This window comes from Meleagris gallopavo, chromosome 4, assembly GCF_905368555.1.
Source record: "Meleagris gallopavo chromosome 4, MGAL_WU_HG_1.1, whole genome shotgun sequence".
Taxonomy (NCBI): Eukaryota; Metazoa; Chordata; class Aves; order Galliformes; family Phasianidae; genus Meleagris; species Meleagris gallopavo.
This window is the reverse complement of record NC_139407.1, coordinates 8,847,197-8,991,375: the sequence shown is the minus strand read 5'-3', so window position 1 is coordinate 8,991,375 and position 144,179 is coordinate 8,847,197. Positions and strand designations below refer to the sequence as shown.

The 144,179-nt window shown below is 40.3% G+C and overlaps 1 protein-coding gene and 1 long non-coding RNA gene across 4 annotated transcripts; both read left to right on the top strand.

Annotated features, from left to right (window-relative positions):
* The first annotated feature begins 27,763 nt into the window (after positions 1–27,763).
* LOC146544401 (uncharacterized) lies at positions 27,764–31,296 on the top strand. The gene is made up of 3 exons (XR_014882771.1): positions 27,764–28,127; positions 29,327–29,449; positions 31,163–31,296. It is a non-coding gene; the product is annotated as an uncharacterized LOC146544401 (long non-coding RNA).
* Positions 31,297–42,667: 11,371 nt separating this feature from the next.
* SLC7A11 (solute carrier family 7 member 11) lies at positions 42,668–138,250 on the top strand. 3 transcript variants are annotated; one of them, XM_085222082.1, is made up of 18 exons: positions 42,668–42,790; positions 42,868–42,944; positions 63,405–63,470; positions 65,782–65,914; positions 70,714–70,797; positions 71,708–74,587; positions 78,804–81,735; positions 84,117–84,243; positions 87,990–88,105; positions 95,543–95,668; positions 98,184–98,283; positions 100,745–100,789; positions 124,152–124,275; positions 125,438–125,541; positions 126,040–126,136; positions 128,941–129,090; positions 130,790–130,967; positions 135,839–138,250. In XM_085222082.1, the coding sequence occupies exons 7-18, from the start codon at positions 81,465–81,467 to the stop codon at positions 135,904–135,906; spliced, it is 1,506 nt and encodes a 501-aa protein (XP_085078208.1). In that variant the 5' UTR covers positions 42,668–42,790; positions 42,868–42,944; positions 63,405–63,470; positions 65,782–65,914; positions 70,714–70,797; positions 71,708–74,587; positions 78,804–81,464; the 3' UTR covers positions 135,907–138,250. The 3 variants fall into 3 exon arrangements, with proteins under 3 accessions (XP_085078208.1, XP_085078209.1, XP_003205447.1); XM_085222083.1 differs by lacking the exon at positions 71,708–74,587; XM_003205399.5 differs by lacking the exons at positions 42,668–42,790; positions 42,868–42,944; positions 63,405–63,470; positions 65,782–65,914; positions 71,708–74,587 and having other exon boundaries at positions 69,969–70,797.
* Positions 138,251–144,179: the final 5,929 nt, after the last annotated feature.

Here is a 144,179-nt window from a genome sequence, read left to right as displayed (position 1 = left end):
CCTGTGACCAAGTTAAAAGTTGGGAATGGGAAATCCTTCACTGCTTACAGTAAGTGAAGTTTTTCATTGACTTTACTGGGCTGGGCACTGAATGCTGATTTTCAAAAAGAAGGGGTTTGACACTCTCTGAAAAGCAGTTTTCTATCAAGGACGTCAGGTTTTGCACCCAGAAATGACAGTGCTTGTATTACTAGCTGTACTTCAAAAATCTGTCCTAAAAATTTTCACTTAAAGTGAGGTAAGATTCCATGAAGACATTAATCAGTGACGTTTTTTGTTTGTGTAATACAGTACACTCCAATTAGTTTTGGAAACGGGTAATTGAGGAGTATGTTTAAAGGGATTTTCTTCAAACAGCCAGTTTTTTTCCATCGACATTCAGTGGATAATTCTTTGTTTAATGGGGATGACAATATCTTTTTTGTGGGACATAGATTTTCTGATTAGACACACTAAGCTGCTTTAATTTGCAAGCAGAGGTAGCCTTTTAAGCTTTGAAAGAGGTTTATCTTAGGTATTAAGCTCTGTGTTAAGCAATTTATGGTGGACAGGACACTGAAGACATACTCTGTACTCCAAAGGATCCAGTTATGAGACTGGTGGGTGTTTGTATCCTATATAGAGACTGTATCCACTCACAGATGATTACTGAGCAATACTGAGGAACTTGGCAGCTGCTAGTGAAAATGCCTGTGATGCAAAAAGAGGATAACTTCTGTGATCAATATAATCTATGTAAACTTCTGCAAAGGAGTTTGAAGGAGGAAAACTTGCATTCACTCTTGTTTGACTAAGACAGCAATCACAGTCAAGATTTCAGAAAGACCCACTGGAACTTTACTAGGGGCTGTCAGTGCCCCGTGCTCCTGTTCTGCTGGCAGAATTCCAACTTAACTGAATTTCTGCTCAGGACAGCAGCACGCTCCCTCTTCTTCCTCAGCTTTTCTGTTGTTCTCTGATTTATGCTTGCTATCTTTTACATCAGAAGAGTTTGCATTTCAGATATGAATCTTCCTAGTGAAGTGTTTTATATCCAAAATAAAATCAATGTTTTGGTACAGATGTTTAGAAATACCATCTCCAAATGTGTATTAAGTCTAATGCAAGAGGAGGTACAGTTCCAGTAGCATGTTACCTGCTTTTGTGTGACTTGTCATCTTCTTAATAATCTCTGTGCCTGTGGTGACCCAGGCTGATCACTTATCTGGAAGACCGGGACAGTTAAATGTGCATGTGGCATTAAAGCCTGGGAGCTGCTTTCCATTTGTTTATTTGGTTATTGCATGTGTACTGAGAGAAAGGAGCCTTGTGTTCTCTGGGGAATTGTGATTATACAGTTCTGTACCGTGAAGGGCAGAATTTGGCCCTCTTTGATCATCGCCTTTATTGATGGCCTTGCTGCAAAGGTTAAAGGGAGCTTCTTGCTCTGAAAGCTTGGAAACAGCCCATCTGTCAAAGAACCACCTTTATTTGTTAAAAGCTTTTCAAGCTTAGAGACCTGGAAGAGCCCCAGTAAAATCAATGAAAAACTATCCAAGATAAACAGGCTTACAGATGAATAAATGCTTACTACTATTTTTAGTCTGAGCTCACAAAATCTCTTTCTGACTGCCTGGCCTTTTTCTCTAATAAAACAACTAATTCTCCAAATATTAATAGAGGCCTATTGTCAGGCTTGGGGCTCGCAATTCTTCCTGAGCTTAAACAGAAGAACTGCAGTTAGATGAAACCTTTTCCAAATTGTCCTGGAAATACTTGCTGAGCACAGTTCCTGTCTCACCAAAGACTGATCTTTCCACAAACTCTAGGCAGTGATGCATTAGAGAAATGGTTAGCAACAGTGCAACAAATGAAAGCTTTGCTCGTTCATTACTGTAGCTAGCAGGAAGGATTTCTGTACAAGCAGACATAAACAATCCCCTAATTTACTGGTGCAGTTTTCCAGAGTGTTGAGCACTCAGAGCTGTAGTAAAACATATGGTTTAAATGAAGATGGAAAGCCATGCGAAGAGGGGATAGAGAGTCTCTGGGACAGTCAAACCTTTCTCTGAAACCATGCTTCTAATCTGCTTTATTGGTGTTACAGTATATAGATTTATGCACTAAACGTGGGGGGAAAAAAAAACTCTGCTGTATTTACATATTCTAGATGTGGCTTATTTGAATGGCTAGGTGTACTGACATCTTCAGCACAGAAGATCTTTGCTCTTATTCCTGATGTGTCTCACAACAACAGAGTTCTGGGTTAGTTTGCTGCTTCATCTCCCTCTTGACCTGCATAGCAAAAAAACTGAGGGGTTGTTTATTCAAGTTTCTTCTTAAACTGCCTTGCTTTGATGTTGAAAAGCCTCAGCCTGCAGAATGCAGCTCCTTGCTGAGGCACACAGTCAGGAGTATATTCAAAAATTTGACTTTCCTTTGAAGTGGGTATAATTTTGCCTCAAACCAGCTCACTACATAGCTGTGTTTACTGGTGTGTCCCTTTGTACTGAAGTAATTGGTCGTCTAGCGATGGGCTAGCATGACTTTCAGTAAGAGGAACAGACTTATGCTTTGGGAATGCTTTGTAATGGAGTTTTTATGTCTGTGATGTACTAGTACGATTAGATTGCCTATGTCTGCTTGAGACCTTGATATGCATGTGGCTAAGGCTTCTACCTGCTTGAGTGAGAGCAAAGAATACCTTTTTGGATTTGCCCAACCCTTCTGTGGCCTGCATCTGCATTTTTGTTGCGTGCAAAAGGTCAGCTTATAGGGACTTTCTGGTTTTCACTTGTTCAAGAAAGAATTTTTTGGTTTGAGGCTCTTGGCTTGTGGTGTGTGTCTAGGAAGTCAGCCAAGAGGAACAGAAGAGCGTGAAGCTGACATGATGCCTGCCTTGTGTCTCACGCTGCAAAGCTTGCCTTCTTCACCTCATAGCCTACGTCCTGCTTTTGTTAAATGACTAACTTCATGATACCTCAAGAGTATTTGTATTTTTAACTAGTGAACTCTTGCCATACTCATGGTTTGTATTTACATTTGTGCATCTCTGATTATAGCCCAGTTCGCCCCCTGTAAATATGACTGAAAGGCAATAGCCCTCAGGGTTGCAATGAGCAGCAGACCAGAGGCAGGATGACAATGCTCACAAGGGAGTTGGACAAGGTCTTGGCCTGAAGTTCTGCACTAAGCTTCTGTCTGGATTAGTACGAAGATAGCCTGGAAATAAGTAAAATGAATGGGAAATGTGCCTTAGTGCCTGGAGCTGTGTTGTGGTCAACAGCCCAGGTGAGGGCCTCGGGGCTCAGAGCTTGATACTGAATCTACAAGCAGTCCTATAGGCACTGTAAGCAAGCAAGCATGTTTGTGCTCATGTTGGCTATTAGAGCTGCTGCATACTTCTCTTTACTAGCATTGATTTTCACTGTTTTGGGCAAATGTGACCAAATAGAGTTTAGAGTCAGCACATCTTTCTCCATGTAGGAGCCCTTTCCAGAGCATACTCAAAATGTCAACTTTTGCAATATTTTCTCCGTTCTCTTATGTTGCACCCCAAAATGCTGTCCTGTTTCTATTTCCCTTTGCATTTCTGTCCCACTTCTCCTTATGGCTTAATTAGCTGTTATTCCAACTGTCTTAGGCTCAGGATAAGACTTTCTCAGCAAAGGTCTCTTCACTGAGCAGGAGTGGTCCAAACACCTGCTGCATGTTGATGGAGAGGAGATAACAATCAGTATCCATAAATCTCAGTCATTTTCCTAAATGACTTTTATTTAAAAGTATATTTCACAATCTAAAAGATGCTTTAGCAGAAAAGTCTTTAAATCTTAATCCCAAATCAGTTCAGATATTAGCTGTGAGCTGCTTTACCTGTGTTACCTGCAACGGAGTCTGGGACTGTTTTAAACACAAATTACCAACATTTATGCCTGCTTTCTTCTTCTATGTTGTAACAGCCAGAAAGCTTGATGGCCATCTTATAGGATAGGGTGGCCTTCCTCCAGGTTCCCATGTGTTCTGCAGAGCTCTGGAAGCACCTTGCTGGTGCATGTTGCTCCCAAAGTACTTATGGCTGGGTGTTGTCTTCATCCTTAACCTGACTGGAGATTCTCAGGGTGAGATTGATGTTTCTGGATTAACTACTTAGATGAAAAACCACTTGTTTTTTCTTTATTCTGTTGACAAACATTACTGGAATGTTGTGACAGAACTGTCTCTGGTTCTGGTGGTGCTTCAGTGAGGTGAGGTGCACTTGGTAACAGTTTGTACTACCAAAACCAACTCTTGTGCTCATTGACCTGGATGATGTTCAGCCTTCATTTTCCAAAGTGTGAAAGCACTTGACCTTATACCTTCTCTCGTTTTGGTGTGAAAAAAGCAAATGCCAACAGCGCAGGCAGTATAGGGAGAAATATATTCTGAACTTCTTCTGAGTCATTTTGTTTCCCTCGGGTTTGGGTGGTTTTGGGTCACAAGATGGTGCAAAGATCTTTCTATTAAGATCAGCTGCTGAAAGATTGGTGCAGCAAGATACAGACTCAATATTCAGAATAGAAGTTTGCTTGTTATTCTGCTGTACTCCGAGATGCAGAGTAGTTGTTGCAAGTCCTTATGTCTTTGAATATAAATATCTGTATTTTGTGTGAGGCATTATTTGGATTTTTATCACTAAACAGCTGACCTTTCATAATTGAAAGTTCTTTTTTTTCCTAGTGAACAGATAAAAAACAAAGAAAACTGGAGAGAAGAATTCTGAGAATTTTTCCCTCCTTTGATAATATTAAATTTAGTGAATGGAATGTCACATCATTGTATACTGTCCTGCAGGCAGAGAAGGTGCTCTTCACAAACATACTTTTGAGCTTGTAAAAACATTTAAGACAAAGAAAACCCTTTACTAAAGCACTAAAACCATCGAGAGAAGGATTCTGATGCTAGTCTTCAAAACAAAACTGCTGGACTGCAGGCAACACAGTCACACAGTCGGAAGCAGAACAAAAGACTTCTGAGGCTTAGCAAAGCCATGCAGGAGATGGGTTAGTTTGCCTGCCTGCACGGGGTTGGGAGAAAGGGTATTGGAACAAGATTAAAACATTGTTCATAGTAGGATTTCTGCACGGTTTGCACAGCTGACTGGGAAGGCAGAACAAGCCTCAGCTATCAGCAGTTATCTCTTTCCCCAAGTGGTGCTGGGGTGGGGAGATTGGGAGGGTTGCTGCTGGCTGTGAGATCAAGAGGTGCATGCCTGGCTTTGCAGCTCTCCACAGCAGGATGCATAAATGACTTCAAATAGCTGCTCAGTTCCTTACAGCTACAAGAACGCTTCTGCTTTCATTGAAAAAATCTCAGGAATACATAATACAATGTAGATACTAATATCTGTAATGCATAAAATGAATGGCAGCATAGGGAATTCTTGCATCCCTCCATAGTGCTATAGGTTGTGAAGAAAGTACAGAGGTTAATCTGAAAACTGGCTGAAACAGAAATTTTTTAAGCCCTGAACTATCCAAGCACTTTGGTTTGAATGCAGTTTTAAACTTGTATTCAGCAGGACAATTCATCTGAAACTGCGTTGGCCCTGCTCCACAGGGCTTTCTGAAGCAAAACTGGTGCATCGTCCTGAACATACTGACTTTGTACCTAAACTGCTCTCTCCTTGTAAGAGAGAGATCCAGATGCAAATTCTTAATCCTACAAAATAGTACTGGTACTTTCAGTATTAAAATAACTTGGCTTTGTGCCAGCATTACAGTGCATGTCAGTGGAAAGTTGTGTGAGATGGTGACTAAAAACCATTTTCATCAACGTGCTGGTAGTGTTCTTGAAGCAGAGACCCCTGAGCTCCTGTCATGTGAGATGTAACCATGGTTCTAATTGTGTATGGTCACTAGAAGTTTCTTGGTACTTTGCTCAATATTAACTCTGAAATTTGAATAGAGTCCTGTTTGGATAATGTATGCTCTAGCTACATGAGAAATTGTGCCACAGTAGCTTCTGTTGATGGCCATTTCTGTTCCCATTCTAAAATACAGTATGGTGGTCAGTGTTTGCAGTTTTCTTCTGTAGTGTTTAAATTTACTTTGTCTGCTTCAGTAAAGCTAAGGCCTATGATTTGCACTTCTCCATCTTGCCAAGATTGTGTGCTATTTGGACTCTATCAGTAGTGCTTGGTAAAGCTTCTGTGGGTGCCGGGTTGAGAAATGGGCTATCTGAGAGAGTGAGTGATGTGGAGGCTGTCCTGTGACTTCCATTGTCATGTCACAGCCTCCTTTGCCTCTTCAGAAACTAGACATGATTTTGCCTCTGAAATATAGTCATTAATCAGTGTGGATGTGCCGAAGAGGGAATGGAGTGTTCTTTGTCACTACTTCTTCATTTCAAATTTTAGTCTTATGACTTTCTTCAGTAAATTAGGTTGTGCAGTTAACTTACCCACATCCTGCCTTCTTTGAAACTTCTCTGACCCCGTGAGGTACGTAGCAGCTGACAGAAACATGTGGCAGGTTCTGAAAATTGATGCTGAGTATCTCCGGATGTTTCTTGAATTTGCAGAATCAAAGACCAGGAAAACACAGTGGTGTATGACTGATTATTCGGAGTGACTTTGTGGTTTCATGGCAGGAGCCTACACTACTCCTTTTCTGTTTCTGAAAGTGATCATCTTGACTGCTGAACCCACATTGGCTACAGACTATCAGCAGAGTTATGAAAGAGGGAAGCATGAGGTGGTATTTGCAGCTCTTAAAACTTGAACCAGTGAAGACTGCTGGTCTGTAAACCAGCATCTGGTTGCATATTGCACTCAGGTGCTGTTGTAGGTTAAAAACAAACAAACAAACAACTTTAATTGTGAATGTCAGTGGGCAGAATAAAATTGGGTGCTTGTGTGGGTGAGTGTCTGAAATCAAACTTTGGAATCTCAAGGAGAAGCTTGCTTCTTGCTAGCCACAGCTGATAAGTGCTGGCTGTAATTTTGATATTGTGAAAAGTTTAAAAAACAAAACAAACACATGACACATCTTGAATTCTCCAAATGGAGAAGAAACATGAGTACCACTAGCCTGATACTGAACATTCACAGTGCTTCTGCACACTGACTGTTCAGACATGGAAATCAAGGCCATGATGTTCCAGAGAGCTCTTAGAAAGAATGTGAAGATCTTGGCTGGAAGAGAGATCCTAGAAATAAGGGGGGAGAGGGTAGCTGCATGGAAATGAGTGCTGAGATATGCCTAGGAAACCTGACTGGTATATTGAGCTACCCATGAAGGGAAGACCTAAGCTAGGGAACACCTAAACTAGGGAACTAGTATATGACTGACTACTGGGGGCCTTGCAGAGCATCTAATATGTTGGTAACTGGGATGGTGAGGGTGCCAGGCTATTGGCAGACTGGGGCCTTTTGAGCTGGGGGAGCCTCGCTGGGGATGCAACATGCACATAACCCTGCACCATGACTGTGCTTAGCTCTTGCCCAACTTGTAAAGTAAGCTGAACCTCACCAAGGTGTTTAAATGATGCCCATTCTGAAAGCTGCTCCACACAACTCCCTAACGTGACATCTTGGTTGGGAGCATTACCAAACCCATAGGGACAGAGGTCCTGAGTGAGAGAAGGTGAAATCTATACTTTTGCAAATGTGCCAAAAACATTACAACCGATAATGACTGTACTCACTGAAAGGGGTATATTAAGGAATACTCAAACTTCTGAGCCAGCAAACTATTGAGCCTATCAAGTGTGGAACAAGTGAGGACCCAAGGAGGTAGTGAGAGCTGAGGTGAAATCCTCTGCATGCTGTTCCCTGGAGGAGAATTGGATTAGGGTATTGTATGCATGAAGAGTCAAGATCCACAATAGCATTTTCTCTTGTAAGCAACAACTGGTATGGAGTAAAACACATACTTCAACATTTAACATAGGTCTTGAACATCCTACAGCTTCAGAAATGGATTCTAAATCTGTTTTTTCTGGGTCTGTGTTTGTTTCTCAGGGCTTTCAGGCAGGCACACCGAATCCAAACAGCCCCTTTTCTTCCCTCCAGCTTTGTATTGGTGCATGGCCTGCAGTTCTATTCTGACCTCAAAAGGAAAATCAGATAAAACAACTGGCTGAAAGGTGGAAAAGGAGAAGTATAACATGATTTTAAGGCCATGAGAGAAGAAATGCCCATGAAAATATATTTGAGAATTGTTCATACACAGTCTCTAAAATTGGACTGTGCGATAGTTTTGGCATTCAATCTTGTCTGTACTGGCAGAGAAAGAACAGCAAGAAAAGTAAAGGAAACAAGATCTTTTTTTTTTGCCTCAAAGAAGAGTACCAAAATCTAACAGCCTATATATATGGAAAACTGAATTTAGGGATTAGGAACAGGAGTGATAAAGAGGGAAAAGAGGAGATTAGCTGAAAAAATATGGAAATGAGAAAAATCCAAAAGAAAAAATGATGAACTGGGAGGCAAGGAAATGGACTTAAACTGGGGAGGAGCAAAGGAACCAAAATTAAAAAGCCATTGAGGTGCTTCGGATGCAATTAGCACACTACAAAATGTGTATTACTTACTTCTGCCACCCCTCTGTAGCAAACATACATTTGAAATTCAAATGACAAAAAAATTACTTTGCTTTTCTTCTATAATCTCCTTTTAAGAAAACTAACCATGCTTTTTTTTTTTTGTGATTGGCAGAGTGACCTCTTCAACAGTACAGGTTACAGATTCATACTTTTAACATTGTCCATCAAGTCCAGTCTATTTTTCTCCCACTGGGGAGAAGATATAATGCAGAAAGTGTAGTAATATCACAGCATCACTGTGCTGAGCCAGATAATTTGTTTACATAACGCAAGTAGAAAATATGCTTCAGGTTCTGCTTCTTTAAGGCACTTTATTTCAGAATTCTCTCTTAGCTGGGTTAGCCAGAGTCTTGGTTTTCCATTCGTTCTCATTTAGCACCAGGCTCCTCACAATTCATTATTTATCTTTCTTTGTTTCATGTGCAAATGTAAAATGTGATTTATTTATTTGTTGTGGGACAGGCCGAGTAACACAGCTTTCATGTAACATGAAATGCACAGATTCCATCCCTGCTTGCCGTGACCATTTGCCCAATTTGGGTAACACACCTGCAAAGCAGTTTCTTTAGAAATCAGTTGTTTTGTTTCCAAGCAGTCTGGTTCTTACACTGGAAAAGTGACTGTACTTCTAACTATTTTAATCGTGCTCTCAAAGAAGCCTGCCCCTTACAAAGCAGTAGGAAGGTGGGTAGTGAGACCAGCAAGGATATACTTGACAGCATGTATGCTATCCTGGCCACCACCTCCAGAGTCACTGGCAAGCCCTCTCTTGTTGTGTCCTCCTGGGATTGAAGAAAACGCATGGAGGGAAGAGGGTGACTTGAAGAGAAATGAGGGCAAATGAAGAGAGCTGGAAGGTGAGCTTGTCAAAACCAAGGGAGCAGGCTTCTTTCTTTCCCACAAATATGGGAGAACAAGAGCACAGTTAATTAGAGACAAAATCTACGTCCTTGTAAATGCTCTTCCATTAGGAACCTTTTATTCCCTGCTGCAAATATATTGTTTTTCCTAGCTGTGCTGTTACATGGATACCCTCTCTCCCATTTGTTTCTGGTCTGTGTGACAGCTCTTGAAACATTGAAAAATGCCCCAGTGAGAGAAGATCCAGATTGGAAACACCTCATCACCCATAAGCATGACAAGAAGCAAACCAGAATATGATAATGTGTGGAAATAACCAGGCTAGATGATACTGAAGAGAAACTCGCTAGCAGTGGCTGGAAGTTTCTCTCCTGTGAAAAAGCTGGAACATCCCCTGAGATTTCTTTTAAGGTTATGTTGCTGTTTTTAGGAAAGTGTTGGCATGACTTGCAGTCTGTGGCCCTCTGGCTTCCCTGCAGCTTTCAGAACTTGTTTTCTGGGACTCCCAGGCAGTGGTTACTTCTTGGATAATGGCTTGGAGGTAATTCCCTTAGTACAGGGAGCTGTAAGCTGAGCATTATGGGTCAAAGAGAGAATTTGAAGAAGTTTGCTTTGTGCTTTCCCCTTTCAATTTGTTCAGAGCAGAAACTGAAAGTCAGGGAAGCTACAGATTGAGTTGCAGAATGCTGTATGGATTTAGGGTGATCAGAACTAGCCTGAAATAACACAAAATGTGTTGGACATTTGAAATACAGTAGACAGGAAAGAGGTACTTGGAGGGAAACTAGCCTTGTAGTTTAATATGTCTACAACAGCCATTTTAACAGAAGTGCTTTTCTAACATGTTTTTGCTAGCTGCTCTGCCTTTTGTATGTGAAGAATTCTGAATTTTCAAGTTCATTTCTGTCTTTGGCTTCAGAGACATGGCAAACCTCCACTTGTGTTTAATGCAGTGTAGGCTCTCCTGATGCAGTCCTCAGCTTACATTGATGTGGATCCATGAGTTAGTGCAGTGGGACTTCTGCCATTTTCTAGCAGGGCTTTGTTTCATTGCACAGCAGCCTCCAGCATCTCCAGACATAGACAACAAGATGGCACCCAGTACTTTCAAGTAGTGAAAAAGCCATTTATCGAATATATGTAAAGAAATTAAGATCTAGTATGCTTCACAAGAATTAAATCCCTTATTTGCTTTGTGGTTTTCTTTTTGGTATGCTTTTTTTTTTTATTGTTTTTAAATAACATCAACTTTATTTTTCTCAGTTATTGGAGGGAAACATCTACCATATGCTGAGGCTATAACTATATTCTCAAGTAAGGTGTCTTTTAGAGGTGTTTTTAATATCTGATGTCAGGGTGATTGCTCTTTGTGGTTTTACTCAGCCCCGAAGAGGTAATACTTAATATTGTCAGGGCATGAGTTTGGATTCCACCTCAAGCCTGAGCCTGTAGTTCTCTGTCCTTTCCTTGCGTTTTGTTTTGTTGTCTTTTTTTAATCTCTCTTTGTTTTGCCCTGCAAAGGCAATTAGTGTGGCTCTCATTAAAAGTGGGACGTGATGGCTTTGTCCAGCTGGGTGAGGCACAGATCGCTGCACTTTTCCTTCCAGGTGTATTTTGTGGATTGCAAAAACTATGGGTCAGTTTCAAGTGCTCTGTGAAAACTTATTAAGATATTTAACAGGCTTCACTTATTTGCCCAGAAGTGACTCATTAGGACTACTATCAACGTGATGATTCAGGCTGTGTTAACAAGCTGAAATAAGCGGGTCGTGATCAGACATACAGATGTATTTAGATTTATTAGGAGATTTCTTTTTAGAGTCCTTCCATTAGACAGTACAGTTACAAGTGTAACAGGATTAGAGTGAGTCTAGCACAGAGGTATGTAGTCAACTTTTTACTGTACTATTTTATTTTAAAAAAAGTCTGTAAAAACTTAGGCTATCTCTTTGGCATGTGGTGTCACTGTTATATTCTCAAGCACGACAGCCTTAGTTTAAAATTCTAGGTGGCAAAAAAAAAAAAAAAAAAAGCAAACTTCTTCCTTAGAGTAATTTCTGAGCACATAAAAGCCTTCAAGACACTGATGGAAAGTCATTACTGCTTTTTTGTTGTTATTTTTTGTATGGTTTTGATTGAAGACTAACAATAACAAAAATCGGATTGTGACCTTTCCTTAGAAATTAATATTCTAGTCCTTGTTGGGGGCACTGTGTTCTGGAACCAAAAAGGGCTTCTGCTTCAGAAGAGAAATAAACCAGCCCCGTATCTCCAAAGATCCCCTGGATGCAACAGAAATACAGTTTCAAGCCCTTTGGTGTAGTCTATGCTAAGCTTGTGTCTCCTGAGCAGCCTGTAAATACTGACAGCCTCTCTCGTCCTGCAGCTGTGCCTAAAACCCCCTTAGTCTTTACAGTGGGAAATTACCAGTGCTGTAGCCACTGGCCTATTCTTCCTCACCTGCAGATATTCAAGGAAAACAGGCTGAGCTCCTGCTCCCATCCAGCACTTTTGCATACCATTATGACCTGTTGTGAGCCTGTTAAAATCTTTCAGAAGAGCAAATTTTGTTAGATCTGTCACAGCAAAAAATAGTCACCTCCTTTGATGCCCCTTCAGAGTGGCAGCTTCAAGTGAAAAAGGGTGTAGGAACCAACACACTTTTCAGAGACTGGGTGATTTGAATTTTTGTCTTTTCTCCTTTGGTTAAAAATAAAAAAAAATGAAGATGCAGTACTGACACCCAGCAGCAGTCATGTGGATGGGATTCACTTTTCAGTTACGTCTACTGTAGTCCTGCAGAGGTGCAGCTTTCCTTCAAAATTCTGTCAAGAAGCAAAGCATGCTGATTTTGAACAGCATACTTTACTATAGTGAACAGTCACTGTGAGATGCTTTGGTTTTATCTCACTGTGATATCTTTGGTTTTGGCATCCTGTGACTTCAGTGTTACATCTTTTGCTGCACAGTCACTTGTGCAGGGTCCGTTCCACTTTAAGTTCTACAAAAGACATTAGGATTGCCCAGCAGGTGTAGGTCTGCACTGCAATTTTGGGCTGCTCTATGTTGAGTTTTCTAGTTGCAGTTCACACACATATGCTCTGGGTACGCAGTAATGTCAGGAGGTTGATGCTGATTGTGTATCACCTTGCAGCTGATGCCTGTAGCAGTTGAAGCTGATACAGTCTCTAGACGGATCAGGCAGAGACTTTCTTTCTGTCTTTTAGTGTAGTACGTAGGGAGGCATGTAAACAATGTGTTATCTAATACTTGATTAGCAGAAAAGGATTAAGAATGCTAAGGAAAAACAGGCTGCACTTTTGTTTTCCATTTCACAGTGTTTTTGCAATTCCTTGTGTGCTTTCTTCTCTCCTATCAGCAAGTGCAGAGATTTTTTTTTATTTTATTTTTTTAGCATAACTTAGAAGTCGCTCTTTTTCTTACCCTTTGCTCATAAAATGCTTTCAATTGAAATGACTTTCTAACAGCTTAGAATTGAAGTAATGCCTAATGGCTCTGGTGTTACCTAGTACTGAATATCACAAACTTGTGAAATTAAAATCAGAACCATCGGAAGTCAGGGAGAATTGCCATTTTCAAAAAAAATGACGGGCATCAAAGTGAAGAAAAATGAACATGTCTGAAGTGGTCAGTTCTCCTGACTGTTCCCTGTGACTTGCGTGATAGCTGGCCTGTTGTGTCTCTAAAGTCTCCAGGCGCTCTCAGACAGGTCAGCATCATCCTTGGCACCTCCCTCCTCTTCCTTGCTGGGTGCTTGAAGGCACGTGCCATCCCGTTCACATGATGTATGAGCAATGAGGGGCAGTATGGATGATCCCCTTCCTCAGCATGAAAGGGAACATTACTAGGCTGTTTCTTGTGTCTGCTTGCAACCCCTCTTGAAATGTCTTCTGAAGTGTTTCCTTTCTCATAGCTGGGCTTGCAGTGTCTTTGCCCACCTCTCTTCCCCTTCCCATTGTGAGATCTCTTGGGTTTCTTTCTTTATATCTCTTCACCAGGCAGGACTGTAGCACATAAGTACAGGGCACTGTAGGTGCCCTGGGTAGCCTGTGAACCATGCAGTGGGATAGCTGGGTGCTGGCCCTGCTGCCACTGGCAAGGCCACTGGCCTGCTCTACATAGCCTCCATGCAGCACAGTGTGGTGGCACCTGCCTTGCATTTATCTGATGGTGCTGTGGGGTGTTTTTATGAGAATGGCATTTCTCTTTGGCAGTGGAAGTAAAAGATGAATAAAGCTGCTTTCTTGTAAGGATTTCATAGCTTAGCTTGAATGATGAGAAATATGAACAGGATCTGAGCAGAGCATTGTGGGAAAATCCAAGTTCTGATTAATGCCCTGTGAATATGGGGTTCCTATCATAAGATTTATTCGCTATGTATATTCCTCTTCTCATTCTACCTTATTAAAATATCTGTTATTAAGCCCTTTGTGTCAAACCTTTCTGACAGATCCAGGAGGAGCCCTGCACCATCTCTTTCTCACCTCACCGAGCAGATTGTGAAATCCTGAGGCTGTGTGTATGATAGAATCAGATCTGGAGCACAGCCCGCCACCAACACAAAAATGAGAAGCAATATCTGAATTGTGCAGCCAAAGTATTGTTTCCAGACACCTGTATCTGACGTATGCCTTAACTGTGTCAGCTAGCCTTCCCTGTGCCGTGGTTTCCTTAAGAAGAAAACTTGGACAAGTGAACCAGAAAGAAATCATGGCCCACTCCAGTCATGTCCAGTCACACCAGTCGCTCTTGTGACTGGGACAGCAAGGCTGCAGAGCACAGTGTGGAGTCCATTCGTTATGCAGTACAGAGAAGCTGTTGTCACTGCGGTGATATTTTGGTGGTAGCTATCTGTTAGCTGAGGACTTGTGGTTTTTAAGGACGTGATATTGCTGTTTAAAAAAAAAAAAAAATGTAATTAATGGAGTTTTCCTGGCTTACATTGAGTGTCTGCACATAAATCTCTAGTGGTAAAAACTGTTATAGAGACAAAGCTTTATAGACTAAGTGAAGGCTGCAATTTTAGAGATGGGTAGGCTGCGACCTTTATCAATCATAACAATGAATCGTTTATTAAATATCAAGGCATGAAGGGCTGAGCTTAGGAGTTTGGTATGCTTTACCATGAATGTTCACACAGTGTATACAGCAGTTCTTGTTTTATTTTGAGCTATCAGTAAGATAATTTTTTTTCTAACACTAATTATCCTTGTGTGCTCTGTTTTCTTCGTCTTTTACAGCCTATACTTCACAAAAACATTGCTGGTCTTGCAAAACACATGGAGGCACTTGCTATTTTAAATCTCTGCCTGCAATAAGAGTGTAAGGTTAGTATTGTTTATATTCCACAAAATCAGTCTGATTTTACATACAGACGTTTCTTTTGGTTTTGTTTTTCCGTGCTACTGCCTTGCATTGAAATTTCAGAACAAATACAAAACGTCCAGACTATGTCCAGAAGGAAGTGTCTTCAGAAGCTATATTGTCTCATCGTTGTAGGATTTTTTTTCAGCCAGATAATTATCCACCAGAAGAAATTCTAGAATGAGCACCACTATCGATGACAAAAACTACTTGTTTGTGTGAGATTTTGTTACTTAGCCGCTTAGGCACTGTTCTGAACATAACGGATTTTACTGTGAAGAAAAGTGCCAACTATGAACATTCCATTTGTTCTAAATGTTTAGAGGTTGAGATCTGTGCTAAATATTTGCTTAGATTTCACTGAGATTTTCACTGCTCTTAGAAGATCAATGTTGTATTGAAAAGCTATTATGTAAAGCTCAGCTTCTTGAAAGAGATGTGAAAATTGTAAACATTTTTTTTTTTTGGCTGCTTTTTTTTTTTTTCTTCCACATTTTCCTCCTATCTGGGACCCCTTGATTCTACTCTGTTATCACTTGTGCACAAGCAGAATAGCCTGTGATACCACTTGCGCAGATCCATTTCAGAAAACTGAACAAGACCCAAGATGATACCAGAAATGCTGAGATTGCTGGTTCACTATATTGTGTGGTCCAACAAAGGGAAAGGAGTCCTTCAAAGCCCACGTTGGCTCTGGTGAAGGCAAATGGTATCTTGATGGTTCAGTGGACAGAATTATATGTTTTGATGAAGTTGAATATTATTTTCACATACTTCTTGTGGAATTCCACCGTGGAATTTTTTCTCTGTACATTAAGTAGGGGATAGAGGACGACATACTGTCGTCAGTAAGATTCTTCTGGGATTTTATAACCTACAAATTATGTTGGTTCGTAGAAGGAAAGTTTCATACCCAGGCTTCGCACTGCTATCGAGCAGAATCACTTTGGAGTTATGAGGGGAGCTTGAATATCAGCATCTCATTTTGGATCTATGTGTTAACTTCTTTTGGTTCTTCTCATGCTGAACTTCAAGATGAGAGTAGTTCTTAAGCATTCTGGAAGAGTGGGGGTGCTTTTAATGATATAGAAAAAACTGCGGTACCAGCAAGAACGATAAAGAATCCCTAAAAGCATTAGAACTGATGTTTGATGTTTTGTTTAGGGTAGATCTTGGAATTTCTCTATGCCCTGGTTTATTTCTTATTCCCCAGATAACTTGATCTCTCAAGTAGGGACTGAGAAAGTTTTAATTCTGTGTTGGCAGCTGGACCACACTGGCATGCTGAGCTGCCATCCTTTCACTTATCTCTCACAGGAGACTACCCAAATGAAATAGCTCTGTCTCTCAGGGCACACAGAATTTCTGCATATCACACAGGGTGAGACACCAAGACAAGAGTGCTGCTATGGTGGTACCATCAGTGTTGCTGATTTATCCATCATGTTGTATTTTCTGCATCAAGAATTTCAATACCACCAAATAAATATCAAGAATGTAGTAAAGAAATGACATCCTATGTATGTATGGGAAATGTGTGTCCTCCTTATAAAAGGAGAGCCTTAGAAAGACTATATAGGGGCAAAGATCAGATGGTGCTGTCTTGAAGGAGATTCATCTTTTCCCTTTGTTCCAGTTAAAATCTGATTGTTGTGACCTTGTTGAAGTTGTGTGAGGATATTGTTGTATTTTATTTAGAAGAGCAAAGTTGAGGCAGTGTCACCACAGTCTCAAGCACAAGCTTTGTAGTATTGCTCAAGTCTGGAGTTAAATGAGGTGCTCCAAGGGATGAAGAAAAGCACGTGTGGAGTATTATCTTCTGGGTGGCCCAATTTCTGTAGGAAGAAAGGTCAGAAAAGCTTCAGAAAGTAACAACTGCTATTATTTTCTATAATTTGCCCAGCATCATATCAAGTCTTAGACCTCATGGACTACCATCCATTTACAAGCCACTTGACTAAAATGACTTATTCATCTGATTATTCATCTGCTACCATTTTACTGTGAACTGAGGAGTAATTAGTTGTTTTCACTTAGCAAGTTTAACTTTCTTTTTTTTTTTTGTTTTGGAATTATAACAACAGCAATAGCATTGTCCATTTGTTTTATGATAGAATAATTGAATGTTCAGTGGCTGAGTTATGAGACTGAAGAACAGGTAGTTTATCACAAGTGAATTGGATTACTGCTTTGCAGAACACGGGGGCAATGATGGTATCACTTAATTATAAACTTCCAAGGCAATCTGCTCAGTGTTTCTTGGAAAGCCGTCAGAGGTGCAGGGCCAAGCATGACCTTGAGATCAGTTGCTTAAGAGTTTCATGGACACTTGGAATGCACTTCCTGTGCTTTGTACCATGTTCAAGAAACACAGCTCATCCATAACAAATTAAGATCATTTACTTCCATCATTTTATTGTTGAGAGACCATAAGAAAGTGCTGTGTGCTCCAGAAACTGTGATTCAATGGGAGAGATGTAAATGCTGAGATGAGTTTGAATCATCCGCTGGCCTTGAAAAAATCAGAAACATTTGGGATCCGTTATAATTATAGTATAGTGGAGGGGAGCAATGCTGGAAACTTGCCCCACTGACATTCAGAGTTAATGATGGAAAAAACTGTGCCCTAAATGAGAACATAAACTTTTCCTGATTATTAGCAGTTATTTTTTATGAAGGATTATGAACATACACAGTCACCCCACGTAACGAATAGGCATGATTATTAAATATAACAGCCATGGTCTTTGGCATGCTGTCACTTTCAGGTGCTTTCCCTTAGCTATGTTTTCCTATGATTTCTTTCTCCCAACAATTACGGAACAATTTTATAATCTTAAGGGCAATGGCTATTTTTTCTCTTTCAATCAAGATACTTGCTGTAACTTTTTATTCACCCTGTAGGAATTTTAAAAAAGTTACCTATGTTAAACAAAACTACAGCAAGTACTTTATATATATTCCATTTATTAGAAAGCACTGTGTTTATCCTCGTTAAAGGACGTGAGGCTAGGAATATACCATATGATATAACCAAAAGAGTCTTCTGTTTTCAGACAAGGGTAGTAAAATCATGCATACATCACAAGGACAGATGTGCAATGGTGGTAAGAAATGTTCACCGCCCTCCCTCTTGTGCCCCTTGACCAACTCTTTACTGTGGTGTAGTAATTCTGGTTTCTTTCTGGAATGTGTGCAAATATACTTGATAGTCCACATGGTTCTACAGTAAATGAGTGCAATCGTAAGGACTTTATGAACTTTTGTGGTGATTCACAGTCATGAATCTGGTTTAGAAAGAGAAGGAGGGCTAAAGGAGAGGTATCTCACCATAAACATATCCTGCAGCTCTTGAGAGAATGCCATGTGAGGGTAAATCTTCAAAGCTTAGGTTAACTCCTTTGATGACAGAAGTTTTTAGAAGCTTTTAAAATTCCTTTTTGATCTTTTGATGCATTTTGGAGCTTCACATCAAAATCCTTTTCCCTCTCAACCCCCTGAAAAAAAAAAAAAAAAAAAAAAAAAACCTTGCTAAGAACAGGGATGCTGTGAGGGTAACTAACCCATGTGTGAGGGGTTGGCATAGTTTACAAGAGCACCTTCATTGCAGCTTGACAGCAGCATCTGAAACAGCTGTTTGACAGTATTTGGCACTATGTCAGGCTACTACAGTTAGCATTTTTTCAGTCCACTGGGAACATGCTTTGAAAATTCTGCTATCCAGTGATGTATCTGCATGTCTTTCTCAATAGTATTTAGTGTGGTGGATGCTGTCAGCCATGTTACTTGGCACAGCCGCTTCCTGTAGATTATCCTGGGAGGAGGGCAAGCATCACAAGTTTTGCAAAGGAAAGGCTGGACGCTCATTGTGTGGGATCAGCCTGGCAGAAGGCGTATTGGTGGTGACCTGGGGAAACAGAATATTTGTTACTGCCAATTCTATTGAGAGCAGCTGAAGTGCCTATTCTTTCTTTCCATGAATGAATGTTGTCTACTAAAATTCTTACATATTATAAAAGACATTGGCTTCTGTGCAAAGGCTGAAATGTAGGAGAAAGGATTTATTAGCAATATAAAACATATAGCAAAATGGAAAGCAAATGCTACTCAGATGGTGTTTTTACAGATGTAACATTACTGCTGGAGAACTAGAACAGATTATACTTGTGCATACAAACCCTTGTTAAATCTTTTAAGCAGTGCACAAGCTTGCTCATGATTTATTCTGTTGGTTATTTTTATTTTCTCTTTTCTCTGCAACTGTGATGGATTGCCTGTTTAATAGTGCCTGGAACTCTGCCAGCATCAAATATAAAGTACACTTTTTTTTTTAACTTGCAAATTTATAAAGATTTACAGATGACAGCAGAACGTGCAACAAATTGATTCTGTTTTGAATTCTTTCTGTTGTATAGAATTAACTTGAAAGGAATTCAGGAACAAACATTTTTCTATTGCTAATTCCTGAATAGTCTAGCTGGCAGACACTCTATTCAGTTTATTCCCATGTTTTTGTATTGTGATAGGTCATATGGTCTTTTTAACTTTGAAGAACAGGCTTCAGGGGGAGCAAGTTGCTTGAATAGGCGTGATCCTAGATATGCTCAAATTTACAAACTTTCTAGAAGCTTCAATACTCCTCTATCCTCCTCTAAATAAATGAAATAGAATGCTGAAAATACTTGGAGGGATGGAACACTGCAGGATGAGGGGACACTTTGTTAAGCAAAGTGATTGGCTCTCTTATATGTTCTCTTTCTGCAGGATATTTGTTCCCACTGGAAACCAAAAGAAACCACAAACTAATCTATCAGCAGTGATTGCATGCTGAATAAAATGTGTGAGGTGTGATAGGAACAGAGCTTTGAGCTACCTCATCCAGTGAAACATATCCCTGCCCATGGTGATGGGGGGAATGACTAAATGATCTTTAATGGTTGCTTCCAACGCCCAAATTCTATATGTTTAGTAACCATAGTAGTAGTAGTAAATTTATTCATAGAATGTTAAAAATTGAAATAGTCACATATTTAGCATCACCTACGGTCATGTGGTAGAAAATACAATGAAAGAGTAACGAGTACTAAGCTGGGACTTGTAGAGTTTTATGTACTGTTACTGTGTCACTATTAAAGCTTTGAACAAAACCATATTGCTTTCTATCCTACAAATTTGGCTCTTTTTTTTCCAAAGAATACTGTCAATTCCCTCTGAGATAACAAAGCTAGATTTATGTAAAGTGGAAAATCTGGAATTTTTAATATCAGTAGAGCACAAAAATTTGTCTTTGCTTCTGTTACAAAGTGATATAATTTTGTCCTCTCTAAACTTGTTTCACAGACTGATGTCACTGGGACCGGCCCAGTAACAATTATTCCAGTTACTAATGCAAAAACAATCATGATTTCTCTGTAATCTTAGTATTTTCAAATTCATATGCTAAAGATGGCATTGGTCATCCTAGCACATTGGCATCCCCACTGCATGGCTGATTGCTTCCTGTTACCTCTGTGTCATGTAGGTCCTATTCTAAAGCCAACCCCAAGTTGTTGAGAGATGTTGCTATTGTGCATGTGCAGACTCCATAGGACAGTGCTGGTTGCTGAGGGACTGAACCCAACATTGCTCCAAGAAAAATTTTGCATGCATGGAAACTGGAGTTTGCTTAGAGTCAAGCTGTGAAAATTAGGCTAGTGAACGATGACATGAAAAATGTCATCACTGTCAAAAACTTTTCCAGTGAAGCACCAGTGCATGACAGCATCTCTCTCCTATTCTTGTAATCATTTTCAAGTTTCCTAATTTCTAGGAACAAATATGCCTTTTGTTTTGTCTTATATGACATGATTCTAATGTTCCCATACAAGAAACCGTTTTTCTCCTTGTTAATTAGAAAAAAGCAATTCTAGTGACTGTTTTCTAAGTTATCCAGCAATTAAGCAACAAAATGTTTTTCTAGTGCTTGTTTGTCTAGTGCTTGTTTTCAGAAGCAATAGGAGAGCTCTGAAGTTGGCTATTAATCTTTTCTGTTATTTGCAAAAGATACATTGCCCACCCCCACCCTCTTTGATCTTTTTCTGTAGTACTGAGGATGCCGTTTTCCATTTATTTTATGGATTGGAATGCTGATGATATTCTTTGAGACTTAGCAAATAAATGTATTGCACTAGCTGCAGAATTTCTCTTTAGATTACATCCCTTCATTTGCATGGAAAAATGTGCTTTGTATGGGAAGATATTTGTCTAATGCTTCTAAGGCCTCCAGCCTTTTACTGTACTTCTTAGCCACCACTTGCTTTTTAGCATACAGTTTGGGTCATTGATCAAAAGAATCACTAAGAGTGCTAAATGAACACTTCAGAAACATGAAAGAAGAAGGCAAAGTGCTTTTTTTTAAATTTAATTAGTTATCTATTTTTCTTTAATGATAGTTCCAGAGCTTATACTCCTGTCCGGCATCCAGTCCACAGAAGTGTCCTTGAGTGGGCTGGTGTGACTTATCCAGCATAAACTACACAAGTCAGCTTTCTCAAAGTGAAGCAAAATGTTTATGGCAGCCTGCTGAGAGGACACTTTCAAATCTTGTTAAGATCTTATGGCACAGCACTACTGGCTGCCCAAATAACAATTTAATAGGACAACTCAGTTTATTATTTTCTTGGCATTAGTATTGTATCCTTGATGATTTAACATAAGTGATAGATGGACTCAGAAAACCTATGACATTTTTCAAGTGACTGAGATCAGTCTTTGCAAGTCTGGTGTTATGCTGATGTGATGGGTAAAGATGCTCCAGCCATCAGTGGAATGAGGGAGAATTTCAGAATGATAATTCACATTGTCTTGAGCTCCTTCAGCTAATCTTCTAGTATACACATCTGCTTTTGAACTTTTCTCTGCATTACTTTTCTTCTCTTTTAGGTAAGCCCACTGCTCTGGATGCTAGTGAAACAAGTCAGGAGTCAGAAATGGTGTGAAAATTACATATGAACACTTTGTGTATTGCAGACTGATATTCACAGGTGGGGCACAAAGAGAGATTGGCTGAGATAGTCTTAAATACACATCAGGTATATCCAGAACTGTGAGCCTGAAAAGCCTGTGTACACCTCCTGTCTCTGCCAGTCAGGACTAAATTCCTGTAGGCTCCCCACTTCATGGCTGCCTTAAGGATCCTTTGACCACAGTCTGTTTGTCTGTATCACAAAATTGCAGATTCCCTAGAGCAGGTTGCACGGGTAGGCATCCAGGAAGGTTTTGAATATTTCCAGAGAAAGAGACTTCATAATCTCCCTGGGCAGCCTATTCCAGAGCTCTGTCACTGTCACAGTAAAGAAGTTATTTCTCATGTTCATGTGAACTTCCTGTGTTCCAGTTTGTGTCCATTGCTCCTTGTTCTGTCTCTGGGCTCCACCGAAAAGAGCTGGCCCTGTCTACATGACTCCCACCCTGTACATATCTGTAAGCACTGATAAGATCTCTTCTCAGTCTTCTCTTCCCAAGACTGAACAGTCCCATGTCTCTCAGCCTTTTTTCACAAGGGAGAAGTTCCAGGCTCCTCATCCTCTTGGTCGCCCTATGCCCAGGAACACTTTATTCCTATCACTTTTTAGCAACTTGTATCTAAGACCTGTTTCCTTGAAGATGTTTTATTTGTGAGGCATATGAAGAACATGAGAGCTATCCCAAACATATTAACATTGGCTGTATCAATACACAGCCAAGGGAGCAGTGGGAATGCTGCCTCACCCCACTAGTGAGGGCTGATCTGAAGTAACTACAAATGATGTGGGAGATGATGGGATAAAACTTATTCCATGGCACAAAGTCTAACTGTGATGTTTGAGGAAAGGAAATTAGAAGGAGTCCTGTGAGTTTCAGACTTTGGGAAACTGTTCCAAATGTAACTTCAATAGACTGATAAGAGCAAGCAAGAGTGAGAAGCCTCTGTCATATTGGCTGGTGTATCCTCATGGGAGTCACTGGATGGCCTCAATACCAGCTTGTGCCTGTAATAGAAGTTCTAGCTGCAGAGCTAATATTCTTCCTTTCCTGCTGACCTGCTTTGAGGATTTATTCTTGCTCACAGGCATAGGACAGGGATCTGTAGCGTGTACTTTTCCTAGGATTGATCATTCACATTAAATGTATTCTGGGTGAGGTATCTTCACCACTGTTCCACTTGGGCACATCCTGAGTCTTTTGCATGGTGTGACACACTTCTGGAGAGTGCACCTATTTATTACAAAGGCTTTAATGCTAACAGGGGGCTAACGTCAACTCTTGATGATGGAGCTGGCATTTAGTTTGGGTCACTACATTAGCTGTTCTTGCCTTTTCAAGTGTATTGTAAGCAAAACCTTTCTGATTAAGGCTAACCCTGCTGTTGCAGAAAAATAATTTAAAGGCAAAAGAATGATTTGTTTGTACTCCTTGGACAGTACTGTGTACAGTCTCCCTGTTGGGTGAGGTATTCTCCGGCTGCATAAGGTCGTCTTGCACTGCTAAAGCTTCTGCATTCTAACACTTCAACCATGCACAGAACAAGCCCAGCTTATCTGACACAGCTGCTGTTATTGGTTTAAAACTGACTAGTATTTAAGTTTCTTCCTTATGAAAGGCATTTAAAGAAAAAAACCCAGATTGCTGCTATTAATAAGATGTGATCTACTCCAGCACATTTCAGAGATTCGGTTCACTAATCCATTACATTACACTCCCTTATGTTGCAGTATTCTGCAAGTGGAGAAGTAAAGTACGAGATGAACTTTTAAGTAAGGTTTACTTAAAGTACAAGGAGCTTAATGTGAATGGATTTTATGTACATATATGTATCCTGTTTTTATTTGCCAGGCAGAGCCCTCAGCCAGGACTTAGGAAGGCACTGTTCTAGCTGTTGTACAAATGCAATGTAAGAGTCCCCTTCTTGAAGGGACATTGGCATTTAGTGATGGGGAGCATATGTTGGGAGGTGGATGTCAGGGTCGTGTGCAGAGGGGGAATTCAAAGCAGTGGTGGGGCTTTACGCTTACCCATGCAGCTGTCAGCTGATTTGTGATTGCAACACTGTGGTTTTGGGGTAACTGTTCTTATTAAGTCCCATTCCGAGTACTTCTGCCTTCTTTATAATTTAGGACTTTGTGTGTGGTATAAGTGCGTGTTAGATTTTCTGTACACTGTAATTAACCCTTTCTTTGAGGGAGCAGGAATGTGTATTGAACTGGCTCTGATGTATACGTTTTAAATAAAAAAGATTTCTTTAAAATGAATACTGTGACCTAGAGGAGAGAGAATTTCTATTTGAGGAAGCTAATAATCTCATTTTGCAAAACTGAGAGCTTAACTCGGAGTGGATGTGTTTGGGTTTTTTGTTTGTTTGTTTGTTTCTTATTTCCTGTGAAAGCCTCTGTAGATGATTTCACCGAGGGCAGAAGCTCTGACAGCCAATGAACAATCTTGGCGAAAGGAAGAACTTATGAGGACACACTCATAGGGTGCTGGAAGGTGTCCTTCTGCATTTCTTCTTGCCTTCTTTTTTGTTGTTGTGTGAAGGATTCAAAAAAGTTTAGGATACGGAGGAGGAGGAGGCTGTTTTGGATTTTAGCTTAAACTTTGATGCAGTGTTTTACTGCATATTAAAAAGTAGTTCTTTCAAGCTGTAGTCAAAGATATGAAAGTTTAATTCGTAGCTGGAATGTAGTTTAGGGCCAGAAGAGACCATTAAGATAATAATTTCTAATCTCCTGCATAATTACTACTTGCTGTTGTGGAGTGAAAGAAAAAAGCTGTTGTGGTTGTTTGTTTTTTTTTTGTTTGTTTGTTTTTGTTTGTTTGTTTCTTTTGAGAAAGATTATTAAAGCCAAATACATTTTAAACTAATTAGAAGTACATTCTGAAGTACCTAATGAAACTGAAAACATTAATATGCTCTGTCCTGGTCATCCATACAAAAAATATTTGAGGTGTGTCTTTACTTTTCAAGATTGCATCAGAATAGTTTATATAATGATCAAAGGAAGGCTGGAAAAGGCTTGGCATTCTTAATCCCTTTTTGCTATTAGTATTTTTGGCTTTTTGAAACTTTAAGTTCTATCAAAAGGTAAATATTATTCACAAATTTGGGCTAAAAAGAGAAGAATGTGAGTTTGCATGATATAAACTGATGCCATATCATGCACTCTGAGTGTTGTAGCTCATTCTAAACACTTTACAGTATGATATTTCTCTTTTTTAACTTGCAGATTGTTGAACTTGAAGATTCCTGCTACTAAATACTTACTATAAAATCAGTATACTTATGTATCACTTTCACTAGGTAAACGTTAAAACAAATGTCCATCCAGAATTCTTAATGCCTTACCCTATAACTACTGCTTTATGTATCATCAGTTACAATTGAATGTATCACTCTTACAGAGTGCTGTAATATAATCGTATCATCTGCATGTAGTGCCAACTAGCAGAGATTAAATTTATGTGCATGCAATAGAAGTTAAGAAGAATTGTGATGTCACTGCATAAAATTAAGGTCAAGTTTTATTCTAGGCCGTCATCTTCTAATACAGTGTTTTCAGTGTGCTGATTTTCATTAAGGTAAGATTTTTGGCTTGGTAGTCAGAATTTGAGGAATACAGTAAAATATTTCTTGTCATCCCTATTAGCCATTGAAGTTATAGTGCATCTTTACGTGGCTGTTTTCTGATACGTGCATTACTTTCCCATAAGATCTATAGATGTGAGTGGTATTTTCAAGTGGAAGCACAGTAAGAGAACAGGAGATTTTCTTGATTATTCCAAGGTTTGGTTTGAAAGGTATGTTTCTTCATGAAGCTAATATTCAAGTGAAAGATCAGTGAAAGATCTGCGCTAGGGACTGTATTTCATGAAACTTAATTGAACCATTCCTTCTTAGATGTAAATCTTCATTTAGCAGTGTCACCTATTGTGGGAAATTGTGTCTGGGTAGGGTTACTACTAATTTGTTCTTTTTCCCTGATCATGTCTTCCTTTTTTGAATTCTGGAGCTCTGTTCAAGCAGATTTATGGGAGAATTGGTGCACTTCGCAATTAATATTATTTTTTTCCCAATTCCTGTCAAGGGAAAGAGCTGAGCCATAGCTTCTGCAGAGGTAAGCAGGAAGCTGTAAGGCTTGTCAGGCTGAGATGCCCAATGCAAGGATGAGAGGTCAGCAGAAGGCTGCTGTTGTGTGTGCAGGGCAGCAGCACAGTGCCTGCAAGTCTCACTTGAGAGGTGTGGAGGGGAAGGGAGAAAAACATAAGAGCTCTGTGTTGAGAGTTAACTATGCATTGTAACTTGATGGACAGTGAGTTTCCATTTTCCTACCATTGTTTTTTGTTATGATTTTCATGTACTCATCTTTAGAAGCTGTAATTCTGGGCAGTGTTTCCAGGCTGTGCTGGGCACATTCCATTTGCCACTGTCCATTTCCATCCATCAGAGCTAGCTATGGATCTGATGCGAGATGGTGGAGAGAGGTGGTCAATTGTGGCAGTTGTTGCAGGTGGCAGTGAGACCATAAGGGACAGAGAAACCTGACAGTGGTCATCAGACTTTCACATTTTTGCTCTTAGCAGAAAGGAGAAAAAAAGTTGGAACAATGTGATCTAGAGAAGAAAATCACAGATAACGTGAAGGCGGAGGGAAGAAGAAGGCTAGGAGACACCTCTGTACTCAGAAGGAGAACCACAGGGACACAACAGGAAGGACTGATTTATCTGGATCCCATTTAAAGGGTGATTTGATGTGATAGCATGAGAATTTGTTGTATAATGTGTAGTCTACTCAGGTCCATGTTTTCAGATCCAAGCAGCAGTCTGTCATCTTAATGCAGTTTTCTGTAAGGTTGGATCTTGAAAGGCAACTCAAAAAGTGAGTCCCTTTTTTTTTCCTCATGAAGGTTTCCACCTTCTCTTTCATGAATGCCCACCTGATCAGTAGCTGGCTTGCGTTTGTGTAAGCACTTACCTCTGTCAAAGCAGGATCCCTGGCAGTACTCAAATCCTTTCTTTCCTGAGTTGCCTTTGCTAAAGTTATTGAAATCCTGACAGCTGTAAGCCTGACCTAAAGCCCCTCACAGATGGTGTGCGTCAGTGGGGTTGGGATCAGTATCCTTGAAATACTGGTGCAAAAATTGTGAGATTGGCTTAGCTGCCAACTGGAACTCTGATTTAAAGCAAAGTTGTGTGTCCAGGTTTAATTATCCCAAACGCAATCCGTTATAAATCAGATAGATACAACTTAAAGAAGATGATATAAGAAGTTATAACTCAAATGAAATCTGAGGTTAAACCACACTATAAGTGGATCCAGAGAGCCTTAATTCTGCTCTGTGGTGACAACAGAAATAGCCGCAATGTCACACGGCAAGCACTCTCCTATAAACAACTTGCAAGCAAATGTGTGTAGTCACCCTGCTGTCTCTGTACACCCTGCGCTTGGGTGTCCATGAGAAAGAAAGGTTCTAGGACCATTTCACTCACCCTAGCAACATCTGCAAGCATTAGAACAGTCTAAGCACGAACATACACAATACTGAACATGTATAAGAAAAACAAACAAAAAATAAAACAGAGAAAACCTACGAAAAAGAACAACCCCTTCCAAATGCATTAAATAATAAATAGTTTGTATATGCTGTCATCTGTCCATGTTCCAGCCTGAAATTCATTTCCTCTTTATGTCTTCCCAAGATTTACTTTGCAGATAGATACTTGTATGTTCTGGCAAACAGTTTAAGAACCCATTTTCCCCACTGGAGATTATACTTTTTGAAAGCGTTTATTAGACCAGTCAGGTTTCTGAAATGCTGAGCAATTTATTTTGACTTATTTATTAGAGAAATTGATAGCATAAGTGAAGCATTTTATTGTAAGCAGTTTCTTTATCACTGAAAAATGAATGAGGTACGACATGTTGCTTTTGAATTCCACATCCAAGTGTTAACCAGAACTGAAAACTAGCCATTATGGTGCTTTTTGATATTACTGGAAAGCAGAGGGAATGGATATATATATTTTTTTTAAATCTTTTTTTTTTTCCTGTAGAATTCTGCACAGAAGCTTTCTGAAAGCCATGAGTACTTAAACAACATTTTGAGGCACTGCTGTGGTATTTGAAAATATGCATTGGTCTTGGAAAGAAGTGCAGATTAAGTCAATGGCATCAAGTTAGTCAAGAACGAAGCACAACGTCCATGCAAAGTTCAGCATCCTCGGCCTTTGCATTTCCAGTGGCTCAAGTGAAGTAAATCAAGGAGATGAGGAAAAGAAGAGTATAGCAGAAGGAGAGCAGAGCAATGGTACGTTGCTTGTACTTTCTTTGGAAAATGATTTGCATCAGCTATGAAGTAGTTTGGTTAGTTGAGAAATGGAGCAGACTTTGGAGAGGTGTATGCAGCAGTGAATTGTTCTCTGGAATGCTTCCTGGAAAGTCTGGAAATAGCAGACAGAGGGGAATCTTGAGGATTATGGAGTAATGTTCAGTGCCATCACAGGCTCTGTCACTTAATTCCTTCTAATCCTATAATTAGTTTTCTTTTGTACTTAGAGGTTTCATTTGCTCACTAATTTGCTTAATTCATTGTTTGTCTCCCTGCCGCTAATTCATTTATTACCATCTTATTGATATCATAGATACATTTTACTTTTTTGGGCAATTGGACTACTGGGGTTTATCCTCAAAGACCTCCAGTTAGTTTGTGTTCAGTATTTTTATCTCTGCCATAGCAGTCATAAGTAGGAAGGATGTGGTGAGGAGTTGTAGTGTCAGATGGAAGAATTGTACTATCAAATAGGAGTTTTTTTGTGCTCTGTGAGTTATTAATTTAATATTTGATAAAGTTATTTTGTTTTTTTTTATATACTTACCAGATGATGTTCTGCATTGTTCTAGAAAAAAAAAAAATTGATTCAGTGGTATTTACTCCTGGTATTTAGAGATTCTATGTTATGGTTATCAGTTACTGTATCATCTCTATCAAAAAGTTGCAGGTACTTTCTAAAGACTTTAATTCTGTTGGCAGTGATTTTAAGGGTACCTAACCACACAGGTATAATGCAAAAATAGTATCTGAAAGGTTTTTCTGTTTTTCTACTTAGAAGAAATAATTGCCCCAGATAATAAGTGCTGCAGTCACAGCTACTGCAGAGCTGTGGAGGAGAAGCAGCAGCTTATGAAGCAAGGCAATCAGTGACCATGGTTTGTCCTTTTGTCATGGGTCAGGGATGCTGCCAAGGCTGGAATCACAGTTCCTGTTTTCCCTCAGTTCTGATTACCGAGCTACTGTTGAGCAACGTTTGTGACAACGTTTCCACTTAACACCATTTCCACTTTTGGTTACTATTTGGCGAGAAAAGATCATTTCTATTTTTTGCTATTTGAAACTTCAAATTATTTCCGGGCTGTTTTTCTACCCACTGCACTGATTTTAATATTGTAGTGAATTCAGAGTACGAACAGAAAAATATGTCTGCCAAAAGCTTGTTTATCCATTTTCAGTTTTCTGATCATCGGTCAGCGGTCAAAGAGGCGCTAATTATTTGATGATGGCTGATGGACCACTGATGGAATTATATTCAGAGGATGCAGAACATGGTAGGAAAGTGTTCATCAGTAAGTTAGGTAAGGAAAAAAGTAAGCAGTGTGAGGCTCTTTCAGGGTTCAGAAGGGTCAACCGTAATCTGAACTGGCTGAGCCAAGGTCAGATGTCTCTGCTTAGTGATGTCCTAATTAGTAATGCTACTGATGAACTATGAGAGCAATACTGGCAGTCTGATGTTAATCATATGAACCTAACTCACTTAATTGGATTGTGTTTTGCCACTTTGCAAATCCTAATTATACAAAGAGACTATTTAGCAGCAAACATGCTTTAACTCTACAGAAGATTTTTTTTCCCTTGTCATACTGTTCTTCATTAGAAGAACACTTCTTTATTTTCAAGAAGGATTCTTTTACTTGAATTACAGAGTAGATATGGGGTTTTTATTTTTTATTTTTTTTTAATCTTAAATCAATATTTACTGGTAAAATCCTGCCAGTTGGGAGTTTCTACAGTTTCTAAAGAGGTGGTATAAACGGGAGTACATTGTCACAAAATAATGGTCTCCTGCTGATTCACAAAAACCAAAGCAGAGCAAAATTATTGACTGCAAAGTGGGGAGACATTGATTGTTTGACAGTGTTTCCTTACAATAAGGTTGTGAGTTACTCATCCTTTCTGTTAGTCCAAATGAATAATATAGATTTATTTGTTTTGCTATGTGGGTGTCGGTACAGCAGTGAATACTGTTTTACTGTCTAATTGTATTCTGTTTGAGCTATAAAACAAATTGACTGATTCGGCTGTCTAGAGGTAGAGAACCTCAATTCTCCATCCCTACTGTGTTGTTCAGCAAATCAGGCTACCTCCTGTACAAAGTTGTATTAAGAACTATATTATCATCTCATCTCTCTGGGGTGGTACATCCGTGGCATTCAAGGACCAGAGACAGTTTGACTCTGTCTCTTCTAGTTTCTGGGAATGACTCTTTCTTGTTTTTAGCTATCTTTTCATCTGTGTATCCTGGTCATCCTGACTAGCATCTCTTATATAGCAGGCAGCACAGGGACAGACAATAAACTTTCTCTTCCTGATGCTGAGTAAAACAAATTGGAGGGTTTTCCCAGTGCCTGCTGTATAGAAAAGATTGACTCCTGACAGCCAACATGAAACCTAATCTTCAAACTTCAAATGTCCCACCCGATTATTGCTGCCTACACGGTGTCTGAGTTCCAGCAGTCTTCTTTATCTATTTCTTTTTAATTTTTTATTTGCTCCTGCTGAGATTGTTTACTCCGAAGTATTTGTCTTTAGGGTGGATTGATCAAAAGTACAAGTGTTGGCCTAAGCTGGCTCCCACTGAAAGCAGTGGTGAAGCTCCCATAATGGGAGCGGTTGAACTGAAACTGTGTGGTAAATTATGCTGGTGCAGTTTCTCTCACAAACACAGCCTCTTTCCTTTATGAGATGTGAATACACCATACAGTGCTGCAGTGAGCGGAGTTCACCTGAAGCACTATAGCCATGTATGCCTAGTACTCAAGTGGAACTAATTATTTCAGCTCATCAGCACTGTTTCTCTGTGCCCACATGATTTTAGGGAACCCCCTGTGTAGCTGCTGATGTGTCACTTTGTGCACTAACTTACTTGGCACTTCCTTGGGAGTCTTAAAAGCAGTACAGAGTGAACACGCCCCCAGAAAGCTCTGTTTCATCACTTCAGTACCTGTTTGTTTCTAGATGGCAACTGTATGCTTATTTCCACAAAAGACAGATGTATTTTTCTTTTCCAGAATTACAAATGAAGATGAACAGCTACCACAGGCAGCAGCACTGATAACCTCCTTCTGTTCTCAGTAGTATCCAGATCTGTTTTTTTTTATGCACAAATCCCAGAATTCCTCTTTTGGAGAATCAAAGACGACTTTAGGCAATTGGTGAGTAATTGCAAGTCAGCAGGTAGAGAACCACAAGAGGACTTGTGTTTTCTTCCTGTCTGCTTAATGCACTTCTTTTTTCCAAAAGAAAAACTATTCTGTTTTTTTTTTTTGAGAATATTTCCAGAAACAAATATTGAAATATTTCTGAGTTAAAAAAAAAAAAAAACCCACAACCTAATAAAATAAAACAAAAACAAACAAGCTAAACACTAAGAATTCTACCAGCTTAATTCTTGAGTTTTTTGGAAGAAAAATAATGCTGCTTTTCCATGTGGGATCTTTAAATCTGTAAAGTAGTCCTACACACACCTGTCAGATATTACTTAGGTCCCTCTTTACTCTGATTTTGGCTCACAAAGCTGCTTCTGATGGAGTTGTTAATGCTCATGGAGATCTGCAGCTTTCATAGGCAGAAATCTAAACACACACCTTGCTGTGTCCTGCAAATAGGTTAGGCTGACACAAAACTGCAAGTAATCTGGGGGAGGAAAAATAAATAAATGGTGCTTCCATGGTGCACTCAGAAACCTTTTGTGTCCTTCCTGGCTAGGCAGGTTGCAGACCTGGTCAGTGAGTGCAACTGCTCATCTCTAGTACAAGCACCTTGATTTTTTTGTCACGGGAACCTGAACAAAGTGATGGGGTAGGGTAGAAGAAAAGTGTCTGTCTGACACAGTAAAGCAGCTACAAAACAACCACTTAGATGTTGCCTTGCTACCTTCTACCCCATTATTTATCTCCTCTCTTCTCAGACAGTTGGGGCACCTGTATCTATCTAATTGCATTTTCTTCTGCTTGGGCATCTACCTTTAATTTTTCATCACGTTACAGATATAATTCAGTCTATGATATTTCAAAAGAACTTCTCACTATAGCATTTCAAATGCTTTACAAAAGAAAGGGCCATGAGAGAAAATGAAACACGGTCAGGGACTTTGTGCTTTCTTTTTTCTTTTTTATTCCTATTATGGTTAGCTTGTTATTTCCAGGGAAGGTCTTCTCAAAAACAGTATGTGGATTTCACTCTCTGAGAATGAATTACAATAGAGCCAAGTGTGATATCTCTTGGCAGATTGCTCCATGCCTTCCTACTTTTCTAAATGATCTGTTGTCAGATGATGAACATCTGATCACCTCCAGCTGTGGGATCTCAGAGGTGTATGACAGTGTGTCTGAAACACAGTGGATTAGCTGCTTTTGAGGTATTGGTGAGCAAAAATGCCAGAGAATCTATACCATATCACCTCTAAAAGAGAGAATTTTAAAAAGTTCTAAATTTCAAACTGTATATGTAACAGTTTTATTGTAAATTTGCTTAGAAAGCTGCTTTAGATCTTGAGAACTGGTCAGTTGAGGTGAGCTTCCAGTCTACATGGATCAGATGAGACGAGACACAGTTTCCGTCCTCAAGTTTAGCTCTTGTCTTGCTGCAGGTATGAATCTCACTATCCTGGTGGGCTGCGCCCTGAGCTCTGGGTCAGTTATCAGGGCAATGATCTCCTGAACGTAAATACTGTGTCTCAATATGTTTAGCAGAAGGCAGCAAAGGAGTTAAATGCAGCATACTATATATATATTTCTACGTTAATCTACAACACTGTGGGGAAATAAGTTATGAATCAAAAATAAAATCAATCACCTTGAGAAACTATCTCCTAACCTAAAAGTAAACTCTACCAAATAAAACGATAAGTACTTCTGTGTTTTCCAGTACTGCAAGATTATTAGATTTTTTTTAAAAAAATCGGTGTTGAAAACTACTGGCATGATCGTAAGCTCTTCTTTTATTAGGTAAACAATCCTTTTTCTCTCTCTCTGAAGCAAACAGGCTCTTGAGAGTGATTAATAATTTATGGCAGAGAAACTGTAATTGTAGCTGGCATTTTTGCTCTGTTGGTGTTTGAAAACAAAACAAAACAAACAACAACAACAAAAAAACTAACAGAAAACTGACTAACCTATATGCTGAGGGAAACGGGCACCCTTCATAATAGAAATAACCAGTACCTCAGGAAATGTTGCAAATAGACAGCTACCACATACTGTACACAGGAATAGGTGATTAAAACTGAGAAACAGAAATAAATATGACCCTCACCTTAGCAGGCTTCTGGGCAGAGATGTAACTTAATTCTTGCGAACACTGAATAAGTTTTTGTGAGGGCAGGGTCTTGGTTTGCAGTGCCTCCAGGGTGCTGTAATTGCTGTGTTTTGCAGGGATGCTCAGGGACTGCAGTCAGAGCCGTGGGCTCTTTGTGTGAGGGGTGGCAGAACATGAGCTGTAGAATATATTGTGTGAGCTGGGGTGTTTTGTTGTCAGGCTTTGATCTCCAGACTGAATTTACTGAAATGTGTTGACTTACAGAGGTTGTGAGGTGCATAGGGTCAGTGCTGTAGAGGTGGAGACAGGGTCTGCGGTAGCAGTAAGAGCAAGTGAAGTGATGGGGTATGTTAGACAGTGACACAAAATTACACAGGAAATATTTAATTGGTGTTATCTAAACAGAGGTACATCTTTCTCCTAACCTTGAATATGCTCTAGTTGAATTACTTGCAGAAGGACGTGGCAGAAATAGAAAAGATTCAGAGGGCAATGGAAATTATTAGAAGCAGAGGGGCTAACAAGCAAAGAGGCTTGCTTGACCTAGTGAAGGAAGGAGATGTTAGGGTTATATAAAATATGAACTGGTATGGAGAAGCTCAGTCATTTTACTCTTTCTCATCATAAAAGAACAAAGGAACATTGAAATTAAAAGGCAACAAGTTTAAAACAGATGAAGAGAAACATTTTCATGCGACATTTATTCAGTCTATAGGAATTGCTGAGGCAGGATGATGCTGTTGCCAGTAGATTGGTTAGAAAATAAAAAATGACGAGACACATGAAAAGGATTTCAGTTACATAAGCCAGGAAAATAGTTACTGTATATAAGTAATTAATCAGCCTTCAAGGGAAAAATAATGATCAACTGCTGGGTGCAGGAGGACTTATCTGAGCCTTGAATTCTTAAAGAGGTCTTCTCTTTAATTCAATAGATTTTGGGCTAATTAAGGACTGTGTGATGAGTTTCATCATTCCACCTTTTCCACATGATCACATAATTAGCAAAAAGTATATTTAAATAAATACTGCCTACTGTCCAGTGCCTAAACACAGGATAGAGTGCTAAACCCCATCTCATTGTCCCTTATGCTTCTGGAATGTGTTCTCATGAAACAATCAGCTAACACTTGGGCATGGCATGTAGGAAGCATTCTACCCTGTAATGTTCAAGCCAGGTTACTCTGTATTGGGCCAGGCTTCAGCAGAGAATCCTTAGGCAAGGATAAAGTCTTGGGAAGAGTCACACCAAGAAGCGAGGCTTTCTGCATGGGCAAAAAAGCACGTGGTAAGATATGAGTATTTATTAACGTGCTTTTTCTCCTGGAGTACACAATCTCTGCCATGTTAATACTAACATTCTACTTAGAAAATTCTAGAACGTAAGTTTTAGCTGTTATGTGCTCTTTGTTTTGCTAATGTCAAAAAAGATGTTTACAACTGTGCCCATGATGTGGAATTGAATGAATCTACATTGTGAAAATACAGAACTGCCTGCCTGCCATGTGTTTAGTTTCTAATGTTAAGTATTATTCTGAAAAAAAGCTGCAATATTCCACAAGTTTTTACATTCTTCACAGAACAAATCTTTAAGTAAATAAGATGATCTCTTGTTGTCTCAGATCTCCTTTATATTAAGAATCATAGAATCTTTAAGGTTGGAAAAGACCTCTAAGATCATCTAGTCTAATCATCCACCTACCACCGACATTGCCCGCTAGAACATGTCCCTAAGTACTACATCTACCCTTTCCGTAAACATTTCTGGGGATGGTGACCTCCACTACCTCTCTGGGCAGCCTATTCTAGTGCCTCACCACTCTTTCTGAGAGGAAATTCTTCCTAATATCCAACCTGAACCTCTCCTGGCACAACATGAGGCCATTTCCTCTTGTCCTATCACTTCTTACCTAGGAGAAGAGATTACTTGGCTTAAAATTCGGTTAGAAGATAATTGCTTCATATTTTTGAAGCTAACCTTGTTTCTGCAAATTATCTTCTACTTTTTTAAGCATTTTTCTTATAAGGAATTGGCTGCTTGTTTTGTATGCTATAACGTTCAATAGCAATTTAGCTTTCTTCCTCTAAAAACAGTTTTCAGGACCTAATTTTGCATATATTGTGGATAGAATGGATATGAAAGGTGATGTGATTGCCTGTGCGTGAGCCTACTTCAAAGGTAAAACAGTCCTCACCGAGTTCTCTTTGTCTGTAAATCAAGGAGTTGCCTGTTAGATGGGCAAACTGACAGAGACTGCTCCCAGCTCAGGCAAGTCTCCAAGCCTTTATTATCCTGATATTGTCTTGCAGGTCAGAGGTAGCACAGCAAATTATTGTGATAAATGTCAATAGTTAATTTAACTCCCATTAACATTTTCTGTGTTGTAAACCTGAAATTAAAGACTAAGGGCATCTCTTTTATTATTCTCCGTGCATTATATCAGACTTTGGCTCACAGGAAAAGGAAGAAGTGACTTGAAAACCTTTTGCGAAATATACGGTGCCCCACTGCTTTTCATTGTCACCTGTCACTCTGCATGAGCAAGGCTGTCCTGCTTAGCACGATGCTGACCCTGCCAATACAGATGCTCCCCTTTGCAGCGGGGAGGCATGGAAGCATCCAAACCTCTCTCAAGGCTGTTCTAAATTTCTGAAGGTATTGCTGTTAACTGCAGTCTGTGATAGTCAACCAAGTGGGAGTCTTTCTCCTTTGGTCCCAGGTTGAAAAGGGGAAAAAAATCTGTTTTTTTTTTTTTTTTTTTTTTTTTTTTGGAAAATAACTTGCATGAGCAGAATGGGCATCTTGTTGTACAGATGACACAAAAACCTGAGTTCATATTAGAGCTTCTTAAATCACAGTGAAATTCTAACCCTGGTCACTGAGGCTGGGCAGGAATTCAGTTCTTAAACGATTTGTAACTGTTTCCTTTGTGCAGCACCTGCCTCTGTTTTCAAGAAGTATGATATTAAACTTTTTCTTGCTTCAGAGGAAATCTGCTCTGAAAAGGTGATCTCCAAAACTTGTTTAGAATATGGACTAGAACTCTTCCATATGCAGGCAAACTCTTAAAGAAAAGGAACAAAGTTATGGAGCTGACAGGAAACATAATTAAAGGGACAGGGATATTTGCATGCCTTGCCCTCCCACAGTCTTTCAACAAAGAGAGATTTATTAGCAAATACAGTCAGATATTAATGTTCTTGCATAAAACCAATCAAGCAACCCCCACTCATCCTCATGGAAATCAGATGTTTGGGGAAGAACAAAAAAGGTATTCCCTTTGTTTGCAGATGGCTAATTCTGACCTGACGTCATGCGAACGAAATGGTCTGCATGTCCCACTGTGACACCGCTCTTGTCCTGCCTATCTTCAGCCTTTTTGTGCAGGCTGCAGTGGTGGAGACTTTCACACCGATGAATTCAAGGGCAAAGTGAATGTTTTAAAGAAGAGTTTCTTCATCATCTCTTGATTATATCATTAGATGAGAGATGAAGTACCTTGTGATTATGTTTTTAAGAAGTTAAATTCTGTTATCTTTAGTTGTTGACAGATGCAGGTATATTTGTTAGCAATTAACTGCAATTCACAAGGAAAATGGAAGTTCTCTTAAAGTTATCTCTGATTTGTTTGAAAGTTATTTTAGGGCTTTTTTTTAATCATCATGGGTTTTAGGTTAAAGATCAATGTAGGCTTATGGTCTCATTGGTTATTTCCTATTTTATTTTTTCTGCTTATCTTCAGAATATTTGGCAGAGCTGAAATCTTCCCAGGCTTCCTGTGTTTAATGTCACAGATTACTAAGGACTTTAAGGGTGCCATGAAAGTTTACTGAGGATTTTTTTAGAGAATAATAATAAAAACAAACAATTGAAAGCTAAGGAATGTTCTGCATTAATCTCTCCAATTAGCCCTTAAAATGAGCTTTATTGTGTACCAAGAAATGAATTTTGGTAGACATATCGCTCAGTATGTACTAATAATCTGTAAAAATTTATTGCAAATTTCTTGAGGAAATCACACAAGATTTGCATTACAAGGCTTAACTCAGAGTCACACCATCTTGATCTTTCTGTCTCTGTTGGGACGATTTGCTTAACAAAGTGTGTAAGTTCAAAAGTGGAGCGAACAGCGAGGAATACAACTGTGAATGGCCTTAATACCACAACTTTACTATAACTGATATTATGTAATTTTCTTGTAGCCTTTGCAAGTGCCCTGCAGTGATGCAAGGTTTCGTTTTTCTGTTCTCCAAAACCACATGCGCTTTTTTTGCCAAAGTGCTTTTCATGTTCATGAAATGAGAATGAAGCTCTTGGTGGAGTGTTGGTGCAAATTTATTTTGTAAATCTGAGTGGTCCAAAAGAGAGGATCTTTATTTGGCTCCTTCCAATGTCTCTACTGAGTTGCCAGCAGGCTTTCAGTTGGTGTTTTTCCATGTCTTTTTACACCTTCAGTCTATTCAGAAGTTTGAGGTAACCACGCTGCTCCACTGGTTTAACTGATTCATTGTAGAGTCCTGGAAGAGTTGAAAACATGAACAAAAATCCATCCAAAAAAAATAATTACGAGATTTGAAGGAGACAGGTAGGGGACCTTGTTTCCTGTACGAGTACGTTCCATTGGCAACTCTACTACTATCATTTCCCTGTTATAAGGGAGAGCGACATTAACAGAGGCTCTTCAAGTTTTGGAAAATTTGAGCTCTTGAGTATATTGTCTGTGTAACTTCTCTGTTGCAACTGATCCTAAACCTGTCCAGCTGTTTAAAATTCTTTTTTTTTTTTTTTTCATTAGCATTTAGGAAATATTTTTATAAGGGGGAAAAAAAAAAAAGGCAGTGCATTCAACCACTTTTCTTTTTCCTCTTAGTTTTCCTGTACAATATCACACCTGTTATGGTGATATTAAATGGTCAGCATGCTTTGAACATTTGATCTCAAAATGAGAAAGCCTCGTAGGCTTCTTAGTGAAAGCAACTGATACTGGAAGTGGGCAAAAAATAAATTCTACAGAAATATTGTAAAATGTTTAAATTTTGTGGATGACGTGTTTTTGTGAGTAATAAATAGAGCTAGGCATCTCTAGGGGTTTCAGTCTTTCATTTCTAATGTTTCAATCCATTCTTCTTTTGAAATGTACAGGGAAAGTGCTAAGGTAGCCACCTTATTCCACAATCCATTATTTCAAAATAGGCAATTAGGAGAGCAAATAATTTAATATTAGTTGACAGATCATTAGCCTGTAATACAAAAAGTAGATGAACAACTAAGAAAAGTCAGGAGCCTAAGGAAGCGATAGCTAAATTTGGAATTAAGTGGGAGAAAAAAAAAAGATCTTAATAGTGAAGCATGGTAATAGCTGGAGGATAGGCACAAGAAAGCAGAAAATTGCTGGTACACAAAAAAACTTAAACTATCTTACTACTGCAGCTGAGTCAGCTCAAATCTGAACACTAATTGGCGCTCATAGGCTGCTCTCTATACTTCTCCTTCATGACCTGGACCTGTCTTGGGTGATGGTGTATGCTGAGTATCTTGGTGAATGACAGCCGTGATGAGCAAATTTGGGCCTCATTTCCCAGAGGATTGGGTCTTCATTAGGAAAATTGTTTTTTGAATGACTGAAAATAGAGTCAAGTCTTGGTGAAGAAGTAGCCTGAGTATTTAATTTGTTAAGATTAGGTTTATATGTCACCCTGAAACGGGAGGATGTGTTGCAGTGAGGAGGTACTGACTGGTGCATGAGATTGAAGTGGGAATTTCATGAGACTGAAATGGGAAGCTGGATGGCCCCAAGAATAGTTTTCTAAAATAAAGGTTTTCTTTTAAATGATGACTTAGGGCTGCCTCAAACCCGAAAACTTCTTGGCTTTCTAGGTAATCTCATTCATATTTGGGGAACAAATCTAGTTGCAGATCTTCCATAATGAAGAAAGAAAGCTACAGGAAATGCCTACCGTGTATGTCAAACTGCTGCCAGCCCTGTGCGTGCTAACGCATTTATCACATTCAGGAAGGCATTTCAATAAACAACAACAGCAGCAGCAACAGGAGATGGATGTCCTAAGACAGAGAATAGCACATTCAGCAGGAAAAGAGCAGAAGTGTTTTTCATTCAGGAATTTGTAATGAGATAACAACAAAGACTGGGCTGGAACTATTAACTAGTTAATTTTTTCACTCTAGGCAAATCAGTACAATGCATTCTGTTGTTAATATATATTTTTTATTTTAATTTTATGTCTGATTACTCTCCACCATAGCACTCACTGAAATTCAGTTTGCTAAATTTTGGATAGATTTTTGATCGATTTTAATAATAAATATCTATAGTTAGAACAGTGACCTTTTGAGATATCATTCTTTGGTTCACCATCTTTTTTAAGGAAAAACCTGAAAAACTTAAAAGTAAAACAAGTCTGTTATTCCCTTTCTAGTGTTCATTTGTAATTTACCTTTTGTTAAATTTTCTCTTCTCCCAACATTAATGGTTCCTTTGCCTTTTCTCTCCATTTATTCATGGCAAATTATTAGTAAACAGAAGTAGAAGTGGTGTCTAAAAATAAACACCAAACTTGAAGTTTGCTGTATTCTCTCAGAAACATAGATCCTTAATAAAGTAGAATAGTATACAGTTCTTGAATATTACATAGTTAGGTACTTTTGATTAAAAAAAAAAAAAAAATACACCTTCTGAGAATAGAATCACTGCAAACTTTCATTGCAATTCAAAATTTCCATTCTGCAAAGACAAATGTTTGCATCACAGTTTAGCTAGTCATAATTATAGACTATATAGTCTTCTGAATTTGAAGTGCAGTTTTAAAGAGGAAGTTTAGGATACCTTTTGGTGGGTGCTTGAATTTGGAGTTCTATGAGATTATTCTAACGACAAACTATAGAATAGATCCCATTAGAAGTTATATGAGACACCTATTCTCCATTTAAAAACATGTACGTGGCATTTAAATGACATGTTTGAAATGACTTTGCATTGAAAAGTAAAAAAAAATAATAAATGCATTTTTAGTGGAAAGACCAAGAAGGTGGAGGATGGGAGAAACAAACTTGATTACTCATGGAGCTTGTCCCTTCAAAACTTGAACATATCATAAATATGACAATTGTGAAAAAAGTGACCTTTTGAGTCAAATGGTAGCCAATAAGGCTAGGAGCTCTCAGCAAGATGGTCCCCTCTGCTCGTTTTGATCTTTTGTTTTATATTTGCTCTGTGTACATTTATGACTGTATCAGAGAAACACAGGATTCTACTTTCATCTTCTTTTTTGCCTTCAGCCCTGGAGCTGATTCTTCTCTTGACCAAACTAGGTTCCTCTTTAAGTTCTGTCAGTGAAATACGTACGTATGAGTGCTCACAGGAAACTACTGGTGCTGGGTTTCATCTTACTCCACTTCAGATGCCTCTGAATCATAGGCAGACACCTTAAACTGTGTTGACAAAGGAAAGAAAGGGTATTTTTAGGTTCTGATTCCTCTGATCCGTTTTCAGTTTCTTTTGACTTATGCCACGTCCCATTGACCCAAGATATATGTCAGTATGTCCCCTTTGCCAAAGGAATGTCACATTTCAGTACAATAACTGCAAATTTTCCTATGTGTTATGGAGCAAGGGATCATCTAAATTGACAGACAAAAAAAAAAAAAAAAAGTTTCCTTTAGAATTTAGTTTGAAATTAAGAATTTCTAACACAGCCAGTTTGGCTTGCGCTGATTCTTGGTCAAGTGCTGCTTGTCTGCACCCTTCACTGCATAAGAAACGTATTAAGCTCAAATTAATTTTACAACTTGTTTTATATGAGCTTTTGTGGTCCAGATTTTTTGCATCACTTTGAGTTTACTTGCCTGCAAGTACAAGGTATTTTTTTGAAGTTAGAGGGACCCTACAAATATAAACTATGGCCAAAGAACAGGGGATGGAGTTGCAATTACAGCTGACTGAAATTTTCTAGTGAGTGGATATGAGCAGACATGCTATGTAGCTTTAATTTCAATTCAGGATTCTCAAAATCCTTGTCTGCTCATTGGTGAGGCATAGAATTATCTTTTTTTTTTTTTTTTTTCTCCCCTGAGAAAAGGTAAATAAGAAAACTCTGCTAAAGTACTGTCTTGGTGCTGGATCTTCTTGAGATAGTCTAGAAGGAAAGTTTTTATTATTGTTTTTTGTATGTGGAAAATTGATATTTCAGGCCATAGAGATTTACCCTTTGTGCCTAGAACTAGCTGAGTAGTTTATACTTGAATTAGAGACGTCTTGGTGTTTGTTGTGGCTGTTTCTCACTGGTTTATCTGAGAGTCTTTAATATACAACTGTTTACAGTTCTCTACTTTTTCTCTATTATATGTGCAAATCAATTTATCGTGTTTTAATTGTATCATGGATTCATCTAAAAACATTCCAAAACTCTAACATGATCCAATGCTTCTTGCATATTTCACTCATAATGATACTCTTATGATCACGACTGGTTTCTCTTCACCATGTCGGGGAAGTATATGTGGTGTTTTTGAGAACTGACATTTTCTCAGAGACCTCTGGTTTTCTGAAAACCCTGAATCCCAAAAGGGAGATTGTTATTAGAAAAAGAGGAGGATGTGTTTTCGATCTCTTGGCGCAGCTATTCTGCAGGGAAAGGCCAGAAAACAGGAGCTTAATTCTTCCTCAGTGTCTGGACAAAGGACAACACACCGTGGGACAAAGGGACAAATCTTCAGAGAGAGATTTTAAAAAGACATTTGAGGAAAGGGAGAGATGAAGGCTCACTAATGGATTGATAATGCCAGGAACTGGCAAGACTGCATGCGTTCTGGAACTGAATCCTGCCCATGCAACAGAGGCACAGAAATTACTTCTCTCTTTTATCTCATGTGTGACAGCTAACAATTTAATCTGCTCTGTTCATTATGCAGGTTGGCTTCTCTTCCTAGTTAGTGGATTATGGGAACAAAAAGCTCCGTGGTTGTGAAACAATTACTCTGATCCTTCAATTGTTTGTGTGTTATAAAGAAAGATAATCTTTCAGATATTAAGCAAATACATTTAGACTCTCAATAACTTGACATTCAGTAGTTTGCTAGGTATTCTGATAAGCAACTTGTAGGCTCAGGTTTCATCTGGAGGTCAACTTAACAAGAGGTGTCATGGGAACAATAACTTGGAGTCCCTCTTTGATCAATCGCTTACGTGGAGTTACTTCATTTCCCTTTCAAATAACAATCTCCCTTGAGTCTGAGGTGAGATTCGTAGGAATCTTTGCTGATTCAGTGTTGGCTGCTGTGTAAAGGAGCAGTGGGGATGACTGCAGTCTCTTCTGATCCTTCCAAGCTCTTATACCAGCTTTTAAAAATTGTGCAGAAGTGGGTGAGTTGGGGGGAACGGGTGGACTGAATGGGGTGGGAGCCTGTTTGTCTCTGATAAAATGGCTCTTTCTCTTGCAGGGACCCCATGTGTCACCTGAGATGGACCCTTTCTAGATCAAGGGACTGCCACCCTGAGTCATAGTCTCAATCACAAGGTAAAAGTGGACGAGTTTCAACTCTTTGGCATGTACTGGGTGAGAAAGCAGGCAGTTTGTTTTTTAGTTGCCAGGAACCTTTGTCATTCTGTCATATCCTTTCTTTCTCTGTTTTTTGTCTTCGACATGGATATGTACAAAATAAGCTCTATTTTTTCCCCTTTGTCAAAGGTGAGATAATAAATACTACTATAATAAACGTTTGTTTCCTTTGAACTCAATGTTTTCATCACTTCAGTCACCCCTCCTCATGTTCATCTTCTTGAAAAGGTTTTGTTTCAGTTTGATTTCTTGTGGACAGGGGAGAGGAAATGAATTTTCAAGGAGAAGGCTTATAGCATGCACGTGACTGTTGGCAGTACAGGTATTCAGAGCACAGGAACTTCTAGAGAGACTAGTGCTGGGGGTGTTTTACTTTAGTCTAGATGGAGGTTGAATCCTTAAGGATCCTTATAGATAAGAAAGGCATCTGAATCTCGTTCCTGGCCTGCTGTCCTCCTACTTGAAGAGCCGTAAGAGTTGCTGTGGTATAAACCAAACCCTTTTTCCATCCACCTGCTCTACTTCCTGATGCCTGTCACAGAACAGCTGCTCAGATTGGCTTGCACAGATGTGTTCATGAAGAAATAAATTCTGTGATTCTGTGAAATCCAGGCTGTCCTTGTATCCTGTCACACTGTTTGGGGTTAGATGCTTCAAAGGTATGTATATTCATTCATTTGCTCACTGTTTCTCCATCTCTTTTCTTGATTTTTAAGAGCATCAGCTATGAGAAAATGACAACTTGTCCCATTAGAATTGCCCCACAGATTGACACAGTCTCGTTTCCCTGTGTATCCTCAGATAAATTTTGATTGTCAGCTTTATAATTCAGGTGATCTGAATAAAATCTGATGGCAGAGAGCTGTTGAGATATAAGTGCTTTATGTCTAGCGTGATTTCATTGGTTCATTAAGTAAGGGATGAAGAGAATTTGCCAGTTCAAAATCTGCAGATTGTCATGTTTTCAGTTATTTGAATACTGTGTTGCCTTAGTCTTTCTGTGTGCTTCTCAGTAAGCTTCAAGTTGTACAAAACCCCTATTCTTTACCTGCCCATATCTTGGCTTCTCCATTGCTTTGAATTTCTAAGCCTGAGGTACTTGGAGCTCACACAGTCTAGCAAAATTCATTGTCTCGGCACCTTTGTATCTTTTCAGCTCTCTAGTATGTCTCTGATACAGAGATGAGATATCACATGGTTAGAAAGAGAAGCAGCTTATGAAAAGCTATTCCCTTTCCTTGAGGGATGCTGGATTAGTGTTGCTTAGCTTCTTGACCGGCTCTGCGAACCAGCTCTTTATGTTTTCTCCTACAATGCTGCACTCTTAGAAAAAGGAGTGCAGCAGGAGTGTCACTGGTTGAGAACACTTAGGCCAGATCGTTTTTTATTTTGTGTCTTAACATATAGCAGTTTTAGGGCTGTGCATAAAGCCAATGAAGCATAAAGAGCATTAGAGATTTGGAGAGTCTTAGGATGTAGCTTAATTTTTCTGGAAATGAATCAGTTGGGATATGACTGTAAATCTGTCTTCTCTGTCTCTGTAGTGTAGTCCTTCTGGGTAAAATGTTTGACATTTCAGAAAAGAAAGAACTAGTACATAATGCAGGGCAGCCTCTTCTCCATATCGATTGGGTGATGTTGAAGATACAGCAGCAACAGTTTCCCGATTCACACATGCCATTGTATTCATATTGATTTGTTAGCATTTATGAAGCAGTAATATCTTTAAAATAAGTGTAGTCACTTCTAATTGTCTTATTTTTGCTTTATAATCGTCTTATAAAGACCTATTTAGTTCTTCTCTTGAGGTTTTTGTTCTTTTGCCTCAGACATTTTGCAGTGATGAATCTTGGTTTGATCTTTGAGACATCAGCAATTATAGCCAGGACAGACTTCTGATAGTACAGCAAATATAGAAGTTTTTGATGATATGGGTAAGTCTTAGCTATTTTTAAAAGGTCCCAATCATAGTCCTGTGAAGTCTTTACTTCAGTAGCCTTCAGTGAGGATCAGCTAAAATCACAAAACCAGGATCAGAGTTAAAGAGCATTAGGAAACGGAATCCTTTGTTGTCTCCTGTATGTAGAAGATACTGTGCAGAGGCTGCTTTCCCTACGACCTCACCAAAGCAGTTCTGAAATAATTTTTACTGTTTGTACTTGAAGGCTGTGACTGAAGGTTTCTCTTTGAGTGTACTTAGTTAAGCAGTGAAAGAGAATGCAAGGCCACTGAATCTATTCTCCATTTTGCCATTGGTAAGACAGGGGATTATTTAGCAAAAAGATTACTAAACAGGCAGCTTTCCTGCACCCTCTCTCTCTCTTCTCTGTACAATTGCATACTTCCACCCCCACACCCTTTTCTCCATATGAATTGCCTGCATGCAACTGAATTGCGAAACCATTTCTAAAGCTGTTACCAGAAAGGAAAATAATTTTTCAATCCACTTTTACCTTGTAATTATTTCATCCCAATCAGTGGTTTGCACCTCACGTTTATTGTTCATGTAAGGAATTGTAAGTGAGCCACTTGTTCTTTATTATGAAAGACAGATTTTATTTTCTGGTCATGCACTAGATACAAAGGGCTGTTGATTATAAAACCATTGTTTAAACTCTGTGCCTTTCTTGTAGTTTATATAAAATGCTGTAATTATTTTCCTACTTACACAAGGCTTGGTCTGCTGTAACTGGACTACAATAGTGTAAGAGAAGAATTAGGGAATACTTAGCTGTGAGAAAATGAAAGAGGTTTCCAGTTCACTAACATCCAGATGCATTATGCACTCCTAGAAACTTAAAGTTATTTGTTTCTCATATAAAGATATTTTCATTGTCAGAATACTACTAATTCTTTGTTTTGGAAATCAGAAATCTTCACCATTCAGTCTTTAAGCTTCCAAGTCTGTACCACAGTGGATTTGAAATGCAATGCTGTCTGCAGAAAAGTGGAGTACATTAATTTTTTTCAAAAGGTCTGATGTATCAGCACCACAGTGCCTCTGCTGCTTATTTGTGGAGCTTTTGGATTTCCATTCCCAAGGCTGGTCTTCCACTGTTCAGGGAAAGAAGATCTAGGTTTGAAGGCTATATCTGAGCTAGGTACAAGGTCATTATTTACCAGTATTGGCTATGAAAATGCTGCTGAAATTGTCTATGTTTTGTATGTTGTTCTTTCTAGATCTTGAAATGATAGGATGTGAGGTTTTTTTTCTCACTGAAGCTGATAGTGTTAGCTGATAATAGCTTACTTCAGGAATCCTTTATGAGTCTTTAGCAATATCAATATCTATTTGTTAGACCAAAGGTTGAATTTAGTGCACAGTCTAGTGAAACTTTTAGGGGTGACTGTGAATGCATTCGGTGGCTTCAGCTGACAAATCCACCACTGTTTGTGTGGTTGTGGTTGGAATCCTCCTGTCTGAGCTGCCTGAATGGCACTATTCTCAAGCTACCCTTTCTTGTGTTGTATTCCTTGTGTTTTGAGTGTGTAAGTCAGGGGTTGTTCAGGAAAGCCATCTAGTGAAATCATCTAAGCATTGGCTTATGGTAATAATGAAGAAAGAACATTAGCACATCTGTATTTGCTACCTCTGAGGGAAATATTTTGGGAGCAGAAGTTACTGAACACTTGGAAGGGCGTTCAGCTAACAACATTGCACCTTTTTCAGAACATCGCTTCTCCAACTAGCATCTAGTCATTTCTTTCATGACCTCTTTATCCTCCCGGTATGTTTTTCTACCATTACTTGTCCACATAGTGCTCTTCTGTTGCATTATTAATGGTAACCTTTTCCCTACATGCTGTCTTGTTAGTCAGCCATTGTTTTGACCTCCTGGCCTGAGTTATCCAGGAGGAAAATGTCAGTGGACAAGCTTGTAGCTTGTTTGGTGTCCCTTCAAGAAAGCTGCCGGTTTATTTTATTTTATTTTATATATTTTTTTTTATTTCCACCTGTGGTAATTTATAGCAGCTGCCACCCTTGAAAGTGCAGAGCACAAAGGTGAGGCTATAATTATGGCTAAAGGCAGATCCCTGAAATGTTGAGCTTTGCCCTAGTGCTGTGGTTTGTATCAGAATTTCAAATAAAGTGAGTCTGTGTTATAGGAGAAGCAAAACAGCAGCAGGAAAAGCCCATAGCTAGCCAAGTAATACAACCTCCTGCTTGGTCCAACATGTGATTATAGAAAAGCAAGCACAAAAGCTTTCTCTGGAGAAATGTTTGTGAATGGCAGGGTGTGTTTGTTTTGTGCCATCATATCTAAGCTCAACTGAATGATTAAAATTTGCTTTTTTTTTCTGAAGGAAGTGTGTAATGATTGCCTGTTGATCTATAGTGTTTCTTGCAAGGTAGCTGTCAAAGTGCAGGTAATTCCAGATCAGAGTACTAATTGTAGATTTGTCCTAGCTCTTCTAGATAACGTTACTTTTCTAAAGATTTCTCTGATTTTTTCTTAGACAGAGAAATGGAAATAAATACTTTTTTTTGGTCTTCTAACAATCTCTAGACAGCAGAAAGATGATGACTATTAGAGCTTTCTATCTGGACATGTTTTGTCCCATTTACTGTTTCCATTTTCAAATAAACATTTAATTGTAATAATGGAGACTCTGACATACAATCATTTGAAGTGACAGTAAATATTTGGGGTTCAGTATTGAGCCAGTTGAACAATTTTTTTTCTTTTCTGTTTATGCCTGTAACTTTGGACCATGCCCAAAGTGCTCTTTTTGACTTCTGATCTCTCCTTATCTTGCCAATGAAATCAGATGATCTTAGTGTAGCTGAGATGCTGAGAGTGTTTGAAGAGTGAGAATAAAAGGAGGAACTGAGTTATTTGACAGTAGATCTGATAGAGAAGGAAAAGAATAATGTTGTAGGAAAGAAGATGTAATCTTAAGTATTTACCACTCTGTTGTCAATGTCTCTGGGCTGATTTAATATAGCATTATAAAAAAAAAGTAAATTGTGTCAGACACACTTTCATTTTATATGAAAAAATAAATTTAGCTGCAATCCAGTAAATGTTTAGGAAAGTAACAGATATTGTCTTGTATAAAGAACCCAAGATCAATATCAGTAACTTTTTAAAAGGACCTAAAGTTGTGCCTTTATTGTATGTTATAAATAATACTGTCCTTAATATTGTGTCCTCAGGCAAACAGACCCACAACTCTTTAAGGAGTAGAATTTCAGTGTTCAGTGTGCTTGGTTTTTGCAACCTGTGTCTAAGTTCCATATACTTATGGAACTTATTGCTTTTTTTTTCCCCTAGGAAAGTTTACTGCCTTTTTTTTTTTTTATTTTCGTGATGACTGTCTTTTCTAGGATTACTTCGTTAGCCCTGGTTCAGTCAGATAGAACTAAAGAACAAAACACTGAGAATATTCCTTTTACAGCTCATCAGGGATATGGTACCTAGGATATCTGCAGAACTGTAATTTTTCAATTGTTTTGCAAGAAAAAAAAAAAAACCCAAAACCAAAAAACAACGAAGTATAACCAAGGTATAATGTACCTTTTGTTATTTTGCATGTAAATGTTAGTATATGTGGAGTTACGTGGAAACTAGGCCCTTGCTGCCTGCTCCACTGATGTCAGTTTGCCATAAAACGATGGGCTGAGAAATGATGAGGGTTTAGAGTTGATTCCTGGGTGGGTCAGACATCCCTGCCTCTGGGGCAGCAGCACCTGTCAGGCAGGTGGGGAGGAAGGCTGGCAGTGGCAGCACGCCTTCTGGGCCCTGTGGCCGTGGGCTGTTCTCAACCAAAACACCCATCTGGACTGAGAGTTCTTGCTTGTTCACAGCGAGATTGTGCTTGGCTGCAGGCCTATGGCAAAGAAGGGATTCTTGCTACAAGATGAGCCTCAGCTGGGCTGCATTCCCCAGGACCCAGCATAGGCAGCGTAGGGTGAGGGACGACCATAGTTTGAAACACACTTTTCTTTTCCTCCTGCTTTTTCAATTTCTCTTACATCTTCTGCACTTTTCTATATTCATTTGTACCTGCACTTTTACAAAGCTCAGTCGTTTGTCCTGTTTCTCTTGCAGTATGCGTTTCTAACATACCTGAAGAGTTATTTTGCTCTTTCAGATGTTAAATACAGTGTTCATTTGGTTGCAGGTAGCAGCCACCCAAACACAGAACTAGCCTGGTCAGCAATTGAATTGGTGTATCCCAATGCTTTTGATCTAAGGACCACCTATCATGAGAAAAAATCCATCGACTGTCGTGGGCTTTGTAGTCAAAATGGTTAATTTTAAAAATTCGGATATAATTTATACTTTCTTATGCTTTGTTTGGTGACTTGCTTTTCTCTGTAGGAGTGCGTATTTGATTTTATTAAAAAAGTTAACTATCATTTGTGATTTATTTCCAAATGTCTTGCAAATTACAGATGAAGGGACTTCTCAGTCACAGCCAAAATCTTTATGAGTCAAGCAGAAGTTAATGTAACTTGTCAGTTTCGTCTGTATTTTCTTGCCAAACTCCCAAATCTAAGGAAGTTGGAAGGAATTGCTTTTCTTAATGAAATTCATCTGGAGGCATAGTCCATGGCAGCCTCTAGGACTTTTGCTAAGCTGCACCTGGACTATGTGCAGGGGTTAGCTATGATGTGTTCAGATGTCCTTGGTGTAGAAGCTAGATTTCAGGAAAAAAAAAGATTGTGCTTGCTTGGGATGCATGCAGGTGTCGAATTGAGGAGCAGGTATGCACTCCTGCCTTGTAGAGGGGAACTCTCTAAGGCTGTTAATAGAGATACACTCAAACAGCTTTTGTTTCTGCTTATGATGACAAAAATAGGGCTTCTATGTAGCACTGCCTTTCCTTCTGGCATGAAATCCATGACAAAGAAAAGACAGGCATTTGTTCTTGTCTTTCATGCTGAAGAAACTGGTGGCATTGGATCTGGTGCTGAAAAAAAAGGAACCACAGTTTAGGATGCTCTGGAAATGATTATTCACGTGAGCTGAATGCTGGGGAGAGAATAAGAAAGGAGAGAATACATAACTCAGTCGGACAAAGAGACTAAATCATTTCATGAGAGGTTTCATCAGAAACAGAATTTTTTCTTCTTGTCTGGCTTCACCTCTTTTTTTTCCAGCTGTGCTCCCTTCCTTAGATGTATTAACGAGGAGCACAGTAGCAGTACTGCTTGTGCTCACACCCTTCTGAGGTGGAGCTCATCTCAATTGCCTTTTACTCCGGGGAAACAAAAAATACCAGAGTCCATAATAGGGGAAAAACATCAATAGTCAAGATGAAATGCAATCTCTTGCTCAAAATTTTGATTTGCCAAAAGCCCTGTACTTTTTCTAAAGCCAGTCCCCCATTCTATTATTTTACAGTTAAAGGAGTATTATTCTTCTAAAATGCTGGATTAGATGCATACCTTAAATTAAGAAAATAATAAGGCTGTTATATCTGTCTCCTCATTTTTAGTCTGCTATAATGAGCTGAGATTGACCTGACAAAGAAAGCATGCGTCTGTAAGAGATGTGCATATCTAACATGAATCTGTAGACTGATTAGGTATGCACTAAGTACACTTTGCACTATAGGAAAAACATTTTCAGAACTCCAGAATGAAGTTGCTAGTTCTCTGAGATAAAGCATTCTTCTTCTATGCTTCCATCCATTCACTTTCTGTTCTTCCTTATGCACATCTCCTAAATGAATGAGGGATATTTTTTTCCCAGTTAATTAAGACTGTGAACTACATGATTTCATTATCTCAGCTTTACTGGATCACTCTGTGTCTAGAGTGAGTAAGAAAGAAAGATTTGATCAAGTAAGTATGTAGAGTTTGAGAATGCTTCAGTTTCATGTGGGAGTTGGTGTGGGTTTGTGCCAAATTTTATTTTAGATTATTATTTTTTTCTTAGTACAAAAAGGCGAGCTGTGGATAAGGGTCATCAGATACTTAATCTGCTAGGATCTCTCTGAAGCGGGTGCCTGTGTTGCTCATGTGTGGTGCTAGGTGTGTTCTTACTCATTTCGTTGCTCTCGTGGGCAGACTGGCACCAGAGCCCAGCAGGCTCCCAGAGCTGTACTGCATAGTCCTTGCTGCACAGCGCGTCCCAGCGTGTCTAATTGCACTGTAATGAGGGATTCAAATCCACAGCTATGACCTGCCTCAGAAGGAGGGAATGGGGAAGGTGTTGCCAAGCACAAGTCCTGAGGTGCCCAGCCTTTCGGACTCTCTTCTTCTTAGCCAGTCCTCCCCAGCTCCTGTTTCTATATGCTCGACTTTGCACGTTTTCAGCTTTTACTCTAAGAACTGCTATTGAGAAGGTGTAAGTGAAGTCATCAACCAAATGTTTTCACTGTTATCTTTGATCATCTGTTATTTTGAATACATACCTCAGAGAAATGTTAAAATAGCAGATTAACTTCCACAGTTCCCATCTCTTTCTTTTTTCTAACAAACCAGTACACTAACTGGAACCCAGACAGGATGCATTGAATTATTTAGCATCACTGGCATAGGTGGCACCATGTGGTCTCCTTTCTTCTCAGACTATTTATCCATGCAGATGCTGGGGATGCAGAATGGGATGTAGCTCAGACCTCACCAGCAGCTTCCCTCTAGTGCAAAACTTGGCCATTTTTTCCCATCTCTTTTATCTGGTTATTAATCCACGTTGTTAATTTCCCCCTTCTCCCTGGGTACTTTTGTTTTGAAGTAGACTGGAGGTTTGGGGGTAATTGAGGACAGAATGTAAACCTTTGGAGTCTTTGTATGGGAGGTTGGTTAAGGAGGGGGAATTCTGGATTGTGCTCATCTTTTCTTCTTCAGGAAAGAAGTTATGAGTAGGGTAGAGCTCTCAGAAATCACAAAGGAACAAGAAGATACCCAGTGCAGGCAGAAAAGCAAGCCTCCTTTGGATGGTTTGGTCTTTGTTGTGGTGTCTTAGGAATAGCATGGATATTTCTGCTAAGCACTCTGCATCATTAAATACTGTAAGCTCTTTGCATTATTAATTGTTCTCATATTCTGTGAAGCAGGAAAACAGCCAAAGGTGCATAATCTTAATTCCCACTCTCCTTATATAATTTAACTAGTGTTCAGTGACCTTTAACTGGAAAGTGATTTTTCAAAAGCTCTTTCCAAATCTATTTTTTACTTGACATCCGTACTGTCAGCTATGCCTGAGATTTTGCCAAGCTTAAGGGAAGGTCAGAACATTATAGAAAACAGATCATCTTGCTTCTAGCCACACTCCAATAAAAAAATAAAATAGATCAATAAAGAGTGTTGAAGCCATATAATCCAAATTTTGGAAATTCCTGTTGGCAGAGGAACTTAAAGGTATTAACAGAAAATGTTTTCTTTAAGGATGAGTGACTGCAATAGCTGCTGTCAGTCAGTGACTGGGAGCTTTCTCTGCATGCAGATATCGTGTCCAGCTCAAGAATGTATCATTCAGGTGGCAGCCTCCTTTTGGCAGGACTCGCAAAAGGAGAAACATGTCAGTACTCTGATCACCCTTCCAGCCAAGCTAGCCCTTTTTTGGTAACTTGGAAATGACCACATTCAGAAATATGTCATAAGTGATCGAAACAGCAGAAAGGAGAATCCGTTGCTCTTTTTAAACACAGCTTTTTTTTTTCCTGGGGCATATCATAGCTATAAAAAGTTCCAGTCGAAATTTTCTGGACTATTCATCTAACTTTTGTTTACGTAAATATGCAAGGCTAAATTCAAGAAGTTAAGGTAGCAGTAGCCAAAAGAGATCAATAGTTAATATCTTTTTTTAAAAAGTTGTACTTGATTTGAATTGATCTGATTGTAAAATTTGGCCCGTGTGTTGCACAGTTTGAACTGCATCCTGGGATGATCATCTACTTTTAAAAGAACCAGAGAAGGGCATAGATATCTTGGCACGTGTGATTGATTTATTTATTTTTAGGCAAACTATTCAATCATGCATTGTTAATGTTGGGAACAAAACGCCGAGCTGGAAATGATGAAATGTGTTCACCTCAAAAATTTCAGGTTTTAAATGAACTTAATTTTTAATAGAAGTTATTCTTTCATTTCTTTTCCTTGTGATGCTCATACCAGCCCAGGCGAAACAGGATTATTTTGTCCTGAGAAGGCCAGGACTTGAATAGTCAGCAAAACAAGTGACTAAAGGTCTGATTAATTCTGAAGAAGCGGAGATAAAGCTGCTGCAATACAGTGTCTTTATTTGAACAGTTTATAATGTTCCTAGCCTGAAGTGTTTTGCTAAGCACTGACATGTGTTAACTGGTGTTGTAGGGCATGTGTTAGTTTTCTATAGTTCTGCTAATTATAAGTGTAACAGATCTATAAAACCGTAAAGTTGATTCTTCTGCCAGGTCAGGATTGTTTTCCAGGGCAGATGTAGTACTGTGTTAGGTATTTAACATATTAAGCTTTCAAGCTCCAGAGTGTGTGAGTCTGCAACCATGGTCACCCTCTGAGCTTATCTATGGAAGCAGAAGAAACTCAGAAAACTGAATGGGAAGTTAACCAGCCCCCTGTGAGCACATGGGATGTGGGCATGAAGACTAATGCGTGCTTTCCTATTCCTCACTTCATCCCATTATTCTATTTCTTATCTCTGATTATTCTCCAAAATTCAATCCTTAGAAATACAACTAGTTAATCCTAATGGACTTCTAAAGGCTATGCTGACTTGAGGTGTCAGTGACCAGGATTCTGTAACATCAAAGTATGATTCTGTCCTTCCTAGGGAGAAAACAGCTTCATGCAATCTTTTTTGGTTGTTGCTGTTGTTATGCTGGGAATAAAATACATGGCTTTTATTGTCTGACTTCTAATGCCCAAGGCTACATTTATAGGACTGACAGTTGTTATAAATGTAGTGCTGCCTGTGGAATGATCGGGCTTGTTCTGGAAACTGCTGACAGGGAGCTCTAGCTCAACAGTTTCTGAGGTTAATTTTCTGAATAAAGTCTCAGCATAACTGCTAGAGACATTAAATAACTTCAAGAGATTTTAACTTGCAAAAATTTCTCAGAGTTTGGAAACCTAGATTGTATGTGATGTCACAGCCAGACATCCCTGAAAATGGACACACACTTATGCGAAGAAACCAGTCAGAGAGTGGACCTTCTGTTCATCATTTATTAATAAAACTGTAACTTCAGAATGCAAGTACCTTTGTTTTCAGATGAAAACACAACCTGTTCTAATAGCCATCCTTAAATAAGTCCTGCCTGACATCTGTTATTCCTACCCCCAGTATCACCTGAATGCGATGGAAATGAAGCTGCTAAGTGTTGGATCAGCAAAACCTTTTCTGATGAAGGCACCAGTTACAAAATCTTTCTTTTTAAGGCACATTCAAGCATAAGAACTGTCTCTTTCTCAGTAGCTTATATGCTCTTTTCTCATTTGAAGGACTTTGTTTAACTGTGTAATCTTAAAAGGTAATTTGCTGTTCAACAGTACTTGTTTATAGGGGCTTCAATTACAGGAAAGCTCTTAGGTTGCTGTTTTTTTGTTTTGTTTTTTTTTTTTAATGTGTTTTTAGTTTACTTTCTGAAGACTTTAAATATGAACTCTTGTGAACTAAACTGTATTTTCCAAAGTAATGTCTATGATTTCAAGTCTGTTTTGGAAGGGAAGTATTAATGGTTCGTAGCTGTCAAGTATTAGGCCTTTAAAGAAATTAAACTGTAATTTACCCTTAAGTATCCAGTGGTACTGAAACACAGAGTTTGCCCTAGTTTTTAAAAAGTCAGACCCTGCAGTGCAAGGGACATTATGTTGTTGCTGCATATTTTGTTGTATTATTAATAATATATTTTTCTAGGCTTGTAAAATATAAACAAACCTTGAATCATCTCAGACTGCAAATAATCATTTTAAGTAGTGCATAGTGATAGGACAAAGGGGAATGGTTTTAAGCTCAAGGAGGGAAGGTTTAGATTGGGTGTCAGGGGGAAGTTTTTCACAGAGAGCAGTAAGGTGCTGGAACAGGCTGCCCAGAGCAGCTGTGAGTGCCCCATCCCTGGAGGTGTTCAAGACCAGGTTGGATGGAGCTCTGGACAACCTGGTCTAGTACCAGATCTGGAGGCTGGTGGCCCTACCTGTGGCAGGGGATTAGTACTTTGGAACTTGATGATCCTTGGTGTCTGTTCCAATCCAGGTCATTCTGTGTGGACTTCACTGAATCATATACTCATAGAATGGCCTCGGTTGAAAAGGACCACAACGATCATTGAGTTTCAACCTCCCTGCCATGGGCAGGGCCACCGACCACTAAACCAAGCTGCCCAGAGCCACATCCAGCCTGGCCTTGAAGGCCTCCAGGGATGGGGCATCCACAACCTCCTTGGGCAACCTGTTCCAGTGTGTCACCACCTCTGTGTGAAAAACTTCCTCCTAATATCTAAACTAAACCTCCCCTGTCTCAGTTTAAACCATTCCCCCTTGTCCTATCGCTATACACCCTCATAAACAACAATTCTCCCTCCTGTTCATATGCTCCTTTCAAATATTGGAAGTCCACAATGAGGTCTACCTCGAGCCTTCTCTTCTCCAAGCTAAACAAGCCCAGTTCCCTGAACTCAATTGTATCTGGTGGTTTATATTCAGCAAATAGGAATAAAATACTGTTTCATGATGTAAAGGAGTGTTCCTGCACCTCACGCTAAGGGTATTGAGCTCATATCCACAAAGCTGGATTTGCAGAACTTGCTGTCCTGAATGCAGCACCCCACTGTTTCTAGGTCCTGGACTGATTTTGCTGTGGCTCTCAGTTGCTGTCATCATTAGCGCTAAGATCTCCACCCAGCCCCCTCTCTTTGGGATGGGGAACAATTTGCCCTTTGCCTCTTTGGCTGGGATTCGTTTGCTCAATTCCAGATACCTGTAGTGAGTCTCCGCCTGGGGAAACCACTTGGTTCTATTTACAGTCAGTGGAATGAAGATGAATGTCTGGGGCAAGACTGGTCTCATTCTGCATTAGTGATGTGAAACAGGTCATATGATCCTGACCTTAACATGCTTTTTTAACAGAGCCTATGGCAAAATCTATGGCTGATATGAAGCCTAACTTGTGTGACCTATGAAGGCTTAGTAATCAAAACCTAGCAGTTGGCAGTTATATAAATAAATTCAGAAATGTCTTAAACCAAAGAGCAGTAGCAGCATCAGGGTGAAAAAGCTGTGGATATCAATACTCACCTAGTTGAAGTCTAGACTTGCTTGGAATTCTTCTCCTTTCTCAGTTTATCTTCTTGTAAACTGTAATAATAATGCTTTTTGATTGCAAATGTCTTGGTGCTGTCCATGAGGTAAACTGGGGCCACAGCCACAGTTGTATAAGCTGTAGACCACCGAGGTATGGCAAGTGTTTGCGCTGGCTTTACTGGAAAATTTGGTGAAGATAACCTGGTACAAAACCTGACACTTAAGTCCTGATTTTCACGTGTTACTGGATAATGGGATATGAATCCTACAGGATTTGGAGTTGCACGTGGAATTGATCACAAACAGCAGCGCTAAGGAAAAGGCATAAGGGTCCTTTGCTTTGGGATGTGTCCATGCACTAACACTGGCATTCATATGATGTTATTTACATTATAGTGCAGCTCTTATGTATAGACCTTTTGGTTCTGGACAACGTTGAAAGCACAGAACTGTTTGTTATATGTAAGGCACCAGGATTGTCTTGGATACAAACCACAGGCATATCAGTAATAAACAATCGAGTGTTCCCTGATAACAGCAGCTGTCTGAGTCCTTACATCCAATTTAAGAGATGCCTGCAATAGAAATTTGCAGTTTGGCCATTGGAATTTAAATTACACAGGGTGAAAGCACGTTAAAATGGTGAACTAATATAGCTGGTTGGGTCTGTGAGAAGGAAAAATTAATAGGAGACCATGGGATCAAGGTTGGCTAGCTGTGATTGAAAATTAGAAGTGTTGAGCACTGTGTGATTTCTTCGGTGTAAATGGAATGAAAGCAATTTTGAAAGCTTAACAAGTCTGTCTCCCTATTGCTTTTTGTAATTCAAAGCAAGTGTCTGTGCTGGTAATTTCTGCCAGTCTCCTGAAACCCCAATAGCTGGAGAGTATAATTTTGTTAGTTTTCTAAATTCTAATCTTTGTTTCTTCTCACAACTTCTGTATGTGGGGCTTAGTGTTTCTTTCAGGGAGGAAATGCAATTTGAGTATTACAAGAAGTGGCATCTTTGCAACTTGCAGAGAGTTCTGATGGTGTACCCTGGAGTGCATTTTGGTGGAGCTGGGATGCAGCCTGGGCATGGATGTGGGAGCTGCAGTTTGGTTCTTGAAATTCTGCCTTCTTCTAAACGCTTTGCAATTTGTCCTGCCCCAGCCTTGTCCATTTGATGCATAAATTTGAATATTAAATATACTTATCTCAACTGTGTCTACCTTCCATTTAAAGGGTGCATATCTTCTTAATTCATGGTAGGGGGAAATCTGACCATTTTCTAAAACAAAGTACTGAGTGTTCCAGTGCCAGTAGGTTGTGGTAGACAAAGTAGTGGCACTCAGGACTAGCTGTATGTCATGTATTTATGAGCTGATAGTTCTCAGACTGTGAAAGACAGATAAAAGGGTAGTGATTCAGGTACTTGATTGTAGGCACCTAAAGCATTTTACATTGCTGATATAGCCTTTGTAGGACTGGCAGATGTGAAACTGGAAGAATGGGATACTCATGACCCACCTGTAACATCAGCTGAGGCAGAGGGACATCAGGCATTGCCTGTGGCTGAGGCATCGATATCTGGGTACTTGGATCAGTGTTAAAGTGGTGAGAGGTTAAAGTGACTTCCTGGCCTTTCTGCTTTGCTAAATTCATCAGTGTGAAACGTTCTGCTCTTTTCTATCCTTTATGGATGGTATGTATGGATGGTACTCTTATGTCCACTAGAACTTGTTTTTAATACTCAGCAAGGACCAATGTAGGGGGATGATAACATTTTGGACATCACAGCTGTTAAGAGAAAGATAGCTGGATTGACACACATCAATTGTTACGTAATTCATATTCAGATCTCATAATTTCTGTAGTAAATAGAGAGACAGTAGTTTAGTTGCATCACCAACACAGTCGTTAGTGACTTCATGTAGTTAGTGCAAACCATTCTGCTATATTTTCAGAAAAAATATCTATGTACATTCATGCCTAGTTTCAAGTTAATTATTTTATTTTGAAATAAAAACAGCAAACATACTGCTTCCCTAGATACAACATTATTTTTCCCATTAGGACATGATGAACATACAGAAGGGAATGGGAGATGTGAGCTGGTAATGCATCACTTAATTTCCATCAGTGCCTAGAAAGATGAGGATTTGATCTTGCAGAACTCTGTAAAGCCTGAATTCTAATGAATTTAGGTGAAATTTTTCAGTGAAAGTGAGGGAAAAAGTGATATCTGTGACATTAGTAATTCCTGTTTTCAGACAAATTCTAACAGTTGGGACTTCTGTAATGCACAACGTGGTAGGAAAATTGGATGTGTTATAACCTCATGAAAATATAGTTAGAAATTTGTTTCCAGACTTAGTAAGGAAACGCAAAATTCCTTAGGAGAATAACTGCTTGGAGTAATACCTCAACAATTCTGCTTGTTGATTAGGTATTCATTTATTGGCAATTATTGTTGCACTTCTCTTTTATTTATTTATTTTTTTTTTCTCATTAGAATCTTCTTTGTACTTACCAATTTTTCCTTTTAATTAGTTCTCTTCTTTGGTCTTAACATGTAGGAGAATTAAGCAAGGCTCTCTAGGCTGCTAGTAAGATCAAAATCTGTAAAATGAAGTGGAAGATGGAAATGAAACTCTGTTTGAACATTAAACAAAGGAAAATAATTATGATGAAGATCATAATAATAAGATGACTCCTAAATTACTACAGAGCAGCCTGGCCACAAAACTATAAAAAGAGAAAAAATATCCATCCTAGCATTTTGTATTTTAATTAAAATGTGTCATCTTTAAGTGCTGTCATAAATGTTACCCCCAGGACAATGAATTCTGACGTTGTACTTAACTCTGATTTTGGATCAGGAGCTATGTCCACACAGGTTACTGTGGATTTACTTGAGAATAACTCTAGAAGAAAGGACTTTTGCCTCCTCTGTAGACCAAAACAAATATACAGTAAAGAAAACAGAGGTTTAAAGAAAACAGCTGCAGAATAACAACTGAGTCTGGATTTAGATGCAACAATTGAACCTTTTCACTTTATGGACCTTTCATGCTTAGACACAAACAAACAATCTGTGGAGCCCACTGGAACTGGGATGTTCTAGGAGCTCATGACCTCTTCTATCTGAAGCCTGAAAAAAGGCTATCTGTAAAATAAGATATACAATATTGCAAAAAGTGTACAGCAAAAATTGATGTTAGTCATCTTGTTGTGAATTTGCTTTTCTTATTGAAAAGTTTTGAATTTTGAAAGAGAAAAGTTCTCCCCAGGACTGTCTGAAGATAAAATAATCTCTTCAAGTGTTTACAATGCCTTCAGAAAGAAAATATCATATTTGTGTGCTAACTTCAACTTGCTGAGAACTCCACAGCATATGGTAAGACCGAGCTTCACAAAGTTACCTTTGCCCACCACTGAAATGCAATAGTCTCTGAAGAGTGCTCGACTGCATTGAGTGGTGTTGTAGATGAAATGAAGAACCAGAAAGGTGGGTGGCTGGGGCTTGCAAGAGGCTGTTCATTGTGTTGCAATTACCTGAGCAGAAATTTAATTGGGGTGCTGGTGCTGGCACAACTGATTTTGTAAAGCTGCTACAAGGTCTGTATTGATTGTAACTGTCTTTGGAAAACCAGCTAGTTTTATATGTCTGTCGCATGCCTTTTGGAATCATGGTTGGTAGTGGCTTTGGGATGGGAAAATGCTGCTAAAATGTGGTGGACTGGGGTCATTCGTTTACATGGTAGACAGCTTCTGTTTTCTCTCTCAGTAAGATACCATCCTTTCTTTATTTTTATGCTAAGAAAACCTGCCTCTGTACTAGCAAAGAGATGCTGTTGGAAACTCTGCAGAGGTTGGGGAAATGCTGGAAGGTCAGCTCACGACTCACCACATCCCTCAGGTGTGCAGGCAGTATTTCTTCAAAAATTGCTCCCGTGCTGTAATCAGCATGCTTGTGACCTTGCAGAATGAAAGAAGGCCTACCTACTTGTTCATCTTCAGTAGGCTTTCATTTTTGCTGCAAGAAGAGGAGTCTTGCTGAGACCAAATTACCATCTCTGGGCATTGTGAAAACTCTAGGGGATTCACTTGTTAAGTCAACCCTTCAATGAATATACATAGAAGTTATGTTTTTTTTTTTCTGCAGGTATGAGACTTGCACATTCATTTAGACCAGTGAGAGACCTTTGCTTTAGGAACAGCCTATTTCTCATGTTCTCCACAGGGATTTTGTTGTGTTTATGTAGTATATTTTACTGGCATAAAGCTACATTTTGTCTTCTATCATAAGTCTGTTACTGAAACTTAGACTTGTACAACCTCCTCTGTTTTTGTGCATTTGGGAATATTTGGATTTTTTCCATCTTTTCCTATTGAATTTGAGTGGCACCATTTTGCCCTTGTGTCATTGCTGAAAAAGAAATGTTACGACAGAGGTGCAACTGCAAACTTGAATAATGACTTAATACCCACGCTCTTCTCCTATTATATTATTGGAATAATAATATAACTTTAACTAGATCCAACAGATGGAACACCTTCCCCACAAGGATGGACTGAGAGAGCTGAAGCTGTTCAGCCTGAAGAAGAGAAGGCTTCAGGAAGATCTGGTAGTGACCTTTCTGTATCTAAAGGGGCTGTAAGGAAGAAGGGGATACCCTTTAGCGGGATTTACTGTAAAAGGACAAAGGAAAATCAAACTAAAAGAGGAGAGATGTAGACAGGACTTAAGGAAGAAGTTTTTTACTGTAAAGATGATGAGGCACTGGAATGGGTTGGCCAGAGGTGTGGTGGAAGTCCCATCCCTGGAGACATTCAAGGTCAGGCTGGATGGGGCTCTGAGCAGCCTGATCAGCTGTAGGCGTCCCTGTTCACTGCAGGGGAGTTGGACTAGATGACTGTTATGGGTCCCTTCCAGTTCAAGTGATTCTATGATTGTATGGTGATTTTAGAAACTTATCAGTGGAGTTAGAGACTAGCTCTATTTTGGCCAGTGTACAGTTTTCAGTGATACCTCACACTTTGCTGAAGGTTACTAATATGCAATATAAATGGTGAAATATATTGTAGAAGAGATCAAGTGCTATAGTCATTTGGCTCTGTTGAAGCTGCTTCTGCTGTCACCTAACACTGGTCTCAGCACTACATTAAAGCAGAATGCACATGGCTTTTGGGTCCTCTGTTGTCCTACAGGTAGAAGCACTGCTGCCAGCATTGCTTGATATCAGTGCGAACACACACACAAAAAAAATCACTGTCCCTTATAGTAAAAATAATACTAAAAAATCCAGAGTGCATTAAAGGTTTAATTGTCAAAAGCTATTCATCAGAAATGGGATGAGAACTGCATATTATTGTCATGTCCTTGCTGCAAAGGTTGTGCTTTAGCAGTTTCCTATTCAGCAAAAGTCCTAGCAGTGGCATTGCCTGCCATAGCACCAAGGTTGCTGCACAGCTTAGCATTTTGCTCTGCTCTTTGTATGTGGTTAAAGATTCCCTTACAATGGCTATTTCCGTGTATTTCTTTAATGTAGTTGTCACAAGTTTACAGCTGCTGCATGTTCCAACTCCAGTTGCAGCCCATGCTGATCCTCTTTGTATTCTGTTCTGGTGTTATTTTATTCCTCTTTTTTTATACTCCTGGGCTTAGGGAGACAACTGTAAGTAATCAAAGATCAAGAGCTGGGACTGTGGCCCTGATAATTTAATGTGCCCAAGATTTCCTCGTGTTATACTCTAAATAAGTGAAGATGTTTCAATGAAAAAGAAAATATTAATCTTAAGGAATGTGAAGTGCACTTCAAACTGAAGGAAAAAAAACATGAATAGCGTTGTGAGTGATTCAGTAACATCTTCATTTTGATTTTAAATGTACTTGAGTCCATGATGGACAAACTGCTAACAGCAAAGTCAGAGCAGGTAGAAATACTTCCTCTGAAATCTTTTCGACCTGACATGCAATGATATGCAATTTCCAGAAAGAAGACCTAAGTATGAGGCAGCTGTCAGGGGAGTGAGAAATGCAGGCACATATCACGGTATGTTTACAAAACATCCACCTCCCACATTCCCTTATATAGAGTTTTCAGCAAAGGAATGATGCAGAAGCTATGCATTAAACCGTAGACTTGGTGGCAAAGGCTGTCTGCTAGCCTGTTTTATGTGTTGTTGTTGTTGCAGACTTTAAACATAGGATGAGCCAAGTTTTAAGTGGAGGATCTGTTCCACAAGGTTGTTCTGTAGAAACGTGAGTAATAAGATGATAGAATTGTCTCATCTTCTGTTAGATATTCAGACTCACATGTGCTGTCTTTGGGGAAAATGAAATGGAAGTCCTCTTCTAAAATAAAATCCTGCTAGCCCTGTGCAAGTGATGCAATCAGGAAGCTGTGCTTGTGTGGGCAAAGCAGTCAACAGGTTTGTTAACTGAGGGCTTCTTGCTGCCCATGTAGCACTGTTGTCTTGGATCCTGTACAGCTCCTCTGAAGTCAGGAATGCTTGGTGCTGACTTCAGGTGTAATGATGCTACGCTCCAAGAGCCATGGGTTGGTGAAGGCAGAACTTCAGAAAGAACTAGAGCCACAGAAAGTGCAAAGCTAAGAGCTGGGAAACGTGTGGTCATGAATATGAGGTTCACACCATTACATGTCGAAGAGAGTGGAGCTCCACATCTTTGTAAAGCTACAAAATGTAGTAAAAAGTGTATTCTCAGGAAATGATCAGGTAGGGTATTCTAAAATGTGTTATTGAACACTATTCCTCTGACCTCTTCGGTGCAATGAGGGCTCCCTGTTGCACTTCCTCAGTAACCACATAGTTTCTCTATAATTTTGTGTAGAGATGTTGCAACTGTACTAATTCATGAGAAACTTCTGTTCACAGATGACCTTTAGGTAGAGCCAGTTTTAGCTGGAATGGTATTGCCTGTACTTCACTATTACCAGGACTTTATTATTTTTCCCTCATAATTCTTACTACTTCTAGTCATCAGCCCGTTTTCTGTTCTACTCCATTTCCTGCTTTGCTGATAAACAAAGCAAAAGACATTAGTATTTCTAAAATTCCATTATTTTGTAACTTAGAGATCTTCTGTCTTTCAGTATTTAATCTGTAGTACAACTTTCAATTTATCTACTTATTTATTACTGAATTTACGTTCGTGCATTGAATGTGAAGCTTTCCTAATAAACACTTAAAAACCTGAATCTGTTCCTCTTTTACAGATATCTTGGAGTTGTCTAGAGGAGGAGAACAAATCTCATGCTCAGATTTCCAGTGAAAATTCTTCTGTGAGTGTTTTCATGTTATCTCTTGACAAAATGGTTATTATCCCACTAATCTTAAGGAGTGTAAAATGTATATGTATATAATTACAGTATGTTTACAATTACAATACCAAGAATCAATCATCTTGGTAGAATTTTGTGCACACACTGGGTTCCTTCAAAATTCAGAGAAGACTAATGACAAGAAATTTATCTCGGCATCTACCCACAGTGGTGAGAAACTCCACAATTGTCTGATACATTTCAGTGCTTCTCACCATCACCTCTTGTATTTCTGAATAACTCTATGCACTGTTGTGAAACTCATTACAAAGCTGGGCTGTTTTTCAAAGCTGACTGCTTCTGTGGATGGGGGCAGTAATAACTTCTTTCTTCTGTGTTTCTTTTTATGTTTCCATGCTCTGCTAGTACCAAGTATGAGCAAATTGCACACAGCTATACTTACATGGGCAATAACATATATTTTTTGCTCTCCAGGGGCAACTTGCGTTTTTCTGCCTTAATCAAGTTTCTGCAAAATTTTGTCCATTGCTGTATTATCATAATACATAGTATTACTTTTGTGTTGCTAGAGAGAAGCTTGTTGTAGCTTGGATCTAGCACAATATTATCTTGACGTGCACTAGAGTACACACAATTACTTAACTGATAGTTAACGTCCATGGAAAAAGCTTTTCCTAGATGGAGCTTAAAAATAACCAGTGACCTTTGCCTCTCCATCTGGCTGCACTTGGTTTAAAGCCGGGCTGTGTAATGCTAGATAAGCAGAGGAACTACACCACCTTTTGTTGTGAGAGCCTTTTATGGCCCAGAAGGATTATATGGATGTGTCTGAAAAGCAGAGAAGCTCAGGAACAGGTCAGAGAGACAAGCAAGGGGCGAGGGACTGGAAAATTATGCTTTTTTTTTTTTTTCTTTTAAGTTCCTCTTGGAGCAAGAGTGTACTCACAACCCTCTTTGTCACTTTTCCTAATGCTGTTTCCACATTTATCAATGTTTTTTTCTGCTCCCAGATGTGTCTGTGCAGGGATATTTGGTGTACTACTGGCTTTATTTTAATGCTGGGTGTTGTAGCTTGGATGGGTGGTCCTGTTTTTTGTTTTTATGATGCTGCCAGTATTTGACCCTGGAGCATTGCAGAGGGGCATAGTAGCAGATACGCTCTGCTGTAAATTTGCCTCACCTAGATGGCTCCTTTTACCCTGCTGGATTGCTATGGGGTAGTTTTTCTAGTAAAAACCTCAGTCTGCTGCCTCCTCAGCTGAAGGAGCCCATAATTTATCCCTCTTGCTGATGCACATACACAAGCATCTTAAATGGGTTGGTAAGTAATCATTATCTTGAAGTGGCAGGCGGTAATTGCTGTATTAAAATTCTATGTAGCTTATTTGCTGTGCAGAACTACAGCAGAACTGTATGTACTTTGCCAAGCAAGTTGATTAGAGATGCCTTAGGCATCATCTTTTCCAATTTTTAAAAGATTAATCATGCATAGTTTTCATATTAACTTAGAACAGGGCAAGGGGTGAATATGAGACAGTTCTTGCAGCATGCTCTGCATGTTCTGTATCTTTTTATGAGCCCAGGCTAACCTCTGTCTGTCTCTGATGACCCATCCTGAAAGAAGAAAAGAGAAATATTGTAATGAATCCACCTTCTCCAGGCAGGGTTTCTGTTCCCCCTGGAAAAGATACAAATGAAAAGAAATGTTGGAGATGCTGAACGTTCCTGTTGACCTTGCCAGCACTAGAATAGCTATGGTAACGTACGCTAGCATATGTCACAGTGTTAACATAGTCAAGGTGGAGGAGCTGCCTAGCAGAGGTGCAGAGTGTTTGCATTGTACAAAAAATGACAAATGACATAAGCTAAGCTTGCAAAACTACTCAGCTGTTGGTGAATCTGTTTCTATGCCAAAGATTTTGCTATCTTTGTTTGGGCTGACAGTGATTTATTCTGCCCTCCAATGCCAGCTGATGTAGTTGTGATGGAAAACCTTGTTGTACAGTGTCCTGCAGTAAGTACAGGAATTACAACAGTCTAAAGAGTAAGTTTTGCACATCGAACAATATTTGGAGAAGAAACAGAGACTAGCAAATGTTTTGGTGGTCACTTGTCTCCGTGCAAGTGAATGCAGCAATTCTGCCTAAACAAAGATATTCTTGTTCAGCTTCATATGCTATGAGGAAGGCTGGTTCTGGTCTAACAATAAAACTAGAAGAAGCATGTTGTACCATGTGAGTTTATTTCCATTCTGATGGATCCAGCTGAGTTTTGAGAATGGATTGAGTCTGTTGATGTGTTTATACTGCAGACTGGAGAGGTGCCTACCTAAAATGAACTGGGGTGGATGGTGGAACCAGAGCAGCCACAGAAGCATGAATATCCCAGATGAGAAGATGCCCTTGCCTGTTCCTGTTCAAGCAATCTGAGTCGTTTCTGTGTAGGTGGGTGTCCATGTGTAAATTGAAGACCAAACCATGCATTGAAGGGCTTGCAGCCCGAATCCCACTGAAATATGATTATTAATCATATAAAGTTAAGCATAGGAGGCACTGGATAAGCAGTGAGACCTGTGACATTAGCTGTGGATACAAGAAAGGGGAAGTGTGAGTGTAAGCTGATGGTGAAAACAGGATTCTCCGGACCTGTTGTCCACAGTCATATGGAGGCTATGAATTGTTTTCTTGGTGGAAAAATAGTGTGAAAAATTCCCTCTTGTTCATTACTCACAGGGGTGGAAATTTTGCAAAAATTACCAAAACCTACATTAGGAAACTTGACGTATTCTAACATAAGTAAAAAGCTCAATCTGGTGTTTATAATTCACTAATCTGTAATGATTTCCACAGCAAACAATGATATCAAAAGCACAAGATTATGATGAAAGGTATGAAAGAGCAGTTTTCATATTGATAATGAGTATACTGAACCCAAGAGACAAAGGAGGGTAAACTGCTTTCTCTTTAAAGCAATGGAAATTACTTGATAGCTATGTAAAAATAAAATGATCAGTACTGTCAGTGTCTCTGTGATTAGATGCTGAGGTTGGTCAGTGATTGTCATTGGATGAGATTCTGGAATAAGCGTAGTTAAATCACATAGGCTTGGCCATGCATTTCTTCCTGCACTGCTGTGCAAAAAGTAAATGTGCACAGTTGCTTCCTTTTTTCTTCTGTGTTGCTTGTGTGGTGTGATATATAAATTTACTGTGTTTCTGATTACTGCTGCCAGTTGGTAGAGTTAATTTTGCACTGAAGGTGGTTTATAGTATAGGGTTCGCATTTTCTTGATGGTTCATGACAGAGGTTGTTGTGCAGCTAACACACATTTCTTTCAGCAACTGGATGCAAGAATGTACTTCTGGAACTTCCTCTCTGTCCCCTCAGGAGAACATGAGGAGAACATGAATCTTTCTTCCTCTTAATTTGGCTTCTCTATTTTTCACATATGCTGGGGTTAACAAAGGAGTTAGCACTTTCAGTGTACAAATGCTGTTTACTTTAGAATGAAGATCGGCCAGATTTTCTCCCTTACATTATTGTGGTCCATTAAATCTGTTTGAATCTGTTGGGTTTTTTTTGTTTGTTTGTTTTTTTAAATTGCTATTTGCTATTGAATATGTATTTTAAAAGATCATCAAGCCAATATTCTGCTGAAGTTGTCTTTCTTACATCTAGAAACCTCTACCCAAATAGGCAGGAGCTAAAGATCTCTCAGAGAACTGGATAGAGTTCAGATAGTTAACGCCTTATATCCTATTAACAGGTATCTCTTGAAGGGTATTTTGTCCTTGTTAAACTCGGATATATAGATTATCTGGTTTAAGATAATTGAATGAAGACTATATGAATTATAAGAAGTAAAGCAAATATGGTGGAAAATTATCGTTCTTATTTATTTTGTCATCTAAACTACCCCCATTTTGGGCCATCTCTGAGAGCAGAGTTGGCTCACCTCAAGTTAATATCACTCACAACAGGACACAAGAGGAAGGTGCTGCACTGGAGCATCAGTCCGGTGGTGCAATCAATCTCTCACCGTACTGATGTTCCACTTCTTCCCCACAGCAGTTTGTATGGGCTCAGCCAACTTTGTACTTCAAGAGAGTTTTACTAAAAAAAGGTGAATAGAGATCATATGATGTTTTTTCTGGGGGAATTAGTTTAAAATATTTAAGCATTACAAAGGTTTCTGACCTAAATGAACAATGTAAGAGAACCGGGGGTCTACTTTACCTTTGGCTTCTTTTCCACCTGGAGAACACTCAGCATAATAGTTAAAATTCTCTATAACCTGTCTCTCAGAGGTCTCATTCGGAAATTTATCTTCCTCATCTTGGCATTTAAATCTGACCACTGCTTCCCAAGGAATTTAAAAGAGAAATGTTGAAATGTTTTAGTGCACGTATATGCCAAATTGCTCTTCTGAATTATATTCAACAACCTTAATGTTGTTATATAATCCTGAGTTAGAAATCAGGAAGATTGGGGTTCATTGTTTTTTGTGTTTTTTTTTTTAAATCTATTTCCTTAAAGTTGTTGAAAGGTACAACTTTCAAAAGAAATGTTCCTAGAGGAAAAAGATGAATACAGTTGGCTCAGTATTAACCACAAGTACTCTGGACCCACTTTTTTCCACTGTGCTGTGTTTGGAAGATGTTTACAGGGCTGGACCAAGCCATGATGTCACTCATGTTTCACAGGTGTAGGTGAAAGTGAAAGCAGCCCTCGCTGTTGGGACGAGGTGGCACAGCCTCCCTTCTCCTTCTGAGGTGGTGACACCCTGTGATGATTGCTCTACCCTGTGAAGACTGCAGTTTGGTTTGATTCATCCAAAACATTTCTATTCTATTTCTGTCTGAAGTGGTTTTGGATGCAAAGCAAAAGGTGTTTTTCTGACTGAACAGGTTTTGTTGATATACGCACTGGGGGCTGGAGAGAATGCAGAGATAAGCATACAGCAGCTGAATTGTGTAAATGAGCAGTTGTGACCCTGAGTTGTTCCAGTAGTTCTGTGATTTAATACTCTCTGCTTTGAGTGTGATTTACTGCACAGTCTGCATCCGCAGATTCTATAGTGCAGAATTTTGTTGTGCTAGATGCATCTATTAAATGGCTTCCAGCTTCCTTTATGCATTATTCCAAGAGAGGAAAATATATAGAATAGGAGGCAAGAAATGTTTTATTGCAAGATATAAAGAAAGGAGGATTAAAAAACTAGAAAGAAAGAAATTGGCAATTGCTAGTTGGCTGTTCATGTTAATCCTCTTTAACACCCACGTGACTTCAGCTGGAAAGCCTCTCACATTTTTCAATCTGTTGTGGAGCACTGAGCTTAGTGACAGTTATAAGAACCTTTAAAAATCTTTAAGCAGTTTGTATCCCCTCTCAGTGTCACTCTGTGCCTTGGCAGGCCGGTGCTGCTCAGAGACCTAGAGCTGAATGATAAGTACAAACCTCGTTTCCGTGTATTTCCAATAGTCTGTTGTGCCATGGCTACTGGTTCAAAGTGACGTGTCAGACACTGATATGTGGATTTCAACAAAAATTTTTGGAAGAGGGCTTAAGCAGAATTTTTATTTTCAAAGTGCAATTTGATAATTTTTAGTGTGTGCCATAAAAACACACCCTGGCATCCCCTGATTTCAGAGGTATTTCAGAGGAACTGCCTGAGAGCATAATTATGAATGCTTTCCTTCTTGAATGACCGTACAGGTAATAAATAAAAAAGGCAGAGTACAATAGATCATTTTTGTCTGTTGTATTGTCAAGGCCATGGCTCATATATCACTTGCAGTACTTATCCAGGTTGATTTTGATGTTGCAAGAAGCTCAGTTTTGCTGCCACGTATGCTGAGACCTACAGTCACAGGGTTATTTTTGTTGTTTTTACCTCTACTGGCAGGTCTCACATGGATTATCATGAGATATAGAGTAACTGAGAACAATTTTACAAATATTTCTGGCATATATGGCTTGACAGCATGGAGAAACTCTATCATAATTTTTTCAGACCTTAAAATGTAATGTATACTCACGGCCATTTGGAAGAAATATCAAACAACAAGAAAATGGCCAGGCTTATGGTGTTTGTTCTTTTCTGTTTGTTTGTTTTTTCCAGCATTATTTTTTTCTGCATCATCTAAGCATGAGAACTGAATAGCAGAGCTGACTGTTTGAAGTGCTACTGGTATGCTGAACTGCAGTGGAGCTGATTTTTCTGTTTGGTAGTTTCATGCTGTCTTTATTTTGCTGAAATTTCAAACATGGTGATGCTGATGAACTTTACTAATGATCCCTTTCATATTGTAAGAAATGAGATATGTCACAGCCTGGAAGCGCCAAACAAGTCATTTAACTATTCAGAGAAGTCACCCTTTATGAGAGCTTGGATTTTGCTGTGTAAATGCTTCAGTTAGTTTGGATCCTAATATATACAGTAAACTTACAGAAATTAAATGAAGGGTAAATCAGAGACAATGTATCTTAAAAGGTCTCTCTTGCATAATGATTGTGTATATGTCATAAATGTATATGTGGATTTGTTTTGTCATACAAGGCATTATCCTTAAATCAAATTTTGATTCATTTACTCTTGCAGAGTCTTTCTCCTATTTGGTTTTAATACTGTGCTATCTAGTATTAATGAGCACAGTGGCAATTTTAATGCAGTGCTTTATAAACGTAAATGTTGCCATTATGGTTTCATACACAGCTTCTTTGTTAACTCAAAAGGTCATTGTGAAACTCACGTGTGCACATAAATTAAAAACAAATGGATTGTATGCTTTTAAAATGATGTGGTGAGGGTAATTAAAAATGAGACTTCACCAGCAGAAGGAAAGGCCTTAGGGAACGTGACCCCTACAAATCTGGCCACCTGCCCCACAGATCCTACCCTACCGGCCCTAAAGTTCTGATGGCAGGTAGCACAGCTCAGTGGGAATGCTGTATAGGATTTGAAATGATTTTTTTAAATGAAGTAACAGTGGAGCAGTGTATGACTGCACTTATGTAAACCTTCCACCAGGTGATATTTGAAAGATAAAACCTAGGAAGGGACAATGTATGAATGGAAGCAGCCAGGCAGGCTGGGGGAGTGGCCATCAGTATATGCACACAACTGCATTTTCAACATAATTAGCTGTCTAATTGAGCATTATAATTTAACTGACACATTTAAACATGTAATTTATTTGAATGCATGCTGCTTGTAATCTGTTTATAATGTTTTTCCTCTTCAGGATGGTGTTGGACTCTAGAGGATAAAAATATATTTCCAATGAACAGAAAAATAACCAAAATGAATACATCAAAGAACCCCAAATGTGAGTAAATTTCTACAATTTTGATTTGAAGAGGAGTTAAGTAGCAGAAATGGCATGCAGGTAAAGTTAAGCAAAACCTAGCTATCTACTCAGCATAATTGTAAGTAGAAGCTGAATTTTGTTATTTTAAATACCAGGGAGGTTGTACAGAACATCATATCCTCAGGTCTTCATGCAAAGCTGACTAGTTTGCCTGGCAGCTAGGTAGGAAGGACATTTTGGTGACTGAGAGGTTTAAACTGCACATCTGTCTTGTCTGGAGCAAAGATGCATCCCTTTCTCGAGGTGATAGATATTGCCAATAGGCACAATTCAATTTGCTCAAAGAGGCAATTGAAAATGTTTGCCCTGGGTACTTCCCTCACAATCAGACCAATTTATATTTATTTTCAGGGGCAGATTCTGGACCTGAAGCTGATAGGTTCTGCCACAAGTAATCACAGAGATACAAGTTTTTCTTCTGCACTGATGATGCTGGGGTTGTGCTGATGCCTGCCTGCCATTTTGGTGTTATTTCTTGCAGTCCTTACAGCAGTGCTTTGGATATGACTGCCTCTCTTTCTATCTGAACAGGAACAAAACCATATATTCCCTAGGCTCTATTAAAATTCAGAGACCAGCCTGTGAACTGGTTAGAGAGAAAGGAGCCAAAAGTCCTTTCATCTACCCTGGTGTACTCCCTGATGAGCTGAAATATGCAGTTTCTTATGCACCTGGATGTTTATTTTCGAGGAGAAAAACAAACTAATACATATTTATTTTTGTTCCCACGATATTATTTTTACTTTCAGGCTATGTTTGCTGAACAAAATAGTTGCAGGTTTCCTTTTAACCTAATAAACTTCTGTACTGTTACACCTCATTATATATTTTGTGGCGCTGAGTTTTGAATCTGCTGCTTCAATTACAGAAACTGCCAACAGATGTGAAAATCCAGAAGACAGAGGCTGAAGCGTTCTTGCTTTTTAGCTTTGGGATTACTTTTGCATACTCTGACAGTTTTCCCTTATAAACGAGATTGGTGATAGCTACAGCTGTGGAATGCAAGAAAACTGATGCAAACTTTGCCACCAGAATTAAGAAGAGAACATTTTTTTCAAACCAGAAGTTGGCAGAATTCCTGTTTTTCTGTCTTCACCTTCCTCCTTGCTCTCCCAGGTCTGTTACTAATTATCAGAAGTGGGGAAGAGGAAGTATATGCAAGATCACAAAGAGGAAATACAAATGTGCAGGTGTTTTGCCCTGAGGAGTTACAGCTTGCTTTCTGAGAATACGTAGTAGGATTTTGTGTCGTTTGAGTTTATTGTACTCAGAACAGGATAAGAGTTGGTGTAAAAAGTTCTACCCTTGTTGTATTTAAGGCTAGGAATTTTAGCTTTGGCCTTTAGCCTAAGTGATTGAAAAGTGCATTTGTATTTATTGTTTAACTGACCAGAAAATGCACCGAGTGGATGACATGTTGGACTGTGTGGAATGGGAAGATTAATTCATTTTCAGATTGAAAAAGATGGATTTACTTATGAGGAGACTGTGAAGTTAAAAGAGATGTTTTCTATATACGTGTATAGGTCAGGCTGGGGTAGGATAATCTCAACAGATGAAATTAAAACAGAGTATGTGAAAAACTCTCCCACATCTTGGAGAGACTCACCATTCACTGTGGCTGCACTGTGTTGGTGCATTGGTTCCCAAATACCTACTTGCTTGTGGGTCGTGCAGAAGAATGGAGATTCGGAACTCATCCAGAAAAACTGGACTGGAGGAGATTAAAGGAGAGTTAGGAAGACAAATGGTTTCTCAGAGCATCATTTCTCATTTCCAGGTCTCTGACAGAGCAATTGTCAAGAGATTGGACTCCTATTTTGTCACCCAGTGTGTTCAGAATAACTTTTGTCTTGGGAAGTAATATTAGAAATATAAAGCCAAATACATTCTGTTAAGTAAAATTATTTACTACTTTGACTTTTCAGTCCTTTGTGCTGTGGTTCACGAAGGTATCCTCAATTCTTTACAGCTTACCCAGGCTGTCTGTAGAAGGAGGACGGTCCATCAAAGCTACTCTTTTCCTGCATCAGGATCTGCTGGCACTTTTTTGGTGTTTCGACTGTTAGTGCCTCTTCTTTTGTGGTGGTAAAGCTTTTTTTGTGGTGATAAAGCCTTTTCCATTTGAAAAAGGACCTACTGAGCTTAGGGCACAGCTCTCATTTGCCATTACCAGGAGAATGACCCTTGCCAGTCAGCTGCTCTGATTGTGTGCTCACAGCCCAGGCAAAAATGCTCTGAGAATTTGTTTTTTAAGAGTTGCTATTGATAGTGAGGCATATTAAAAAATTCAAATTTTCTTTTATTAGTGAATAAGGATGGTGCCTATAGAAGAATCACAGGGAAGATGAAACAGTGAAGGGCATGGATAATTTATGATGGAGCTACGAGGATCTACATGCTATGTGTGTCAAGGTCTGAGCCAAGGGCTTTAGTCCTGACTCACTGACCTTTCAGCCCGCCAGCTCAGTTGTCTCACATAAGGCGACCACTGGATGGAGAGGAAGAAGTTTGGCACCTGTGGTTTAAGTTAGCATGGTCCAGTCTACACTATACATCCTCCAGATGGATTAAGAAATGGCTGGTACCCTGGTAATGGCTATTTCCTCACTGAGGTTGCTGTTTGACTGTGCACTAGTGTGGACACACAAGTATCATATTTGGGAACAACTACATTATACACTTCGCTAATGAGAGAGAAGCAGGAGTATGTTTACTGATACAATATAGATATAATGTAGTGATTTAACAGTGACTTAACTAAGATTTGAGATGGCTGTATGCACTTGATTATAGATATTAGGGTTAAATACACACATACAGGAGACCTTCCCATTGAGTCACGATGTTCAAAGTAGAACCCCTTGCTTTCTAAAATCTTTGAACCACAGAGGGAAGGAGCCTAAGTGCAGCTGGATTCACTCCTAGTCCCAGGCTTTGTCAGTAGTTTATACCTAAGGAATTGTATGTGCACAATCAGTCCAAAATGTGATTTTGGCAAAGCTAGCAAAGCTTACAGTGAATCTAAGATATAATCTTAATGAAGCTAGCTAAACTTAAAAGAAACTATTAGTCACATTCACAAGATCTGCACTGGCAAGGCGTGTTGTCATCAAGGTGTAAGGGATCTCTGCATGACCTCAAGAGGCATCCCTACTTGATGTGAGACTGTCTTGCAGCCCCACTCAAGGAGCTCTTGGGCTGCTCACTATTTGTGGTGTAAGATAAATGGATTCACAGGCATGCTTTGCTTTTAGGTACCTTAGCTGTTGAACCAGGTGTCTGCTATCAGTTCTTTCATCCTCCCACTTTGAGACAGATTTGTGGTTGTTAATCTGTTTTAGCGAGAGTGCTATCAGTACTGTTGCTCATTGTTTTCTTGTGCAAGGCTGGGCTGGAGGAGGAAGTTGGGAGAAAAAAATCAGGGAGAGAACGCCCTCACAGTGAGGCTGGCTTAGAGCTGGTTGGTCAAGTCCTCCTCAAATGAGCAATGCTGAAATAGCCTGAGGGGCAAGCAGGACAATAAAATAGCCCTGAGATAAGCTGTTTGTTTGCTTGATACAGGTTTAATAAGCTATCTGCAGTCATGATGGATGCTGAGATCAAAGAATGAATGAGACTTTGTTCACGGAGATTTATTCTTTGCCCTGGGAAGGAGCATTGAAAAGTATGGAAAAATAAGAGAAATTTCTGAATAGCTCCTACTTCAGCTCAGAATTTATAAAGTGTACTTAAAGTGCAAGAAAAGGTGAGAACTGAAAAAGGAAAATCAAAGTAGAGGAACAATAAATGGCAAAATACCCCAGGCATACCAAACTTGTTACTGTGGTGTATGAGGTTGTGTCTTTAAATCTATATGGTTTTCAGAAAGCCAAATTGGGATACTGTACTTTCCCTAGTTTCTCTGAAGAAATTTAATAAACTGAAGTTAATTATTAGTAAATAATATCTTCAAATGATTATCTCAATCTCTCTGCTTAGACTATCTTCCTGTCAAATAAATATTTATTCCAATTTTTTTAAATTAAGCGTAAAAAAGTGTGCATCATGTAACCTAGACAAAAATTGATACAGGAGAAGGCCAGGCTTCTCCCAGCTTAAGTTTCTGTAATACTTAAATATTCATGTGATTTGCAGTATAGCATCGTTCAGTACCTTCTTCTAGTCCTACCTGGATGGACAGTACCTCTGAAGAGTATATTGTGAATGTGGAAAAGAGGAACTTCACTTTCAAAGAAGAAGCAGAAGCTGACCTCAGCACTGAGATGCTTTACCCTATTGAAATGTAGGAATAATATATGGAGCAGCACTAGTACAAACTGCTGAACTGCCTTGGCAGCACTCCAAACGACTGCTCTTTCTGATGGAGTTTTTAATACTTCAAGAAGACATAGTGTGCACATTTAGATGCCAATAAAACAATTCCCTGTAGGATCCATAGGCCACATTTCATTGCTAAATTATGATGCCAGTGTGAATGATTGACCACCAATCGCCGGTGAAGCATTTCTGCACACCCACGTTGAGTAGTGCTTTTGCTTTTCTCTGTTTAATCCCTCCTTTTGGTAAACTCTGACACTGCTTCAGCCCTTGACTGTGAAGATTTTGTCCATCTCTAAATGCGCATGTTGTGCCATTGCTGCTGATGTTAAAGAAGTGCTAACAACCTGACAATTTATTGACTGGAGCCTGACCTTGTGTTCATGAGTTGTGAGATGCTGTGGCCAGGATTTGGTTGGTCTCCAGACAAAAAGCTATATTAAATGAACCAGAGGAGAAATCCACAGATGCAATTCTGTTGCTGCATCTGGCAATCGAGAGAGGAATGAGAAGGGAACTAAAAATCCCATTACAATTATTCTTGGGTGCTTGGGTAAGAGTTTTCTGTTTCAGAAAAATCAAATAACTTTGAATCTATGCTCGATGTAGTCTAAGTTGTATGCAACAGGAGGGGAATAAGCTCATTAAACTTGACAAGAAGGAAGGGTGACCTTCTTTTGGGGTGAGTTTAAAGAATTGGAGTACAGATTAGGAAAAGTGATCTGAAAGATTTCCCTGTGGAGTGGTCAGTACACTGAAATTTTGCTCAACTTTTTGAAAACTCCCCTTTCCAAGATTTTGTATAGATTATTTTAGTAACAGGATTCAGAGGCTGAATTTCGTTGTCACACCTGTGATTTGGAATAAGTATCATTAACTCATTAAAAGGATTTCATAGAAAATTTGACTCATCATGGGAGAATGTGATTCGCGTGAAGTACAAGACCTGGCCAAATAGAGGAGGAAGATAAGTGCCCCAGCATCCTATTTCTTGTGTATATAATACAGGATAAATTGTATGAAAAATGCAGTAAAAGCAAACAGGGATTAGTTAATCGGCTAACTCTCAGTATAATAATCTAAGCAACTGTTATGTGGTTTCTTCACATTATAAGCTTTTTACCTAGTGTGAAGAATTCTCATCAAGAAAATGGAGAGATGAACTAGGAAAGAAAACCCTTTCTGTAATAATTACCTGTCTTCATTTTTTAGAAAGCCTAATTTTTCAGAAGCGGAAATTAATTTTGTTGACACACTCAGCCTAAGTGAAGAAATCTCAAGTAAAATCGCAGCTTCCCGAAGTCAACAAAAAACTTGTATTTGTGCCAGGAATCTGTGCATTTTTGACAGAAATTTACCACAAAGTTTTGATTCTTGAAAGCCATGGGATATCTCAGCGTGTGCATCCAAAAGATAAGGAAGGATAACATAGAGACTCTGAAAATTGTTGTCTCATCCTGCTGACAAGAAATGCAAACATGGAAAAATTAAGAATAATATTTATGTACAGCATTGCTTAGGCTATAATTGCATAGGTTCCAAATACGAAAAATGAGATGGTTTAAAGCACGATCCTTTATCCATGTATGTAGGGCTTCAGTAAAAATTGGCTTTTTTTCATTTGAAGTTTTCTTGCTTGGCACCAGGCATTAATGATTTTTGTCCATTTGAAAAAAAAAAAATCATTAAAACATCCAACTGTTCAGTTGGAATTATCATGGTTGCAGCTGGAAATAAAGCTCTAGTAGTGAAAAATACAGGACGGATTTCTGAAAAGCTTTGTTTTTTCTTTTCTGCCTGAAAATTGATAGGCAGATATCAGCTAATTGAATCACAGAATCCTTCGAGTTGGAAGGGACCTTTAAAGGTCCTGTAGCCCAACTCCCCTGCAACGAACAGGGACACCTACAGCTGTATTAGGTTGTTCAGAGCCTGGTCCAGCCCAACTTTGGATGTCTCCAGGGATGGAACATCCACCACCTCTCTGGCCAACTCGTTCCAGTGCCTCATCACCACTATGGTTAAAAAAAACAAACAAACAAACAAACAAACAAAAAACCTCTTTCTTACATTCATGTAAAATCTCCCCTCTTTTAGTTTGAAACCATTTTCCCTTGTTCTATCACAGCAGACCCCTCTGAAGAATCTGTCCCCTTCTTTCTTACAGCCCCCCTTTAGATACTGAAAGGCCGCTATCAGGTCTCCCCGGAGCCTTCTTTTCTCCAGGCTGAACAGCCCTGGAATTGGAGATTGAATCTTTCAGAAGTATTTGCTTTCTAAACTGCTATCATTGACTGTAGGCTTCTTGGAAGCGGATTTCTATTTGCTGACTGCATAGGCATTTTGTTGGCAGTCTTTTACTGAAAATTCATGAAATAACATTTGAATTGCTTTTGGATTTCTTCTAGGTTTTTGTTTGATTTTTTGAAACCTATGAACTGGGGAACTATTTCATTCCTTCTCCTTTTCTTATTTTTTCTTTCTTCTAAAGAATCCAGCACAAAGTAGGATGCAAAATAATTGAGTAATTTGTGAGACTGACTACAAAATAACATCCCCCAGCTTTCTCTATAATTCCCTTTTTTTAACTAAAACTTTGGCTTGCAGTAGAGACCGTACCATCTTCTTACAGTTCCAGGTTTTCTTTACAACATTAAAACCCATCTTGATCTACTGGGATTTCTGTAAATGATGATGCTTTTCTCACTTAATTCCCAGTAACAGCCAAGCATTTAAATTGCTTACAGATATTTTTTTCCCAGAGTTAGTTAAAATATTTAACATTACAAAAGGAACTGAAAATCTCCAGTCACAAGTTTTTACTACTAGATAGTCTACATGAAACAAAGACTTGTAGGTATTTTGTCCTCCTTTGACACGTGAAACCAGACTACCACTTTCCTACAGAGCTGCATTCTGAGGCACATAAGCAGTTTGGGATTATGCAGAGAAGACTCAGCCCAGTTTTCTAAACAACTTTTTCATGCCGTGCCACCCACACGGAGAAGTTTGGGGTTTTCCTTGCCTCGCCATACTTCCTTTTATTCTGTGTCTTCAGTGGCTGTGGCAGTGTATGGCCTGGAGGCTTGACTTGTGACTCTTGAGATGCTTGATGCAATGAGCTGATATGCAAATGCCTGGAAGGATTATCAAAACATTCTTGTTACACCTTGAAATCAAGGAGTTTATGTGGGCTTGAGAAGTTGAAACTCAAGTCCAGACTTGATTGTTAAGGTGTGTGTGTTTGTGCCTGGTAGCATTTCTCAGGGGAAATATCCACACTGTAGCTTCTTCAGAGTCAAGGTTTAGTGGTATCCAGGAATCTGGCACAAGGCCTGCTAGTATCAACTCTGCATCAAGGCTTTTCAGCCTGTGAAGCACTGTCCTAGGGCTGATGGTGCAGTTCAGAAGGAAGCCATCTCACTGTGATGATCTCTGTTATGTTTGAAAATGTTTGCTCAGGAGAAAATGTCTGGGGAGTGAGGGGGAAAAAGAGCAAAGAGAAACAATAAAAAGCTGTGCACAATGCCAGCTGCCATCAGGGACTGAAGGTTTGTTTTCAGAGCATCATCTTTAGAAACATTGCTTCCAATAATTTCATCAGTCAGAAAATTGTACCTTTTATCTTTTTGTTCCGTTTCCAGCACAGGTTTTTATGGAAGAAGAAGCTGTTCTGAACGTCAGGCAGGTTAAGCCCCGTGCCTTTGGAAGGGCTCTCTGAAAAAGACTGAGTGCTGTGCTGTGATTGCCCAAGGATGGTACCACAGCCTGTGGTGGGCTGCAGGTGATGGATACAGGTTTGGAACGTGCGGTATACTGTGGGGCAGCAGTGGGCATTCTCAGCAGAGGATTCTCATGACATTTCCAGAAAACCACAAACTATCCCCGAGCACCAAATAAGTATTCTCTGTTCTGATAGTTTGAAGTAAGCTTTGAATGTGGGAACTTGTTTGACATTAATGGATAGTATAGAGAACTGCTGTGCACTGCAGTGCTCACTGGGAAGGCTGTGAATAGCGTAATCATGAGCAAGCTGCCAATAGTTCAGAAAAAGGGTTTTCTGCATCTATCCCTCCTTGATTATTCACACTTTAGACAGTTTGGTGGGAGTTCTACATAGTCTTAAGCTTTCCGTGCCCACCATCCTCCCTGATAGAAGCAGCAAGCAGTCTTTTCCCCGTGTGGGCGAGTGTTACTAGCGATGTCCAAAGGGCAAATGTGGATTCAGAACATTTTTGCATTCTTTTGGCTAAGGATCAAATGAAATTAGAAAGCCATTTGACTGCCCAGTGTTACTACTGATGCAGATGGCTGGGTGGCAGGGAGCTGCCTGGGGATCAGCTGAGAGGCCACTGAGCTTTGATGTGATCCTGAAGCCATCTTCCTACTGAAACAGGGTAAGCATTAGGTAAGAATGACTACATTATGCTATTAGATGTTTCAAGATGTCATGTGTCTCTTCTGTAAACAGCCTTCGGAAATGAGAATAAAGATCATCAGCCCAGCCCAGTTCTGTGGTTAATGCTTTTTCCTGGTTCGATCTGGTTACTTACTTCAGGCATTAATGATCTTGTTGAGAGACTGTCTAACAAATGTATACCAAGGGAAAACAGTTCCATGTAGTATGACACCTCCTCGTGGCTTCATGTGTGACCAGAACTGGGAGAGTCAGCTCATTTCAGAGCCAGCAGTGCTGCATGAGGAGCAGGCATGTCCCGAGGTCAGGTGCAAGCAGTGCTGAGGCAGGCAGGGCAGGATGTGTTTAGAAGACAGGCAGTGCCAGCCTGCAGTCAAAAGCTGAAATGCTTTCTGTTTTTACCTGCGTGCATTTAAACCAGATAAGCTTTTAGCATGCCTTGTTTCACCTTGGTGCAAATTATTACAGGTGAGTGATAACTGAAAATGTGAGGCTTTAAAATCACTGTAATTTTACAGCTGCAGTGTTTTAGTACCCCAGCATCTCCTGTTTCCCAAATAAATGTGAAGGCACAGTTGTGCTCAGAGCTCAGCGCCTGTTTTTCACATGATAAAATGCCGTTTTACTGCTATCTTTCTCCACCCCAATCCCGGGTTCCAATTAAACAGCAACCCCAGGAATCACTTCTTTGTGCACTGATCTGATCTGAAGCCACGAGCAGCTGCAGAAGTTAAGCTGGGCAGGATTTTTCCCTTTGGCACGTACTGCATGCCCCTTAATTAGCTGACAAGCGCTTGAAGGCTAGTGATTTTCATTCTGCTTTAGGAGAGTGTTCTTCTTTTTAAGATTTTAATTTCTCAGGTTGGAATTTGAGGAATCGGGTGGTGAAACACAAGTTTGCAGGGTCCAGCAATCCGACCGCTCTGAGGGGCTTTGTGAGAGGGAACACTTGGATTGCAGAGTGGCTGGAGACTCCCTGCAGCTCTCCTCCTGCCAGAGCATAGCATCTGCAGACAGGGATGGTGTTTCTGAAGGGGAAGTGTCACTGTCTAGTTGCTACCAACATCCCAGAAACGCCGCCTGTGTGAAAATTACTGTACTGGGGAAATAACCTAGATTTTCACCAGTCTGATTTGGGTGTGTTGCCAGGCAACACGGGCTAACGGGGGTTTGTATGTGTTCTTTAGGTAGGTGTAGACAGTTCTCATAAGCTCGCAGGTAGGCAGAGGCTGACCCACTGCAGCAGGATGAGGAGTTCAGCCCTGCATGCTGAACTTTCACTAAGAGAACTGAGAGAAAAAGCAGCTGGATCAGACCCAGAGCTGACGTATCCTGTTTGATTTCTTTTCCCCTCGCGCTCCGACATGCTTTGTGTTTCGGCAGGCTTTTGTTTCTGCATACAAGTTGCTGTAAAAAATTGGGGAGCGTGTCTGGGGGTGCCGGCGGCGATGTACTGAGCTCGATGGGCTGGGTTTCCTGTGAGGGCTTTGTTCCTCCTACCACGCTCAGGTCGGTTGTGCAACATGCCCCTACGCTTTGAGAAGAAAAAAAAAAAAAAAGTGCTGAGTAATGCCAGAGGTTTCTCAAATGGCTGATGCAAACCTGGAGAATTTGCATCATCATTCAGCTGGAGTAACTTGGTACGACAAGAGCTTAAATACAGGTCCACGCGGAAGCTGAGCTGGTTCCCAACGATAGGGCAGTGCCCGTGGGCAGGGTGAGGGTGCAGGTGCTGCGAGCACTGGCAGGCAGCGGGGCAGAGCAGAGCTCTACCTACACGTAGGAGCAACGCCGCCGATAAGAGGCGGCGGAGGAAGAGGCTGAGAGAGGAAAAAGCTTGTGAACTTTTTGGCTGTGCTCGCTGTCAGCACGCTGGTGACACGGTAGCATGGTGAGGAAAGCTGCCGTCGTGACAGTGTCTAATGGGAGCTACTTGCAGGGGCAGCCGAATGGCAGGTTGCCCTCCATGGACAGCAGGCAGCCGCAGGAGAAGGTGGTACTGAAGAAGAAAGTCACGCTGCTGAGGGGGATCTCCATCATCATTGGCACTATCATTGGAGCTGGCATCTTCATCTCACCCAAGGGGATCCTGAAGAACACAGGCAGTGTGGGCATGTCCTTGATGGTCTGGACAGCATGCGGCATCCTCTCGCTCTTCGGTAAGTCTGCTCAATGCTTCCAATTGGTCTGGAGGGGCAGCCGGTGGATTATTCCTGTTTTTTGTCTGATTTTCCATTGGATATCAAGGCTCAGCATGGAGCCTGAGAACCAATGGGGCTGCGGAAGGCTTTTGCTGCATGCAAGGCACAGCAGTCCACAATCCCTGTCACCCGGCGCTGTGTCAGCGCAGGTTGTGAGTGCAGGTTGTTTCTCATGGGTCCCTAAAGAAAAAAGTAAGTTCCCAGTTTCTCCCTTTAGCTGTGCTGTATGTAATATGCTGTTCTTCTGGCTTTAAGAAGTAGCTCACAGCTTGCTTGTGAGGCCCCTGGCAGCTGGTGTGCAGGGCAAAGTGTTGAGGCAGCTTTGCTTGGTTCCCTGGAGGCTCGGTCAAGGTCTCAGGGAATAACTCCCACCGGGTGTAATCTGTGTTGGTATGAGAGGGAGCAGAGCAGTAATACCAACAGCCCCTCTCCCCTGTCTCATGTTACTGCTTTTCACTTTATTCCCCGCTCACAGTGTGCCTTGAAAAATTCAGGTTGCAAGGATGAATGCAGCAGAAACAAATGCGTAAAATGAGTTTTATGGCTGGCCTGCCCATTCTGACAGTTTTTACTAATTTTGCTGTGTTTCTTTTTAACAATATTACATTCTGAGGAATGCTGGGTGGTTTGTTCTGTACACAAAGCCCCATTCAGAGCGGAAAACCCCACCCTGGCTCCTGGGGGACAGAGGGTCCATTGACCTCCTTAATGAGTTAATCTCAAAGAAGCGGAGGAACTAACATGAGTATTGGCTTTATTTAAAACAGAGACGACTTGTTTTCTGGCATGAGGTAGGGAGGACAACTAGGGGCTAACACGTGTCTGTCTAATAGGTGGAATGTGCAAATGCCACCCTGTGTAACTTGGCTCTGAGCTTAAAAGCAGCATTGAGCGTTTGGAGGCTAAGTCCACCCAAGCCAAACAGACATTTCAAGGAAGTTAGGACCTGTTCTGGTCAAATGTTAATTGTAGTGGCACAATGTGCAACATGTTTTCTTGTCCAAACATTTAAGTCCTGCCTGTAACAAAAATTCTCCTACAAAGAAACACCTCAAATTTGTAACCCTGTCGTAGGACCCTGGTCTTTAGGTGTAGTCAAAACAGAATTTGCTTAAGCATCTCCTATTTACCTTTAACTTCAATAGTAGTAATTTTCTGACTGTGAAGTAAAGTCTGTGGAAAAAAGTCAGGCTGTCTGTGCAATATGTATCAAAGCATCGTTTGGTTTCATTCTGAATCACTCCAGAGCAGGATGGCAAGAGAAAGCCTGTGAATATATATATATATATTTTTTTTTTTTTAATGTGGCTCTAAGAATTTCTGTAAGTACCTTTCCAGGAAAGCTAAAGATGATTGGATAAAAGCTGTCATGTTTTTGCAAATCCCCAAACAAAGCAAAAGAAGGAGGATGTAATGTGTTGTAAAGTCTTATGGCTTTATTGGGCTTGGTATGTGTCAGGTGGTTTTGAAAGCTGTAGTTTTCACCTTAACATGTAGCAGCCTAAAAGCAGGTGGGGAAAAGGCTTTGCATATGTTGCTGATCTGTGTAATGCTTTGTGCAATGCAGTGCTTACAAACTGGTTTTCTTGTGGCTCCTCCAAAAAGGGCTGCTTGCATTGAGCAGACCCAGTGTCCTTTTTGCCCATGGAGCGAAGAATCCACAGGCTGTAAGGCTGGATGAGGGCCATCAAGCAGCGCTAGCAGGTGGTTTGTGTAGGCCTTCATGGCTGCAGTGTGCTGTTACAGCTCTGTAATGCCTGAGGTGACGCATCATGCTGACAGCAGCCTTGAGGATCTCCTCGGGGAGCTGTTCTTTGCTGGGAAATCCAATGCTGCCCCAGTGCTGATAGAGCTAAGCCATTCCCTGAGTTTGGTGTGCATGACTTCGGGGGTACCAGTAAGGAAAATCCTCCATCTGTGATTCCTGCTTCCAAATGTGAGCCAGTTGCTTGCTCTCTCCATGGCTGAGGAGGGAGAGGAATGCCATACTCAGGCTTTCCCCCAAGGATGAGGCAGGCTTTCTGAAGCTGGATGGTGCCGGGCAATATTTGCTCACAACTGTGTGTCATAGGGCTTTGCACTGTTGGCATGATGCAGCACTTTGTGCCACACCAATGTGGGTGAGTAAGAAGCACCTTGCTTGTAAACACTTTGTGCCATGGCTTACACAAGTTCACCTGAATGACATGAAACTTCTAACCCTCTTGAAAAAAGAATATGGAGGATTAGAATGTATCAGAAGTTGTTGTGTTACCATAGCAGCTTGGTTGTTCACCTTACAGATCTTTGGAAAGTTGTTTCTGGATATTTCTTGTGATGCCTCAGTTTCATGCTCACAGGTGCCCTCTGCTATGCTGAGCTGGGAACATGCATTAAGAAATCTGGTGGTCACTACACGTATATCCTGGAGGCCTTTGGCCCGCTGCCTGCTTTTGTGAGAGTCTGGGTGGAACTGCTCGTTATTCGGTAAGTTTGTTCCTTCTCTTGTGGCACAGCATTTCTCAGTCATAATGAAAACTCTCCACTGTGTGAAGCACAAATCAAAGATATCTTGATCTATCAGCTAAGTTTTTTAGTGTGGCTGCTCCATACAATTTAACAATGCTATTTTACGTCTCATTGTTGAAACATTCAAAAAGACATATATATATGTATGTATGGGAAAAAAAAAAGATTCTACAAAAACTGTCTGTCACACAAATTCATGTTTTGATTTTGCTAAGCTTGCTACATCCGTTGATGTTAATACCCATGCCTACATGAAGTATAGTGGAAGAGGAATGTCACCTTTACATTTTCTAAGCCCAGGTGCTGGCTTTTGGAGCAGTCTCTGTTGTCTGTGGATACAGAAATAACACCTGGCACAGTTGTCACCCAGAAGATTTGAGATCTGGGTGCGCTGTGTTTTCTCTAGATGTCAATTCTGGTCCCCATCTTCTGTTATCCTGGTGTGCTGGAGAAGTCACTACAGAAATCTGGCCAAATAAAGCAACATTGAGTCCTTATGTATCTAAAATGCCCAAAGTACTGATGTGGTGTGTAAGCTTATGGTTGATACAGCCCTTGGCATTGTATAGGGAAATTGCAACAAGAAGATGCAGAATGACTAGATTGTTGCAAATAAATTTGCATAATGTAAACGGATCTTTTTGTCAAACTAAAATGTGGCTCATTTTTTAAAAAAAGTATGATTATTTTATAGTATTACTGGAACTGGAGGGCTCGTTGCTTATAGAATAGGGCAGTTCATTTGTGTGACATAAACTCAGGAATGCTGCGTTCCTGCCCTGGGCCAATCAGTACTTCTTTGCCTTCTCTTCTGATACGAGCAAATGAGTCACCGATGCACAAGCCTCATCACAAATCACAGCTATGTTTACATAATATTGACGAGTTCTAGCATAGACTGTTGAATTTAAAATTGCTAACAGTGCTGACTCATTATGAAACCTTAAATCCTTATCTCATTTCCAGAGGAAATGATTGTGCGTGTTAGATGGCCCCTTGCAATCCTCCTCACTCATACGTAACCTTTGAATAAACTCCATCAAATGTGACAAAAGAGTGGATCCCTTAATCTTGTTAAATGCTTTCTGAAAAGAAAACCAGAAAGAGGAAGCAGAGTTTCGGTTTTCATCGAGGGAGGCAGTGGTGTGAACATAGTTATACCCTTACACAATAATGAAAGGAGAGTCATGTGAGAAATCCCCTTGTTAACCTGCACCCTAGTAGGTGGGGGGATGCTTTTCCTAGGATGAGTACCCACAAGAAACCAGACCTTGTAAATTCCTCTCCTCGATTATTGTTTTCTTTTCTTTTGTACACACGACGGCATCCCAGGAGTGTCATCAAAACACTCTTAGTCATTGCACTCTGCCCCACACCCAGTACATAATCAGATTGCATGGGAAAGAACATCAGTGGGTCCTTTAATCATCCAACCCAAGAGGCAGCGAGGGAGATGGACTTGTTGTAACTTGTGATCAGAGCGGCACTGCCAAAACTCTGGGCACAGTTTTAGGGCTGACTCTAGCATGGCAAACTAGTTGGCTGCAGCTACCAAAGGGGCTGAGCCTTGGTGCATAGCAGTGTTATTGTCAGGAGGCTGAGCTGCACGCATGCTTTTCACTTCAGCCTTTTTTCCTCTGAACGATTGCGGGATTTTCACCCCCACAACCAAAATAAACATTTCCTGTTCTCATATATACTTAAAGCCACTATTTTATGGTCTAAGACACACTTAGCTGTGTCCACATACTGAGTAAACCATGCTAGCATTGCCTGTAGAAGCGGTCCACGCTCCTCATCCAGTACAGGTGGGAGCACCTTTTCTCTCAGGAGTCAGGTGTACCATGCACCTAAAAACAAGAAGAAGAAAAAAAAAAAAAAAAAAAAGGCAGGTTCTCAAACAAGTGAGGATGACTGAAGGAGTTGTCTGCAGCACTTGGAGCTGGTGATTGCCCACAGGTTGGGTAAGAGCGTGCTGCTGAAGAGGTGACTCATGCACCTGCAGTGTGTGCTGCCGGCCCTCTGCCTGCCCCTGCCCGCTGGCTTTCTTCTTCAGGTTTTTTCTTTTCTCTTTGCCCTTAAATGAAAGCTGCTAATTTGCTTTGTGTGCATTTGTGAGCGCACAGCTGTTAGGAGCCTGCTGATCCTTATGATTGCAGTCAAAAGGAAAATGCCCCATTCCCTCAGCCTTGGCCTCAACTGGCTAAATGCACTGCCAGCAGCATCTCTCCAAGTGTGAGAAGCCAGGAGACTTAGCTATTTATTAAAGATATAACCTTAACGAGCTTTGTTTTTAAAAGTGAATGGTGTGGAGCTAGATTTTCCTTAAAACAAGAGGGAAAAATCCAGGTTCTGGAGGAAGGGACTGAGGCTGAGCAGACAAGCCCAGGGAAAGCTTCAGAGATCTGTTCTTCTAGGCCACTTCAAACTGGGCAGATACAGAATATGAGAGCTGGAGGCTAGTGAGCTGCCTATGTCAGTTAGATAAGTAAAGGCAGCAAATGGATGGGTAGAACAAGCGCCCAGGCTATTGTCTGCCTTCACTTGATGTAGAAAGTTTCTTAGGAAGATGCTTCAGGTCTTTGCTCCCTGTGGCTTTGTCCAATGCAGTGTGTGATGCTTTGGTTGGGTTGTGGCTCTTTTTGGTTCAAAGGTAAAACTCTCTGGTGGGAAATCCAATTTAGGATTTCAGTGAACAATAACAACTTCTCTGCAGTATTTCCACACAGTTCTTAGCAACTGTCTTTTAGTTAAAATTCAACTGGGAGAAGTATATTCTGCACTTAAGGCATTGTTTTATTAAATGCTGTAGATTTTTCATAACAAATTTGCAGGGACTCTTGTTTCACTCAAAAATCCTTTGAGGCCCCCTTTCTCCTTGCTGTGTGTAGCAGTATGATGGAGATCAGATCCTGTGATCTGTCCAGTGGAAGGTAACATGTGAAGGCTTGTGGCAAATACTTAGCTTGCCTCAAGGAGAAAGGCTGTAGGGATATCATTTCAGATTGGGAAATGCAACAGGCTTGCCTGCCTTTCATTATGTTCCTCTGTTGTATGAAAGGGGCTTTCCGTGCTTTGAGGATTTTCCCTGCCACAATGCTGGAAAGTTGTTTGTCAATAAAAATAACATGCATTTTAAATAGTGTTTGCATTTTAGGAGATGCCATTTTCGTTCATCTTTTATATTGTCTCAGACTTTAGTAACAGGCTTGGGTTAATTTTGTGATTCTTATTTCAGTAAAGCAGAATTCTCTTCCTCACTGAAATTAATATGCTTGTCTATGAGGGGTGAGATGTATCTCACTACCACAGTTCAGTCTTCATCAACTTTTAAACTTTTAATTTGCCTATACAAATTAAATCTGGCCATGTTCACTGCGAGCATGGCAATGAATATTTGCATTGATGCATCTCCTTTCTCTGTATGGCTGCTTCACACCATGGAAGTAGTAAAACCCCACAGGGTAAGAATTGTCACTGGCAGGATCAGAGCCACTGAGCAAAGCCAAACAGTTTCTGGTTGTCTGTTATGCTCAGAAATCTCAGCCTGTGGTGCCATAGTCACCAAAAGGGACCAAAGCTGGGTACACCTTGTGGTTCTGTGATAATAATGCTACAGCGTGATCCCAAATGAGTATTGTTTACATGCTATTGTGGATGAATTTTGTGATTTTTTTTTTTCCTATTCTTATTTTTTGCTCTAGCCCTGCTGCCACAGCAGTGATATCTTTGGCATTTGGACGCTACATTTTGGAACCTTTCTTTATGCAGTGCGAAATCCCAGAACTTGCGATTAAACTTATTACAGCTGTTGGCATCAGTAAGTATCCGATTTTAGTTGTCAGAAAGAGTAAAGTTGATGTAAATTAAAAAAAAAAAAAAAAAGTTAATCAGACACTGAACAGGTAATTGTTTGCTGTGAATTGTTGCAGAATGAGTGTGCATCCAGTGCCAAGGGCATCGGTGTGATTTTTTTGCCTGAGTGTGTGTTTCTGAAGGTACGCAATAGTAAAAAAAAAAGAAGAGCAGTCTTTATTAATGGCAGAAAAAGATCTATTGCTAAGCCTGATTCTGTTGCCACTTGAATTAATGGCAGAACTCTTATTACTTTTGTGGAAGCAATTTCAGTCCCTGGGAGATGACGAGTCAGTGCCAGAGATACAAAAGAATGATTACTTGATTTTAAGTGCATTGCTCTACCTCTGTTTTAGCAGGCAAGCATTTGCCAAGTATGATGCCATGAAGAAATGTAGCACTTCTGACTGGAGCACAGGCAACGTGAGATCATCATCCTTAGTCCCTCACTGTCCTATGCAGTGATAAAGCTTACTGAGGCACTCACAGCTCGGGAAGCAGGAACCCAAATGACTTTGGGAGCAGGGTGAGCAGTTGGCTCGAAATGCTCATTTATTATGAGTAGATTCTTCTCCTCTTTGCAACTTTACAATTAGTGTAAAGGGATTGTTTGGGGACACCGAGAAGTAAAACATGCTGATGGCAGAAGGAAGCTAGCCCTGGGCAGGGGCTTCTTGGTATGCCTGAACAGCGTGTGAAGCTGTGTGAAATGGAAAGCACGGTCCTGGTGCGAATGAGACTTAGAGCCATGCAGCAGTAGAGGTTTGTTTCCAGTTTTGTGCTGTGATCGTGGATGATGCTCCTCACTCTCTTTCTCTCTGTCTCACACACACACACACACACACACACTCAGCTGTGCTGGGAGGAGCGTGCAGAGCAGATCCGAGTAATTAGTAACAGATTGTTTCTTTCAGTTCGGCCAGTGCACATATCAGAAACAAAAGGGCTGGAAAAAGGAATTAAGACATGCAAAATGATCAAAGGCATGCAGGGGACCGCTTTAATTTTGCACAATAATAGGTTCAGATGACTTTTTCTTTCTTTGGAGTAGAGAGTTCAATTGACATGGAAATTTTTGGTCTCCAGGTTACTGGGGCTTTTTGTAGGAGCTCTCTTGATAAGAGCTCTCTTCTGCCAGGAGTGTTAAAAAATCAGTGTGTGACCGCATTTCCTTCTGACTTAATTATGCACAAACTATAGGTTTCATAGGAATAATTGAATTAAGGCTTGAATTTCGAGGTCAATGACTTTTTATGGCTACATCTGTCTAAAATATTTCAGTGAAAGATAAGGATGAAACAGATGTTCAGTAACTTCAAGGTCACTGAGACAGAAGGAATGTTAAGTGAGGAGTCCATTAAAAGTGTTTTGTTAAGTGCATTGCGATTCAAGCACAATAAGCGAACAATTTGAAATAGATTTTTATTGCTTTTAATTTAATTGAAAATCTGTGTGATAAGCCGAGGCTACACAAAGTAATTAAACAAAGAAGTAACATTGCGGGGCAGGGGGGTGGGGGATAGGGGAGATACGCTGGAATAATTACACCCTGAAGGGAGATGGGAGTTCACAGCAGCCTGTTCCTATGGTGACCAAGGGTCTGTGCAGAGCAGGTAGGATGTGCTGCTGTCTCACTGAAGCGAGAGATTCTGGTAGAAAGTTTGTAATTGTGAATGGGACGGTGCTGTGACAAGCGGGGGCTTGCCAGACTGAGGCTTCGTTTTAATTCTTCGCACTGTGCTTTGTAGTGGATTTTCATTTGTGGCGGTTTTTTGATCCGATGCTACACTCTGGGCTAAGCTATCTGAGAACATACAGCTGTTATTCTTGCACCGTGAGAATTAGCTGGTGTGGTGACTGTGATGAATGTTCTGTGTTGTGCTGGTAGGCAGAGAGATAGGTGAGATTAAGATGTTGAGCTGCACAGACACATTGGAGCCCTGAAGATCTTATAATCCAATTTAACGGTGGCAAAGGTAGTGTTTACTTCCACCGGAGATTTTGTTAAATTAATGAAAATATGAGCTTATGAGCTTTTTGTCATCCTATCCACCCTCGGTCCCTTCTACCGCCTGCGTCTGCAGGGTGCTCACTATATACCTACTGCATGGGGAGGAAGGTAGTATGAAGCATCACTAACCTGTGTCCTTGAAAGAAACTTTACTTTGTAGTGTTATCCTCTATTTTCTGATCATACTACAAAGGGAAGGAAGAGATTTTGAAAAATCTCCAGGCAGTCCCCTGCCCCAAAAATGATCAGTGCATCTCTAAACAGCTCCCAACAGATGTTTGTCTGCAGTGGTCTTCACAGTTCCAGGGGTGAGTTCCTACACCTTACCCAGTGCTGTAGCCCAGTTTTTCCTGTCCTTTTCACAAGAAAGTTTTTCTTATTCTTTTTATTTTTTTTCTATTTAATCTAAACATTCTGTTCTGCAATTTAAGCCTATTATTCCTTGTGTTATATAGAGTGAATATGGAGGGCAGTTCTTCCTTTCCTCTTTCTGGTCAGCAGGACAGGTTTGTGAAGGGAGATAAGGGGGGAGCAGTGAAGTACTGCATACCAACATTGTGCATGGCCAAGAATGATATTCATGAGAGTTCCTTTTGAACTGCAACGCAAAGGTTGCCTGAGATGGATGCAGGCAGGATTAAGATGGCAGTGGCAGACACTGCTGACCCTCAACTAGCTGCAGAACAGCACTGCTTGCAGAGTGGCCATAGCTCTTTCCTCCCCGCACTGTTCCACCTCCGTGTCTCTGAGATGCAAAAGGAAAAAGGGTGTTGCAGAGAAGATGGAGATCATATGAAAACTAAAATGGAACCATGGGAGATGGTGACCTTTAAAAATATTTCCATCTTTATTCGTTATTTATAGGAGCAAGGATGTGCTGGGCATAAAGTTCACCCTAAAATCACACCTGTCCTGAGCTGTAGATGCAAATTTTCTGTTCCAGGCTATGGTTCTTTTGTCATAGGTACCTTTTTCTTTCTTACTTCTTTAAACAAAAAGTCTTCTTTGTATTTATTGCTTTTCCCAATGAAGAAGACATTTACAAAGGATGGAGACAGGCAGTGCAAAAGAAAAATAAAAATCTGCATTCAAATTTTGCTTTATTTGTATCTTTTAACTCTTTTTGTAATGTTAAGCTTATTTGTAATAGTGAGCAAGAGGTTATGCTGGGTTAACATATTGAACTGTATTGTTGATGTATAACCTGAATGGCACGCAGCCTTAAATGAGCCAGTTCTAATCTTTTCGTTTGGTCTAAATATCAGAAGTCAAATAAACAGGATTCAACTATAAAGAATTGTGAAACTGAAAGCAGGCTACCGACTCTCACATTCATAGAGTTTTTCAATTCAGTCAAGCACATTTAGGATAAAATATGTAATTTTTCCTCTCTTTGTGTTCGGAGGTCTGCCAAAAAGACCTAATTACCCAAGTCATGTCTGCTAGACAGAAGCCGTATCGTGCTTGGAAATCAAGGTCAGCTCTACAGATCTGTCAGGGCTTGCTGGCAGATACTCTGGGAATTTTTGTTGGCATCAATTGTGGATGTACATGGGAACCAATAGCTGCTTTTTCTGCCTTCACGGCAGATGCTGTGGACACTGCTCTCTCCTGCTGACAGTTTTCAGACAAGTGGTTTAAATTAAGACATCACTTGGCTGTAGGAAAGGCAAAAGCTGCTCCGATGGGTGCTTTTGTGCCTCCTGTGACTTCATTTTAATTGATGCATTAAAAGCCACAACCGAAGGATACTTTTTGCTTTGAGTAAATGCCTTGACCCTAACAGCCTGACAAGTCAGGGGAAGGCAGCTCCCTTGGCTTCCCGCTGAGGCAATGGTACACGTATTCCTAAAAAGTAGGCCGGGATGCTTGCTGCTGCTTCTCCCATCAGATGTTGTTATCCATTTATAGCTGTGGCTGTGTGAAGGGTAAGGATTGTGAAAAGCAACATGATTAGTGTTACCAATTGTTCACAAACCCTGTTTGTTCTCTCTCCATAGTCCCCTAGATTAGCATTCATCTCACTTTTAGTTAGGTATTTAGTTATAGCCAGTTGCCTCAGCTCCCTGTAAAATTAGTGAGGAAAGAGGGGGGAGAGGGGGATATCCTTCCTGAAGGCAACTGTTCTCTTTGCTAGGCGTCTGAAAGATGGGTGATTAATCATCCTGTGGAGGTAAATGTCTTTTCACAGAGGATGCTGACAGACCAGCCACCTGACTTTTAGCTAGCCAATTGTGAGGTGAGTCCTGCTTTTACTGTCCTTTTGTCTGTGTCCTTCTGATCTTTGCTCTGATCCTGTATCAAAATCTCTGCAATCTTGAAATATCTCTGCAAGATCCTATTTGTAGAAGTGTGCTGTTGATAATGACTACAGACCCAAGATAAAATTTCCATCTTCATTTGTGCAGTTGCCCAACTCTGCAAGGGACTTGCTCTTCTGGAGGACCATCCAAACTAATGGCACTGTGCACTGGACTGGCTGAAAGCATAGCCTTCTTTTACCTTTCCAGTCAAATGAAGATCCTTGCTGTGTCCATTTTGCTTTCTCCATTTCATTAAGAAACCTCAGCTGAAGCACTCTGCTGGCTTGAGTCCACGGGCAGGGATGGGAAAAGTTTAGCAGCCTGCTCATGTGGAGGTTGTCTTCACAGAAACGTTGTCTAGGTGCTTTTCTTTCAAGCCGCTGTGGCTCTTAGGCAGATTTGTGGTTTGTGATTTGTGTGCGGCTAATGAGCAAGCAAGGTGATGAGTGGATCAAAATTAGTGTTCATTCTAGTTTGCCATCTGATGACATTCGCATATGTGTATCTGGTGGGTGGAAGTGATGCATTAATGACACTCGAGGAGGGTGAGGATGCTCACATAAGCTGTTCTGCCACAGGTCAGGTAGCAGACTGATTGCTGCAGGGGTCTTGAACTCTGAGTTTGCTAGATGTCAAGCCACAGATCTTTTCCTGAGATTGGAACTCTTAGGTGACGTTTTCTCATAGTCCAGTCCCTTCCTGGGTTTGTTCTGTGAAGTAGAAAAAGGCAATATAGTGAACTTTGCAAGAAATCTGAAAAGAGTCAGTGCTTGTTTATGGCATGGGATTTCTTAATAGCTTAATCACTGTTGGTTAAATAACTATGTTAATATACATGCTTGAATGACAGCTGTTAGCCATTTCTACCCTATTTTCCTGGTGATCAAGCCTTAAGAAAGAGGGGGTGCCTCACTAAGCACTGCTATTCGGCAGTGACTTAAGAGGAGCTTTCAAAACATCTCAGTGAGTGAACTTACATCAAAGTAATATTGGGAAAGTAGAGCAATGAGATGGGCCCCATAGATTTTCTATTTCCTGCCAAATACACACACACAAGGATTTAATAAACCAAAAAAGTGTTTGAGTCTCATGTGAGACTGTAAGTCCAGGTGATACTTCTGTGACTCAGAAAATGATGTCTCAGTCTTAAAATATGGTAAAATACAGAACTGGAAAAATATTGTGACCTTTAAGATCTTTTTTTTTTTTTTTTTTTTGGGTGCAAATTTAAAACTAAGTGATAGTGTGAGTTTGTGTTGACTTTGGTCAACAATATTGGTTGATTTTGGTAAATTGCTCACTTGAGTGTGGGGCCTGCACTCTCCCAAATACAAATTTAGAAAATGTTGTTTACTTTTTTTTTCTCGATTGCTTGTAGTTTTCTCACAGAGTCATAGAATGGCCCCAGTTGGAAGAGACCTCAAGGATCATGAATCTCCAACCCCCCTGCCACATGCGGGGCCACCATTTAATACCAGACCAGGCTGCCCAGGGCCCCATCGAACCGGGCCTTGAACATCTCCAGGGACGGGGCATCCACAGCCTCTCTGGGCAGCTGTTCCAGCACCTCACCACTCTCATAGTAAAGAACTTCCCCCTGACATCCAAACTAAATCTTCCTTCCCTCAACTTAAAACCATTTCCCCCTATCCTGTTGTTATCTACCCTTTCAAAGAGTTGATTCCCCTCCCCTCTGGAGGCTCCCTTTAGATCCTAAAAGGCTGCAATGAGATCACCCCACAACCTTCTTTTCTCCAGGCTGAACAAGCCCAGCTCCCTCAGCCTGTCTTCATAGGGGAGGTGCTCCAGTTCCCTGATCATCTCTGTGGCCCTCCTCTGGATGCTCTCCAACAGCTCTCTGTCTTTCTTGTAATCTTTTTGATTTAAACAGAGAATTGCTTATAATACACTTTGGCCTTGCCACTGGCCAGAATCGATACAGAAGGTGTGGGACAGCCCAGCTGTTTCTGCAGTCAGAGCCCTGTGCTGTGCCAGGTTTGTGATGCCAGCTCCCACAAACCTGCAGGGGCTAGTGGGAGACAGAGCCTCACAATTCTATGCATCCTGTGGTGCACTGTGTGGCTGATGAGGCAGATAGAGCAGCACTCTTGGGAGGGCTGAAGAGAAGGAAAAGCTGTGATGAAGGACTAATTCATTAGTTCCACACGATGGAAGGAGCAAGATGATCAATGAGCAGGCTTGTTGTGCCACACTCACCTTTCCCTGTGGCAGAAGGGAAAAAGGAATTTTTATCTACTGAAATGACTCACATTTTCCATTCAGTTAGTAAATATTTTTTTTAGGTGAGCTACTTTATTGATTCTGTTTTGCCAGGGTAATTGTTTACGTAAACTGGAATGAGTGGCACTTGAGCTGTAGGACCTCCCGTCATTGAGTTCCAGCAGGGGCCCAGTGGGATGTGTGTCGGGCAGGCAGGGCAGGGAATCTCTTCACCCTTGTGCTCTTTGGCTTGGTGAGGGGTGAATCTGAGTTTTGGTTTCCTCACCAGTTGCAGGTGGGCAGGAATGCCGCTTGCATTCTAGCCCTCCTGTGTCGCCACGGAATGGCTGCACAGGAGGGGAAATAGCAAGAGAAAGGAGGAGGTGTAAACAAGGCAGTGAGTGACAAATTCATGCAGGGCCTAAATGGGGGTGAGAAAGTTTAATGTCATTATTAATTGTTACTGCTTTCTGAAAATGCAAATCTCTAATCAAACTGGCACCGGTACAGAAATCTGGAGTGACAGGGCTTGTGCGATTATTTTTTCTCATCTGAGGCAGCTTCTGTCAGCCCATCACCTACCAACAGCTAACAGTCCTGGGTAAACGAAGCTTTAATTCGGTGCGAAAGGAGCCAAGTGGAGAACGGAGAAATGGAAGGGTCTAAAAAGGGCTCAGCTCAAGCGTTTAGTAGTACAGAAACTGTAAGGGAAACATGAGAGGGGTGGGAGGGCAGCAAATAGAGAAGGCTATCAGGGTGTTATTTCTTTCAGCGCTGCAGAGCCTAGTATTTGTGCAGCCTCAGAGAGTTTTGTGGTGATTTCAGTGGAAGGAATATTTCTTTCTGACTTTTCTTTTTCTTCTTGCAGCGCTAGTGATGGTCCTGAATAGCACAAGCGTCAGCTGGAGTGCCCGCATTCAGATTTTCCTTACCTTTTGCAAGCTTGTAGCAATTCTGATAATTATAGTCCCCGGAGTTATCCAGCTAATTAAAGGTATGAAATGAAAAGTAAATGCTTTTAAAGTGCTTTTATCTTTACCCTCCCCAGTCTCCCCCCACCTGCCTCCACCAAATAATGCTTATAGCAGCAAAATCTCTTAATTAGTCTCTGCTTGTTCAACTGGAGCTGTGTACTGTCATGTAATTGATTAGAGGTGGAACTACACTGGGATGAACTGGTATTTCCTTCTGCATGCCAATGAGACTATTAAGATAGAGTTGGTTTTCAAGCCAGTGACAGGATTGCCCTTCTCTGTAAATTGCATTCTGTGTGAACTTTGGGAACTGTGCTGGTGCCTACTTCTCTTCAGCACAGGGGTGTGGTGGTCATAAGGGCTCAGATTTGGGGATATATGAAAGAAACATTATTGTGGAGGCTGTTCCAATTGTGGGTGCTAATCTTTAACCAATCAGTAGGAATGGCTGTGATGATTCATTATCAGAGAGAAATGAATGATGTAGAGGTGCTGTCTTGGGAGACAAAATAGCTGCTGTTTTCACAGACTCCCTGCCTGCAGCTCTCCAGGATGCTCAGCTGCATGCGTGCTTTACTTCTTACAATTGAAAAACAAAAGCATGCAGCTGTATCGTAGATTAGAATCACAGAGTTGTTAAGGTTGGAAAAGACCTTTAAGAACATCTAGTCCAACCGTCAACCCAACACATCCATGCCCACTAACCATGTTCCTCAGTCCCACATCTCCATGTTTTTTGAACACCTCCAGTGTCAGTGACTCTGCTACCTCTGTGGGCAGCCCATTCCAGTGCCTGATCACTCTTTCTGAGAAGTTTTTCCTAATGCCCAACCTAAAGATGGGGACAAGCCACAACTCTCTCTCATTACAATAGAGCTAGATACTAATTACACAAAGCACCAGGAGCCATTCAGCACAGTGAGTCAGAAAGGAGGACACATTTAATGAATTGGTGGCAGACTTTATCTAGCAAAAATGATGGCAGTGGTTGGCCCAGCTCCGGGGCCACTCTGGTGCCCCACAAGACTCCCTTACACCTGAGGCAGGCACATAGCACTGGCCATGAGCTCAGCGCATGTCAGGGACAGGCAGCTCACTGCCCTTAGCTATAGCCTCTGAAAGAAAGGTGAACCTATGCAGTGTTTTGCTAATTCACTATTTCTGTTTGCATGTTTTTCACTTGCTTTCTGGCCATTGGCATGCCTTCCCTTACCTCCTTTCATGCGCAAACTTTTTCTCTGTGTTTCTATCTGCCCCTTTTCCTCCTCTAGGTCTTTGGAACAGGCCAGAACCAGGTTTGGACGGCTTTGTCCCTCAGGGAGTGTTTCCAATTCCTTTATCTAAAAGGTCTCCACACCAATGGAAGTTCTGCCTGAGGGCTCACTAAAGAGGAGAGGAGAGGGTTTGACCATTGCTCATTTAAATCTCAGTGAATTCTCCTTCTTCCTACTGCTTTTTTTTTTTTTTTTTTTTTTTTTTTTTTTTTTTTTTTTTGCGGAGGATCATTGCTTCTCAAGAAATCTGGGGGCTTGTGGGCTGGTCTTTTGAACCATAGAGGACCTTGCAGATGGGTAATGAAATAGCACAACCACTGACTATGTCAAAGGCAAGCAGTAAAGCACATAATGTGATCTTAGAATTCCCACTTGTTTGTTACAATTTTTGGAGGACTATTTCCTTGCAGGCTTTGTTCCTGCGTGGGTCCTCCCCATTGCATTGTTCAGCTGTAGATACCCATCCACGAGGAGAGGTGAATGTCTGGTGTTCCTTAGAGGCAGCGCATTTACACCAGCAGGAAGACTACTGGCTTTGTCAGCACCTTCCTTCATTATCAAAGGATTGGAAAGATCTTTACTGAATATTCTGTCTCACGGTATATATAATGTTTTTGGACAGAGACTTTGGTTCTCACACACTCATTTTTGGTACTGATCTTTAGCACTCAGCTATTCCTGCACCTTTTCTGCCTTGTACTTTTTTCAAAATGTCTAAATATTTGCATTTAGAAAAGCATGATTCTTGCTATAACATAAGCGATAGTGCTGCCTATAATGCAGAAGAGAAACTTACTAAACACTGAGAACTTCAATCACAGGAAGGCTTAAGATACTGGGTTTTTTTCTTATAAATGAAATGCTATTAATGCTCCATTTTAAGAAAATGTTAACTAACAAGGGAAATGTTTATAGCAAAAACCCCAGAGCTCATTTTGCTCTTCAGTGTTGATATAAGTCACTGCTGGAGACAACAGTGTGGTGAGTGTCATCAAACTCAGAATGCTTTACAAAAACTAACAGGTCAGATTCTGCTGTGACATGGTTAAGGACACCATGAGAACCTTTAACAGTTGCTGGCAGAATTTGGCTGCGAGGGTTGGGAGAGGAAATTAAGGTCAAGGGCAGAACTTGAAGTCAGTGAACTACTGGGTGATTAAACGTTCCATGGTGTGATATATTTATTTGTTTTAAAGTAGGAAGTGACCAAAGAGCTTGTTTTTCAATTTTATTTTTTATTTTTTATTTTTTGATGTTGCAGGAGAAACACGGCACTTTAAAAATGCCTTTTCAGGGAATGATGCCAGTATTATGGGATTACCACTTGCTTTCTATTCAGGAATGTACGCCTATTCGGGCTGGTAAGTTGTTGAAACCTATAAGCATTTGTCCTGAAAGCAAACACTAATATGAACTAACAGAGGCATTTATTTATACAACAGATTGAGTCGCACATTTTGCCTCTTTTGCCAAACAGCACTGTGTAGAAAGGATAGCTCTTGCTGCTGTCCCATATGCTCGGTAGCTTCTCTGTAGGCAGCTCTGGGAAGGAAAGATTATTCTTTTTCAATATGCAATATGTAAGCACTCAGTGAACACTAAAAAAATCAGGCATATTTCTGTTCTCAAGGTTAAAAATAAAAGCAACAAGAAGTGAATGTTCTTAAATTCTTACTAAGTATTTTAATAGAAGGCTAAAAGGGATAATATTACATTAGATTTTGTTGAAGAAGACAATAATTACGTGAAAAAGATCTCTCTCAATTGATATAAAGTTGTAGATCTCCATCCCACTTGTGTGGACCTCAGCCTTTGCTTTGTAAAAGCAGTGCTTTAGAATCAGAAGCAAACTCTGATAAGGTCAGTGCAGACCACAAAACAAGATGAAAACACTGATTCTTGTGGCTTCTGCTCTGGCAGAATTGGACCTCACTTAACAAGAAGTGCAACTGGCTTCCATAAAAGTTAAGTGCTATTCACTGCGAGCAAAGTAATGAGAATCTGCCTTCAAGTATTTGGCTCAGAACTTTCTTTTAAGTTCTCCCCACCGAAGTACACAGTGTCTGGTTTGAAAGGAGCTTCTACACTTCAAATCTACCTTACAATTTGTTTGTGCTTAGCGAGGGCTCCACTCTGCACAGTGCTGATGTGCTTTGCAGCAGTGGCATGAAAAAAAAGACTACAATATACAACAAAAAGACTGCAGAGCTTGGGCTTATTTTTGAGATAGCTTTGTCTGGAGGTCTTCCTTTTCCCTTCCACAGCCTCACAGGCAGTGAAGTTCTTTCCCTTGTACAAAAGCTGGGGAACGAATGATAAGGAATTTATTTATTTTATTCAGAGGGACAATGGGACCAGCATCTGAGTTCTCTGTTGGCCTGTAACTCCCCCATTGCAGGAGCAGTATAAACATGCACACTAAAGCACTGAACAGCACTTTTGTATTAAATGGTGGGTGGGTGGGGCGGGGGGGTAACCTGAGCGAGTCCACAGCCTTTATCTCTGATAGATACGTAAGAAAAGAGCCTGGCATTTTGAAGGCTGAAAGAAATTGAACTCATTATAGGGACAGTCTCTTCCCTCTTCCTTCTCTGATACAGCCACCTCTGTCTCATACATCCATACACATGATGGTTTCTCACTTTTAAAATATTGCCCTTGGTGTACACATTTCTGTGGTGGCAACTTTAAAAGGTCTTTAATATTATTCATTGCCAAAGCAGAGCTGGTTTACTGTGAAATCTTACATCAAGAAGATTGCTATTCTGCTGTTGTTTCTTTCCTATTTCTTTCCTTTTTCCACATGACATTCCAAACCTCCTGAAATAAAAATCATCTCTGTTTTTCCCTTACACATTCTGACTTTTATTTCATGGTCCTGATTTGCCACTTATAGAAGAAATTAGCAGGAAAAGATCTCGTTTGGCTAGTGCTTCTCCTAAGCTGCCTATTTGTCTTTGTCACCAGCTCAAATTGATTGCCGGAGAGCACAGAAGAGCAGACCATTAAGTGGAGTGTCAATACCCTTGCACTATCAGTTTCATGGGGCTAAATCAATCCAATAAGCTGGATATGAAGGAGTGCTGCAAGTGCTGGTGATGTGTCCCAGGACAGAGGCAGAAATTTATGCATAGCCTGTGACACTATTATCTTTTAATGATACAGCTTTAAAGTACAAAACAAAGGTGGTATTGCTTATGTATGTGGGCTCATCCTGCCAAGAGCAAGTATAGATTACTGGGTATAAAATGCTGGGAGAAAAAGGACAAATAGAGAAAAGAATGCAAGGAAACATGTCTTTGCATTAATAAAATGACTAATACAGGACCACCAAATTACTTCTACCTGGTAGCAGCACTCAGACAAGAAAAAATGTCCTAGGGGTCCTGTTAGCCAGAAGCCATCCCCCTTTCGAAATGTCCTGACTCCTTGTTTTGTGCTGCACACAGTAGCAAGTCTAGAAACAAATGCTGAGGAGGTTGGATGAGATGGCAAACCTGGCTGTGTGGAATTTCAAGTTGGGTCACAACATGGCAAAAGACTTGAACGTGCATATCTTTGGGTCTATCTGTGTAGCATTAGGGGGAGCATAGTTGGCCTATCTCAAGGGAAAAGATGTGATTTTATCCCACAGTGACAAGACATAGCCTTTGTCTTTTTTTCTGTTTTGCTGTCATTTCTGAGAATTCCCTTCCTGAGCGTGAGGAGCCTGCTGGAATTAACAGCACTGCTTAACTAAATGCATCTTCTTGATTCTCTCTGAAATAAATACAGAATTAAAATCTACTGAGGCCTCATGATATATTTATGACTCTTTCCTAGGTTTTACCTCAATTTTGTTACCGAAGAAGTGGAAAACCCTGAAAAGTATGTACCTATTTTTAATTTTATTTTTTAACTTTTGAAGGGTATTTGTAAAATACAAAATGTTGTAAAAGTAGTGATCTTCAGAAATTCTGCATGCTGGTCAAATTGCTTACTTTCCAGCAGATCTGATATCTGTTTGAATTGCAACTACTTAAAGATTTGCTATTTTTGGCCTGTCGTGACCTTGTTATGTGTTCTGCTTTCATGTGCACGGAGAGCAGAAAACTAAGCAGCTCTCCAGGGCTCCGATCTCCCCCTCAGGATACAAGTAACTATCAGTGGCTCCTTTCAGTGAAAGTTGCTGCTATCCTGTCAGGGAAATTTTGCCTGAGAAACTTCTCTGCTGCAATATTTGGCAGTTTTGCTATGTTTAAATATTAATCCAATACTTAGTTCTCCTTGCTTTAGATGTCCCTGTGTTGCAGGAGCTTGAATGCGTGCAGAACAGCATCCCATCCAATTAAGCCTAACATGGAGTATTGGTGGGAGTCTATTTCAAACCAGAGATGAGATCTCTCATAGTACCTGTCTGCAAAATGTGAAAAGAAAAGCTCTCCTGTTATGGACAGCTTGACTTGGCAGGTCTGCTTTGACAGATACATCTTGGTGGAAGTGGCCAATAGTAAAACAATATTAACCTTTTCTGCAATTAAAGAAAACATCTTGCCAAATCAAATTAGGTTATTTGAGGGAAAAAAATAACTATTTACTTGTTTAAAAATGATTAGATAGATGTCATTTCCTTAGGTTTTCTTTTTTAAATGAGACACGTGACTGTACCAAGTAACTCTGTTTAAAAGGATCTCCAGCCCTGTATGATCATATAAAGCTGTACATCTGAGATGTGTAAAGAAAAAAACAACACACAGCCATCAGCAGGGAGCATGCTGAAGGGCTTTAGGTGGCTTCTTCAAAGTCTCAGTTCAGCCTGGTGCCATTCGGTATTTTTCTGAGAGACCTAAAAATAATTATATATATAAAAAAGATGTTAAACATGAGGGTGGCAGAAAGGCTGACAGATTTCTGTTGTCTCAGTGCCTTTGAGGGGTTCTGGGTGTTAACAGTCTCTTCAGTGCGATAAGGATGTGTATACCAAGGCATTTATGACTGGGAGCTGAAGCCAGACAAATGCAGGTGGAAATAGCATTAATATTTAACAAGGTTGACTAATCATTAGAGCAAATACCTATGTAAACATTCGATGCCTCATCGTTAGTCTTCCATTCAGACAGAACACCTTTTTAGAAGCTTTGCTTTAGTGAAACCCAAGCCATTTGGCTCCATGTCAAGCAACTGGCTGACGCTTCCCATCCTGCGACACACAGGGGATCAGGTTAGAGGATCTCATAGCAGATCTGGGTTTAGCTGCCAGGAATCTATGTACTTTATAAAGTTAAGGGAGGCAGACCTGTTGATTTTTATGCTTTAAAAAGTCACTTTTATGGCAGACTGATTTAAAAAGAAATGTGAAACTAAATGAAATGAGTTAAATGATTCTGGTTCAAGTCTGTTTCAGGAAATTCTGGGAGATGGCTTGGGAATCAGTCTTGATGATGGGTTCAAAAGTGTTTGCTAGATGCAATATAAGTTAGGAATTTTCATATGGTTAACATCAGTACTGTACAATGTTTTTAAATATACATATGCTTACCACCTTTTGGGACTTCTCATACAGGTATGTGTCTCTGCCATCCTGCCAACTGTACAACGACTGACTGAAGTGATTGCTGATTTTTGTTAGAGCTAGTTTGGTTTGTGTTGCGGTTTTGTTTTGTGTGGTGTGAGTTAGAGGTGTGCATATTTTTGATCATGTTGCCCTCTGCTGCTTAGGACAGAAAGGCATTGCTGTCCCACCCCCCTTCTCAAAGCAGGGCTGGCCTTGCCCACCTGATTTGATTTCTTCCCAGGCAGCTGTGGAAAATCAGCTCGCTTTTTCCTGTACAGTGCTGTCACAAAGCTGTTAGGGCTTCTCTACATTACTCTGCTTGTTGGGTTGCACTTGGAGACAAAGATAAAGGCAAGAGCACAGTACTTGTAGCAGGGTGACTGAGATCACAACCTCCGGGCACCAGGACAAATAAACAACGGAGAAGGCTGGGATTGTACACCCTGTTTAGTAATTGGCAGGTGGGGACAGGGCGAGTGGCTCTTTGCTGTGTTAGGAAAGTCCTCTGCACTCCCTGGAAATGGGGATGCAGGACTCCCTTCACCCAAAAAGGGGAAGTGAAACAGTGGGGATATTTTTTATCCATTTGCCACCTGTGAATGGCAAAAAACCCCAAGCAAGCCCAAACCAGTTGCATACAGGCATCACGCGAGCCACTGATCACATTCAATGTCACAGGCATTTTTATAATTTATTTTGAGCTAGGATACTGTCTTTCCTCTCACTCTTGTAGCGTTCCTTATGTTAAAGATCACACATAGTGCTGTAGTGATACTCCAGGTGTTTTTGAAATGGAAGAAGTGCAGCCTCGAGCCGCTTGGGGCTTGTAACAGCTCCAGGTGTGCAATTTGTAATATTTGTCAGTGTTAGAGATGCAAATTGCTTACAGCGACAGAGGTGAATGCGAGGATTCCTTCTGCACTGTGCATGCCAAGGTAAATGTTTGTCAGAGAATCAGTCACAGTTGCCTGTTTCCAGGTGTGAGGCAGCTTTAGAGTAACAGACAGCAGGAGCTTGGGCAATCAGCCTGAGCCCGTCCCCTCCTGCTGCAAACACGCAGGGAAATGTGCTGAGAAGGTTCTGGGGGCAGCAGCGCCCTTACGTGAGTGGGAATGCAGAAATGCTCCTTTCTACTGGGTAAGTCGTGGGCTGCCTCTGCACTCTTGTGTTGTTGAGAGAGAGAGAGAAGGACCAGAGCCTTTGATTATATCATAAAATGCACAGGAAGATGCAAACATCTGCTGGGTCATCTTTTAAATGGAGCAATTTTCCAGATAGGGATTTCTTTGTTTGATGTGATGCATGGTGCACCAGGAAGTTTGCTGGAGTGTAGCAAATGCCTCTGGAAGGGCAATGGGGTAGGAGAGATGCAGGGATAGATGGTTCTCTTAGCCTTACCCAGTGGAAAACTGCCCTTGTGCTCTGGCAGAGAGGCTTTTTATATGGGCCTGGGAGTCTATGTGGGTGCAGCACTCTGCCTAGGCACAGTAAATTGCTGAGTTAGATGTATAAATAGGATAAAATACTATGGGCCTGAGGCACTGAGATACCTAGGTGATATGAAATCCTGGACAGGGAGAGTGGAAATGAGCCAAGTGGAAAGGAAGCGCCCTTTAAGTTACAGAAGGGAAAATGGGAAAGGAAAAGAAACAGCTTGAAAGTGAATGCTGTTGCTGTCTTTCCAGACTTTTGAAACAGCAATGATTCTCACTTTGGAAATGGTACAGTCTCTTCTTTTGTACACTCGAAAGGACATTAATATAGTGTGAGCTATCATAAGATGTAAAAGCAGCTGTTTCTGTCTCCTGCTAAACCCCCTTTTGATGTCTCATTTTTAAGCCTGAACTTATTTCTTTTATTCCTTTCTGCTAAAGAGCTTCCCCCGATCAGTGCCAGAGGGCCCTGAAGCAACACCAAGTCGGTGTTTGTTCCACTGGGAGCTGTGGTTGCAGTGCTCAGCTTCTTTAATGTGCGGTATTTTTAAAAGGAGCCTGAAATAACTTTATTAACATGAGTAAGTGGAACAACACTGAAGTGTAATAATGCATTCCTTTTTCACTTTTACTTTTTAAAATCATGCTTTGCATATGTGTGCTGGCTCAATCGTGATTGCTGTTTGAAATGGAATCTCTGACTAATCCCCGAGGCAAAGCTTCCCTACAATAACCTCATGCAGCCACATCACGCGCGGCTTTGATCTTTTCGATTTTCTTACATTATAAGGATCAGCCCTACTCAGACTGAGGTCATATTGTATTGTCTAAATAATAAGTGAGCGAAGGAACAGCCAGGTCTCTGAAAGAGTATTTGTCACCTGAAAATTGACAGGAGCTGTGTTGCCTGGAGCAGTAAATTTAGAGGACTGGAAATCAAGCGTGTTGAACTTTCAGACTCATTCCTTATACACAGTCTTTGAGCTCATCTGTATTCTTGAGCCTCTGTTCTTCCAAGAAACAGCCCGAGTTATTTCAGTCAAGACCCCAGAAGCAGCAGGTGCCCAGTCAGTACTTCCTTCCTCCCTTTGCAGGTGGAGCAGGCTCTGCGGCTGGTGCTCGACTCTGTCAGGAAATTTGACAAGCTGCAGAGGAGGAAATGGTACAGCAGTGTTTTACATTACAGCGCTGCCTTCAGAGCCTTGTCAAAGCTGGGGCCAGTTCATGTCAGGTGCTGGCCAAAGAGAACCCTGCTTTAAAAAATTCATGAGCCACGTCCTCAGTGTGAGCAGATGATGAGCCTGAAGGCTTCATGTTATAAAGATTAGGCTCTTGGCGGAAGGGCAAAAATATTATTTCAGTTTAAGAGAAAGGAAACTAGGACTTGAACTCATTAACAACTTGAGGGAAGTCTGTGATCAAGTGGGCAACTGCAGGTATTGATTCACAATCCTTCTGGAACCCCAATATCTATTTTTTCTTTTACAATGTGATTTTTTTTGTCAGTGCTGTTGGACTTAGGAAATATTTTTTGCTTTAGTGGTCTTCAATTTCAGTTGCATAAAACGATGAACAGGAGATTTTTTAAAGGATGTGGAGCCTGAAAATATTTTACAGCAGATAGTTAGATTCCTTAGCAGTTAAGTAAAGTAAATCTGCTATCTGGCCTCATCTCTTTTTTTCTTTTTCTTTTTTCTTTTTTTCTTTTTCTTTTTTTTTCTTTCTTTTTTTCTTTTTTTCTTTTCTTTTTTTTCTTTGTCTTTTTTCTACCTGTTGGACTGTTTCATTTGCAAAAATTCTATTTCTGTTTGTAAAATAACTTTGGTCCAGCCCAAGCAATCTATCATTGTTTAAAAAGTTACACAGTGCAAAGAACATATTATTGAGATGTATAGTGTTTATAAGCCTGGTCTCAGATTGATAAATCATGTCTTGAGCTGTTGAAAAGCCAAGAAATGAATTGCTTTGCTATGACCTTGGGGTCTGAGATTAGTCAGTTTGTCTATTAGATTTTTCCAGTGTTCTTCTCACTTCATTTATTCCTTCTTTTCTAAGGAAGCAAGAAACAGTAGATGTATAGCAAGTCACAAAGCCTTGATGTCATTAGACATTTTTTAAAATTAGGGTTTCAAAATGTTTGCTGTAATCGGTTTTTATATTGGATTTAAATAATGTGAATGTCGTGTCTAATTAATCTAAAGTGTACCACCCATTTGTATTAATTAAAGTTGAAAGTCACACTTGGCATCTAGGAGGACCGAGCGAGGCTTTTTCAGGGTGTCTGCACACCATAGGGGTGCAGATGGGTGGGAGGAGAATTGTGGCTGAGACACGGAAACTCCCCCAGTTCTCTTGTTTGTAGCTGTCTGATTTTGGCACTTCACATTAGAATAAACCTCCCCTTCCAAAATCAATATCAGGAATTTGAATTGTGCTGCTGCTCACTACCAGTCGAGACCACCAGTAGATACCCCATGTGTGTGATGTGCTCAGTAATCACAATGGAAAATAGTTTAAATGTTCATTGAGAGGACGCAAGCCATTGCCACCTCTGTGCTTCTCTGTTCACTTTTGATATTTTATAATTTAATGCCAAGCTCTATTCAGAAGCAGAATATCGATGATTATAATCTTAGGAACCACAAAATGAATGAAGTAAGAGACTGACCTCCCTCCAGCTATTCTGTCTAATTTGTGACCCGCCTCAACACTGCTTTTTATTTGGGAAAGAAAGACAATGTAGTTAAAAGCACCAAACGGGGACTCAGGAGATCTGGTCAAGCACAGACTTGCTGAGAAAATGAAGGCTGGGTTACTTCATTTTTTCTTCTCCTATTTCCCTGCTTTCTCTCCTCCCTTCTATTTGTATCTGCCTTATGGTGTGAGAGGTACCGTGTCCAGGCTGCAGTTTGAGAGTCTGTAATTGTTCCAAAGTTGGAGAACCTGGAAACTTTCTTTGGATTTAAAACTGTCTCTCCTGCCTGACCCGAAGGCTTTAGCAGGTGGATTAAGCCCTGTGTGTGGCTTCTTTAGGGCACAGTCCTGTAGGGCTCATGTGGTATCAGTGGAACAAGGGAATGTGTAGATACATACACAAACCTGACAGCAATTAGCAGCCGAGGGTTTTCCCCATGGGGCTACAATCTTTTTTTTTTTTTTTTCCAAATGAACTTTGGACAAGCTTTCTCACAAAGTAGCTGAGTATAAGCACAAATCCTTTGAAGTCTGAAGCTGGATTCAGATATCCCGCCTTTATGTAAGCGGAGCAGCTTCTCTACCTGCAGACTGAAACCTTTCTTTTGTTATTCAGTTCCATTTACTCATAAAAGATGCATTTGCAAGTTGTTTTGTTCATGTCAGGCCACAGTGCCAAATATTCGGTGCAGAAATTATAGGATTTACATCTGGAGATAATCGGGAGAGACAAAAGCTAATCTTTCAGCTATTTTGCAAAGCCTATTTGCTCATGTGAATTCGTCAGATTACCTTAAAGTGAAACTCAGGTCAGTACATTACTTGTGTATTGAGTTATTTTTCTCTTTGAATATTTACTCTCCATCGTAGAATGAGAATGTTCTATTTAAAACTCTCCAGCTACTTCTAAGCCGTTGTTAAGGAAATCTTACTCTTTCTAATTTTCTTTGCACCTAACGGCACAGCAAACTGCCTAAATTCCATCAGTTCTCTGCTATGCATCTCAGAAGACAAGTTGTCCAAACACCAGTGAATCTAACCTTCCTTTCCAGAGTTTAACTGTGCCCTGTGTCAGGGGTAAAATGATCGATTCACAGCCCTCAGACCTATAAGGACCTTTAATGGGGGAAGTGAATCTCCTGAATGCAGAAAACAATTTACCAGACCAAATATCCTACTTCCACGGAATCAAGAATGGGTTTGGCTATTTGTGAAGTATATAAAAAAGAATTTAATTAAGTCTGCGATTCAGTAGCATTTGTGTGTTTTTGTGAGGGAGAAAGAGATCATTATTAGATCATAGGGGAGCTAGTTCACCGGCATGAAATTGGTCTTGATAAAATGAACTTGCTTTTACTTTTGCTCTTTCTCTAAGCTTATTAACTGCTTACTGCTTGCATGCTTCACATCATCAACTCATTCATTATGGTTTCTTATTATAAGGCTGATAATTCATTTCTGAAGCTAAGCTTTTCAGTCTTGGATGCATGTTTTTTAGATGGGTTCAGATTTCTGAAATCTCAGTTTGGAAATAAATTTTTGCACTTTTTACTCTAATTTTTTGATGCTCCTTCTTTTGCTGCAAGCTGGAGATTCTCCTAGAGTGGGACCCAAATATTCTGAATTGCTTTGTTCCTATTTATCTTTTTTTTTTTTTTTTTTCCCAGTAAACATCTAGTTTGGAAGAAGTTAATTGGCAGATAACTTGATGTTTTTTTCCTGATTTCTAAAGCATCTGTACTGCTATGTGCTGTCTCTCAGTGAAGCTCAGGTTTGGGGCTGGGTTTGTGGTGTCTGTGGCTCAGCCTGGCAGCCCGTGCAGTGCTGCAATGCTCAGCCCCTGGCTCCTGCCAAGCTTCCCAATGTGTAATACCCAAAGGCCCCAGGTACAGCATCAGGCTAAGAAATGCTTGACAAAATATTATGTGGGAGGCAATGCAGTCATTAGCTATGACATGATATGCTTCATAAATACAATTCGTCGTTAGGAAGGAGTAATTATTACTTAATTTGTAGTTGATTCCAGCTAATTTTTGCTGATGGTTTGGGGCAGCTTGGATTCTAAGCTAATTGCAGAGTGTGGGGGACTGAACAAGCTGCTTGGCCAGCTGTGATGTCAACCTAGGAATGGTAGTATTGCTGTCTGGAAAATTTTCTTGCAATTTCTTCCTAATTCCTAGTGGGAATGGCAGTAAATCAATAAGGAATAATGCACTTGTATAAAAGCAGCCAGACTTCCTTCGGGACATACTGCTGTGCAGTCCTGCACGTCAGTGAGTGGAGATTTTAGTCACAAGTGAAAGGATCTGGAAGAAATTGTCCATGCTGGAGCAGCAGATGCTGTGGTTGGTTCAGCTGAGTTCTGCCTTCAGCTTTTACTTCTCTCTCTTCTCCAACCCCCCCAGGAGACCTGCTGTAGATGGCCTTGCCTTCACAAGCTGTTACTTCTCTGAGGGTGGATGCAATTAAGCAATCTATGAGACGTACAAATGTTTGAAGGGCTGCAGAGTGCTTGGGAGCCGTGCTTGGGAGCCGTCTGTGATGGGGTTTGGTGGGAGTCACTGAATGCCCAGTGTTTTCAACCACCTGGAGTGAAGGAGGGAAACTGTGACTGTAATTGTTGGTAACTTGAATTAAAACAGGGAAAAGGTCAGGAGGGAATTGAGATTGGAGACCCAAATTAAAATCCAAGTGATTTTTTTTTTTAAAACTTCAATTGTACTGAACTAGATTTTTAGATTGGGTAACGTAAGCTACCCTATAGTCTTGCAGCACAGGTGTTTCTTTGACACTGCAATTTTCAAGTGTTTCAGCAGAGTAGCTACTGCAAGTAGCTCATAATACCTGAGGATGTGAATTCAGCCCTTTAGTTTTTGTTTTCCCTGTTCGAGGCTATTGAATGCAAATTTCTCCTACCACACTTGGGTGTCCTTTGCCCTAGGGATGCAGTGTTGCCTTCTGGATAGCAGTCAAGAGAAAGGAAAACAGGGAGCACACCTGGAAAACAGGATGTGCCGTGCAACATGAGTCTGCAGTGGTTGACACCACATACACGAAGACTCTGGAATAGGGATCAGAGGGATAAAAGGCTTCAGCAGCAAGGATAACACACACTGCCCATTTCACTTGGCACTGTCACCTCTGCAGGCAGCTACAGGTAGCTGCTGCATGCACGCACTGCTTTCCAGAGTGTGCACATTTTCTTTCTACATTTTGTTAGGTACTGACCTCATGGGTGCTATCACCATCTATAATGCCTAGGAAAGTGTGTGTAACATGCATTCAACAAACACTGCTATTTCTTTTTCCTTTTCTCTTGTGTGTTTCTGTTTCTTTCCCCAGCCCATCTTTATGGTGCTTTTATGAGTACTGAGTCCTCTGGGGAAATTCCATGCCATGAAGAGGAGAAATGATCTTTGCTGCAGTTTTCAGGCCCTGGCACCTGTGTAATTCATGGCTGCTTTCTAAACACCACTTTAGCATTTGAACTAATTCAAGTGACTTCCAGTCTTTCTGTCCTCTGCTTCCACTTCATTAGAGCTACCTGTGACAGGTCAGGAAGTGTAAATGAGAAAAGAGACTGATGTAATCTGTGGTGTCTGTAAAGACTTCAAAGATATACCTTGATCATTAATTAAGGCAATAAGGATGTCTTATAAAATTGCAGTTGGGAAGACTAATAATTCTCTATTGAATGAAGAAAGGCAAGGTCACTTGTATAATTACCTCTTCTAACATTTATATTCCTGGTACGAAATGCTTCTACTCTCACAAAAGTTGAGGTGACAGCTGTGGAAATATTCAGGACTGGGAGACGTAACTTTGACAGCTTAAGCTTTGAGGTCATAATAAAGGAAAGCATAGTTGTCTTTTCTGTTCATTTGTTCTGCTTTATTTTCCCAGTGTGAGCATTTCAAACAGTCAGAGCTAACTTAGAGCACATGGATGCCTAAGGAAGGGTGATGGGCAAAATGGAAGAAGAACAAAGATGAATGCTATGGATGTAGGGTTCAGTATTGCTGTGCTGTCTTTTAGCTGTGGATATTTGTATTGAAATTAATAGTGCAATTTCTATTCACTTTCTCCTAATTGTCTGATGTAGTATGCGATTCTAATCCCTTTTATGTTTTAAGAATGTAATAAAGATATTGTAAATGGTTTCAGCAATGAAATCAGAAAGGTAGTCAGCTGCTTGAGAAATCGGAAGTATTCAGCTAACATCACTGGAGGATGGAAGGAAAAAAAGAGGGTGGAAGGTATTTGGGGAGGTCAAGGCCATACTGCCATACTGACACAGCTGGTGATGACTGTGCTTCTCTGGGGCATGAGAGGGGTGATGCGACCATCTTTCTGCTAAGGCATCATGTACATTAAGGAAGTGCTTCCTTTGCTGGATTTGCTCATGTTTACATAGATTCTGTGGTTTAAGACAAAAGCCCAACTTGAAATGAGAATGACTGAAATCTCTCAGAATTCTGGAAACAGTAAAAATTTTCTGAAGATTATTTGTAGTCCTGCAAATGCATCAGCATGGGGTAATCTCTTCTGCGTGGGAGTGAAGATATTGTGACATCCTGATTTTTAACAAGTGACTTCCCCTGTCAGTTTGATGTTGAAGATGTAAGGTGTTGTGACCAGGCAGAGGCAATAGTTTTACCCGCTGAAAGTTTTACCTGCTGGTTTTCTTGGGCCTCGCCTTGCTAGAGGGCTCTTGGGTGGCACAGAGCTCCAAGTTCTTTTCCCAAGAGTTTTACAAGGTTTTGGTGTCTCTGAGCATAACAGCATGGTGTGTGTCTGTGTTTGCATCAGTGCTGGGAGGCAGCTGCCCAGCCTGTTGCTGTGGCCGTGCTGTGTTTGCGTTGCCCCATGTCACATTGCTGCAGTTTGCCTTCTCCAAACCCTGGCAGCCCACTTGGCGTGCTGATGTGATAACCTGCTGAGTGCAAGGTGTGTTTGCTTTGCTTTTTGCCTTCTCTGTTTGTTTATGTGAATCATTGTTACTGTGAATCAGCCCTGCTAGAGAAGTAAAACAAATGTTTATTCACAATCTCCCTGGGTAGTTGGCAATATCCTAATCTGCTTTAACAGCAGGCTCGTGTAATGTAACAACTAAACAGTGTAGCCTTCTGAGTTTCCACTGCCTCGCGTTTTCCTTCATTTCCCCCACTTTGGCACCCAAAATACACGCAAGCCTATTGGAACATCTCCTCTTTTGCTGAGGGATGTGCAGCCCTAGGTCCACAGCTGTGCATGTATGGGAGGATGACGGCACATGGGAACTCAGAGCTGCTTTGCAGAATATTCATTGCAGGAATAAAAACCACTTGCAAGACTGATGCTGTCTTAAAGCTCCTAAGCTGTAAAACCTATTCTGTTTTACTGGAGAGATCACAACTCACGTTTAAGCTAGTGAAGGCTGTGGGCTTTTGTTGGCCCTTTTTGTTCATTTTTTTGAGGTTCTTAAGCGGGTTTGTCTTGGTGGCCTGGCTGAGTTCACCAGAGAAGAGATGAGAGGGCAGTGCATTTGTGGTAGATATGAAAGTGAGTAAACTCACCCCCTCAGCTAACCAGACCAAACCAAACAGTGTCCCAGTAGAAATCAGATAAACTTAAGTCTATAGACTTACAGCGTCAGCTACAGCATAGTGATGTGATTTGTTAACGTCAAACATTCCAACCCAAATCAACAAGTGCTTTGGCTATCTAAGAATTACTGGTTTGGGAACCAGTTTTTCATTCAGCTGTGATGATCTGCATGTTCGTATGATAGTGCAATGCAGGAAAACCTCGATTGTGCCAGCTGATAACTGCTATCAGGTTGCACTTCAGGCTGGCAGCTGGATAAGGTAATAAAGCATACGGGGACTTGGCATGTTTCAGAGCCTGCCCTTTGATACAGAGTGCAATTCTGCGACTCTCTTTTTGCTGTTGAGTAGTACTCTGTAGATCACATAGATAGGAGGAAACTTGTGACCTAGACTAACAACTGTTATTTGCAAAAGCAAGCCAACACCTGCTACCTAAGTATAATTATGTACAGCAGAGACTGCTGGGTTAATTCAGCTTAATGGTCTGTGCCTGCTACAGCTTTTCCTGGTTGCAGAATTGGAAGAGTTTCTTTGTGCCCCCCCTTATTCTTCTTTCCCCTTAGTGCTGAGCCTCAGAAATGATAACATGCGGAGCCCTAAGCGTTATGTCAGAATCAGTAGCAGCCTCTTGTATGCCATTAATGGCAACCTTTTACAAGAGCACCCTCTTAAACATCTGTAGGCTGATTCCAGCAACTGTATGAAAGTGCATTTTTTTGTTTGTATAAAACACAAGTTGGAGAACAAAACACAAATAAAGAAAATAACTACTAAAATACCAAGGGTATTATGTTCTTTATTGTCCCCAGGTGTATTGGAAGTGACTTACAGAACTACACAGTCTGTAATTACCATGTAGCATGTCATCAAGAGTATTTATCCTTTAGAACAGCCTAATCAAAGCATCAATAGCAATCATAGGTATCATATCAATAGCAATCAATAGGTATCATTGTACATGAGAAATGATGTGTATTTCACTTACGTCAGCTAGCAGAGCAACTTACCCAACATTTATGCTGTCGTCTTTGGATGAGAAATTTAACGCGGCTGTCTTATTTGTTCAACTTTAATGAGCAGTGGAATTGCTGACTTGTATTTAAGTTATATTGCAGTTGTATCAAAACAAGACCATTTGGATTTGTGCATCTTTCCTGTAGATGAACGTCTCCCACTCTGTGATGGCAGAATTTCCATCAGAGAAGGCTGTAGGCTCCTCTTACCCAGTGAGTGTTGAGATTCATGTTCGTCTGCATACCTCTTCCCTACGTGGTAGCTGTTTTGTGTCTATGCTTATGGGTTTGCTGATATTTTGGGTTGCTTACTGTGTAGTTTATGTTTTGATATTTGCCTTTGTGTGCACTGGAAATTTAAATATGCAGTGACAGTGATATATTATTTAAGTGAAGGAAATGGTTAACTAACATCCCATAAGGGTTTTCAATCATTTAAATTACAGTGTAGCCTGCATCCATGAACTGTAAACTAAGTGGATTTATATAAGACTATAATGGCTTCAGAGGATCTGTGAAGTGAATAATCTGCATTTTACAAGTTGCACTGCTGTGGTCTATTATGTCAATCCTCATTCACTTGTAGCGCTTGTTTTTGAGCAAGTACTCTTATTTGCATCTTCACCTTGTCATTATGTTTTCTTCATTGCAAAAAATGCAGAGTATACAATAACAGTATTTAATTTTTGAAGTGTCCCTTAGAAGGATAGTTTTGATATCATCATTTGAAAAGATCTAACAGCAATGGAGGAACTCCCACCGTAGATCATGAGAATGGGTAGAGAATAGCAGCACTCCAGTATGACAAGAGGTTTAACTTGTATTGGGATTATTTTAGTAAAAAAGAATCAGGCTCAGCCTATCACAAAGGACAAGCACTTCTATTTTTTTCACATTCACTTACTACAGAACAACAACAGCAACAACAAAAACAGCTGCTAAATAAAACCAGATGAATGTAAATATTTATCCACAAATATCATGAAATTGCAATTCCTTAAGTGAAACTTCATTGTAGAATGAGCTTCTTGTGTGTCTAAGGTGTTTTTTCTAGGCTTGTTTTTAGGTGTGAATGCTAGAGAGGCTGGTGCTGGCCAGTGTTCTATGGAATACCAGGGCACAGGGCTTCCTGGTGGCACCATTACACAGCTTTTTAATGGGTTGATATTGAGTGAGACTAAGAGACAACATAGAAAGGTCTGAAGAAAACATCGTTATCACTTTAAGATTTTAGCTGAAAGAGTAGCATCTTATTGACAGAAGATACACTGGACAGTGTGCAATTGCAAAGATCCATTTAAAAAATATATCCTAAGCCTCACTGACCATATTGTCCAAGATCATTGAAAAAGAATAATTCTGGCTAGTTCGTGTCACGATCTGATTCGAAATACTTTGAAGGAGCTGGTTTTTCAGAAGGGTTTTAATACCTTAATGTACTTTATACCTTAAGTACCTTCAGTACCTTACACCTTAAATATAAGCCTTTAAGGCTTAGACTTGAGAGTCTCAGCTTGGACGTAGAAAATGAAAATTCAGCTTCACCATTGATTTTGAAGATTTTGTATGTATATGCTTTTCTTCTCCTGTGCATGTGATTGTAGTTCAATTATTATGAATTTTTAGTGAGAAGCAATAAAGCTAATAAAATAGAAAAGCAAATATTCCCATTTGAAGTCTGTTCAGTTGCCTCCAGTAACTGTACTGAGCAAAGGCACATTTCAGCTCACACTTGGACGGATTTCTCTTCTATGTCAGAACTCTGTCATTTTGTGGAGTTGTTTCATTGTGCTGTCCCACATCTAGGGCTCGTCTGCTGGGCTGTCTTAGCTGGAGCCTCGTTTCCTTACTTACTGCATAGCAAAATATCTGTCTGCTGGACAGCCCCTTCTTAGCAAAGCGGTCTTGTTAAGAGCTCTCCTTTTAATTTCATTTAAACCCTTTTATAGCTTTAAAATTCTAATACTTCAAGGCACCTGCAGTTGCCATTTTTCTCATTTCGAATTCCTTCAGCAGAAGAGTCTGCCTTGGTAAATGATATTTCAGTTTCCATGGTGCTCCTTATTACAAGTAGCTGCTCTTTTTTCATCACCAAACGGTGCAATTTCCATTCATGCCGAAATATCAATGGTAACATACGGCAGCAAATTGTTCCTTCATGATCTTTGGCATTGTGGAAACTCTCCTGCTCAAAATTAAATGTCAGGGAATTCAACCAGTATGAAAAATCTGATTCCTTTCAGAGACACACATGGAGACATAAGCTCCTTCCTCCACCCCTCTGTGATCCTCAGCTTTTGTCTTCTGTTGCTCCCATAAGGCGTCATTAATATGCTAATGGCAATGCTTCATTAGAAGTTCAGATGCTGGATGAGGGACAGCGTTCCCTCCTGTACCCACACCAGGAGCTGGGCAAGGTGCTTGGTATGCAGGCTGCTTGTCACGGGCTCTGAACCTCCGTGGTTCATTTCCAGAATGATAGTAAACGAGCCGACCCTTTCCCTTGCATTACTTATGGAGTAGCTTTGCCATTTACTGTTCCATAAATCAGAAACGTATGTCCTCAGTATAGACCATATAAATGCATACAGAGCAAGGCAGTGCTCTGCTTTCACCCCATACCAGTTACCTGCAATTGCTAGGGCACCTGTGGGAGTATGGGAGGGGTGCCGTGACAGGACTTTTTAGTGGGAATCCAGTTGCAAGCACCATAATCTCTTTCCTGGTATTACTTGGTACCTACTCCCTGCTGTTTTACCTTTCTGAGCTATGGGGCCTGGTCAGCTCATTTCCCATCTCAAGTGCCTTGTTTGCACTGCTAAATCCCACTCCAGCTACTGCCAGCTCTGCCTGCTGCTCTTGGTGCTTTATGGGAAATTGTTCTGTAGGGCCATAGCTCTGCAGGCTGGGAAATGTGCAGGGAACTTCAGGAAATGCCTCCTTTCCTGCTAGAAGTGATTCTGCCTGTGGAAAGTTGACCCCATTCATAAATCAGGTGCTCAGTGATTTAATAGTTTCAGACTTCCAGGACAACCTCCTGTAATAGATAAAACTACTTTTAATAGGCAATTATCTCTTGACACCCTTCTTATTACATTTATTTTAAGTCTGGCAGTGAGATATGTTTCTGTGTTGAAGAGTTAAGAGGAAGTTAGAGCTGAGATCCTGTGCTAGATAATGCAGGTTGGAGGGAGAGCCTGGAAGTGCTGCTCTGCTCCACTCCCCTTCATTTCCATATGCGATGGAATTGATAGTCCCAGCCGGTGTTTTATTTTTAGCATCTCATGTCAGGTTGGTGGTTATAGCTCCCTTGCCTTTAAGCAAGCACTGTGATTTACTATTGCTTCTCATCATAACCTCCATGACTGGCAGGGCTGTAAGCACCGCCGGCAAATAGGCCTCAGAAGAAAATACAAAGCTGGAGCGTGTGAAGGAGCAGAGATGCTCCCTTCATCTCCTGGCTGAATGGGAGCTAAGCAATACAAATAAAATCTGAGTTTTTGGGCCTCGACTGGAAAAGGTTCCAAGCTTCCTAGAGTACATGAAAGTTTCCTACCAGTGAAATAAACAGAGCATGTCAAAATGCTGACACTTAGTAGGGAACAAGGAAGTCATTTATCAAAGTCATGATTGAAAGCTGGTAGTGACGATACATTTGTATTTGAATTCTCTGAGTCTAGATTTTTCTTTAAAAGACAACCTTCTGTGGAAGAGTGGCAGACACTGCTTTAATTATGGGTCCAACCTAAGGCACACTTTTCTTGCCTAGGTTATTGACGCTGTCTCTAAAGGTGAGCAACCACCATCCATGAAAGGTCTGAGGATCACCACTCATTTTGGGCTGTGAAATGCTGAGCACACATTCCTCAGAGATCCTGCTCAGCTGCTGCCAGGTTTTTCAGGCACCTGACTTTCCTCCAATGCTAAGCCTGGCCTGTGCAGGGATGAGCAGGACTGACTGTTACAAGGAGAAAGAAAAGCTAGTTCAGATCCTTTGGACCTATAGGTCCTCCAGAAGGATGTGATTTATGATCAAGTTACAGTGCAAAATAAAAGCCAGGTCTGTTTATTTATACATCTCTCAAAAATAGTCATAAACTTTGTACAGTAAGATTGCAAAGGAAGCAATCTAGAGACAGTAGATACTGACACTCAAGGAATATATGGAGATGGTTTATCAAAATGCTGAGTGAGACGTCACAGGAGGATGATTTATATCTTAGGTTTTAAGTCTATTTTATTTCTTTTTTAGATACATATTTCTTAAAATTTAGGCCCTGTTTTACTTGCATTCCCTGTCATGTCAGCAGCTCTGTTTTCCTCTTTTTGTGCTTATTTCTCGGTTAAGAATACTTAATGCTCAGTGTAAAGGAAATGTGTATAGCAAAGCAGAGCCAGTGTACCTAAAATTTAGTGTTGTAATCTCAAAAGTCCTTTGTGGATTTTGCTGTCATCCTTAATACGTGCAGTGGTTTTCCTTGGAACAAATGGGAGCTACCCACTCCATGGGAAATGACTTAGGATTGTTCTTGAATGTCCAATGTCTCCTTAGCTAGCAGTCCAAGTTTCAGATGACTCAATTCTGCTCTTCAAAGGAAGTTATTTTGTAAAAGACATTGGTTTAGCAAGTTAGGACTTGGACCTGAATATAAACAATTTCTGCACTCTGGTGAGATTTGGCTCACCATAGCCTGAGTGGATATGTGATATGACTACAGCCAAGTTCAAATCTCTGTTAAAAGATTACAAATCACACTGCTAGTGTAACAATTAGCCTTAGGCTCTCCAGGGCTGTCACCAGGTTGGCTGAAAAAAGATGTTAAGGAGAACAGTACTCTTCTGTGCAGGCGGTACCCTTCTAGGTCTTAAGTTTTAGTCAAGAGAGTATTTATGCTAATTCACATTTTAGGAAACCCTGCTTAGAAGGGCTACTGAAAACATCTGAGAAGTTAATAAAATCTCCTGCCCTTCCCTGCACACTTACATCACAGTTTGACCCCTCAAAGTCAGTTGGCCATAGAAGACCCCTTTTATGAACTGTAACCAATTATAATCCGAACCTGTGAAGTCAAACACCAGGAAGAAAGCAAGTAATTAGACACAGCAGTAACCTTTTTCTTCTCTTGCAAGGTGATGGAAAGTGAGATGGGCTTTAAATGCAGACTTGATTCTTCACTCTATTATCCTGATGTCGTGCTGCTGCATCTCTGTAGAAGTCAGAGGTACAGAACCAGGGCATCAGAATGGAGACAGAAGCCCTTCTACTGGCACCCCAGCAACAGAAGAGTGTGCTGCTAATAGCCAGTCTCTGCTTTTTCATTTCTCCCCTGGAAAATTGCAATCTAAAGAAGATAAAGAGAAGTCACATAATTTAATAGTGGCTGCACTGCAAGCCCACTGACAGCAGTTCCAGTCTGGAACATAAGGTTGGGGAGCAGTGAAGGGAGAGATGCAGGGATCTGCTGAGGGGAATGCTTGGTGCAATAAACAAAATAATAAAAGTTAGTTTCTAAAACCAGTCATTGCTGAGAACATGTTAGTCTTTACAGATGCATGGACTCAAGATGTGCTGTGATGATCCCCTACTTTCTGCCTCTGTATTCCTACCTTTGATTCTGTTCTGGGAGGTGGCCTCTATGTTCTGCATCTTCCTGTTACTCCATTTCTTGTAACTGATGGGTGTAAGGTTGTAATTTTCCCCCACACCAATGTGTTGAGAACCATTTGATTCCTTTAGTGTGACAGGATGTCTTGCAGGCACTGCTTTTAACATGAAAAGGCGAGTAAGCGTGTGTCAGATCCTACTGCTGTGTTGCCCAGGATTCAGGGTTGCCATTGTGGGAATGCTTGGAGATGTAGGTCAGTGCTGGTACACAGTATTTACAAGTTTGTGTGCTTTCTTCTCTTGCAGTGAAGTCCTGGGAACATTAAATTACCAGGGTTCTCTTTGCTGCCTTCTGTACCATATGTGGTTATTTTTTTTTCCAGTATTGAGATGTACTTGTGACTTATTCCGCCAAGCTTTGGCCCTATGGACTGTGCAATTCATGATTAGATTTTAGGAGTGCCAAAATCTGGAAGCAGTTCATTTGGAAAATTGCTTAACAGATTGCAAATGGTGAATAAATTATTGCACAGGGGAACTTTTGAGAAGGATCTTGAAATTCCCATGGTTGTAAATTTCTGACTAAAGAAATGAAGAATATGTAGGATCATGCTTGTGAAAACCAAATCCTCTCTTGGAATCCATGAGAAGGAATTAAGAGTTCTCCACTCTCCTTCTTTTAAATTTAAATACAACAAAAATTCACAATTATCGCAATGTAGTAAAGATGTGATTGATTAAGTCTAGCTTTACCAGCAATTTTTGCATTTGTCTAGACCCTCTTACTTATGTTCCTTGACTGGGTCCCATCAATGCAGTTTTTTTTCTAGGGCAGCCGTCTCAAACCAAGCATTTGTAAAACTCAGATTTAAAGTGCATGCAGGGGAATGATTTTGTTATGGCCTCTAAACAGCACAGGATGTGGTGACAATGTATTTGGTACTTGTGACCTCAGCTGAATCTGTGGGGCATATTTTGGTGGCGTGCTTGTCATTTCATAGAAAGATCAGTCTGCAGTGGTCACAGCTCTTAGCAGTTACTGTTTGTTGTTATAAAATTTGTCATTAAGCTGAGCTATGAGCTGTAAACTTCTGGGAATGTTCCTCAGCTGATTTATTGACATTGTTCTTCTTATCCCCAGGTTCTCACTTTCGATTTCTTTTTCTTTTCTTTTCCCCTCCACCTTTTCTTTTTTTTTTTTTTTTTATTACTTCTTACTCAATCTTCTCTGTGCGTTTCTCTCGAAAATATGTGTGTGAGGTGGTGTGGTGTCAGAGCAGATTATCAGAAGATCTATGGTTCTGCAACGCCTGGGGTCAAACCCAAACCACAGTGGATATCCTGATTGACTGAACCTGTGCCCTGGCTCTGGGACCCTTTCAGACTTGAGAAGGAGAGAATTTATTTCCAGGCCATAGAGCAGAGCTCAGCAGTACACAGCAATGTATTTCAGCCCCACACAGTCACAGGTGGGACTAGCTGTATTGCTAATGCTAGATTTCTTTGTGGTGGTGGACACCTCTGTGACTTTTCTTCTGGAGAGCAAAAGGTAGATGTGACCTGCGCTTAAGCTATCATGATCCTTCATCACAATTACTTTGTATGTAGGGTAGGAAGGGAAGATTTGCTTTGAACAGTAATTAGGGGTGGTGAATCTGAAAATGCATAGAGATTCAATTCAGTTTTAACTACCATTTAAAAACTTCTTTCACTGTCTAAATCTCATCTGATTTGAAAAATACTTTTAGCGATATTGTCAATATTTTCCCAGCTCAGGTCTCCCCAGAATTCCTGCCTTTTGATACTGATTTTCTTTGAAGTATCAGAGAAGCAGCCTACCTGAATGCCATCTTGGTGGTAACACACAGGCCAGTTCCAAGGCATCCACACTAAGAGTTCTACTCAGAAAAACAGCTACCTTGAGAATGATTTCTCTTTTTTTGAAATACGTTGAGATTTTACTCTGAGATGAAATGCAAAAAGAAAACACTGCCCTGCAGTAACCAGTGACAACTTCAGTGCAAGTTCAGATCCTGGGTCAGCTTTATACAAAACAAATACGTCAGTCTTCCATGTCTGAGCATAATACTGTGGTTTTTAAGCCATAGGCCATCCTGAGGTCTGTCTGGGTTGGACAAGAATTTGTCTTGGCGCTAAGACTTTTTTTCCAAAGAAATGTCATACTGAAATGGTTAGGTTTCCTGTCAAAAGTTTTAGCTTCAATGAATGAAAAACTTCATTCAAAAGTGAGAAATATTTTCTTCCTTGAATTTTCTGACTCTCTCTGCTCCAAAACGGTTGTCTAGCCATACGGCAGTTATGAATTCACAGTGTATCAGAAACGTCACTTACTGGCTTGCTAACACCTTATGTTGCATTTGGTTCATAGGACAGAGAACTGAAAAGGTGAAATCTATGTTGTTAGAGGTAATTTAATGGAGAGTAGACTTGGGTCTTGTTCTTCCTGATTTGGAGAGAATGCCTAGGAGAGCAGATGAAATACTAGAAAACTGATAAAGTGATCTTTTAATGGCATTACAGTTTTTACCCCAGTGTAGTGCCTGAAGTTGATAGCAGTGAATTTGATGATACCCTGCTGCAGATTGAGAACTGCCTCTTGATTTGGAAGGATAAGAAAGGCACGATCAGAGCTCTCACTTAGCAGCACTACAGAGGGTTCACACCTCTCTCTGTGTCTTCAGATGAATCAAGAACTAAGTGTAAATCTGAAGTGTCACTGAGAAGCAAGCCATGCTATATACCTCACCCCTGAAGTCCTGCACGTGGCCTTTAATTTTCTTGAAATCTGTCATGGGGGGCAGCTGCCAAGCAGCCCCAGGCCAGCTGTGTGCAAATGTGCTGCATCTCTCCCAGAGGCATTCATGCTGAGGGACGAATGGAACCACAACCTGAGCGTGCTTTGCTCTGAAACTGCAAGCTGCAACACTCCTTGTGGTGCTCCAGGTGCGAGTTGGGATCTCTGAGCTTCTTAATGAGCTGACTACTTCAGGCTTGTTTTGTTATTTTGCTTTATTTCCTCCTCCTTTTTTTCTTTTTTTTTTTTTTAATTGTGGATTTTTTGTTGCTGTGGTTACTATCAGCATGAGGTAGTGCTCCTCAGCACTGTAGGCAGGACTCTGTGCTGGGAATGTTCACATTTGGCAGCAAGTGCTTTTTTTGCACTTAGTTTTGAACTGCCATTTTATTTTAGAGGAAATGAGGCTGAGATTTAAGTCAGAAGAACATATGGCAACTAGATTTTGAGAATGGATAGAATGGACAAAGATAGTTTCTTAAGTCTGACACAGTGTGCTTCAGTAATTCAAACAGTATTTGTGAAAATAGTGCAAGTTTGCTGGTTTTGGTTAGAAGCACTTTCTAAAGCTGGAGTGAGTGCTGACTTATTCAACAGCATCATGCTTGAAGCATTTGTCTGTGGTGCAAAAGATATCACTAAAATGTCTTTTTGAGAGGGCTTCAAACCATGTATTCCTACCTTGAATCAGGTACTAAACAGATTTAATTTATACTAACATTGAGTTAGAAACATAACCAAGCTAGCTGCAGAATATCTGGCAAAAAGTTTGCACAGCTGTGTTACGAACACACAGTTCTGCAGTACTTCTTGAGTTGGTAACTCGGTGTTTTTTTTCTGTCAATAAAGCACTTCTATTCTGGTCTGCCTGCTTGCCATAGCCCTTGTATTCTGGTCTTTGCCATGGCCTACTCCATCATTAATAAGCATATGTTATAAACTGACTCCTTCCAGCTTCTTTACCTGAGAGCATGGGCCTGAGGTGGCAATGATATCATATCTGCCCAGATTTGATACTGTGGTACAGCGTGATCTTGTGTATCTGGGTTAGCTACAGGGGTTTGCACAATGATTGCTGAGGTGGGCATGATGTGCAACTGTGATGCTACCCCGCTTTATTTATGTATTCAGTTTAGAGCTTCTTTTCCAGCTGTATTCAGGCATACTAATGGCAAAGGTTTCTCTGAGAAGCAAGGACTAGGAGTGAAGAGGATCATTAAATTTTGACCCTGCTGTGTTTCTTTAGGGAAAAAATATGTGAAAATAATGCATCAGTATTGGCTTTCAAACTGCCTTCTCCTTTAGGTAAATACACTAGTCCTTTTGCACTATACTTGTGGTCTCTTCTGGTACACCACAATTCCCACTTCTCTCTCTTCCTGCTTCTAGCTGGTCAGGTGGCCAGCAAGGTTTGCTAGTTGTTGCAGCCCTAACACCTCTTCTACCTCTTGGAATAGGTAGCCAAAGTGAACTGGCTGTGAGGGAGCAGCTCTCAGCTCTGGGGAAGTGCATATACTGGGTTCTTTCAAACTGCACCCCGTGGCCTTGGAATCAAAGGACTTGGTGTTGGTTCCTGATCTGAATCTCTTGTTGGTTTCATGTAGGTATCATCTCAGCCTAGTGATGGCATTAAATGGAAAGAAACTTGAGTACGCTTGAGACATCTAGTCTGTCCTCCTAACCTGATCATTTGCCTACAGTGTGCTTTGGATCAATTCAATGTACTTTGCTCATGCCTCTATTTTTCTTCTTTAAAACAAAAATAATTCTGCTTTTCTATTTTGCTGAATGGGAGGACATACTCTATACCAGTTTAAATTTATTATTTGTGTTACTGGTTGATTGTTTGGGTTTTTTTTTTTTTTTGCTAAAATGTCAGAGGTTTTGATCAATACGCATAGTATGGAATGGCACAAATTTGTGCTGTTCCTCTTTCTGTACTTCACTCTACTCTCACGTATCCCTGAAAAAATGATGGGGAGAACAGAGGTGTGTGAGGGGTGCAAGAGAAGAACTGCATGGAGAAGTGAGGGCAGATGTGCTAGATGTCTTGGCATGCAGGGGAAGATATCAAACCATCCCTGAGTGTGTTGCCAGGTTTGGAAAGCAATGCCCACCTTGAGCACCTGTTGGAAATGGCACTGCGATTTCTCTCCTGACAGGCAAAGTGCTGGGTCACCCTGTCCATGTCATCCATGCTATAGCTGGTTCCAGCATTAAGACTTGCTGCTTTACTATTGGGCTCAGTCTGAAATGAAAATGTGCCGTGAGTCTTGTATGGGAGATATGGAACCATGATCTTTTGGGATCCCCAAAGGATTCTTCCCTCAGAAAGGTGTCCCACCTCTTTGTTATGGAACTATTTACTTTGTCTAGATGGTTTTGTTTGGATGTGTTATTTTCACTGGTAGTTTCTAATTATGGTATTGCAGGATCACCAAAAATGCACTCACCATCATTAACGGCTGCTTCTTTTTTTTTTTGTTTGTTTCATGTTCGGGAGACAGCAACCAGATTGCAAAATAATGAGCTACCTTATGTATTTCAGAAACATACCCCTCGCAATATGCATTTCAATGATTATCGTCACAGTTGGCTATGTGTTAACAAACGTGGCTTATTTCACTACAATCAGTGCTGGGGAATTGCTGCTTTCAAAAGCTGTAGCAGTGGTAAGTTACAGAAGAAAGATACAAAGCTTTATCTCTGCTGCAGTTGTGTTTGTCCATATATTCTTATTTCCAAGGGGAAAAAGGTTGGGTGGGACGCATATCCAATCATGCTTTGTATGGTTCCTCTGTTACACAGTAGTGTAGCAACCAGGCGAACTTTGATTTTTGTCATGATTAAGGTCATAGCATCCATACTAATAACGTTAGACCATATCTATTTACTTGATGTAACAAAGTCAATAGGACTTGAATTGTCCAGTATGTACTTAACTATAAAATTTTTTACTAAATCATGGGCTGAACCCCTGGGAAGCAGAAAATACAGATACTTGAGAAAGTGGGGGGTCTAGCCTATTTAGTGTAGCAGGAAGCAGTAATGCTGTCTCTGCACATCGTGTATCGTGGGTACTTAGTAAGGGGAGTGCTGTGAATACTGGAGCTTATTTGGAAAGGAGCTGCAAGATACCTGGCTTGGGAATACTGCTGTGATTGGTCTTGCTGAATTGCAGTGATGACACTGATTCTTATATATGATATCAGACTCGCAATGAGGAAATAAAAATTTCCATTTACTTTGCAGTAGTGACACAGCCTGTGACTTTTTCAATTGATGTGTCATTTAAAAAATGGCCAATTCAGTAGCTCCTGGGAGATTTAGGAAAAAGGAAAAAAGAAAAAAAAAAACATTTTGCAGATCTCCAGAAAATTGTGCAGGTCTCCTGTGGTGCCCCAAACACCAAGTAAGGCTCTTTCAGTGACCTTGAACAACAAAGTGTGACTGGGTGGAATGCAGTGTTGAGTAGCATCAGCTAAAGAAAATAAAGGCTGTGGAAAGAAATACCAGATCTGTAGATCAGAATCTGATCTGTTCAGAGTGAGTCTTCTTTTTGAAGGCAAAGTCAAGGCCTGATTCCACCTCAACAGCTCTGTCTCAGCTGGAGGCCTATCATGGACAGTCAGAAGTAAGAGTGAAAGACCTCATCTGCAGCAGCTTTGTGTTGGAGAGGGAGGAGTCACAAATGCACAGCACAAGTTTCAGTGAGGGAAGCAAAGAGGGTTATAAATAAAATTAAAATGCTTATTAATAATTTGTTAATAAAATAAAATTGCTTTCATGTTTTCTGAGGGAAAAGTCATGGTATGTTTTTCTCTCCTCCAACAGACCTTTGCCGAACGATTAATGGGAAGCTTTTCTTTAGCTGTACCAGTGTTTGTTGCTCTCTCCTGCTTTGGATCTATGAATGGTGGCATTTTTGCAGTCTCCAGGTAAGTATATGTTAATATTACTGGAAATGAAAGGTGTAGGATATATATTGAAAATAAGAAAGCAAGTAGAAGAAAGAAAAGGCTTTATTCCTCCAGTAGGAAATTGAAAATGACTGAAAAGTTTATAAAGTTTGTTTTTTCTGCCCTCGCTTTTCTCCTGTTGAGTTTAGTATCATTGCTAAAACCCTTTGAACAGTTTGGAAACGGATCCCTTTGAGTGTAGCACTTCATTAATGGTTGTTTTGTTTCATGTGAAGGAGGTAAATTGGAGGGAAAACATTAACTACTTCTAAACACTGATCATAGTATAAGATGAGGGGGGGACACAAACAGAGATTACTTTGATTTCTGCTTATGGGCCTCTCTGCTACTCTTTTCATTCTGAGCACCTCAAACGAGCCTAAGAAGTGCTGCTGTGTTGTGTGACTTTCATGAGCTGCTTTGCCTTGTCACAGTAATGAGCACATTTAAAGTCTGTCCACATTTATTTCCCACCAGGATGTTCTTCGTTGCCTCCCGTGAGGGTCACCTTCCGGAAATTCTCTCCATGATTCATGTCCGCAAGCACACTCCTCTGCCAGCTGTCATTGTTTTGGTAAATCATACAAACAAATGTTCCTGCACAAGAATTCGTATTATGGGCTTGCTCAGGAGGATTCAAACAGAATTTGGGCACTGCTTGAGTCTCATTTATTGATGTATATGCGGGCTTTGGGCAGGGTAGAGGACAGAAAAGAGAAGAATGAGACCTGGGAGTTGTTCTTGTCCTATCATCTCCTCCTTGCTATCTTGTTGGTAGCGCGTGACTGCCTATTGCTGGAACCAAATTCATGTCTTATTGCCTTTTTTTTCCTAAGGATGTGCTAGAGATGAGCTAGCTCCCTTTCAGAGAGACAAATTCTTGTTAAACAAACAAACAAAAAAAGGTCTTCATTTAACTGAAAGTGCAGCTAAACACTGGTGTCTGGGGGCACCCTAAAAGCTCATTATACCACCTTACAGTGAAAAATGCAAACAATTATGCACTACGATAATGGAAAGTGAACCCTCAGCAGTGTGGTGTAGTGGTGATTAAAAAATGAGAGTATGTGTGCCTGGGCAATAGTCTGTGAATCGTCTGAGGAGAAGCACCAGTATTACAGTGGAAATCCTATTACTGTATTCTAGCATAGAGGCTAGAATGTTGGCTATGTGTTTGCATTGCAGGCTAATTTGTGTAGTGAAATGTTAGGACAAAATGTCAAAATACAAACTTCACACCAATTTGCATAGTGCCAAGTAGATTTCCACTTAACTTGCAGATTTTTTCATAGCTGTGGGTGTTCGACCACTCTTTTGGGACCCATGACTGTAATGTGTTTGGACAGACCTCTGCATCCGGGGGAGTTCTAACTACAGCAGGAGATGTGTGTACGTATAAGTCTGCACAAGCAAGATCAGTTGCTAGTACTGGAATTTAAATCAGTTTTTGCTAGACATGCCTGTGAGCTCACTTTTGAAATGCCAGCTGAAGTATTGAATCTTATATATGCCCACGCAGCTGTAGGCATCCAAGTTTGCAAAACTAGACAGAATAATTATGGTGAAAAGTTTTAAGGGAATTCATTTTAATTAAATGTTCACTTTGCATTTTATTTCTTTGGGCTGAAATATTCATAATCATCAGGTAAATTGCATTGACTTTTTCTGTGGAATGAAATGCCCTAAATAAACTAAAATATTCATATATATAGATAGATTTATTTTTTTACCCTGAAAAATGTTTCCTTCTGTTGCATCTGGTCCCATTACTAGTGCATTGATCTCCTTTAAAAAAGTCAGATTCATATGAAGATGGTTTTCATTCAAGGATTATGTTTTTCTTACCTCAGTGCAAGCAGAGTAGTTGCAGGATATATTCTGCATCAGTAGTCTGCATTTTAGCATCTTCTTCTTTTATTTCTCCTTTCAAGCTCTACATGCTATACAAATGGGAATGGATCTTGAGGAGAAATTGAGAAAATGAGCATGTTCAGTGTTTGAGGCCTGAAAAAGAAAACAAAAAACAAACATTTAGGAATTAAGAAATTTGAGTATTTCGTATCTCCTGATATTTGATGGATGTGTATGTAACAATTCCAAGAAACCATTCAGTATGGTTTTGATTCTCTTAGCTCATTTTCACTGGTTGTGCCCTTTGTTGTAATATCACTCCCATAACTGAGATTTCTTCTAGGGACTGAGTCTATATAGAGGAATTCTGACCCAGTGTAATTCAGTGGAAAAATTTCCTTTGATCTTTACAGAGAAGTTTGCTTAATATCCATGAGTAAAGAACTAAGTGCTTTGTAAGTCATTAGAGTTTGGAAGCCAGATATCCATATTTGAAGTATTGATCCTTCTGATTCAAATCCACATAGTCCTCACTGCTTAAAAAAAAAAACAACAAAAAAAAAAACAAATAGAGACTGCGACTCTAGATCTCTAATGCAAATGTTCTTTATACGAAGACTTAGCCCAGTTAAATCTTTAGGGAGCTGCATTTCAATAAACCTAGAGGGACTGTCACCACTAGGACATTCTCTTTTTCTGAAGGATTGCACAATAGTGATGCTTGTGGGTGTCTTCATCCCCAAATGCAAGGGCTGTGTCATTGCAGGTATAGAATCTCTCATGTGGAAAGTGTGGACTACCCTTTATAGTTGGTCCAAGCTACAGATATTCTGCTTTTGTCCAGAGATAATGCTGAAGCAGATCCATGTAGCCTACACTAATCATCCAACCCCAGGTACAACACTCTGGTTTGTGCATAAGCTTTCAGCCATCTCACAGACATAACTCAAAAGACCTATTTAATGAAGAAATGTATTTATTTTACTGTTGTTTTCCCTTTTTGCTGTTCAGCAACCTCTTGAGTGACAGCTAATTGCTTATCTCTGCTTAGAAATGTTTGCATTTCCAATGTGCAGTAAGTCTACACCCCTCAAGCCTACAGGGCATGCTGCTAATACAAGCTGGCGTCAGCCTGGTGTGCCCAGCCAGCATCCTATGGTGTGTAGCCAACCTCTAACATGCTTCCTTTGTCATGAGCAAGCAGAGGAGTGGTGGGCAGGCCCTGTGAGAACAAAGCACAGGGTGCACGTGTGTTGTGGTGCCTGTGTATTTGTCTGGGTCACTGGGGACAGGTGTATATGGCTCACATGCGGTCAGCCAGGATAGACAATGTTGGTTAAACATGATCCCAGGGAACTGGTAGACACTTATCAAACATCTGGTTGCATGAGCTGGCAGACTCGAAGGCTGTGGCCCTCATGTATCTCTGGATAAGACTGTTGCTTCTCTCTATGGCGATGGATTTGGCTATAAAATAACAGAAATCAGACCATTAAAAGCCTCTTACACTCTTAATTTCTTTTGCAGCACCCTCTCACAATGATAATGTTATTCAGTGGGGATCTCTACAGCCTCCTGAATTTCCTCAGTTTTGCCAGGTGGCTTTTTATTGGACTGGTAGTTGCTGGCTTGATTTATCTCAGATATAAACGTCCTGATATGCCTCGTCCTTTCAAGGTAACCTTTTCTCTATGCTGTTCTACATGAATTTTTCTCCCTTGTATCTATTGTCTAGTCAGATAGCAAAGCAGCATTTGCTGATGTAAAAAGTTAGCCTATTTTGAGAAAAAAAACAGAAGTTAATAGAAAATAGTCTGTTACATTGAAGAGTCTCCTCGTGTTTTCCTTCAAGTCCTCCAATGCTATCCTGGCTGAGCTCCCTTCTGAAAGACAATTTTTATTAATTCCCTGGTGGCTGTAGGGGAGCGATTGAGCTTGCTGTGCAAAAGGCAAGGTGTTTGCTCAGTTTTGCCTATCGTGTTGAGGCAGTGTGAGGCAAGCTAAGGTATTTATGCTCTGCAAAGTTGTGTGAAAATACCTCCAGTCTGGTGTAGTTTCATAAGCTTCAAACTCCAAATACTAGGGCTAGTCATCTAGTCCTCAATTAATTCTATATTTTGTTAAAGATTTGAATAATTTTTCCACCAAAATTCATGCCAGGTATGAGCTTTAAATTCAATTTATATTTCATCGTCTATTCATTATAAATTATACCAAACATGATGTGCAAATAAGTTAGTAGTGATATTACTGTGATATTTGGAACTCACGAGTGGTTTGCAGGCACTGTTACTATGAAACCAGAAGAAAATAACAATAGTTTGGCCCACTGAACTATAGCTACTTTGAACTTAGTTCTGTTGCTGATCTTGCTTCGTGTAACATCTTACAGAGTCAGTTTTCCCATTATGTGTATGGAAAGGTATCATGATGACAAATGTGGAGGATTCTAGCCCTATTTATGTATTCCTAAGAAATCCATTTTATGAAGAACTCAGAATGTGCAGTTGTGTTCTCGCGGGCATAACAGCAAATAAGAAGGTCAACAGCACAGCCCATTTTGCTTTGATTAAAAAAATGCTTTGACAGTGCAGAAAACAGGAACAGTAATGTTTCAAGGCATGAAAGGAAGAAAATAGTCTCCAGGGAATTCTCTAATTCTCCATTACACCAAACATTTCACAAGCTGTGGCACAGGAAGGTGGTAACAGTGATTGTGGTGGCATTCTTTAAAATTGAGAGAATTAATTTGATATTGCTATTTTTTTTTTTTTATCCTTTTAACACTGACACTGATAATGCTACCAGTCATATTGTCAGAAAATTGCTTTTCCAGAAGCTATCAGTTGCATAATGGTATCAAATATCTTTATCAGTTGTCAAATGGGTGTTTAATTTGCTCTCTTCCTGCCAGATTTTGATTTTTACCTTAGGAAGAAAATCAATATCTTCTTAATAGTTTTAAAAGGTGGCTTGTGCTCCATGTTGTGTTTTAAAATGTTTTCTAATAGGTAATTATCAAAGAGGAAATCTTTACTGCAGTTAGTGCTGCTTACTTATCTACTGGAGGATTAGAGAAAGGAATTTTGTAATGTAACATATTTACAGCCCTTACATTTTAAAGGGCATAAAACACTCTAGTGTTTTAGTGTGTAATTAAAAGACTTCTGTGGTGCTTACTGCGTAGCACTTGGCTTAGCTTGGTTCCTGCAGTCACTGGCATTTTGTGTGCCTCTTCTAAAGACCTGCATTTCTCCAGGACTATCCTGTACTGCTGAGTTTTATCTGGTTTACATTTCATGGAACATTAAATACCATTATCATTCAACAGCAAGGTCAATGCCAAGTAATGATTCTTTGTGTGGTTGTATTCCAGGTGCCTCTATTTATTCCAGCATTGTTTTCCTTCACCTGCCTCTTCATGGTTGCACTGTCACTTTACTCCGATCCAGTCAATACAGGGATTGGATTCGCAATAACCCTGACTGGAGTTCCTGCCTACTACCTCTTTATTGTATGGGACAAGAAACCAAAGTGGTTCAGAAAGCTCTTAGGTAAGTCCCCAGGGGGCTCCCCTCCTTGATCCAACTCCAGAAATTTCTCAGGGCTCCGGCTGCTGTGAAATCCTTGCTATCGATTCCCTTGGCTGCTCTGCTCCGGGCATGACAATGCAAGTTTCTTTGTGGAGTATGCTGTAGCATTGGTTACAATCAATGTCAACTAACTAAAAGAGATGTTTACAGCAAGCCTATTCTTCAGCCAAGGAGAGTGACTTCAAATGCCTGCATGCCTCTCTTTCTGCTTCCTTTTCCCCTCCTTGTCCTTACAACCATGTGATTCCTTTTAAATTCAATCTCCCTCTCTTCTACACTGTTAGAGACAGTATTTCACTCGTAGCAGAATTGGTTTGGAAACTTAAATGTCACAGTTGTGATTACAGGATGTGCTTGGTACTCACTGTTGGCACTGCATGTCTGTGTACCACTGAGGAATGTGTGAAAATGGGACAGGCTTGGTTAGGTTTGGTGGGGGTGTGTATTGTCCTTGAGGATGGCTCCCAGCCAAACGAGGGAAAAAGACACCAAACCTGACACTGCTCTGTGGAAATGGTTTCCGTGCTTTGTGACAAACAACTTCCAAAGTGACACGTAAAATACACAGAGAATCATTTTTATGCCTTTTCTGAATGTTTATAAAGGCATTTGTGAAAGTTCGGATATGCTTGAGAAGGGTTATTTGGAGCATAGAAAGAAATCATTGTCATTTATTCTTTTCTTTTTTTCTCACTGAACACGAGAGGAAGTTAGGAAAATGCAGGTAATATTCAAAAAATGAATTAAGAATATGGGCAAAGTACTCGAGATGGGAGAAATGAAACTAAAAGAAAATCTCTTCTGCAAACCAAAAAACTCAACTCCTGAAAAATTTCAGCTACAAATAGTTTTAGTGTATATACTAAAGTTATGTATATTGTCCTATAATATAGGTGGTGAACTGAAAATCTGTGTTTTTTTGTGCTGCATTATTAAAGAATGCTTTAAAATGAGATGCTCACCATAAGAGTATCTCAGTATTTATATGTATTACACTGGAACCTATTATATGTATTTTTATATACGTATAGATGATAAAAATTAAGTCTATGTATTTATATCTCATCTATTGTAAAATTAATGAATTTTTCAATTCATTCTGGGAAATCCATAGACAACAGAGCAGAAAATATTTACATTAAAAAGGTGCTAGTTTAAGGCTATCAGTTCCTGGTCTATTTAATTTTATATCAGGAAAGTTGTAAATTACATGAAATACCCTGGGATTGAGTAGAAAATTCCAGTGCAGATGAAAATAATTGTGTGCAAAAAGACATTCCATTAAATAGTTGTTTGTCTGTTTGTAATTTCTCAGACAAATAGATATTTAGGAACTAGGAGATTTTCCCTTATCATACCCTGGAGATTTTTAGCATTTTCTGTGAAGACTCAGAGGTTTTGGAATATAGTCACTTGAATCTCTGGCCACAGGATGCCAGTGTTGAACCACATTACTTGCATGAGAGAAAAAATGTTCTCTTTAAGGTAGTCTGGGTACATGTGGAGCTCATTCTGCCAGCTGTGACAATGAAAGTAAATCTTCTAGCTTTTCAGATAACACAAAACTCTCCTCCTAGAAAGAAGGCTGGGTGCCTGTGTAATGTATGTGGACACAGTGTGCTGGCTCAGGGGGGAGAGCAGCGGGTGCCAGGCAGTGGGTGAAACAGCTTGTTTGCTCTACAATTATTATTCCCAAAATAACAACAGTAATGATGGAAAAGTGATGTTGACAGTTTTTAGGTGGAGTAGAGAGGGGATTTACTTGTTAAATATAAAGATTTTTTTTACTTCTCAAAGTAAGCAATAAACATTCAGCACGAGGTCATTATTAAACTGGCATGACTTTAAAAGCGAAGAGTGCTCCTCTGTATGGCCTGAGAGTGTTTTTCAAATGCACTGAATGAGGATGAATTCACTTAAGGTACCTCTGTGAGATACAGGATGGAATAGTCATGGCACAGCTGAGAAATTGTTATTCCTGCTTCGAAACCATATGCATTAGAAGAGTTTAGGCATGAAAGAGTAATTCTGGACACAGTGTAAGTGGAGAGCGTGAAAAAAATTGATTGCAATTCACCAAAGGCAGATTTTTGCCAGATGAGCTGGCTAACTGTCTTTGAGAAGATAACTGATTTTTCCAGACAGAAGGGAAATGCAATAGATCTAGTGTACTTAGACTTGAACAGAACACTCTGTGCAGTACTGCTGGGGGTCAGAGCTGGTTGGTCTGAGCACAGTGTCCTGCTGGTAAGGCTGTGCCCAGTGTGCAGGTGGCATGGGTCCCTCTTTGCCCATTTGCAGTCACCTTGTTGGGGTGAATGTCACTTGTTCATCTCCCCAGACACGCCTTGGAACATGCTGCAAGATCCCGCAGGTACAAACCAGCCTCACAGAAGATGAGTCTATATATAAGTATTTTGTAATTTTGTAATGATCAGAGGAGAGGGATGTTGAACAGCCAGGAATAGTGAGTTCAAATACCCAGCCTGAAGATGAGTCGCATTACCCAAGAAATCCCCACCAAAGACTGAATGTCTTTATTCTTTGGATGAGCACATTTTGACTGTCCTTAATGGCATTTACATTGCCCATTCTCTTTACCAAATTACTGTATTGAACAAAAGATCACTTCACAGTTGGAGAGGTTAATAGGGTCTGGGTGGTATTTTGCAGTGAGAATAACATTTTGTTCTTTTCCAAAGGAATTTTGCTGTAGCACCAAATGGCTGGGACAAATCATTTTCAGGTAGTACAGGCTTCATTTGACCTCTGCTTGCTTGCTTTTTGTACAACTAATGTGAAAATGAAAAAAAGTCAAGTCTAGCAAATCCTTTGAAGCAGATGAATGTGTAAAAGGATGGGGCACCAGCACCAGGAATCTTTCAGAGGGACTTCTCAGTTGATAACCCAACAGTAGATTCATGCTTTATTTCTCTAGAGTGGATTGAATCGGGAAGTCTTTAGAAGTTGAACGCTCTTTCTTCATAGCCTGAGCCCATACTGGAAGAGAAATTTTCTGTTTATATAATGAAATGTCTCCTTCAGGGTTATGTACAAACACCAGAGGATGATGCTTCCTCACTCAGGACACAGTATCATATATTGTTTGCTCTTCTCTTTTTTGAGCATGTGATGCGGTGATCCACAGAAAATTTCCTCAGTGTATGTTGCTGCAGATTTTATGTCCAGTCTTATAAATATGCAGAAAATTACTGGTTTTTTTAATCTTCCAAGCTCTATATGGCACTCATAGAACTGCCAGCTCAGGGCTTTTTTTGGTTAAGGTTGTTGGAACTTATTCACAGCGACTTCTACACTTGAAATGGGAAATTAGGGTTGAAAGTAGAAAGAAGAGGTGTCTTTACTGATGATACTTTGTCTCATTACAAATGGAAAGGTGGTTGTAAATCCAGGTCCTGCTAAAAGCTGACAATATAAATACTGACTGATGACAGAATGAAATGTTCTTACTCCGTCTTACCTTGTATATATTGCAACCAAAAACAGCCAAACTAGCAACTCAACCCCCTCACTCCCATGCTTGTGCGATTGCTTCTCCATTTGCTTCTACTGCATGGAGGTGAAAGAGGGGTGGCTGCCTCCCACTACAGGGAGGGCAAGGCTTGGCTGCAGGTGGCTGGGCATGGTTAGTCTAACAGGATATTGATATCCCAGACAGATCTCGAAGTGCCTTGGCTCTCTCTCTGCTGCTGTGCCCTTTCTCCAAGAACCTCAGCTCAGCTTGACAGCACGTCTCTTTCTTCTTACTCCTTTGCTCATCTTCGAGCCTGGAAGGAGTGGGCCAGCCAGGGCGAACCCCTGCTGGCTTCCCACTGCTGGCCATCCTCCTGCCCTTCACCTCAGATCCACACAGCCCAGATCTGAAGTCCCTGCTGCTGGAAGGGAGGGAGATGGAAGAAAATGCCAGTCCCTGTTGAATCTCAGCCTCTCTGACTCCATCAGTGTGTAGTCTGAGGGCAAGCTGGCTATGTGCTGTGCTGCTGACCTCCAGAGGAAAGAGCAGAAGATGGCAGAGGCTCTTAGACAGCGAAGCAGGGAAGCAGTTCTGATTCGTGTCTTCTGAGAGCTGCACTGCTTTACCCTTCTCACTCCTCATTGGTGTAGATGCTGACACGTATTACTAGACAGGGAAACAGAAACTTTCTTTCACAATAAATCCTTCTAGCTGAAAATGTGTTGCTGAAAATGGAAAAGAAAAAAAACTAATAAAAGAAGTGGTAATGCTCTTTTACTCTTCAATATATAAATGAACTGTGCCACTTATGAATCAGTTCTCTAAGTGGAAGGAACTTACAGGATGGAAATATGTCCACAGTGACAAAGAATGTAAAGTTTCTTTATACATGTGACATCCTTAGATCTATGAAGCATTATAATCATTTTCTTTCTTCCATAGTTTCTTTGTTTTGTTTCCTTTTTTGGTTAGGCAGAACTTGGCACAGCTGAATTAACTTGTCTGAACCCTTCCAGAGTTTTATTTTAACATTATGACTGTGTTAAAACTAAGCAGCTGCGGAGAGCAATCGTGTTTTACAGTAGTCCTTAAATGCATGCATACCTTTATTGAACAGGTTTATACCTATATACCTTTCTGTTGTTATTTTATGTCAATATCATGAGAGGTAAAGAACACATAGTTAAAATGACAAAAAAATAAGCCAGGCATTTAAATGATATGTGCATCAGGTATATGTAACTCATGAACACTGCCTGCAAGCAGGTTGTGTAGCAGATGAGACAGTTTTCCTGGCTGCTTCTTCCTTCTCCATCCACCCAAAGAATCTCCCACACGTATGCTTTTATTTTTGCAGACACTGGAACTGAAGCATTGCAAATCCTCTTGGAAGTTGTCCCGTCAGAGGAGGACCAGAAATCATGATCTGCATCTACCCAAAAACGCAGCCTTTGGCTTGATGTTTCATTTCAACCCGAGGAAGAGCGTGTGGAGATGTCTTCCTCCTCCTAGTGCTCTGCAAAATGGAGGAACAAATCACAGCTGAGATGGATACTGAGTGTGTCAGTTGCCAGAACTGTATTTTATGATGTTGCAATTTTTTTTTTTTTAATGTGGTTGGTTTATATGTAGAGAGCAAGAACTTATGCCATAAGGACTCTTTACTATTTTTTGTTAGTGTTATGTTTTAATGAAACATAGATTCTTCAAACAAGGATTTTTGTTGCATTGTCACTTAAAGTAAGTTTAAGCATTGTGTAAGTAATAGTCAGGTGTACTGTGAAGAAGGTATCCTACTTGCTGTCCTGAAGAACCTACTCTGGCTAGGGAAAGGGGCAGATGAAGCTGCTGAGTATCACTTAATAATGTTCTTCCTCTCCCTCTGTTTGGCAACCCTAATTTACTTATGTCTTGCTTGGAGCACCGGTGCATTGATGCAGAAATACAGTGGTTTCTACTGCGTTTGTGGTGGTGAGATCAAGGTATAACATAACACATAAAAGCATCTTCTGAGAATTAGTATTTCTACCAGCGGGACAGGTAGATTTTAGCCTGAGGGCAGTAATTTCATACATGTTCAAGTTTCTACCAGTCAAGAAATTATGACTATTTTTGCCAACATTTCTTTGTCTGTGTGTATGAGAAATACAGCAACAGAGTAATTACCTTCAAATCGGTATTTGAATCCGATCTCCGTTGTTATATGAATATTTTCTATCTGGAAGCATACAAACGTGCATTTATCAGTCAGGCAAACATGATTTTAGAGTTTTAGATAATTACTCATGGGCAGCAAATGAATAATGGTCACTGGTTTTATAATCTGTGGGAATTTTGTATAGACACGGCAATAAATGCAATACTGTTTTATGAGTAAGGTCTAAGGCAAGCTACAACAGATTTGCTGATTTGAGTTGGGAACACATCTAATCTGTGGGTTTTTTATTCAAGCACACTCCAATTAATTGGGCTTTGAAACACCCAGGGAACAGGTGCTCTGCCATCTTCTTCCTGGTTTTATCTCAGCTGAAACAGAGAAAAGCTATCAAAACTGATAAAATCAAACTAAATTGAAGTTTCGCCTTCAGAATGATGTTTGATCTGAAAGCTGGCTCAAATATGAGCTGAAATTTTGCCCTATAAAAAAAAAAATGGAGATAAGGAATTTTTTTAATGCTTAAAAATTCAGTTTTATACAATTAATGAGAGACTACTCAACCTTAAGACTAAGGTTTGTTAGCACTCCGTTAAGAATATAATGCTTACTGAATGCACTACTTTTTGATCTGTTTGCTATTAGCAAATTGTACGTTTCATGAAAACTTTTATGGAACTAAGCAACATTAGACTTCCTAAATAGGGAGGAAAGCACAACTTATAGCCAGACCACTACAGTAAAGGGAGACTGTATTTTGTACATGTGTTGTATATATCCAGAATATTTACCATTTTAAGGGTGTACAGTAAAATATCTTAAAATTCCTAAATGTTTTTCTTTCTTGTATTTCTGTAGTGGAATTTCATAGAAGTAGGGAAATGGGAGTAACTGATGATCCAGAAGAGTGGAAATTTAAGGCAGAGAGCATTCTCCAAGCTATTTTAACTTTAAATATTTGCTGTTTACGGTAACTTAAAGTGTTATTTGAAAATTCTTTTAGGCAAACACTTTGGCTAGATTTTTGTACTGACAGTGCAAGTGGTTAGTTGGTATTTACACATGGGGCAGAAGTGTGCTTTTGAGGCCATCTCCTGCCCATCCCAGTCCCCCACGTTTTGACCTGTGTCAGCATGGAACACCTTAGGCGTACACCATCTTCATCCATTTCTCATGGAACCAAAGGCTTTTTGCCCTCCGGGAGCAGGACTATCACACTCCTTGTTTATGAAATCCCACCAGAACAAAGCCTCCTCCACACTGATACTGTGGGCAGCAGGTCTTCCACATCAGCTGTTTAACTCTGCGTATTCACTCCTATTGTGCCGTATTACTTGAAAATTTAGACATAGCCAGTGTTAATTTGTAGAAATAAATGGCTCTGTAAGTATAACTGAATCTTACTTTATTTCTGTTGTTTTTGCCGTCATGGACTTTAAAGTTTAGGAATGTTTCTGAAGTCTGACCCAATGACTGTATTTTACTGTATTTTCTGTTCGTGTAAGGGCTTAATTTGTCCTGAGAGAGCTCCTTTGACTCATTGTTTGTGAAGATGTATATTTTGGGAGAAAAGATGTTACCTGCAAAATAAAAAAACTAATTTTTTTTTGAAAATGCCTGTTGATTCTGATTTCTGTTTTAGTTTCTTTAGCACATACAATCGCCACACCCACACAATGTTCTAATCAGATTTCCATTGTGTTATAAAAGTTAGTATTAAGGACTTTTATGATACGTGGAAATGATGTGTATCATCAAAAAAGGAGAGAAAATAGGTTACTTTATATACATATGTATATATATATTTAAAGATGTGGAGTTATTTTTTAAGCCTTTTGAAAGTATTCTCTTCAGTGTCATAAAGGAAATTCTTCTAGGATAATAGATATATTATATATATGTTTTTCATATTAGAGATCATGCCAGTGAGAGTGCTCTGTGGAGAATTTAAAGATCCTTAAATGTTTTGCTACTTTTTCTTGCCCTTACAACTGTTAGTCCACTGGGCTCTATCAGACAACTTCTTTCTTTGTTTTTTAGGTGAGTGCTGCTCTTTTTTTTTTCTTTGAACTTATTGCTTTTCTGGGGTGTTGGCAGAAATCTCACCAAAGGCAGCAGAAATGAACACTTTATGCAAGTAGAGAATACATCTGAGGTTTAGTACGTCTCTGAGAGAAGCGGGTCAGCATTTGAAGCCTCAGAAATCCTGACCTAACTTTGCTTTCCCCTGATCCAGCCTGCTGTGTGGCCTGAGGCATGATCACACCAGCAAGGTCTGCTCTGGCCCCTGCAGCCTGCCCACAGTGCTGTATGGGTGCAATGTGCTCTCCTTCCCTGCCTGCTACGGGCCCTGTGTCCCACACTGGAGCCTGCCTTGTCTTTCAAGAGGCTACTGAGCAGTACCAAAAGATTTTTGTAAACTTCTCACACATCTAATATCTCCTGGAGGTGTTTGCAAAGCAACTTTCGTGTCTTTTATTGAGTTTTTGGTGCATTTTTCACTTTGTACAGATATTGTTGCTTATTTTTGTTCTCATTTGTGCATATTAAATGTTGCCTTTTAATGCTAACGCACTCTAACAAAGGGATTTAATCTGATTTAATTTAAATATGCATCTGATCAAGAAATTAAGGGTGATGCTGGCTTAGGGAGAGACAAGCTTGAGAAAACTGAGCTGCCACAGGTCTGATATGTCCTGTGCTAAGACCTAAGATGCATCCCATGGGCCCCTCAGTACAAGAAAGGCATGAGAGCCTTGGAGTTTGTTCAGAGAAGGGTAACAAAGCTGCTGAAGGGTCTGGAGCACAAGTATTATGGGAAGTAGCTGAGGGAGCTGCGATTGTTCGGTCTGCAGGAGAGGAGGCTCAGGGGTGACCCTATCGCTCTCTACAACTGCCTGAAAGGAGGTTGTGGTGAGGTGGGGCTTGGCCTCTTCTCCCAGATAACAGCAATAGGATGAGAGGTAATGGCCCCACATTACACACTGGGGGAGATTCAGGTTAGGAAGAATTTCTTCTCCAAAACAGTGGTCAGGTGCTGGAATGGGCAGCTGAGGGATGTGATGGAGTCACCACCCCTGGCGGTTTTCAAGAAACGTGGAGATGTGGCACTTAGCAACATGGGTTAGTGGGCAACGTTGGTGATAGGTGGATGGCTGGACTAGGAGGTGATCCTAGAGGTTTTTTCCAGTCTCAGTGATAAAGTTTCTAAGACAAGTATTTAGAGTTAGTAGATTAGTAGATGAGATGATTTCTGGAGTCAATTGCAGTTCTGCTCTTAAAGAAGGAGATGGGATGGCTAGCTGTAGGCATGCTGAGTGAGAGTGAGATGAACCTGAAGTTACTGCAACCAGTATAAACAGTTACTAAAAGTGCATATAACATAAGCCAACTGATACAGAGTATCACGATTTCTTCCTAAGAATTACTTTCTTTTTCAATTCAAATTGCAATAGGTGTTTCATTTGACTAGAACACACTGCATTTCCCAGACTTTCTAATTAGAATCAAAGTCAAACCAAGCAACTTTTTCAGAAGGAAGTTCATCTGTCTTTGACTAAGTAGCCAGTTCATATCCCAGCTTTCTGTGGAAATATTTTTGGAAGTAGCTCTAATATTTCAGCTGAATGCATATTCTTCTTCATTTCTGAGGAAAATCAACTTTCAATTGAGAATATTTCAAATATTCTAAAGAAAAAGATTAAGTTACCCTGTTCACAGGATATGTTGCTAATTGTGTTGATACAAGAGACTTTCTATAACATTTAGTAACACAAGTTTTGCTTCAAGCATCAGACAAATTCCAGAATTCAGACAGAGTTCTATCAATTGTGGTTTTAGAAAACCAGTTGATCTTTCTGCTCGCTGCTATGAGTAGGGGGGAGGGTGCAGACTCCCCCGTGCTCACACAGGATCTGTCCTCTGCGTAGCCTCGCAGCTCTTGCTATTGTGTTTTTCTCCTGACACCCCAACCTGTGTTTCATTTACTTTTCTGAGGTGGCAAATCTGGAGTAATCTAGGAAGGTCTCCTTACATGAAGTGCCTTCTGCCGACTTGCTGGGACTTGGCAAACTGATGCTGGATTTCTTGTTGGTGTTCAGAAGCCTGTATTTTTTTTCCCCCTACATGTCAGTCCACATGCAATTTGATTTTTGCTATTGTCTTTTGCCAGGGAACTGCTGGGGACCATGACTACAACTGACACACCAATTCAGTTTACATTGGCTTTCTTTTTTTTCTATTCAAAGGAACTTTTGAAATACTCTTTTCCTTGAAGTGCAAAGACCCAAATGGATTAAACACCTTTCTCAACAAAGGCTTGACTTTATCAAGAGAGCATTTGGATTCTCTTTAAATTCCTAGCAACAGGAATATCTACAACATTGTGATCTAAACCACAGCTTTGATATTTTCTAAATATCATGTTGGTGACGATCCAACACAATTATAAAAGGACTGTGGCTAGGATGGGTTTTATGCTTGCACAGCTTATTCTCTTTCCTACTGCACAAGCTACAATACATTCCCACTGCTCAGCTTTCCTGCAGGCCTTTTCCTGCTCACAGGAATCACTCAGACCTCCATCTGAGAGGGAACCCCCTCCCCTCCTCCAGGGTGCACCTCTCCACACAGCAGGATGCTCTGGAAGCTAACACATGTTGGCTGCAGATGAACGCTTGGCAGAGCCCAGGGCTTGGTCTGACAGGGGGGAGCTGGAGTCCTCAGCCTGAGGAAGAAGCTGACTTTTACAATCACCACTCCCACTCAAAACATTTTAACATTTGTTACCTAGGAATTTTGGCTTTTTTTTTCCGCCCTGATTGTTATAGGAGGTTAAAATGTTATGGGATATTATTCTAATTTTACCCCCTGCTATTGGCTCTACCTCAAGAAAGCTATTTGACACTGTTTTAGCTGCCAATATCTCCTTGCCACTCAGTCATTACAGTGTAATTGGATCTAAAGTAGATGTATAATTTGCTGCTAGCAATGTTGGCTTATCTTAATTATGATATCTAGCTGATTTCTAAGGATACTGATCAATGAGTATGCATAGCACAGCAGATAGACTTGTACATTTGGATGATTTCACAAGAACCTGATCTTCCATAGAACCAGTATATCACACCATGTAAACTTACCAGGACAGGACCTCTGGATTGAGGCAGATGGCTACTTTTAAAATGCCCAGGAAACTGCACGAAGACTGATGTACTCTGGACTGTGTAAGTGTGTGTGCTCTGGGAGGAAACAAGGAGTAAATATGAACTCAGGCAGATGATTCCTCTGTGCATTTTCCCTCTGCTCTCTCCCACATTCACAATGGCTGAAGGTTACAAATAACTTTTCACTGAGAGTATTTCCTTTCAGTGCCTCCTCTGCAGGACAGCTTTTCGAGACATCTGTATTTAATTTTAAGCTGGGTGCTATTCTTGCCCATGCACTTTCAATTTTTTTCAAAGCCTCATATTTTTCCTCATCTGAAAACTGTCATGTCATAGACAACCAGTTCTCCAGGCTATAACAGTAATTTTAAAACCTAAAATGATTGTAAGTTGTGGCCACACGAGTCTCACCCAGCAACTCCACTCTGCCAGGCTCCTACAGCTTTGCTTGCAGACTGCTAATGCTGAGCGTGTTGCACCCAGCTCCTGTGGTGCAGCCACGCCGATGGATTCCACATGTTCCAATGCCCCATTGGATGCCCTGCCATGGCTGCCTGCCCCGAGTGATCTGGGCACCTGACAAACCCTACTGCAGGTTGTGAAAGCTCTGGTAGGTACTGGTAGGTTTGTAGAAATTGAGTGATGGTGTGCAGAATGGTGAATTCTGTGATTAGCCATCCACGTGTATTTTATTACTGCATACCTTCGATTACCAAGTGCTTTACTAATAATTTCCTTTTACCATTTTTAGGGGGGTGTTTCAGGTTTCTGTGTTCTGATTACGAAAAACCTGCAGCAGGCAAAAAAGCTTCCAAGGGAGTTCTTGCTGTATTTTTGCTTGACATACTGCACCGTGCAATTCAATATTCATAAATTACTTTTGGCTGCTGTTAGTATTTCACAGCTCTGTTTGCTAATTCACGGGCCAGATACATTTAAAATGAATCATTAAATGCCAGGAGATTTGGTGCTCGTTGCACATATAACAGTTCACTACTGAACAAAGCTCCAGCAGTTGTACCGATGCTAAACTCTGGCTACCTTTGATTTTATAATAAATATCAGCGTCAGAAAGAGGCAGGATAAATCAGATCCTGTGCTGTCAACCTGGCAGAGATGATTGATCACACCTTTCTGACAGCACAGCATTTGATTGCAAGTCCCATGCAGCTCTGCTTTAGATCATACAAAGACATCTGGATGATGAAAAGCGTGCTAGCTGGGAAGATAGCATACAGTGCTGCACCAGTGTCATATTTATCCAGTGGTATGTGTACTCTAAAATGCTTCAGGCTGTAGCTCATGCTAATAATTATCTCTTGTGTTGAATCCACCTTGACCCATTTTTATTCTTCTACCCATATTTTAAACAGAAATTGTTTTCAAATTCCTTCCCAAAATGGAAATGTAAAGCCTTTATCTAAAACAGACACATGTGGGAAATAAAATACCTATCTCTGTGCTCACTCAGAGTTGCTACATTTAGAAATGAAATCATTATAAGGTTAGGTGGTCACTCAAACACTCCCCTTCTTCCTGCCTCAGAAAAAATGGCCTTTGTCAAATGGAGCATCTGAAAGAAACCAATCCTGCACATCCAGGTGTGATTTGTTGCTCTGCGGCTCTCGGCAATGGATGTCTGCTCCAAAGTCTGTACTTGAAATAGGCTCGGAAACGGAGCGACCTCCCTGAATGCAGGAAAGCAGACTGGGGCTACTCTCCCTTCCTGCTTCCCCTCCCCCAAGAGCCGCATGGCTTGTTCAGATGCTGCCCATGGTGAAATTGTGTCATTTACCTCACAAATGTGCCAGTGTACAAAGCACAGGCTGGTACAATATGATGCTTTTTCTCACAATGGTTTTCAAGATGTCGTTTGAGATGTATTTATGTTCAACACGTATGCCTTTCATTTGGCTTCTTCTTACAGTGCACATGTGGTTTTATATACATACATATGTATGTATTGTTTAGGGCAAGCTGTGCAGTGATGCACTCCTGCGTTGCGAGTTTAAGAAAATCAATAAAATATTATTTAATGCATGTCAACTTCATTTTTAATACTATTTCTAAAGTAAATTGCAGAAAGCATATAACCATCCACCATGGAATAATAAATTGATACAGAATGTGTGGGGAAAAGGCAATAAGCCAGAATCATTAGAGAGCTCAGCGTGCTGCTCCAGCAACACAAAGCAACCATAAACCTGAGGTTGGAATTGCACGCAGCAAATGGTGTACACCAGTAAATCTGGCCCTGGTAATTTTATTGCAAATGACATACAAGCCAGAAAAACGTTTAGATAATTGAAATTAACACTTTTAACAGTGATCTATAAAACAGTGAATAATAATTAGGAGCTCCTTTCAAGCTCCCCGCA

Coding starts and splice junctions, on each gene's coding strand:
- SLC7A11 (XM_085222083.1), top strand. CDS start 81,465: ATGGTGAGGAAAGCTGCCGTCGTGACAGTGTCTAATGGGAGCTACTTG. Junction 124,276..125,437: donor TTTCAAAAGCTGTAGCAGTG/GTAAGTTACAGA, acceptor CTCCTCCAACAG/ACCTTTGCCGAACGATTAAT. Junction 126,137..128,940: donor TGCCAGCTGTCATTGTTTTG/GTAAATCATACA, acceptor TTTCTTTTGCAG/CACCCTCTCACAATGATAAT.